The sequence below is a fragment of the Ictidomys tridecemlineatus genome, chromosome 4 (assembly GCF_052094955.1).
Source record: "Ictidomys tridecemlineatus isolate mIctTri1 chromosome 4, mIctTri1.hap1, whole genome shotgun sequence".
Taxonomy (NCBI): Eukaryota; Metazoa; Chordata; class Mammalia; order Rodentia; family Sciuridae; genus Ictidomys; species Ictidomys tridecemlineatus.
In genome coordinates this window covers 74,773,826-74,918,004 of record NC_135480.1, presented here as the reverse complement: position 1 = coordinate 74,918,004, position 144,179 = coordinate 74,773,826, and the positions used below count along the sequence as shown (strand labels likewise).

At 35.8% G+C, this 144,179-nt stretch overlaps 1 protein-coding gene across 1 annotated transcript; it reads left to right on the top strand.

The window, feature by feature from the left end:
* The first annotated feature begins 49,186 nt into the window (after positions 1–49,186).
* Positions 49,187–106,213, top strand: Rab38 (RAB38, member RAS oncogene family). The gene is made up of 3 exons (XM_005339209.4): positions 49,187–49,668; positions 70,341–70,621; positions 104,511–106,213. Exons 1-3 carry the CDS (start codon positions 49,467–49,469, stop codon positions 104,661–104,663), a joined length of 636 nt encoding a protein of 211 aa, XP_005339266.1. The 5' UTR covers positions 49,187–49,466; the 3' UTR covers positions 104,664–106,213.
* The last annotated feature ends 37,966 nt before the right edge of the window (positions 106,214–144,179 follow it).

Genomic DNA, 144,179 nt, shown 5'->3' with positions numbered 1-144,179 from the left:
AACTCAGACATTGTCTCAGAGAGAAGCAGTGAAATATACTCTTAAAATGTCATGCTCTCATCATTTCATGTACTTAGACATAGATAAAGAGGAAAAAAAAAGTCTCTATTGTGCTTAATAATAGTAAATAATGGCAAAGAAGAACTAGCCTTTTGTCAAGACAAGCCTTTGTGATACTTACAATACTCGGGAGTGACCTGTTCTAAATAAGATTACAAAAATCTGATAAAGAACAAAAATGTTAACATTTCCTTCCTTCTCTTGTAAGGGGTTATAAGCGTCTCTGCCTTTTTCATATAAGATTCTTGTTTCAGACATGAAGATCCTTACTTAATCATGGTTATTTCTGGGTTTTGGTAGTGAATCTGTGGGAATCATTCTTATGTAAACCTCATATTGATCTCGGACATTCTGTAGCAGTAATGGTGAAATATATGTAGAGGTTGTTTAGAGGTTATATAATGAAGTGATATTCCATATAGCAGTATCTAGAAGTATAGTCAAGGAAATGAGCACACCACATGAGTCTACCTAGGTCAGCAGTCTGTTTGTCTCTGAAAAATAGGCTGGTTACCAAGGAGAGAAAAGGTAGACTCCTTTTATTCTTGTAATAATACCAGCAAATCCCTTCATGTCTTAATAGAAACAAAGACACATTAAAATATTATAAAACTGACCTGATTCATTAAAAATAAGGACTATTTCTTCTTGACCTGAATGTATTACTTGTAGAGGCAGGCCTGAGCAGACCTTTCAGAAATCTAGAAGGTAAGATTAAATTACTAAAACATACAGGGAACCAACTCTAAGTTATATTATAGAGTCCATAAGAATATCTGTGTTGTAAGGAATTGGATTTGTTTAAACACAGTATATTAAAGGTAAAATTTTTTACCTTTATGTATATGTGTTAGTGTGTATGTATTTGTGTTTATATGTGCATGTGTGTGAGAGCCGGAGAGAGGCAGAAACAGACAAAGGAGAGAAGTGAAAGGCAATTGCTATAAAACTTAGAAGTTTTATGTGGAATGAAATTGACCAAATTATGCTATGTACATATATATGCTATGGTATGTTTATCTATAAATCACCAATTTATAAAACAATAAATAAATTAAAGGAAGAACAGTGGTGTAGAGGAATAGGAAACAAGGAAGAGAGGAAGAGAGGGAAAGAGGAAATACTGAGGATTAAAATACAGCAAATTATATTCCATGCATTTATTATGTCAAAATGAACCCTAATATTATGTATAAGTGTATTATATTGACAATATAAGCATTTTCAGAAATTTGAAGTTTTTGTCAGCAACTTTTAAATGGAAACTGGGACTATGCCTGTATAAAGATGCAGCCTTTTAAGCTAATGAGGCTTTCTTCCAGTTGCAATTGTTATGGTGTAGACTTTGCAGCCCATGGTTACTTTGAGTGCTTGTGCTTTGGAGATATTTAAACTCACATATCACTCACAGTAAGATCCTGAAAATGCTGAATACCTGACTGATCTCTTCATGAGCCTGAGGCTGTTTTATCCCAAGGCTGGGCATGCTGTCAGTAACTCAGAAGTCCTTAGTCCTGCCATGAAGCTAGATTTTGCCTCACAATAGAAGAGAGAGGACTATACTTTCAGGCAGGAGGGAAGCTTGTAGGTTAACTTGGTCTGAACTCTAAAATATCATCAAACGGTGTCAGGGATGTTATGTGTTTATATGGATTATTTCTGGCCACATGTATTTCCAATTGTTTGGCACATGATTATTCTTATTTTTAATTTCACTAGCAATACTGAGAGATAATCTTTAGGTCATAAAATAGTCTCCATTTCATAATCTAAGGGTTCTTTATAAAAAATTTAAAGAATTTAAAATTAGTTCCAAGATGCATTGGTTTAAATGTTTAAGAAACCAAGAAAGAGCACAAGTGAACACTTAAGTTGGATTGGTGAGCTTCTTTCCACCCTAGGTTCTGCCACACAGGAAGCCACCTATGTTTTGGTTTTCTCATCTGGGAATTAAGGTAATGAGAGCACCCACCTCATACAGTTGCTAGGAAAATTCAAGAAGATAAGTTACCTCAAGCCATTCAAAAATTTCCTAGAACACGGTGTTTAATAAATACTATTATTATTGTTGATGCAGAATTCAAGGCCATTTATGGTCAGACCCTTACTTGACTTTTAAGATAATATGTGTGAGGAGTTCTACTGGGTTTCTCCAAACCTGATTTTGTCTATTTGCACAATGGATCTATTGGATAGGTGTTATTATCCCTGTTTCTGGACATAGAATCTAGGTACTTCATCATAAGTACCAATGTCATCATAATTGTATTCTTCATCATCTATTTTCATTCTAATTTTATAAAGAAGGTAGTCCTTTCATACATACCAGAGTAATTTGAATATGGATTATCAATCTGGAATGATAGAGAAAGAAGAAGAGGAGAAAAGTGAGAGGGAGGAGGAAGGGGAGAGGAGACGAACCTTCAAGATCTAGGCATGAGAGCAAAGATGAGAGACAGGCCATTCAGTTTTCTTGCACCTGGCTCCAATATTTTCTTTAGATGCAGCAGCAGGACTGACATTTTCTACGAATTTTCCTACATCCTTATAATGAAATCCTTATTTGGGACTAAAGACACTTTTCCATTTAAAGCTCTAACTGCTACTGTACTGCTGGTAAGTATATAGCTATAGAGAGGATTAAAGTCTATGATTCTCCTTCATAGACATTGTGATGGATAGCCATTTATCAAAAGGAATTATGTAAGCTATAGGAAGAATAAGACACAGAGATCCCAGCTCAGTGGCAAAGAGTATTAGGACAGCCTATTAGATCTTATTCATTCTTTCAATTCAATAACTGCTCATTATGTATTTATAAATCTAGAAGTTGATACTGAATTTTCTCATAATGAACATGTATGGGGAGCAAACCTATAGCCTCCATTTTTATCTTCCTGGAAGTTTTGCTACATGACCAATTTGTGGTAGTGGGCAGCATGCTCCCAATTAGATAAATACTGAAGTAAATACACAGAATTGCTAAGGCCTCAGACACAGTCATAATAATACTAGAGCATTCCTGAGGTACGCAGGACAGACTGTTTTTGAGGATGGCTGGGGAATTGAGCATCATAGCTCTGAGTTCTGCTAGCATTATCAAACTCAATTTCCTCATCTTTGAATTCCCATCACACATCTTTGTTTCTGTTTGGTTTAGGCAAAAAGTTCTCAAATTTTATGTCAAGAAAAAGAGTTAAGGTTTTTATTTCATTACGTAAAGTTATATTCTAAACTAGGCACTGGTTTCTTAATTGATTTTGGTGGCTCAAAACTTAGCCTTGCTCTAAATTCTTTCTCTAATCTCATGCCTCTTTTTTAAAATTTTCTCTCTCCTATCATTCTAGCCCAATTTATGTGTATGTCTATAATATATAAATAGTAATAAAATAAGAAACATATTAAATGCTTTCTTTACTGACACTGTTAGCATATGTGTGTCTGTATAATTGAATACCCAATTTTTTAATTATCTGAGCTTTGAAGTCTAAGATTTTCACCTTTAAAATTGAAGTTTTATAGAATTAATTTTGTTCATTTTGAGTTTCATGATCACTATCATGGTGATGTTTTGGTCTTTTGTTCTTTAAAAAAAAGTAAATTGAAACTAGTGTTCACTGATCACATACATATGAAATACAAAATTTTCAAAAGTTTTGACATAGGTTTGTACTCTTGAAACCATGACCACAGTCAAAATAATGAATATATGCATTGCCTGAAAAATTTACACATGACCATTCATAATAAATCTCCTGTGCTCCTCTCTGCTTGCACCCTACTTCCATTGCCAATCAGTACCATATTCCCTCCTCCGATCATTCCTGCTTATCTCTAAACCTATTCTCCCCATTTAAAGCATATTGGCTAGACGTGTGTGTGTGTGTGTGTGTGTGTGTGTAAAATATATACATGATTTAGAAATAGAATAAATTATCTGGTTTAATTAAAACAATGGCAACAATAAAATTGTATATATTATCAAGAAAAAAAATTTTGCCCTAGAAGTTTCCTTCTGGGGGCCCAAGAGGAACTATTATGGAATGTTCTGCATTGTAATTACTGTTTGTTTTCAGTATATTTTAAGTGGAATATTTCTCACCCTTCTGAATAGGGGAGACAAAGGCTTTAATTAAACAAATGTCACATGGGAACTCTTGCCCCCAAAGCCTTTATTGGCCCTAATTAGCAAATGCAGCTGTAGACTCTATCAATATTAGATGGTCTGTTTATTATGTCCATTTATATCACACTCATCAGGGAGCATGTGGAAGGCACTCCAGAATTATGATCTTTAATTAAAACTTGCTCAAATGGTGGAGAAAATATCCCATGCAAAATGGGCCAGGTAAAAGATGGAGATTAAAAACAATAGCATACTGGGAATAATACCAAGCTTCTGTGGGAAAAAATAAAGGAGAATATTTGATGTTCTTTACTGTCAGCAACTGCCTGAGAGAGGTGCAGGCATTTGAGGGCCAGCCTAAATTACAAAGCTAAGAAGCCAACTAATTTGGAGTGTTTCCCTCCCCTGCCCAGGGTTCCTGAGTGACTGCCAACCTCCTCTGGGTTTCATACTAACTAGACTGGGAGGTGGCACATTCGTTTAGGCATATTTATTAAATATGTCATTCAAAGAAATAAAGAATATTAGATCTGGAAGCTCCTAGAAAGTCACTTTATGAATCTCAAATACAATATATATTCAGTTATATCCATGTTCCAGATGTGCCTTCATTCTGTGGCTCCTGGTACCTCTTGGAACATCCCTCAGGAGTCCTGAGAGGTGCAATATTCTGACCGAAGAAATACAAGCTTAGAAAGCATTTCAACCTAGGTAGGAATCAGTCAAACAATGATGTTTGCTTTTTAGAAATTATTTCTGAAGTGAAAATAAATTCCTTTCTGGCACTAGATCTAACATACTGATAGTTAGGTCAATCCCTTGGAGGTCAATTATTTCTAGACAAAGATGACAGAGGCTAGAAAAAATAACTTGGGTTCTATACCGATTATTCATTTTCTATAAATGTCACTGTTTATATATTAGAACATTAAATATTGAATACCAAAGTTAACTTATTGTTCAAATGGAAGCAAGACTTAATGAAAAATAATAAGTCATAGTCCAGGATCTTCCAGTTTTATCGCCTAGTTCACTTCTAGATTTACTTTTAAAGTGAGTGTCATGGTACATTGTTCAGATCCCTCCATTCAGGCTTGAGGGTCTCATTCCCCTACAATCCTCAGCTGAAGCAAGGGTTTTTTGACTGGTTATGACTCTCAGGTAATTGTCTGGGCATTTCCCTTTAAACACCACCTGGCCCAAAGTTAGCCCTAGCTCTCATGCCACAATCCAAAACACCACTGAAGAGCCATCTCTGCTTCAGAGTTCCAAGGCAGATCGGTTCTGTTGTTACTGCATTTCAGGTCAGCATTTTTTATGCAGTCCTGTTTCCCTTACCCCTTTGCATGTGCTATTTCTGCACACAAATATACACCTTAGAGTCTATTTACTGGGGAACCCAAATTATGACAACTTCTCACACTAGCAAGTTAAACAAATGTCACATGGGAATTCTTGCTCCCTTCAAAGCCTTTATTGGCCCTAATTAGCAGGTGCACCTGTGGGCTCTATCAGTATCAGATGATCTGTTTATTATGTCAATATTAGATGATCTGTTACTATGCTTTTTATCCTTCCTACAGAGTCATTTCATTAGACATCATATTTAAACTAAAATGGGAACATAAACTGAGTCTGAAACATCATAGTATGTGATAAGTAACTAGAGTCAGCAAAAATAATTTCCAACTCAACTAATTTAGTATAAGCATGATTCAAGCACTGAAGTGTTTGGTTAATACACAGCATTGCAAAAATTTGAACCCAGATCCTCTTTCTCTAATCTATTAGTTTCTAGTCTACCTGTGAACCTTTGTTCTGTAGGGCACATGGCACAACCGTGATTCTCTACCCTCCTAATGTTAAGTATGACCATCCAACATGCTTTGACTAAGAACATGAGCAAAAAACTTGTGTATTTTGCTTTATTTTTCTTCCCTGTAGCAGGGAGCTGCAGGAGATGTTCCAGAAGGTAACTGCTCTCTGTCAATTGGGTCACCACAAGAGGACAACATGATTCAAAGTACCCAGCACTACTGAAGATGAACCTGCAGAAAAGTTAAAACTAATCTTAGTTGCTTGAAGTCACTCTTATCCAGGGTTTGTTTGTTATCACAGCATAACTTACCTAACTTGATCAATACATAAACTTCAATTAAAGAACCAGCTATATTTTAGCCTAAGACATGTTAGTAGAGATTGTCATTTTTGTTAGAATTGAAATATCTTTAACACTAGAATTAATTTTATAGTGTAATATAATTTGGATTAGTGATAGTGAAAGAATCTGTGCTTTTTAACCATGAATACACAATTTAATTTTAATATCTAATTTAAAATGCATTTTTAATACCTTGACTTTTATTTCTCCTTCTGAGCCTATAAAATCAAGTTACCGTTACTCACTTTTAAAATGATGCTAATATTACCAGTATATCATTGACATGTTACTTTGATTGATTTTTAAAAGGCCTACAAAGCTTTTGACAAACTGCCTGACACACATAGTACCTGCTAAGTGTTTTACAGAATGTGGTCAAGTGATTCTGCATCTGAAAATCATTGTTTAAAATACAGCTTCCTGAAGCTTATGCCACAACTACTGAATTAAAAATCTCAATTTATGGTTTACATTTGTAACAAACTCCTTTGGCGATTCCTCCTTGAGATGAGAAAATTATTGTAACTAAATGTTAAATACTTCTTGCCTATATACAAATACATAAGTGGTTTAGACAGTCAAAAAGTCTTCAATGAGTTTCTTGAAATAATCTTAGGACCATCAAGGGGAGATCACGAACTGCACTGTAGAGACATGAAAGTAGACTGAAGGGAGGATTCAGGGGAATGCAATGCACACTTCAAAGCAATAACATCTAAAAGAAAAACCTTTGTGAATTATTTGTGTCTCTGCATATCATGTGAACAGTAGTCTGGGTAAGGTAATCTTAGCTGATGAGGATCAAGGGGCCTTTGGGGCTTGATGTCTGGCTGAAATCAGATGCCTTGAACTGCGGGCAAGGACACTTCTAACAGCCACTCGCATAAGTGTGTAATTAGGTCTGAAAATTTCTGGTAGCATTCTAGACCAGAAATTTCATCACTTTTGCTTTTAGGAACATAGATGCCTTTGAGTCATGCAAGCATTTTGTTTTTGCTCTAATGGGGTCTCCTTATTTTGCCCAAGTTGGGCTGGAATTCCTGGGCTCCAAAAAGGTCTCCCCACCTCAGCTTTCCACAGGAGGGACCAGAGGCACCCCACAGTTCCAAGGTTTTTTCTGATGTTTTTAGCAGTGGTTACTTTGGAGCTGTGTATCACCCTCCCAACATTCTTCTCACCATCTCACTTTCCTCTAATTCTCTTTTTCTGAGTTTGTGCTTATATACATTGTGACTACAGGCCAAGAGAGAGAGAGAGAGAGAGAGAGAGAGAGAGAGAGAGAGAGAGAGAGAGAGAGAGAGAGAAGTTGAAAATAGCCAAGGCAGATGAGGCTGATTCTGGCTCCAAGCAAGTAATTAAGCTTTCTTGTTCAAGAACGGGAGAGTAAAAAGCACTTTTAGCTTTTAGTTTGGTGGCCTAGAGGGCAGAAATATGTACCCAGTGGGATTCTGGAGAAAAGGGCAGGAGGATGAGGGCTAGGAATCCCCACAGAGCTTTTCTCCTTGGCAGAGAGCTGAACAAAGAGACTGCCCTGGCTCAGTGCTACAGAGGCAAGGTGACCACTACTCTCAAGGCATCACGAGACAGCAACAAGGAGTGGGGTCAGCAAAGATGCTCATGATGAACTTGCTTCTTCCTTGCTCAAGATTTCAATGCCTGGTAAACGCCATTTGAAGACTGTGTAAGTCCCATCTCCCTCTTGCCCTGTCAGTGTTCTAGAATCATAAAAGGGAAAAGAGAAAGGAACCCATATCAATGGTTTTTGAAATAACTCCATGTTGGATTCCTCACACATCTGAGTGGATAGGGTAGTCTTCACTGGATCTTAAGTTGAGAAATTTTTTAAAATGTGGTATTACTGGCACCTTGAGTATTGAAAAATTGGCACTGTATTCTAACTGATCACCTTTGGCTGAGTTACACTGGGATCAGTTGGCAGACTCCCGTGTTTGATGTTTGCCAGGTACTAAATCCATGTAAGTATAAGGTGTTATGGTTTAGGTTTGAAATATCCCTCCAAGGATCATTGTGTTGAAGGCTTGGTCCCAGTATAGCAGAAGTTGAAGGTGGGGCTTTGGGAAGTGATTGGATGCTGAGGGCTCTGACCTCTTCCATGGATTAATCCACTGATGGGTTCATAATTGAACAGACAATTAGACATTGGTGAAAACCATAGGAATTGGGGCCTAGTTGCAGAAAGTAGGTCACTCAGTATGTACCTGGAAGGGTGTATCTTGTGTCAGCCCTTTCCTCTTGCTCCTTTTTATCTCTCCCCTTCCTGGCTGCCTTAGATGAACAACTGGACTATGCCCTTCCTCCATGATGCTTTGGTCTTGCCACAGATCCATAGCAATGGGGTCAAGCAACTATGGACAGAAACCTCTAAAACCATGAGTCAAAATAAATCTTTCCTTCTCTAAGTCGACATTCTCAGGTATTTCTTGACAGCAACAAAAAGCAGATGAATATATAAGGCAAAGTTGTACTATTCTGATTTAGCATTGACCTGGGAGAATAAATAAATGATCACTATAGCAATCTAATCACATAAGAATGCAGAGAAATGGCAATCAGTCTCAGATTTGCCATTACTTCCTTCCTGAGCCAAATTTGAAATCACAAAAAATAGTCTTGCATCTCTTTCACTACTGGCAGAACCATATTATCATTTAGAATTATGCCCAGTTATAATGAGCATTGTAAGTGTATAGGCTGCTGTCTTTCTTTTTCTCTTTCCTTCCCCTTCCTTCCTTCCTTCCTTCCTTCCTTCCTTCCTTCCTTCCTTCCTTCCTTCCTTCCTTCCTTCCTTCCTTCCTTCCTTTGTCCTAGGGATTGAATCCAGGTGTGCTTAAACACTGAGCCACATCCCCAACCCTTTTTATTTTTTTATTTTGAGACAGCAAGATCCTAAGCAATTTAGTGAGAGCCTAAGTTGCTGAAGCTGGCTTTGAACTTGCAATCCTCCTGCCTCAGCCTCCCAAGTTGCTGTGATTACGGGTGTGCACCACTGCACCCAGCAAGACTGCTTTATTTTTTTCATGCGCTAATTCTCATGGCAGATTCTGGTGATTGTCCCATCCATCATCTCACCCATCCCTGGTGCTCCCATTTCCTGTACCTATGTACACGGTTCTACGGAAACCCGAGTGATTCTCACATAAGGGTACTTTCAAAGCCCTCAGACCCTACAAAGTCAGAACTAGGAGTTGGTGCATCGAGGAGCAGCCTTTAGCAAAAGAGAGATGGTGAACAGAGGATTAATGTACATCTTTGTTGCTCAGGGGGAGAGGGAGGTGAGTAATTTGGTAGAATGTTCCACATTTTCTGAGTTCCCTTTTGTGACTGAGCCCTAGTTGCCCCCAGTATAACTTGTTTGATATTGTAAACTTTGCTTGATGGCTTTCTTCTATTTCCTGTCTCCTCTTGTCCCTACTTTCCTATTGGTGCTTCCTGGGACCAAGGAAATGTGCTATTTGCACACAAGTATTCATTTCAAAGACGGCTTCAGGGGGAATCTAACCAACGACATGTTCTCCTATCTTCTCAGGGTAGAAAAGGGATATAGTGAATACTGAATGGATTAATTAAATGGAAATTTTAAAAATATCAAATATAGACATAAAGTAATGTTGGATTATCTCATCAAAGGAGGCTACCAGCTATCCCCCAAGGCCTCTCTCACTAGGAGACATTTATTGCCTTGGTGAACTTTCTCTAATCTGAAGCCTTGTTGATCTTGTCAGCAGAGAGCAGTCATACAGACCAAGCTCCTAGAACTGAGGAATAAAACTGAAGTATCAGCTTATGAATATACCATAGCAAATAATGGCCACAGGGACTGACATAGTCAACCACCAAGTGACATGTGCATACTGTTGCTAGAGGCTGACCTACATGAGATTCCAAATAAACATCAGAGGTTGTGTGAATACCATGGAATCAGAAGAAGAGAAACTAAAAGCATTTAAAGTCTAAAGGTGTTAGTCTTAGACACCTTAGCCCCCAAATCCATGAATAAGGGAATAATGCCTACTAAAACACCTTAGTGGACAATCCCTCCAAACTTTTCAAACCAGGGTTTCTTCCTGAAAGGACTTATAGATTATTTTCTAAATTTGAACATCCTCTGGAAAAATGCTTATGCTTAGATATAGAATGCCTCTGAGATTCTCAACTTCTCCTGTCTCATATTCTTTCTTTAAATGTTAATAAATTCAATCAGATACAAATCAGTTCTGCTGAACTATAAATTATTCAGATGTGTTAAATGACATTACATATGTCAGCTCCAATTTTAATTTTCAGGGATCAAATCCATTCCCCTAGTGTTTAGTTCAGGGAGAACTAACAAAGTGTAGATCCCACAAACCAACTCCATTCATTAACTCAGGATACACTTCACTTGTTTTCATAACCAGTCTTCAGGGTAGATGTTATTTTCCTTATTGTACTCAGTTAGGCCCAGTTATTTGCCTGGGGATGGAAATTGAATTTAAGTCTGGGTTTGTCTGAGTCTGTAACTCCTGTTCTTTCTACTTTGTCTTCAACCCAAAGGTTATAGAGCCAAGCTCCTATTTTAGAGTCGATTTCAAGACAGGTTTCACTGCTAGAACAAAGTTTGACAACTCCTAATGATCTATCTAGCTCTTATAATTTTTTAATGCCCCTGGCTTTGCTAAACTTCAGAATTAAGTTTTTTTTTTCTAAATAATTCTGACAAAAATTATTGCTCTTGGTTATTCAGGGACCAGAAACTGTTTCTGAGTTATCTTCCTAATTGCCTCAGTTTTTCACCTCACTGAATCTAGGATCATGTTATAATTCACTATGTCTCCCTACTAATGCACCTTGCATCTGATATTGATGTTACACAAGGAACTTTCTAAAGATTGTAAAAGATCTAATTACCTGTATTGACCCTGGCCAGAAGCAACCACAAACAATATTGTAATTAACTGAGCCTGGCTATAAATGGGAGACATGAGAATGATTTTTTAATACAAAAATAAGGCTTGCTAATCTGATGGGTAACTTATTTAGAATCATGAAATTTGTTCAGTGCTTCCACAACTTTCTTCCTTTCTTGCTTCTTCTCTTTTCTCTTTCCATTCTTTCTATGTTTTTTTTTTCTTCCTAGAAGAGAGGTCAGTAATTAGAGGAAGGGAATTGAGGGGAAAGGAGGAGGAAGGGAAAAAGGGAGGAATGGTGGAATGAATCTGACTGAGCTTTCCTATGTACATATGTGAATATAATACCATGAATCTCACTTTAATGTACATCCATGGGCACTAATTAAAAAAAAAATATATATATATAAGAAAAATTTTAGACTAGGGGAACAGGAACAGGGGAAGGGAGGTAGAGAGGAAAAGGGGACATATGGGGACTGAATTAGAACAAATTATATTGCATGCTTGTACAAATATGTCAAAATGAACACTAATTATGACAAAAATGAACCAATAAAAGAAGAAATGTTTATTTCCACATTATAAAATTAAATAGATGACCATCAAAGAAAGTTTTAGGAAATACAAAACACTGTAGAGACAAAAAAATATCTAATTTTTATTAATTAAAAATGGCAACCATTTACCATATATCTTTTCTGTTTTGGGGGTTTTATTTTTGTTTTTATTTGTTTTTTGGTATATATATATATATATATATATATATATATATATATGGAGAGAGAGAGAGAGAGAGAGAGAGAGAGAGAGAGAGAGAGTATAGGTATAGATGCTCTTTGGGAATACATTTTTTCCACAATCTCCTTTTCCTAGAAGAAATGAGTTTAGAACTCGCTAGGAGGTGAGTGCTGGGTGAAGACAGATAAGCATGCATGGAAAGGCCATGAGGAATGGGACACACAATTAGGGTAAAAGCAAGTGGTATGTAGGGCTAATATAAGATGATGGAAAAGGACTGGTTGAGAGATGAGCAGAGCCAGGTAAATGTAGGCCCTGAATGCCAAACTAAGGGATATAGACTCTAACTAGAAAGCCAGAGGATGCCATGTTGTAAATTTTGAGCAGAGTTCAAGTATAGTGCCTTACCCATAGTAGGAGCTCAGGAAATATCTATTGACAACTAAATGGAAGAATGAAAGGCAGCTGTGTATAGAATATTCGAGGCAAAAAAGTGAATTAGGGGGCAGGGAAGCCAGTTAGGAAACTCTGGTTTTCTCAGTCAACAAAAATCTGAACTCAGTTTCTGAAGATATAGATAACAACAATAGAATAATTTCTAGGAAAATTAAATAAGTTTCTTTTCTCAACAAATTTCTTCTTTGCCAAATGAGTAGGATATATATGTGTACTTTGAACCTCATATTGCTCTGCATAAACCACTGATATGGAATTGGTTTTCATGATGGATTAATGGGCACAGTGTTAATGACTTTCATGAATACAAGCACAAGATATATCTCTCTCCTCTATGCTTGCAGTCTATTAAATTCCTGTAGATCTCTGTTATCTGCAAGGTACTTGCTTGAACTAGAACCACTCATACAATAGAAATTTAAAATTATAAGCAAGCAAAAACTTACTCTTTGTATAATACAATTTTTAAAGCTTACTTCAAACATTTCAGATCATAGAGGTATTTCACTTCCTGTGGCTATTTTATATCCACTTCCTGAGAGAATTTTGAGTAAGTCTCAAGTGCACAAATACTACAGGAAAAAGTTTGCTATGCACAATATTTCTTAAAAGAAGATATACAAATGACCAACAGGTGTATGTAAAAGTATTCAACATCAGTAATTAATCATCAGAAAAATGCAAATTAAAACTTCTTTGAGGTATTACCTCACCTTTTCAAATAACTAGTAGCAAAAAATCAAATATAACAAATTCTGGTGAAGATATGGAGAAAACGGAACACTTGCATACCTTTGGTAGGAATGTAAATTAGTAGAGGCACCATAGACAGTAGTAGGGCAGTTCTTCAAAGAATTAAAAATTGAGCTACCATATAATCCAGAAACACCACAACTGGGTGTATAGCCACAGTAAATGAAATGATTATATCAAAGAGATACCTGCATGCCCATGTTTACTGCAGCACCATTCACAATAGCAAGGACATAGAATTAACCTAAGGATCTATCAATTGATAAATGAGTAACGGAGATATGATATGCATACACAAAGAAATACTATTCAACCATATAGAGAAGGAAATTCTGTCATTTGAAATAACATAATATCTTTGAGGTTCATCCAAGGTAAATAAAATATGCCAGGCACAGAAACACATATCACATGATCTTACTGAATTTGGAATCTAAAAATGCTGAATTTGTAGAAGTAAAGAGTAAAATTATGGATCCTAGAATCATGCAGGGAAGAGAAGCAAAAAAGTATTGTTCAAATTGTAGTTTGGAGATGAGTGTGCGTGAGTGTACATCTATATAGAGAGAGTATTTTCTTTTTCTTTCTTTTTTCATGGGGGATTGAACTCAGGGGCACATGACCACTGAGCCATATGCCCATCCCTATTTTGTATTTAGAGACAGGGTCTCACTAAGTTGCTTTGCAGCTCGCTGTTGCTGAGGCTGGCTTTGAACTCACAATCCTCCTCTCAGCCTCCTGAGCATCTAGGATTACAGGAATGCACCACTGTGCCCTGTGAGAGACTATTTTTAAATATCCCAAATAGGCAAATACATAGAGATGGGAAAGTAAATAAGTTACTGCCTGGGGCAGAGGGGAGAAGAAAGGAAGGCTGCAATGGGGACAGGATTGAGAAATGTCCACTAATGGTTATAGGGTTTCTTTTCTGCATGATGAAAATGTTCTAGAATTGATTGTGGTGATGGTTTTACAACTGTGTGAATAAAATTTAAAAACATTGGTTTTTTTAGATGAGTGAATTGTATGATATATAAATTATATTTCAATGAAGCTGCTTTTTTAAAGAAGGAAATGTGGCAATATGTTTATCTGAGGTGAGATGGTATGATGATGATGATGATGATTTTTTATCGTAGTCAAGGCTCTAGACACAGAACAGAGAGTGAGGAAAAAAAAAAAAAAACGGTTTCATATCAGACTCACCCAGGAAGTAGAAAGAAACGTTTCTGGCTCTTTCAAGATTCTTAAGCCCTTTCACATTAATTTTTCTCCAGTCTCACAATGTTCTTAAAATTTTAAAATACTATAACTGCATATAGAAACAAGATAAAAGGATATATATACAGGTTATCACTTAAAATTCTATACTACAGCATTTACTCTTATAACAAGTTTACATGGTTGTTCTGTCTTGTTTTTATATTTGATGTTAAAAAAGAAAAGCTGAAGGAAGAGTCCTCCATAATCCACCATTATGAGCAACTTTATCCTTTTGTTCTTTAAAAATAAGGAGAAAGAGGGAGACAGAGAGAAACAGCACAAAGAGCCTAGATGAAGTAAGTGGCATCAACTGCTCATCCCTGTTCTCCTACCCTTGAGCTTAGTGCAAGCTCTTCTTAATGCTCTAGGATCAGCCTCAGGCTGGATTTGACTTATGATGGACATGCTATTAGTGAGCATTTCAGCCAATGATATCACTGTCATGAACTGCTCCTCACTTGATGTTCTTAGAGTGGCTAAGAGGTCAGCATTCAGTTTGTCCTTGAGATGAATTATGTATATGACGGCAGTTCTGTCTCCCATGTGCTTAACTTTTCATCCTTTTGGGTGGGGAGGGCCCACTCTTCTTCAGTCTAGGGACACCAAAACTGAGGCTGTATTCTAACTTCATTAATTCAAAAGCCTTCTTATCAAAAACAAGGGCAGAATGATTACTCTCTCAAATGCTCACTCTTCCTTGGTAAGACAAAGTTTATTGATACTTGGGACAAAAGTATTCTTGTATAAAGAACTTATTGACCAAAATGAGCTTTGTAAGTTTTCTTCTTACTCTAGTTTATGCCAAGCATTAAAAAAAAAAAAATCTTGACGCAAGTTCTGTTTTCTTTGTCTCCCAAAGGAAAACAATCACAAATATATACAAATTTCCCAAAATAATCAATATAAATTTATGCCATAGTTTTAACTTCACCACTTTGGGCATTATCCTTTCTATAAATGTTGTAAGTTTGTTTTCTTTCCTTTTTTTTTTAAAGCTGATTTAATTTTCACTTTCAAGTTACATATGTAAAAATGAAGAGACTAAAAATTAAGTAATCCTTATTTGTGAAGCAACTCTATTCAAAGTGGCAACTAAACATTGTTGACAAATATCCTAATTGACACAAAAATTTTCTATCAGAATTATATCAAAGTGGCTGTAGCGATAAAGAGGTAGTTTGCTTTAATATTCCCTTTAATGCAAATATAATTGGTAGGAGTGAGATAGTGTAGAAATAGTTATCATTTTAAAATATTACTGCTATGTATATGCTAGAGATTATACTGGACTATATATATGTGTAGTATAACATACACACATACACATACACATACATATATACACATGCATATGCACATATATACACATGCATACACATATATACATATGTATACATACACATGTATATATATATATACACATGTATACACATATACACATGTATACTCATATACACATGTACACATACACACATACACACACATGTATATACCCACACATATATATAATTCCTTATAGCACAATAGTCCCTACTCGTTGTATTATTTTTATATTCAGATCACAGTTTATAATTATGGTTTATTTTCCACATTCCCTTCTGGGACAGATACCCTGTTGGATGAGGGCACTGTGGGAAAAGGAGTCTGAAGAACTGATGTGGTAGAGAAGCTACCATACCTTGTTATGATCAGTTTGTCCTGCAGTCATCTCATCTTGCCTCCATGCAACTCTACTCTGACTGCCCACCAGGAACAACAGAGAATGGGTCTCCACTGGTGGAAGCAGTGGGTTGGGGGGAGCAGGAAACCTGCCTCTCACCAACAGCCCTTTTCTCTCAGTCTGCCCAAACCCCTGCCTACAACTGAAGCAGATGGGTGGCATAAGGCCTCTTTGATAATTTAGTAGGAGGAAACCCAGACATCATTGTTGGCATGGGCATTGCTATAGACACTATGAAGTTGAAGCCCACTTCCTCTGGCTAGGAGCGTGACTACAGAACACAAGTTGATTAATGCTCTGCCAACACCACTTTACTTCACTGGGGAGATTGATCGGGGATTTTTCCTGTTTTCATTTAAGCTGTACATTTTTTTCCGTTCATAATTCTGGGGGCAAAACAATTAACTGCAGCAAATACAGACCTCTAGAGATTGTGAGTGCTGAATCTTATTTTTTTTTTTTTTACTAATTCAATGTGAGGTCTAGGCTAGTCCCCTCCTTGGCTGGCCCTTGGACTTCATCTTTGTGAAAATGAAAAGGTTGATTAGTAGATTTCTTCTGTCATTTCCAGCATTAGTGTCCTAAGGGTTTAAGTGATTAATACTGGACCTGCGGTAATCATAGATCTTATGGGGTTCCACCTAGTGGTTTTGCCCCATATTGCAACTCTAAATTGTACAGGGTGTTATTAAGGCCTTCACTAAGGTACCCTGGGTAGATTTTGGTGTGTCCATCAGACAGTACATTTGCTATCAATAGAATTGGGGAGGATGAAAGTGGTGGTGAGAAGAAATATAACAGGACTAATATTTGTTTTGAGTTTTACAGTAATTAAACCTCAAATTTAGATCAAATTTAGACTTTGGTATTATCTCAAATTGAGGTAATATAGAAAGCTATCGAGTCTGTGTATTTTAAATATTAACCCTTTAAATGCAAACATTTAAAATATGCTTCAATATTTGAAGTCATGTGTCAGAATTTCCTCTTTTAAATAATTAGGATTGAAGTTTTTACTCTTTATCTGAGAATTTTTACGTTTAGAGAGTACACTTAGTGTTTGCCTAGCAAAATGCTAGATGCTGTAGTAGATTCCCAGGTGAAAAATTCTTAGGGAAGGTAGAATAGCATGCACACCTAGGATAGCCCTATAAAACATGATCATATTTTCACTACATAATTTACTTGAGATTAGGTTGAACACTGGGGATAGAAACATGCCAGAGCCATGGTTCCTATTGTCCTCAGGAGACTGGTATTTCTGTGGGAGAGAGATGTTTATAAATAGTCACAATGCTCTATGTAAATAGATGAGCTACAATAGAGATTTTTAGAATATACCTACAGTGATATATAATAGAGAGGTTTTTTGAGGGAGAGTTTGGAAATACTTTATCAAATAGAAGACATGAAAGAATAAAATAGAAGGAATCTTTCACAGAACAGGTCCTTAAAGCATAATTTGAAGTTTTCTAAGAGGTTGGGGAAGAGATTTTCAAAGAAACTGAAAAGCATAAAAGGCATATGCTATGTAAAAAAAATGATTCCAAACAGTCCTTAATGTCAAATGAATTTAAGTGATTAGAGACCGAGGAAAGTGCATTTACCTTCTCTCTATTCTAGCTTTTCTTTTTCTTGGACAAAGCCCCACTACATTATGCATTTTTTTTTCCTGCAAGGACTAAAATCAGCATAACTGTGACTACAATGTATATTAGAAGCAAGTCTGGCATGGTTGTAAAAAATGTGGGCTTTTGAGGCTGTAGTCCTTACTTGGGGTCCTGGCTCTTGCTTACTTGCTGAGCAAACAAAGGCAGCTTCTTAGAGCTTTGTGATTTGTTTATTTCCCTGTAAAGGTGGGGAAAATAATAATAATAATAATAATAATAATAATAATAATAATAATAATAATAATAAATATTACATAGTATTGCTGTAAAGACTAAATGTTAGAACAAATAACATCAGGAATAAAAGTGAGATCATTATTATTTGATTATGAGAAATTAAAATGATATAAATAATGAAAAGTAGTCTCATTAAAGCAAATGATTTTGCTAAAGTGGGCATTACTTTAATTGTAATTTATTAAAACATGAACAAAATATTATGCAAATCAAACAGCACTATATCTAATAAATAATTGTGTCTGAAAACAAAAACCTTCCAACAAAGGAAAGTTAAGGCACAGATGAGTTTAATGGTGACCTATTTCAAACACTAAAAAAAAAAAAAAAAAAAAAATCAACTTTTTTCAGAGAATAGATAAAGAGGAACACTTCCAATTTTACTAGGCCAGAATAATCTTTATAGTAAAATCTTAAAAGGCCATTATAGAAGTAAATACTACAGTTCAATATTTCTCATAAACTAAAAGCAAAAATTCTGAATATTATTAGCTGATTACCGAATCAAAGGAGATCCAGATGAATTTATTTCAGATTATTTTAATACTCCCAGATGTAGAACCCCTGTAAACATTTTAATATAGTATATAATATATAATAACAATAATTTTAGAATCAAAATCACTTTAGAATTATATTATTAATTAATATTCATAATGTGTAAGCTCTAGATTATGATTCCAACCTATTTTAATGCACCTATGTTAGTTTCATTGAGATATTCACAGAATTGAAAACTTGTGATTTAGTGGGTTAAGAAATCATGTCTGATTAGTTTCAGAACAGGAATGGAGCAATAGAATAGGTTGGTGGTAGAACTCTTGATTAGCATGAGCATAAGCAAGATCCTCATTTTTATCCTTAGCATCGAGGAAAAAATAAAGTTCCAGAGCAAAAAGCATTTGATACCCTTAAGGTCCATTCATATTATTCACCTTTAGCATACCAGAAATAGAGGCAAAGTTCTTTGGTCTGTTAAGAATGTCTGTAAAACCCTCATTCTACAACTCATGGATAGAGATAAAATATTTGACATTTACCCTGTGAGCTAGTGATGAGAGAGGATGGTCACTCTTACCTCTTCTATCTAATACCGTCCTAGAGTCCTAGAAGAGACTTGTTCAAAGAAACATTGGCTCAAGTATTAGAAAGGAAGAAATAACTCATCATTTCTCATGGAAAACATGATTAGATGTGTGGAAAATCCCAAAGAATCTCCAAATAAACTAAAAGCATTAGCAAATGAACTTAGCAATTTCAGCATGAAAGTAAATTTTATTTTATATGCAAGCAAAAAGAAATTAGAGGAAAGTTTCATAATTCTGTATCTAATGAATTATGTACAAGGTCTCCTTCTATACAGAATACTAGAAAACATTAGTGAGAGATTTTAAACATGTTCAGATAGAACCCAAATCAAAAGCAAAGATGTTCAGGGCCACGAATAAAATGTTAGCACTAATTGCGCACAAACTCCAACAAGAATGAAACAACTTATTAATGGCTCATCATAGGATAGCTGTCAGAAAATTTCTATGAAAACTTTCATTGATTTTATTTCTTTGATCATGTTTGGATGAAAAGGTTGTGGTCTATCTTGTGAATGTCTGGAGCATCTGTGGCCCTAAAAAATTTAATATTAATAGTGATCTTCAAACTACAAATAAGGATGGTCAAGAAAATGGGGAGAGTGGGTGAAATAAATTGATTTATGTATGTAAAGCCATTGTGGAAGTCCAAAGACAAACAGCAGATCACCTTGATTTGATTTTTCAGTTGGAACCAAATGATTGTATTAATAATATTATTTGTCATTTTGTTCAACACTTATTTATACCCAACTCCAGCTTTTTGTATTCCAGAAATTATTATAGTCAGCTCTTGACCTTAATGAATTTATTGATGAAACTAAAGACACATGGAAAGAAACAATAAGGCAATTATTTATGTCATTCAAATCAAGGATAAATTTTCTGTACCTGTTTTTAGCTCTGCGAATTTATTGAGCACCTACTATGTTTCATGTGTTTATGAAGAGATTTTGCTTTCATAATATCTGCTGACATTATTGTCTCCATCTTAAAGATAAGGAAATGAGATTCAAGGAACCCAGATAGTTAGGAGCCAACTTTTGAACTTAAACCGACTTACACCATGATGCTGTGCGTTTGAGGCATGTGATAAACTAGTTAGCTTGATATCAGGGACACATCATTAGTATTTGGTAAATTCATTGTTATCATTCAAACATATGAGTCTCAAAAGAAGGTTCTTTCCCTCTCTTTCAATGTGAAGGAGCCTGAATGTCTTATTCAATAGGAATTGCTCTTTTTGATAGCACACACTATGAAGAATTACAGAAATAATGTAAAATATGGTAGAGATAAATGTTGCTAATCTTTCCTTCCAGGAAGTAACAATTATGATAGTAAATTGACACTCCCTAAAGGAAGCTTTGATTAGTATTTAGCAAATTCAATAGTGGGGTATTTTCTTATATTTGCTTAGAAAGAAATTCTAAAAAAGTGACTTTTGGGAGTTTTGCTCTAAAACTCTGAGACTTGCAATATATTAGTCATCTGATAAAGCCTTAATTAATCTAACAGATGGCAACCTCTATTACAAATCCTGAAAACACCATAAATAAACTGCTAGTAAGTAGTTCTTCTTTCTTGACTAGATTAGATTCAGGTAATCAATGGATTTGCAAATAAGGAATCCTTTTCTGCCTTCTGCATAGATAATAGATCAGACCTATCAGAGATAATTCCCTCTGTGTGTTTGCATGAACTTTAGAATTCTACCTACGCAGATACATCTCAGACAGTGGGATGATAATGGGAAACTGTAACTAGTTGTCTTAAATCTTTTACATAAGCTAGGGTATTAATAATGACTGAATCAAAGATGTTTCAAGTCAGAATATAACAGATCAGTGTTAGTTCTGACATGTGTTAAAGCAACATATCACAGTATGCATCAGCATGTACAAAGGAGAAAAATAGATTTGAAATTTAGTTCTTTATAATTATCCAGTGTTTTAGGCAAGTATTTTCTCTTCCCCACTTCTCATTTCTCCTTATTTAGTCCCTAGAGGATACCCAGCTCAATACCATCAGCCCCTTAGAATATATTTTGTTTTTCCACATAGCATGTGTATTAAGTTTTGTTCTGTGGTAATTTGTACACGTTACCTGTATGAATACCTTTTTCCATCACTCAGATATGCAGATTTAACGATAGTGATTACTTTTTAATGTATTTTTATAAGCTTAAGGGAGACTAACACAGTGTGTTCCATCCAGCAGGTGTTCAACAAATGGATGTTGAATAAATAAGAATAAATAAGAAAAACAGTAAGATTACTTTGAGAAAACTACAATAGAAAGCAGAAATTTAAAAAACAAAGTAGTTTTAAATTCTCTGTGGGAAAGTTTTATGCTATTCTGAAAGAAAAATAAAAAAGGTGTCAGTGGAAATTAAAAAGCCATTTGAGATATATACATGAGAAAATGAGTGGAGTAATGGGAATGGAAAACAACATTTTTTTTTGCAAGTTATTTTCAGGAAAAAAGGCAAATGGTTTCTTTGACAAGAAAATTTAAAAAATAGTATTCACTTGTGAATCCACATTGTGAATTGTCTGTGACAAATATTTAATCTGTACATATATTGTTTTCCCCATTACACTAGATATTCTAGGCCAAAAGTAATGCTATTATTTATCCCTTCTATCCTTATGAAAAGCAAACTTCTTTTTATTTAAACCTAACTGAACATAATTATATTGGGATCATTATTTTCTGGATCCATTTTATCTTCTGAGACAAGCACTGGGGCCCTGCCTGCACTTTACACCTCTTTCTCATAAATCTCATTCACTTTTATAAACTCAACTTACAAACCATACAAGTGACTGTTGTTTCCATATTGACAGTTATCCCAAGCTCAAAATCTTTACCTGAAAGTATCATCAACAGTGCTACTTGCATAGCCCACTATCACCACAAAATCAGAACTGGGTTAAATAAGATGTAAGTACCAAGTATCTGCTAGGTACTTTCTAGCCATGCCTAACTCTATAATCTCATCTCAAAAAATAAAAATCTCAAATTTGAATTTATAATCTTCTCTACACCCCACAAATCCCAGTATAGTACTATAACAGCTACTATGTATGAAACAATCTACTGAGATTTATGTACTGTACAAGTTACTGTTTACACTTGGGATCTTTTTAATTTGAAATAAATAAAATTATCATTTTTCTTAAAAAAAAGGATATTTAAACTCAAAATGTTTCATGTGTTCAAGACTTCATATGATAAAGAACTCAAGTGGAGGTTATTACACTTCCAAAGTTTAAACTCTTCCCAGCGTCACTACTGTTTCCAATGTCTTGTTACATATTCTTAAAATAGAGGATAGTGCTTGCTCTAGTCACTAGTCAGTCTGAGTTCTAGATGTTACACTTGCTATGCTTGTGCCCTGAGGTCAATATATTTTATTTCCCTTTGCCTCATTTTCCCATTTGATAAAGAAAACATAACTCAGTGGAGCATAATAAGTGAAATTAGAAGCACCTAGTACAGCAACTGACACATGATAAACTCAACAGGAGTCATCTGATAGAATACCTTATGAGTGTTTTATTTAAAATTCTCCTGTATTCCTTTTCATCTTTTCAGACTTAATGTCCATAGTATAATATAGGAATCCATAACCTTGAATGATTGTTCCATTTTCTTCCCTCATAACTATAGTCAGCTCTGTACCTGCACTGTTTTTTTTGCTTGTTTTATGCTACACTTCCCTCCAAGAATACCCTCCCTGTTCTCTTCCTAATCTGATCCTACCCACCTCTTTGGGTGAAGCTCAAATGTGCCTTAATCAAATCTTTCTCTGATTAATCCAACCAAAATGTATACTTTCTTCTTCCCACTGAGGAACCAGGAGTTGACTCATAAAGATTTGGATCAAGTTTACATTTGGTGGCCTTCATTATGCCCATGGAGTTCACATATTCACAGTTCTTTTCTCCATGAAACAAACTTGTAGTTCTGTCACTCTGTCCATTAAGGTACAGACTTCTTTGATTCTTGACTCTCCTGTGGTTTTCCAGAGAAATTTTTGTGCATATTTAATTCTTCAAGAAAATTATTATCTACATAGTGTTACCATGCATTTAGTTATCACAATCAGTGTAGGTATGAGGCACATAATTGTTAATATTCTCAGAATTTTGTAGAAATAGAGTTAGATCATATATTTATTAGGCTAATTAACTCTAGCTTCTATGGAAAACAAACCCAAATCACATTGATTGAAACAGCAAATGTTTGTCTTTTGATTATGTTACAATCTGCACAGGATCAAGTGATTTGTTAGGGGTTTTGAGTAGTGCTGACTTTCAAGCAGTGATTCAGGCATATTGATTTCTCATCATTCAGCTTTATAATCTCATAGTCATGCCTGTCTAGTAATAAGGTCAGGAGAAAGTTATATCAGAAATCATTGAGGTGGTTTATAATGGGGCCTATGTAGTAGTACATCTTCATTCACATTTTATTGGTCAGATTCATGTCACATGACTTCAATTCAACTGTAAAGGAAGCTGGGAAATTACTATTTTTGCATTTTCTGGATTAGGATCTTGATGAACATCTAGTTAGTCTGAAACCATACAACTACTTCCTTCATACTTACATCCATTCATCTAACATCTATCAAGATGTTTCTTCCCTTTTGCACCTGAACTGGATCAATAGTGACTATTTCAATGACTTCCAGATTTAAAAAAAAATCACTTTAGTTCTAAGAATAGTCGCAGTGTAGTAATTAAAAAATATCCATTCTGAATAAAAAAAACCAAGAAAGTTAATTTGAACTTTAATTTGAAGTTAATTTGAAGTTTCCTTTTCTACAACTTGCACCATATTGAGAAGCCAGTAATGGGGTAGAAAACATGACGAGCTTCTTTATAGCTGCAATTCCTGGCTCTCTGGGATTGGTGTAAGGAGAGGGCAGAGATTACATTCAGGCCATAGCATGTTTGAATTGTGTGGTTGTGATCTGGAACTAGTGCTCTCTGGGCATGATGGAACTTCAAAATTATTATTCTTCCCAGCTTAGTCACATTCGTAGTTCTTTGACAATTTCTCAGTTGGGAACATCTGATTTTCATAGCTTTGAAATATCTTGGCAATTTTTTCCTTTTGACTGTCCACTCAAAGCCCCCATGCCATTCTTTATTAATCTGACAAGTCTGTCAATAGGTCGACTCTTAGAAAGTCTCTTAAAAATAATTCTAGGCTGGTTGCCTACTACATAATCTATGTTGGGTCCTGGACAAATATGCATTGTTCCCCTGCCATCAGAGAAAAGTAGCTGGCTCTCAATGTAGGCATCATTTATCACTCTGGCAGTAGGACCTTTCATTACAGCATTTTAAATTTACATTTCACAAGTAGTAGTTCCAAGACTCTAAGGGATATAAGTCAGGTCATCTAAGTGGTCTTTTTGAAACCTTTCTCAATAGGCTAAAACAGTCAAAATGCAAATGAGTGAGTTTGATTCCCAGGAAAACAAATATTTGTTTGTTTATTAAAATATTTATTTGTTTCCAGAAGTACTATAACATTATCAACTACTTTCCTTCAAAAGTTTTCACATCCTTCAATCTTATTTAGGGAGATAGCTTTATAGTTACATTCTTTAACAATCTACATAGGTATCTTAGCATCCTTTTGGAATTTGGGAGGAGGAGGGATTTGTTTATATTGTTTTGTTTCAGCTGTGGATCTGTCAACCAAAACTGAGGACATTACAAATTTAATATATTGTTAGCTAAGTATTAGTTATAATTTCCAAGAAATAATACACCCTAGAAAATCAGAATGAATTGACTCATGTCATGATCCACTAAATTGCATTTTGACTATGAAAGAAAGAGGAAGAGCTAGAGCTTACTGTGCTGAGAATTTCCAGGCATCATCATTTTGGTGTGTTTATGAAATTATTTGGCATGTGGGAATATCACTGGTCATATGCATCTGTGCAAAATGAATGTTGAGAGCATATGTTGAAGGGACATGAATGTTACAGCTTTCTTGATGTCTTTCACAGCACAGCCATCATGTATATGCATACTGGATATGCAGCAAATAATGGAAGACCTTTTTAGCTATTTAACAATATGAAAATACCATACCATGTTGTCAATATGAGGGAAATTTCTGTGGGTGAAGGAGATGAGTATGTTTGTACTTACCTGAAACGGATCAAAAGAGCCAATGTGATATAATACTAGCAGTTCAATGTAGATACTTGAACATTTAGAGGTTATTCTTACCTCTAAAACAACACGGACTATTATCAAAGATGAAGAGGGTTGTTAAATTATAGTAAAGAGGACAACTCACCAAGAACATATAGCAGTACTAAATCCTGGCACTTGGATTGAGTGGGTTTCTGGTCTTTTGTTTCTTCAGCATGGAAAGACTGATATTCAAGCATGTCTTTCAGGGCTTCCCATATACCTCCGCAACCTCAGATCTCACATAATTTTAAAATCTGATAATGCATCTAGGAAGAGATTGAATATGTATTTCATGTTTATTTCCTACCACTGGTCTTGCTTTATATTTTAACTATCTGAAACTAAGGAAGTTTTAATCTTTCTTCATAGAAACTTTTGCCTAATTCCTAGCTCTGGTAGAGCCCCAGAGTTTAGGAATTGCCCCACAAGGGCTCTTTAGAATTATGTTCATTGAAGTTACAGAGATATGGTGTCCAAATTTCCAATTTATTTTATTCCAATCTTGCATGATTGTCAACAGCTTTCATATTTCCCTTTCCCTAGTAAAGGTACTAGACCTGGGTAAAGTCCAATCCTGGCTGGTCTTAGAATGGATAAGTGACTTCGGGGGAAAAAGAAACTTGAGATTATGAGCAAACTTTTCAAGGGATTTTTTTCTTGGAAATTTTAATTTAGTGTTATTGTTTTCATATCCTCTCTTAATGTCTTTAAAATTAGGATTTGAATAATTTATCTAATTTTGTCTAGGCTTAATTTTCTCCCAGTGGGATGGTAGGGTATGATCTACTCTCCTACATTTGAAAATAGAAATCCTTTTCTCTATTAACTTTTAAAGGTTAAACTTCATTTATTAAACTATATTCCCTAATTTGATGAGTCATTTTTAGAATTTGGCCATTTCTTTTATTTAGAATAATAACTACTAACTGCATTTTGTCTAAATAGATTAATTGTATTGAGAAACAGTATGAAATTAAAATTATTTCTTTGAAATTAGATCTCCTTATCTGTAAACATGAATTAATGTTTGCAGAGTTGTGAAAATAATATAACACACCTGAAAGCAATTTGGATGATAGAAAACAATATGCAAATATGAAGAATTTTTAAAATTATAATATGGAGGTGAAGGAACAATTTGAAAAGCAGGATCACCTCTATTTGTACTAATTATGTTCATTGAAGCAACAGAGATATTGTGTCCAAAGTATGGTTACAAACACCCTTTCCCTAAGCAAAAACTTCTTAGGCATAGAAAACATTCAAGTGGAGAGGAAAAATGTAATTTATTGAGTATATAATTTTTGTTCAGTCGTTTTCATGTAAATTATCTTGTTGTATTTTCTCAAGAATTGGAAAGATATCATATTCTTCAGTATAAAAATAAATATGGTAATTCAAGACGAAGAAGAAAAAGAAAACAAAATCAGCTGTGTACCATGGAAAACAACTGAAGTCTCAGCTATTCTAGAGACTGAGGCAGAAGGAAGACTATTTGACCCCAAGAGTTCAAGACCAGTCTCTTCAGAAAAATAAGGCCCAATACCCACTGTGTTGGGAAAGGAATTGACTTCCTTAACAAGACACCCGAAGCACCAGAAATGAAACCAAAAGTCAGTAAGTGGGATGGTATCAGTTCAAAAAGCTTTGGCACAGAAAATGAAACAAAAGCATGAACAGACAGTCTACAGAATGGGAAAAGATCTTTGCCAACCACAAAGGTAGGGCATTAATATCCAGAATATACAAAGAACTCAAAAAACTTAACACACACAAAAAAATGGGCAAAAGAATCAAACTGATACTTCTATAAAAAAGGAATAAAAAACGTTCACCATCTCTACCAATTAAGAAGATGCGAATCAAAACTACATTGAAATTTTATATTACCCCACTTAGAATGGCAATTATCAAAAATGTTGGTAATAGTAAATGTTGGTAAGGATGTGCAGGAAAAAGGTACACTCATACTTTGTTGATAAGACCAAATTAGTTGAGACCACTCTGGAAAGCAATATGGAGATTTCTCAAAACCTAGGACAGAAATCACCATATAACCCAAGCATTCCACTCCTTGGTATATATCCAAAAGAAACAAAATCAACATACTATAGGCCTTATTGCCACAGTCTGGCTGGGCACAAAATCACAAGCCACTCAAGCAGGAACAAACTTTATTTCTGAACTCTCCCGAACACCACCCATGCGGCCTTTCAGGAACTACACACCAACGGGAACTCCCTCCACTGGAACTTCACCAACCAACGCAACTCCTCAGGAATCCCGTGAGAACTCCAAAGTAGCGGGCGCCGGAGGCGGACAGCAGGGGTCTATATACAATTGAATACACAGCCTGTTTCAATCCAGGATCACCCAGTCACAGCAATTATACACAGCTAAATTTAGTTATCATCATCTTAATGGCTCGCTGGCGTCACCTCTCAACCACTCCTTCTGGTAATATGCCAGGTGCCATTCCAACTCCGTAGTGGCTCTCAACACCTTATCAATTCAGAATAGCCATGGAACTATGGAAGGGACCTAGGTATGCTTCAACAGTTGATTAGATAAAGAAAAAGTGGTATATATACATAATGGAATATTAATGTTATGAAAAAAAAATTAATTATGGCATTTGTTAGTAAATGGATGAAACTGGAGATTATCACACTAAGTGAAATAAACCAGACCCAGAAATTCAAAGGTTGAATGTTTTCTCTGATAAGAAGCAGCTGGTTAAAAACTAAAGGGAAAAGAGAAAAAGAGAATTGGGAGGGAGGATTCCATCAAAATAGAAGAAATATCAGTGGAGAAGAAAGAGGAAGGATATTGAGGGCAAGTGAGGAGGGATGGGATGAGGGAAGATCGGTGGAATGTATTTGACCTAACTTTCCTATGTACATATAAGAATATACCACAGTGAATCTCCTCATTATGTGTATCCACAAAGCACTAATTTAAAAAAAAAAAAACCTATAAGTATATAGCAGAAAGATTAGTAGAATAGAATAGAAGGAAGGTAACATGGGGAGAGAGGAGGGGAGGGAAAGGGAAAGTACTGGAAACTGCATTAAGCAAATTATATTCCATGCTTTTATAATTATGTAAAAATGAATTGTAATGTTATATATAACTCAAAAGAGCCAATAAAAATAAGAAATAAAAAAATAAGGCAATTCAGGCTGTAAAAAGTTCGAGATCTTACATTGTAGACACACTAGTAGAAGAGTGAAGGACAATTATTCTAACCTCTAAAAGTAAGAACAAGCCTGGGTTCTGAACCATAACAAAGACCCCCACACACCTTTTTTTTTTTCAATCACTGGAAGAGAAATGAATTAAGACTTCAGATTCTCCTTGAACTATTCTGTTATAGTTGCAATATAAAATACATTTAAATGATGGATAGTATCTTCTTTAGTAAATGCATATCCACCTAAACTCATTTGCCTAGAGGTTGAAAAAACTCATTTTTTATATCCAAACATTTTTATTAATTTCTGTTCTTTTTTAAAAAAATGTTGGTTCATTTTAGTTATACACAACAGTCCAAAAAAAATCATTTTGAGCCTTATGTGGAGTGATCTTTTCTCAACTGCTAACTTAAACCTAAAATTATACCCATATGCTAGAGAGCTAGAAGCAAGGTCTTAGCAAAATCATTTTCCAAAAGACGTAGATACTGTTCCACCATGTTAATGGAGGATTTTGCTAATTACAGACTAGACATGAGTTCTTGAGGACATAGTGCAAAGGTTTCAAAGGTTGAGGACTGCAGAGGGGAAGAAGTTAAGGCTTTGGTGAAAAACAGGATCAGATTTGGGGATACAGTCCTTTAAGTAGTGGAGGGTCCAGGAGACCTGGGTGTTCTGAGCTTCTGGAGGTGAATGCTATAAATCACAATAAAGGCACAATTGCCTTAGTTTGGAAAGGCTTTAAAAGCAGACAGCACTATTGAGACTGTGAATGGTGAGTGCAGGAAGGAGAGGCAAGAAGCCGAGAACTGGAGTAAAAGCAGAGTGGTTCTCTGGGGAAGCCATCAGTGTTTGGTGATAACAACCATAGAAGAGTGGAAAAAGATGCAGCGAAAGAGTAAGGAACTTCTGCTGACAGATCCAAGAAGCCTGACTCAGCAATGTGCCAATTCTTCAGCCAAGAACTCTTGATTATCACTTAACAACTTTAAATTTAGCAAAATGTTGCAATTTTTCAGCTGCTTAGTTTCAGCTATTAAATCCAAAGAAATAGCACCAGCTGTCATATGATTAATGAAGTACAATACTTCCTAGGCATTACTCTTTAGGGAGGTCCTCTTCTTCTTTACTAGATGTGTATTGAAATATGTTCATCTCCATTCCCATGCAGCCAATCTGAGAATTTTCTGAGTAATTTCAATGGCATTAAATTAAGGACTTAATTATTACAAAGTTGGTTTGATGTAACTATATTTGCTAATAGGGTATTTGAAGATCCATATCTTTGCATTACTTCCAGTGAGTCTATTTTATCACCCTGATTTTAGTGCAGAGTATAAGAATAAATATGATCAAAGTACCAGTCAGGAAGGTTACCAGATGAAGCATGAAAATGTATTTTAGTCACTTAATATTAACTTCATACCCATGTAAGAACATTGTACTTTATAATTTTTCCTTTGATTTACAAAGAAGCCAAGTCTGTTTAAATAAGTTTAATATATTCAACTAGGCAAATTCAAATATGATATTTAGTTCTGGTAAACATATTACTTTTCTAGGTAATTTATTCTGTCACAAAAGACAGAATGTATGCTTAGATTTCTTTTTAAGTCCAGCCTTTTTATTTCTAGAGCACATACTGTCTGTCCCTTCTATGTGGAATCATCTCCCTACCCATACTATTTAGAAAAGTCTTTCATCATTTAAAACTGAATCCAATGTCTCCTCTATAAAAGTTTTCTTGATCTCTTTATTTCCATTACTCTACCTCTTAAGTTAATGTTTCTATCCTCTGAACAATTTCTGGACATATATAAAATTACATATATGTTTAAACATAAATACAAAATCCATATGTACATATTTGTTTTATTTTTACCATACCATTTTGCAATTTATCTGCATACCTGCCTCTCTTAGTGATTATTCATGGGAATATACAATATTATTTTCATCTGCATATCCACAACTTTGTAAATGTTTCCATTACATGTCCAGTAAAGTTTGAGTTGAAATGTGTGTGGCTTATGGATAGATTTGCCACTTCTTTAGTTTTGGACAATTTTGAAATGTGTTTGCCTAAATTAATACACATTTTTTCATTAAATAAGGTGGAATGCAAGATAGTGATTTATCAGATATGGAAAATTCCTTAAGACACTTGGAGTCCAGGGTAGAAAAAAGAATATGCCATATCTGAAATGTCTCCATTAAAGTAATTTTTAAACATTAACTAAGATATTTTTATGTAGAATAGTTCCATCCTCTTTTCCCTGTCCCCTGGATCCCATTTATTCTGACAATTTTCTCATCAAAGTTTGGGAATTTCAGAAATGTAGAGCAAATGCTTTCACTACATATCTATTAGGAAAAAAATCCAAAACTTGAGTAAAATACTGACCTTCCTTAAAATAAAATATTTTCATGGGTTCCTAGTGTTGCCTTAAGTTATTTTTATTATAATGTTACTGATATATGTATACGATTAAGGCTAGTTAAAAACAATTCTTTTAGAACTATAAAATGCACAAAACACATGTATAGATTAAATTAATAAATCTAGAGCTAAATATTTATTTAAAATTAAAATACCAATTACATGTGATAGATAATATCATTGACATTTAAATGCCAATATTAAAATTAATAACATGTTTCACCTGAAGTGCAAATAATGCATTGCATTGTATTGTTTTGCATTTTGTGGACTTGATTTTCTTTGTTTGAATTTCCCAGACTGTCCTTTGGTGGTTTTTAAAATTATCAGTATTATTTTAATTTCATTTTAATAGAAACACCTTTATAACTATCCAAACATTATTTTACTGGACCAATACAATTAATGGTGCAATATTAAATGCAACACTGGAAGATTTAAAGGTCCATTTAATAAAGACTCCTTCATTTTATATTTATTACTCTGGTGGAAAGATTGATTCTATTTAGCATCATGTATCATTCTTTTTAGGTCATTTCTTTTCCAGCTTCAGAGAGTTTCCTCACATACATATGCTGATCTGTACTTTGCTGAAAACTCAAGGGGTGCCCTTTGCATAAAGCCCGAGTTCCCCTCTGAACAACCCTTTCCTTTCTGGTATGCTGGCCCTGTGAACTCCGGCTGCCTTGGTTCCCCCAGACTTCCATCTCTGAGTCCTCAATTTAGATTGTGCTGGGATCTGCCTGTCTCTGTCTCCCTGAGTTAGGTCTTGGAAACACACTGCAGACAGCAAGCTAGGACAGGCATAGAGGTCACTTGCTCATGGTTCCTCCGGGATCACTATCATTCAATGCCTGATGTCTATGCCCAATGCTTTAGAAAACCACTGTTTCAAATATTTTGTTGAATTCATTGGTTGTTTTAAGAAGGAAAGTAAATCTGGGCCCTTCAGACCATTTTCATTAGAAGCAGAAATGGCCAAACTCCTTGCATCTTATGGCTCCTTTACTCTCAACACACAGTTTGCAAAATCTCTGTGCTCTTTTCATCAAGTCGTGGAAAGAGGAAAAAACTTGAAAGTTCACATGTGGGTAGTTTTTATGAGTCAGGTCTGAAAATGGTTTCTCAGTTCTGTCACACTTCTCTGGCCAGACATCAGTCACAAGATTGCACTTGACTGAAAGGCCAGTGGGAAATAATAGTCAAACTTCAATCCCAGAAAAAAAAATCTAGAAAAGGGTTTTTATGAACAGCTAATACCTTCAGAGTTGCAACTTTATAGGTACCACACAGCTATTTGACTCTTCCTCCCATATAATAAAAGATACTCATCTCATTTTGAGTGAGACAACCTGTAGTCTCATCACAATTATGATCTTCAGGTGCTACTCCTTATCTCTGTTAATCTGAATTTCATCTCTAATGATTTTTAAGAATTGGAAGCAAAAAATAAATAACGTATTTACTCCCCCATATCCATTTAATAAATAGTATTGAAACAGGGATGGGATAACTTCAATTAAAACTTCCACTCACACAAAGAAGAGTGGGATTTTACTTTAATCAGTAGTCCATAGCAATGATGAAAATCCTGCCAGGTAAGAAATGTAATATCATCATACTATAGTGATACAACCACATCAATGTTCATAGCAGCACAATTCATAATAGCCAAGCTATGGAACCAACCTAGATGCACATCAACAGATGAATGGATAAAGAAATTGTGGTATATATACACAATGGAATATTACTCAGCCAGAAAGAAAATGACTTTATTTCATTTGCCAGTAAGTGGATGGATCTGGAGACTACCCTGCTAAGTGAAGTAAGTGAATCCCCCAAAACCAAAGGTTGAATTTTTTTGCTGATATATGGAAGCTAAACCATCATAAAAGTGAAGGGTAAGAAGAGAAGGTTACTAGATTAGAAAAAAGGGAATAAAAGCAAGAGAGGGGAGATAGGAATAGGACAGTTGGTAGAATAAATCTAACATAATTATATATACATATGAAAATACCTAAGTGAATCCCACCATTGTGTCCACTCAAAAGAAAGGGATCCTAACTAGAATAAGATATATTCCATACTTGTACAATTTTATCAAAATGTATTCTACTGTGATGTATAACTAAGAAGAACCAATAAAAAATAGAAAGAAAAAGAATTATATGATTTTACTTTACTGGAAAAAAAAGATTATTCCATGATTAAACTTTTATTCTATGTTCTAAAAGGAATGTTTTCATCTTTTATTTTCTAAAGACTAACTACTCCACTGCGAGATATTTCCCTAATAATTATCCTCCATTACCTTTCATGATGACAGCTGAAGTTAGTTTTGGGGAGTAGTTGTTTTTCAGGGGTTACACATATTTCATAGTTCTTTTCTGCTCATGGCATTTTAGGGCATCCAGATTTGAAAACCGGTAGTCAAGGCATTTTTTTGGTACTGAATCATTTAATTTAGCAATTAAATTTCCTCAAAATATAGTGGATCTGTTTCCTTTCAGGTACTGAAGTTCTTTTAAAAATTTGTCAAAAGTATAGTTGATATACAAAAATCTAGGTATATTTCATATATACAACCATTAAGTTGTCAGCTTAAAATAGGCCTCATAGAATGTTTCACATAAGACTCAAGGTAACCACATACACACACACACACACACACACACACACACATATAAACAAACCATAGGGGCTGGGGTTATGGCTCAGCAGTAGAGCGCTCACCTAGCACATGTGGGGCCCTGGGTTTGATCCTCAGCATCACTTAAAAATAAATAAATAAAATAAAGGTATTTTGTCCAACTATAACTAAAAAATAAATATTTTTCAAAAAAGAAGATATACAAACAGAGAGAAATCAAATATATCAATGAAAAAAATTGGCAAGTCAAAAAAGAAGACAGAGAGGAAGGAGCAAAGCAGACCTGCAGAAAATAATTAATCAAATGTTTATTAGTATATACCTATCTATCAATAATTACTTTAAATGTAAATGGATTAAGCTCCCCATTCAAAAAAGCCCAGTGATGAAATGTATAAAAGAAATACTACTATTTAATGTTAAAGGAGTAAACTCAACAGGATAATGTAACAATTATAAATACATAGGCACCCAACATCAGAGTACCTAAATATATAAAGCAAACATTGACAGATCTAAAGGAAGAGATGAATGGCAATACAATAGAAGTGGGAGATTTCAATACCCTACTTCCAAAAATAGATGTGACATCCAAACAGGAAATCAATAAGGAAAAAAACAAGTTTGAACAACACAATAGATCAAATGGCCTTGACAGAAAAATAATTTTCCACCCAACAGCAGTGGAATATACTTTATTCTCAAGGGCACATGAAACTTTCTCTCTAGGATAGTTATTTTCTAAACTCGTGGGAAGTCTGATTCCTTTCAGTTTTTGCCTTAGTATTTACATATCTATCATTCTCAATTTAAAAGATGGTTATCTGAAACCTTTCTAAATGATCTGTGAGAAGGGTACACACTTTTAATCTTCTTCCGTCTGAGTTCTATAACTGGTCATCTTTTCCAATCCTCGAGGGTCAAAATTCAGAAAATCATTACTTTTTAGTTGTGATTGAAAACTATTATCTAAATAGACTTGGCTCTCCAGACACGAAATATATATTCCATGGCCATGCCCCAAATGAGCCACTTCCTCTAGCTGCACCCCACCTGCCTCCAGTTACCACCCAGTTAACCCCATCCGGAATCAATCAACTTGATTAGACCAAGACTATAATCCGATCATTTCTCCTCCAAACCTTCTGGCCTTGTCTCACACATGAGTTTTGGGAGGACACCTCACATCCAAACCATAACAGATGCTGTCTCCATCATTTTTTGGGGTAGGAGAAAGCATGGAGGATTTTTGCCCACTGCCTCTTAGCCAGAATTCAATCACAGTCACATGGCAAAATTTAACTATGAAGAAGGCTACAAAATGCATACGGGCCAGTTGTATCAGCAGGAGAACAAGATGAAAAACTCTGGTAAATAGTCATTTAGCTTCTACACAGAATCTGATATTGTGAAAGCTAGAGCAGGAGGACATAAGAAACTATGTGCTTCTTTGAGCTACTGGGTCAAGTTTGACCATATTTTGCTAAACTGAATGTTAGCTAACATTCCTTTTATTATTGAAGGCCATTTTAGTTGGATTTTCTGATACTCATTAAGCTGAGCATTGTAATTAATACAGTTGTCAGATGAATTTTCCATTGAATAACCTAACAAACCAGATACCTTCTGCTGCCTTCCTTTTATCTGTTTGTATAAAGCACAATCAGAATGTTTAATGTTTGGGTTGCCAATAAAGCGGCTGATACGTTAGGTTTGCATCCTGGGAGATTCCCTTCTAACAAAGTGTAAGGCTTCAAAATGTGTAAGATAGCAGTTTGGGGCAGGCCGGTTCAGGTCTGAAGGAGCCTTTGGAATTCAATACTTATTTGAGAGTAAATCCTGTAGCAGGAATGTGGTTTGCGATAATCCAATAAATCCTCATAATCTATGACCACACTTCTGAACTTTCCTAGCAGAAGAAAATCCATAGATCTGTACCTGGTTGAAAACACCTCCTGTGTTTTATTTGTTTGTTTTTCAACCTAAAAATCATCTGAGCAGAAACTAAACTTCTTGGTGATACCCAATTTGAACTCACACCTTTAACTAAATTCAAATAACCTTACTTTCCAAGGTCAAAATGCAACTGAATACAGTTCCCACCTCCCTTTGTCTGTCTCTCTTTGCTTATTGTATAAGAACAAAACCTCATTTTCTCATTTTTCTTCTGCTTTTTGGAACCATTCATTCACTCAGCCAGTTAACAAATGCTTATTGAGTATCTACTGTGTGTCACACTCTGCAATGAGCTAGAGAAAAGACAGATTGAGGTACTTCCATAAATCAGGCAGTAGAAAAGCCGATTTCTAGTGTTGGATATGTAGATATGGAACCAAATACAGGTTTTGAAGTCAGATACTTAAACGCCAGCTCAATTACTAACAAGTTCTGTTTAATTTCAATTTCTTCTGTAAAACAGAGATAAAACCTGCATTTTTTGGTTAGATTGATAGTTAAATGATGCAATGCAGGTGGCACGAAGTATGGATGCAGTTAAATCCCTCCCTTCCTCTTCCCACTTCCCTCCTTCTGTCACCTTCTCTTTGATTTTTATGTTTAGCTTGATTCTTTTCCAACTTCTCAGTTTTGTAATTCCCTTTTCTGGTAAGCAGAAAAATTCCCATCCTCCAGGACTACATTAAATAAATAAATAATAATAATAAAGCTGAGGGTAGTGGCTCATACACGTAAGTAATCCCAGCAGCATGGGAGGCTGAGGCAGGATGATTTCAAGTTCAAAGCCAGTCTCAGCAAAATCAAGGCACTAAGCAATTCAGTGAGACCCTGTCTCTAAATAAAATACAAAATAGGTCTGGGGATGTGGCTCAGTGGTTGTATGCCCCTGAGTTTAATCCCCAGTACCCTCCGCCAAAGGAAAAAAAAAAAAAAGGAAATACCAATAAATACTCCTTGACAAAAATGCTCCAGATTAAATGCCCTTTGAATAACCTAGGAATATAAATTGTACTATATGAGATAGATACTTTCTTCCTAGATGGCTGAATGGGTAGTTTATTCTTCTGATTCTAAAAGTAAGGCATCAATGTTAAATTGGAATGGCATCCACTGACACTTCTCAGATAAATAAAACTGACAAAAAGTAGTTAGAAATCCAAAATAATAATCACAGAAAGCTGAAAACTAAAAAATGGCATAGGGTAATATTTTAAAAGGATGGCAGAAGAGCATGAGGATTTAGTAAAGTCTTCATCTAATTGACTCTGCTTAATTTTAAAAAATACTATTTGAATTTATTGCATTTTAATAAATAATTATAATAGGTAAAAATAGAAAAATTATTTTTAATTCAATTTGCAGTATATTTTTCTTGAAATATAACATTCATTTCAGTGCTTTAGAAACAGTCTGTAGTTATATATTATTATAGGTAGTGTCTTATATATTTTGGTAGAATTTCTTGTTAATATAATTCCAAATTAGATCTTTTAAAAGAACTTTGGATCTTTGTTAAGATATGTGAAATGCTTTCATATATTCAAGATAAGAAGTTCTAAGTATAATTAGATGTAGACAATTTGCATATGCTAAAAATTATGTTCAAAGACCTCATTGATTTTTTTTGTGTGTGAAATTTGCACATTGGAGGAACTCCCAAAATATCTGAAAGATGACTTATATAGCTCAAGAATACTATTTTTATAATTCTCTCCTTTTTATTTCAAAAAAAGCAGATGTTTTGTTACCTTTTGAGGAAGGAAAAGATACTTTCTTAAAATGCTATTTCCTGTAATATATCATTTTATATGTAGTGTGTTTAAAACTCATTAAGACTATAGTGATGTTATATTTATAAAGACTCTATTGGATTAAAATTATAGCATGCTGAGCTTTATCTTAAGTGCACTTTTAAGAAACAACGGGCTATATATTAAAAAAATTCATAATATTTAAAACCAAATATTTAAAACTCTATTACATAAACAAGTGCAATTTAGAAACCAAGCTATGTTTATAGAATTTTTTACTTTATTTGCATATCTACATATACACACATATCTACAAACAGAGCAATAAATAATAAAATGCAGTAAACTTTGGCAGCAATTGTGTTAAACAATGAAATTGTGATTAGTTTTCCCTATTTCTGTATTTACCAAACTTCATGAAAATGCACCTTTATGAGTAATAATAAAAAACATAAAATGAAAAATACCCCCTAATTTGTCTCATAGTGATTAATGATAATTCAGCCTTAAATATGTATTATCAGAAATATTTATTACTTACTAGTAACTCTACAAAGCATAAATTATTTATTTTTAGTGCTTATATACTTTGCTTCTTCATAAAATAGACAGTGATACAGTATGTTTACATTACATATTGGTGAAGAGGTCAGAAAAATTATTTTCATCAAGCAGTGATCATTTTTATTGAGTACTTTCTTTAAGTACTATACATATATTAATTCAGCACTTAGAATAAACGTAAAGAATAGGGCTACTCTTATCTCCATTCTACAGGGAAAGAAACTGAGGCACAGAAAACTTAATTATCTTTCCCATGGTCACACAGGCAATAACTGGGAGTGCCAGAATGAACCCGGGCACTTTGGCTTCAGAGACCAAACTTTAAACAAGAATACTATGCCTGCAGTCAGTAGATGTCTACTATGTGCTCTGTACTTTGATCATGTATTATTACATAATAGAAAGGATAATGACCTCAGATCTGGATGGTTTGGGCTTGAATTCTGATTTAATTAGATTAAGAAATTCATTGTATACATGTTGACTACAGTTAAAAACAATGTTCCATATTCTTGAAAATTTCTGAAACAAGTACATTTAAGCATTCTCACCACCAAAATGTGACATGCATATACAGTAATGCATGTGTAAATTAACTCAATTTATCTATTCTGCAGTGTGTACGTATTCTCAAACATGTTGTACATGATAATTATATATAATTTTATTTGTCAATTAAAAATAATAAATGCCAGACATGGTGGCACATAACTGTAATCTCAGCAGCTCAGGAGGCTCAGGCACAAGGATGGTGAGTTCAAAGCCAGCCTCAGTGAAAGTGAGGTGCTAAGCAACTCAGTGAAACCCAACCTCTAAAGAAAATACAAAATAGAGCTGGGGATGTGGCTCAGTGGGCAAGTGACCCTGAGTTCAATACCTGGTAAAAAAAATAATAATAATAATAGTAGTTCAATTCAGATATTTACATGTGCTGTATCTTTAGACAAGGAATTAACTTCTCAGCTTGAGTTTCTACATAAATAAACTAACAGTAGTATTTGTTGTTAAAAGAATGAGCTTTAATTATACATTAAATGCAAACATGAAATACATATGTCTTGACACATTAAGAAACTTCTCCAAGGTCATACAATTAGTAAGTGGTAGAAGCACAATTCAAAATCAGGTCTGTTTGATGCAAAGCAATGCTCAGTGATTTTTTTTAGAGGGGGTGAAATCCTTTAGCTTTTAGGATGGATGGTAGGCTTATTTTAGATTCATAGTAAAGCTGTATGTTTAGTCTTACAATAGAGTATTTCAACTTCAGTACTTCAATAGAACCAGTACTGCCATTAGTGTTTAGTCTTATAGCAGAGTTCTTTTGATCATATGGCATGGACACTAGGAGTAGTAAGAAATCATAATTTTGTATAAATCTCCCTTCAATTTCCTAAATAATTGCTCAGCCATTTTTCTGATTTGATTTTTTATAGCCATGGAGAGTAGATAATATTCATCAAATGTCACTGCTAATGAATCTGAGGCTTGCTATTTCTTTATCTATTAGCCAAGATCAAGTGCAGAATCTAGGCTGAAAGAGATCCAATAGACTGCCCATGTTTACACTGCAGGTGAATTGTGGAACTGATACTAAACTCCATAACTTGTCTTTTTCAGTAGAATTTGTTTAAGAGATTTATGTACATTTATCATGAATGCAAAGTGAAGAGTGGCCTCACAGCAGAGTGTGGCCCAGTGATTTGCTCTATGTCTTTCCTTCTCTCAGGCAAGATGACCATCAATCACTTCTGTGCTGAGACCCATAATTACAACCTTAAGTAATTCTTGCCAGCCCAGGGTTGGAAATTATGTTTTTCCTAGTTCTGCCAACTTCTCTATAATAAATGCCAGATCGCACTAGCCAATTAGTGAAGAGCAGACAATGCAATTTGATACATAACTCTTACACCCTTCCAACACACCCAGTGATTGTGACCTCACTGTGAACCCAAGTGGTAGTAAAGCTACCATTATGAGTAGGGTTAAAATAGATATAGTCTTCTTAGCCTTTGTTGAAACTATGAAAATCTCTTTCATTTTCAGTTATTATTTATTTGATCCATTTCTCTGGAGGGCAGGGGGCTGTCTGATCCCTTAGGCTGAGCTTCCGGAGTCTGTCCCAGAAAAAAAAAAAAAGAATGCTAGACTTGCATTCCAGGAGCTGGGAGACTGGGCCATGACCCCACTGAGAATGGAAATGAGGATGCTTCCAGAGCTTCCTTGTCTGATATTTATTCAGCCAGGGACTGTTTTAAAAACGCTCAAGAAAAGTTTTTAGCATTGAAAAATTGTCCTAAGTGGAGGGGAATAAATAAAGATAAAACGTTTTATTCAAAACAACAACAACAATGGGGCTGGGGATGTGGCTCAAGCAGTAGCGCGTTCGCCTGGCATGCGTGTGGTCCGGGTTCGATCCTTAGCACCACATACAAACAAAGATGTTGTGTCCACCGAAAACTAAAAAATAAATATTAAAAAATACTCTCTCTCTCTCTCTGTCTCTATCACTCTCTCTTTAAACAACAACAACAACCACACACACACACACACACACACACACACACACACACACACACACCATAGAGTAAACTGAATAACTACAGAATGACTCAAGGAGGACCCAGCTGATGAATGTGATGAATGTATTGCATTATGACAGCAAGCCAATGCATGCTCTTTGGAGACTCACAGACTTTGTTCTACAGCTGAATGTTGGAAATTGTGTTCATCAAGACCATATGGGATTACCTTATGTTCATCAAGATCCAAATGGGATTACCCTGAAGTACCTTGACTTCAATAAATCAGTAGTGAAGATTCAGTTGGAGAACCATTTCATCTAAAGGAGGAGGCAGCAGCACTCAGCAATAACTATCACCAGGTACACCAAATGAGGCTATCAGTGGAGGAGGAGGCCCTCCCACCTACAACTGCTGCAAACATTTGTCCCATGGGCCCTGGAGCTTTGAATTCTTGTAGCCCTAATCTTCTTGAGTCTTCTGGTACTCAGCAAGCTGGAGTACCTGATGTCTCTTTTTTAAATTTTTGATGGTATTGTCAGCCTCAAGAAGCCCAATAGATATGTCTAGTGAGGGGCCTCTGCTCCTCCTGTCTCTCTTCCCAACAACAGAGGCCAATTTGTACAACAAAATACCATACTTGGGGAAGATGATTGCAGCAGTCTAGATAAGTGTCTCTTCTCCAACTTGAATAGGCATCAATCAACATTAAAGGTTCTGATTCAGGTGCTAAGCTGTTGGAAAAGATCTGGTAAATAAATCCTGATCCACAGACAACATTGCCAGAAACCTTTAATGTGTAGATTTCAGTCTGAACAGAAAAGAGCTAAGGTACTTTTTAAAAATAAACATCAAACAAACCAACCAAGCAAAGCAACAATATAATCCTTTCATCTTTTCTCATTGCTTGGATTTTCTATCTTTCCTTTGAGTTCTCCATAACTAAAGTTTCTGAATCAAAGATGGTCAGAAAAATAGTAGATACCAGCCAGATTTCCAGACTCCTAGCTTGAATCTATCTGAGGTTAGCTCACTAAAAGAATATTCCAATATCAGTACAATTTGAAAATTCCTACTGTCAATAGATCAATTATCTCCTTCACTAAAAACTCTTCAGTGTAAAATTTCAAAATATCAAATATAAATATAAATAATAAAGATGAAAATATTTCCAAAATACTAATACATTAATTTTACAGATTTTAATATTGACATATATATGTGTTGAAGAGTTCAGAAAAGTATAAGGAAGAAGAATCTCACATATTAAGACTATAACCCTATTTTGGTTAGTTTCCTTTCAGTATGTATAGAATCATGCACATATGTGTATAAAATTGAGATGATAACTAGCACACACATATATATGCACATATGTATATAATTATATGTACCACATATATGGTACATTTCAATTATTTTACATTTTGCCTTTTTCCACATAGTATATCATATATAAAATAACATGTACAATTATTATACATAAAATTTTATATTTTGCCTTTTTTCAGATAATATAGTATCTTGAACATTGTCAATATTCTTTATAAACTTATATGACAACAAAGTATTTAATTTTATGTATACAACATTTTTTTTATTTAACTAATTCTCTGTTGATGTATACTCAGTTTGCTTTTAAAATAATGGTGCATTAAATATACTGTGCATAAATCTTTTAAAGATGGCCTATTTTAAAAGAATAGATTCTTAAAATAGGAAAAACTGGTTAAAGGATACTTATCATTTGTTGTATAATTATGTCTATATATAAGACCCTTAATACATATGATCAAACTCTTTTAAAATGTCTTATCAATTTGAACAAGGTATTCAAATGTAGTTGGCAGAGTGAAAAGCGAATTAGTATAGAAGTCAGAGAAATAACTAAGCTCTTATAACTTTCATCCCAGTGGCCTTTGGCTCCCATCTTCCCATTGTTTTCTACAGATGCTGGATGCTGGTAGCAATACTCAAGTTTCTCCTCCTTCTTTCAGTCCTAGGAGTTGAATCCAGGGGATTACATATACTAGGTAAGCATTGAACTCCATCCCCAGCCTTTTTATTTTGTATTTTGAGACAGAGTCTCACAATGATGCCCAGGCTGACCTTGAATTTGCAATCCTTCTGTCTTAGCCTCTCAGAGTACAGGGTGTCACTGTGCCCAGTTGCTGAAGCTTCTTGTAGAAAACAAAAACAAAACCAGAAGGCTTAGTATATTGACAGCACAGTGGTTGGCAATAACAGAAGACATGATCTTTCATGTTTCCTATCTTCCATTGTCATTAAAAGATTTACTGAGTGTCTGAGCAAGTCAGGACATCAAGTGCAGCCAGGCCTGAACAAGTATGGAACATGTCTTGGGCATACAGGTAAGACGTGACGGGTACTACGCCAGGTGCTGGTAGGGAATATACTTCTGATTTCACAGGTAGAGTCAAAGAGGACAGAGATGAAATCTATTAAAAGAATGCCAGTAGGGGGTGGAACAATATTATACAGGTGTGCAAGGGAAGGACATAACCTCCTCTTTCACATCCAAGGAAGTTTATAATTTATGATTTGGTTCGGCTACATACAACAGAAAAACCCAACTCAATAAAAGGTCAAATAAAACAAAATCTATTCCTCTCATATACAAAATAGGCTTCAAGTTTGTGAGTAGAGGAGTGCCCTGTTGAAGTAATTTATTTTTGAAGATTGATCTGCAAGTGATGATGGATGTTCAAACCAGGGGAAATTGAATCAGAGATTACCTTAGGAAGCAGCTCCTTGGTGAGATATTAAGAGGTATTGAAATGAAAGGGATGAGATGAATGAATGGAAGAGACATTATAGAGAAGAATTTTCAGACACCTGATGTCAAAGTGGAAAAGCAAGACATGAGGAGAAAGGAGCAAAGATGAAATCTAGGTTTGGAAACACTGGTGGGAATTTTTATCCAAATGGAGCATGTGGGGTTGGCTTCTATCAGTGCCTCTTGAGTGAATAACCCTGGACAATGTAAGGACCCTGTCTGACTGGTTCTGGAGTGTCACACTGATTGTGCCACCCATGAAATGGTGTGTTGATTTCCTTGGGAGGACAAACTCTCAGCTCTGATAAGATCAGTGGGATCCGGATGACAAAGGTTGACTGGAAAAATACTGAAACCTAAGACACTGATACTGAGCGCTTGGTGGGGAGACTTAGACAAAATTGTCAGTACACATTGAACTTGGAAGCCTGGAACTGGAGTTGCTGGGAATCTTCACCTAAGACTCATTCTGTGCACTTAAAAATACTTTTTATTTTTTGCAATCAATAATGTTTCTTGTATGAATGAAGTAAGAAAATACATAAAAGCAATAAAAAATAATAAAATATAACAATAATCTCATCATTCAAGGATAAACTTTGATAACATACTGGTTCTCTTAACAACATGTGTATGTTTATAAAATAAAAATGTTGTATTTTGTGCCTAATTTAGCATGAATTATAATATTTTGCAATTTGTTTTCTCTCAATTTTAAAATGCTATGAGAAAATAATGTGAACATCTTTCTGGCTTTAATATTTTTCTTTATCATTATTTATAAGGGCTGTATAATGTGCCCTCACATAATTATGCCATGATGATACTTAACCTGATTATGTTAGGAAGTTCTAATTTTTTGCTGTTTGTTGTTACATATTTATATAGGCACACCATATAATCATACTGTTTGGCCAATATCACTCCCCAGCACTTCAGCAACATTGTAACAGGCATTCTTGAAGTTAAATATTCATGGATATAAACCTCTAATGATTTCCTTATCATAAATTCCTATGAATTGAATTGTTGTATCAAAGGGAACTTACATTTTAAGGTTTTTGATTCATATTGTCAAATTTCCTTTGAAGAGTTTATTCTTATAACACTGGTGGAACTCAGTGTTATATGATAATATCTATTTGTTTGTATCTTCATCAATTTTGGGTATTTTAGTATTAAAATATATTTATTAATTTGAAAAGGGAAAATGGTGTCTCATTTTTTAAAAATTTTCATATTTTTATTGCTAATGAAATAACTTTTCATATTATTATTGGCATTTTGTTTTTCTTATATGATAAATTGTTCATTCATGTCTTATTCCTTTGTCTGTTTTAAAAAATAATTTAATGAGTTTATATGCATAAATTATATTCCATTTTTGCTTCTCTTACACGTTGCAAAATTTCCCCATTTTGCCTTTGCCTTGCTTCTGGTAAAATATACATCCTCACACACACACTTAAAATATATTTTTATAAATATATTTTTTAGTTGTCAATGGACCTTTACTTTATTTCTTTAGATGTGGTGCTGAGAATTAAACCCAGTGCCTCACAAATGCTAGGCAAGCACTCTACCATTGAGCCACCACCCCAGCCCCTAAAATATTTTTATTTTATAATTTTGGATTTCATTTCACCTTTAAAAATTCTATCCCTACCATAATGTAGAATAAATATTCACCTCTTTCTTCTAATAGTACTTTGATGCACTAGAGGAAATGAACTTGGGAATTTGAGATAGAATCAGAGGGTTCAGCTGACAGGATGTGTGGGCAATATAGAGGGAGGAGTCAAGTGAGTTTTCAAGCTTCATAGTGTGGTAAGGGTGGATCCACCGACCCCAAACCAGGAATACAGGAAAAGGAACGAGTCTGTTAGGACAGATAATAAGTTCAATTCTGTACATGTTTTAGTTGCAATGTCTGCCAGAAAGCCTGATAGAAATACCCAGCAGGCAGTTTGTAACCAGGGTATGGAATGAATGTAGGTGTAATGTTGGGGTTTTAAGTACAGCTGTGGAAATCAGCAGACATTTGTTAGTTTAACTTTTATTTTTTGGTGGATATCCTGGGCCAAGCACTATGCTAAGCACTTTAATGCACTGTTAGTCTTCCAAACAAATTTGAGGTAGAAACTAATGCCATCCTCAATTTACCCAAGAAGGACAAATTTATAGAAGTTAAATTTCTTTACTAAGATCTTATAACTGGGAAGAAGAAGATTTTGTGAAATCAAAAATTCACCAGATTTCAGAGTTGAATTTCTAGTCTAAATTACTGTATTGTCACAGGAGTGGGTGAATGCAAGCAGAGAAAGTCCCATTCCAAAGATGGAAAACAAGAAAATTACATATGAATAGGAAGAACAGTAAGTTGCAGTGAAAGGTCTATGAAGGTCACAGGGTATAGGTGGAGAGCCATATATATTTTAATGCTCTGACCAGAATGAATGCATTTTGATGGTAGAGGCTTATATCTTATACTGTCACCTGGATAAATTTGAGAACCTTTTTTTGACCTTGGTCCTCAAAAAACCAGCCAACCAACCAAAACAAAAAATTCCTTTTTGGTGCTTTGCATATAAATATTGCTGAGTTGATGGTCTTCATTTTATGGCAACTTTTATCCTTCTGAGTTAGGCCACACCAGTCCTTATGTCATCACCTATGTAGGCTAGGGACTTATGCACTGGAGATCCTTGGTATGACACTATTACCTTCTCTGGGAGCAACAGAAATAGACTTTTGGTCTACTAGAAAAATAGACTCTTTATTAGAAAAAAAACATGGATTTAGAAATTCTCATTTTGTCACATCATATATGTGACTTTGAGGAGAAAATTTAAATTATTTTAGCCCTATTTCCTTCATTATTTAAAGTGATACATGCTTCAGGGTGGTTGCGAAGATTAAATAAATTTACTAAAATCAAAGGGTACCCAATACAAGGAAGTTGAAGTTCTACTACACACAAAATCATTTTGCTCCATATTTATCTTAGTTGCTTGTTTTTGAAGACAACAGAGAAATGAAATTAACCTGACAAACATATTTATTGTTAAAGTAGTGATTTAGGAGATTTTTCAAATGTTCCTGTTATTTGTAGATCTCATTTGTGATCGCTAACTCTGGCTTCAGGAATGAATGTTCTCAAGGACATTCCTTGCTTGTTCCTGTTGTTTGGCGTAATCATTAAAATGTCTCCTATTACTTTCAGGAGGCTCAGTTTGGATAAATTATATGGTCATTCCTTAGTATGTCTTTATTGAAAAATAAAGGCCCATCTATTTTAGGACATATTCCTTGTAGAAAAAATAGTTTACCTTTCCTACAAAAAAGCCTATGGGACCCTATCTTGCAGTCATCTGTTTTATTACACATTCCTTGTAGAAAAATTGAAGAAAAATTAGTTTACCTTTCTTACAATAAAGTCTACAGGGCCCTATCTTGCAGTCCTTTAAGTATTTCTTTGATGCAATAATTAAGACCTCACGCAAGCTAATAAATAACTCCCTATGGCTCTCTCAATGGCAAAAGCAAATAAGGTAATTTCACAGAAGCTCACCTATAGCACTGGGAGGGAAACTTGAGAGATTGTCCTTTCAGGTTTATATTTGCAAAGCAATTTCCAATCATTTTAATTAATTTTTCCACTTTATAAGTGCAAGCATATGTATGCACATTGGATATCATAGGAATGAAGACTTAGAGAAATATGATGCTAGGCTTTCTGGGATACCACTCCAGGTTTTAATTCTGAGAAATTTGTGGTCGTCTCACATACCTTTTACAGAATTGAATCATCTGCCTTTCTGTTCTTCAGGAGAAGGTGTGCTGTGGTTTAGCAATATAAGGGTAGTGAAAATGTCAAAACATTGCCAGAGATGCTTGGGGAGCTACAGTGGAAGACAGGCTTGCAGGGTGCTTTATTATTATTATTATTATTAGTGGTCCAAAACATTACAAAGCTCTTGACATATCATATTTCATACATTTGATTCAAGCAGATTATGAACTCCCATTTTTACCCCGTATACATATTGCAGATTCACATGGGTTACACATCCACTTTTTAACATACTGCCATACTGGTGTATGTTGTATTCTGCTGCCCTTCCTATCCTCTACTATCCCCCCTCCCCTCCCTTCCCCTCCTATCTTCTCTCTCTACCCCATCTACTGTAATTCATTTCTCTCTCTTGTTTTTTTTCCCCTTTCCCCTCACTTCCTCTTATATGTAATTTTGTATAACAATTTCCTTTCTCTCTCTCTTTCCCTCCTCCCTCTTGGTTGCTGGGAGAAAGAGCCACTTTCAGGTTCAGAGACAGAGATTCTATAACAAAGATTTTACTGCACTGCTAGTCCATTATGCTTATCAAATCATTTTAGTCTAAAGGATTTAAAAATATAAACTGAGAGTAATTTCTTCCCACTGTGAAAAATTATCATGAGACCTAAATGAATTCCTCTGGAAACAAATTGTACATACTTCCTGCCTGAGCAGGGAGCTTGCTCACCATTCTTGGCCAGTGTCCCTGAAAGAGTGATCTCTTTCCCTCAGAGAGGCAATGAAGCTGAAGCTTCAGGACCCTTCCAAATTATTTAAATTTAATTTTTAAATTTTACATTCATTTGCTTAAAGAGCTCCATAACCCAATTTTATAGCTTTGTGCCCAAGAAAACCTGAATCATGCCCTTCCTGTCCTTTAACATAAAAGTAAATATCTAATGTTCTAATATGCTCTAGATCAGAAGGGGAGACCAGATAAAGATGAGAATAATCCAGACTGCACCTAGATTAGGAAAACCACTTGAGGTTTGCAAAGAAGGTGGGTGGAAGGAGCTTCATCCCCAATATATTCAGGTATACAATACCTCATTTTGGTATGGAATACTTATCCTCAAGACCTGCATGCCCATCTTACTTCCTTCAAGTATTCACTGAATTGTCCCCATTTTCATAAGACTTTTCCAGGCCACTCTATACCAATTTTTTTCTTATTCCACATTTGTTCAAGCTAGGAATCCTTGTTTCCATTATTATTCCTGTATTATCCCAAGCACACAGAGCTATGCTTAACAGGGAAGGTTCTCAATGTATGTCGATTAAATGAAAAAAACAAAAAAAACCAAAAACCAAAAACCAACAACAAAAAAAACCTTTGACCGTGGGACCTAATTAAAGTGTCCAGTCCTTGGCATCCTTAGTTGTAAGATGGAAAAAATAATGGTACTAATCTTTAAGACTTCTTGAGTGACTAAGCAACATATGTATAGAACCTGTGGCACATAGCAAATGCTCTATGAAAGCTTGCTAATATTATTACTTATGATAATAAAACCGATTGATTGAATTGTCAGTGCTGCTGAGCTCTTAAGATGCTGAAAGTCATGGATGTGATTGCATTTTCAGCCCCGCCTCCTTCTTGCTAGTTCATTGACAGTAGAAAAGATGTGAAAGTGTTCAAAGTTCACATCTCAAAGCTGCTGACAGTTCACTGAGGCCTGGAGCCTGGGGAGCTCAGAGGAATTGCCCAAGATCTCTCTACTCAAAACCAGGGGCCTGCAGGACCCAAATCCTGGTGTTGTGCCTCCTAATATTGCATTCTCTGTTGCCTCTACGCTCTAAGTGTGGGGTGGTGATGGAGCCCTGTGTCCTTGGGAGACCTGGGTTCACCTAGGTCTTTCACTGGCTCATCTCTCTCATAGTACATTTTTTTTTTCCCTCCAGGAGATAGGGATTGAACTTGGACCTCACGCGCTAGGGGAGTGCTCTTCCACTGAATTACATTCCCAGCCCCCTCACAGTGTGGTATTTTTTGTCACTCAATTTTCTCGCAGGCAAAACATAGAAAATAAAATCTACACCTGAAAGGTTTGTGCCTGGCATCAAAGGGGAGAAAAAAATCTCTGTGGAAACTCTGAAGCACAGTACAAATAAATGCAGCAACAGGCAATAAGACGCGAACCGGAGTAGCTCCTGTCTCCACCCTTCTCCAAGACCGCGCAGTAGGAAGGAGGATTAACCTCAGGGGAGGAGTTCCGCCCTACGCCCCCGCCCCACCGCGGACGCCTCTCCCCGGCTCCCACACTTGAGCTACGGGTCTACTCTCCCGCGCCCAGCCCAGGCTGTGCTTCCCCGGCCAGGCACTGCACGGCGGGCCGGCCGCCAGCATGCAGGCCCCGCACAAGGAGCACCTGTACAAACTGCTGGTGATCGGCGACCTCGGCGTGGGCAAGACCAGCATCATCAAGCGCTACGTGCACCAGAACTTTTCCTCGCATTACCGAGCCACCATAGGCGTGGACTTCGCGCTTAAAGTGCTTCACTGGGACCCGGAGACAGTAGTGCGCCTGCAGCTCTGGGACATCGCAGGTGAGAGCCTGGGATGGTCGGGGGCGGGCGGCAGCGCCTGGAAGCTGGTCTCCAGTCCCAGGACAGCGGCCCTCAGCCAAGAATAAGATCCAGATCAACAGGGCATTCCTGGCGGTTTGGAAACTTGTTCTCAAAGACAAGAAAAAGTTTTTTTTTGCTCCAGCTGAAACTTCAAGTGCGTTCGGTGGCGTTTTATTTTCCCCTGATGTCTCTCCAACTCAGAACAGGCCACTGCTGGCACCCAGAGTGAGAACCTCAGCAATCGCTTTAGGTGGTTCTCTTCTCAAGTTTGTTTTCTGGGCCGATAGTCTTACTGGTTAAGCGGCTCAGAGTGCCACTTAGGCCCTTGTGTCTGAGCTGACCCAGGGAAGCCCCTAGCCGAGTTAATAGAAGCAAATGGGATAATATGAAACTATCTGGAGTTTGCCCATTCCTGTTTTTAACAGCTGGCTTTATTCCCAATTTCAACACCCTGCTTTCTGTCCTTCAGTCAAGGGAGTTTGTGATTCTTTGCTTTGTATTTATCAGGGGCAAATTAATGCCCCGGTCTCCCATCTCAAATTTTTTTTAAAAAATATCTCTGTCTTTATATAATCTATAAAAAGCTTTATATGTATTTTAAAGCAACTCTTATGTCAGGGTCTATGACATTAGGCATAAAATTTCTTGATTTGGCCTTAAAGTTGTCTTTTGAAAGATATGTAAATGAGACCCTTTTAATTTTTTGTTGTTGTTGTTTTACAATGTTTGAAATCAGTATTTGACAATGAGAGTTTATACTTGGACTTAAATGTAATCAAAAGTGAGAATGCGAAATGTCTACTCTAAGAGTAAGTCTTGGACTAAGAATATATGCAATCCTGGCATGTCCAATCTCTTATTACAGGTTCTGGCTCTGCCACTCATTAACCTGCTCAGTGGCTTTGGACAACTCCCTTCAGTTCCATTGCATCCTTATTAAATAGAGAGGGGTTGGACCATGATGGCTCAGGAACCTTCCTGCTTAGAAGTTTTAAAGTCCTTGAACTTCTCCATGAACCGCTTCAAATAGTCCTACTCCATCTCTGACTGTTTCATTGTCTGGAGTACCAGGAACTTTCTTTATAAGTGTTGCACCCAAATATTCCAATCCTTTTTAAGAAAACAGGTTAATTTCAGCTGTTTCTAGAAATGCTGTTTTGTGGCCTGAAGGGAAAACAAATGTGGAAAATATTTGAAAGGGCATTTCTGAGGACTCTAGTGCCTCTTTAATCATGAGCTGCCAGGTCTCATGATAAAGCTCTTGGCATATGGACAGATTCATGCATTTGGAGTCTTCAGCTGCTTTAGAAGCACAGGGGTTATCAGAGACCAGAAGATATCATCAACCAATGCTCTATTGGGTTTCCATATATTAAAATTCATTATGAGTCCGTATACCTTGTTGCTCCATGTTTTAGTGTGTGAAAACTATTCTGGGTCCCTAAGTCTCTGGACTTGGGTCTAGAAATAGCTTAGTGTTTAAAAGGAGATGTTGCTGTAATTTGTACTTCTGTTTCAAATGTAAGTAGTAGTATTCCCTCAGGCAGGTTATTGTCTGTAAATCTGTTTTCTCACCTTCACCAGGGAGATGAAAACACATAGTGTTTGTGAGCCCAAATTCCAGAATTGAACTGGCTCCTTCTAAATACTGTGTTATTTCATGAATCCTATGAGATATTAGACAAGTTCCTTAAAATTCTTGTTCTTGTCTCCTGATCAATAAATAGGGAGACTTTCTCCGAACAAAATGAAAATGAGAGATGAGCAACCAATGATGCTGGTTAAAGGTATTCATGCCTATTATCTTGGAGATCTTCAAGGGTTGCTATTATACTAGCTACCAATTTTTTTTGAGCATTTATACATGCTAAGCAAGAGTCACATGACATACATGTGCTGATCAAATCCTAATAAATTGCAATTCCTACATTACACATATATTCTGTTCCCAAACAGCCAGCATCATTTTCAGGCTTACCCATTTTACAATATAAATTTAACTCCCAAGCTGGGAAATGCCTCCTAAACCATAGTTCTAGATGAATTGGAAAGTCAGCTCTACCTATAAGGTGGTGTTCAGCACCTCAGAAGGAAGTTTCTTTTTCCCAGGGATCCATTCCCCTGTCTTTGGGAGCCTCAAGCTCAAAAGCCCTGTTAGCTGAGTTAGAGATTGACAGAAGGCCAAGCTGGGGTGGGGGAGAGCTGGGCCATGGTGGGATGGGATGGTGGGAAAATACATAATTCAAGCTGCTTAGGACTTTTGTGGGCTATGATCATATGTGAAATTCACCCTCAATTGCTCACTCAGATTGTAGTTAGTTAAGTGAACATTCTTAAAGTCATAGCTTGTCTTCCTTCATCCTGCTCAGTTATGCTGTGTGTTTAGAAATAAGAGGTAGTAGAGGATAGAAGGCCTAGTTTTAAGGGGTTGGGATTGTCCGTGAAGTAGAGAGGCCTTGCCCTAACCTGACAGGATATCAGGTATGCCTGCTATAGAGAGAATCCTTGCTCAGGTAGACTCTTGATACTTGCGTGGTTCATTGCTAAGTAGGGCCCTATTTATTCAACAAATTCCCATGATGTATGTCTTGTGTCTACCTAGATTGGCCAGTCTTATCCTGAAAGTCTCCAAAAAGTACGTTTAGGACCATGTGAAATGAGGTGATTCATACTTCAAACCCCACAAGGACAACAGTTGCCGTAGATCCCACGGAATCCATCATAGAGGAGTAGCTGAGCAGCTCTATGTTCAGAAGCTCTTGATAGAGTTACAGAAATTAAGTAACTTTGCCCAGGGCCAACCAGCTAATAGTGGAAGAGCAGGATTTGAGTTGTGCTGTCTGATTTGGCATCAAGTCATGTTCTTTGTGTCCACAGGCCCATGGATGCCTGATGTTCCATTGGCCTATGGGGGTTAGGCCCTCTTCCCTTCCCTAGTTAGGAAGTTATCTTTGCCCTCTTCTTCTTATTTCTAATAGATTTTTTTGTACTGATATGCAGAAAATGGAAAGAAATGAATGAAAATCTATTTCTGAACTAATTCTTAATTATGATGTGAATTTATAGGTTTTTCTCGTTTTACATTGACTAATTAGGAAAGAGTAAAACAAAAATTTCTCATGTGAGGCTCTCCTGTTTTATAACTCTCCAAATCCAGACATTGCAAATGCTCCATTAGTACGTTCAAAGAGAACTATATGATTTTATTTAGATTTCTTGATGTGCTTTGGGACTCAGCTACAGGAATTGGACAGTTATAGTAATAGAAACTAAAATTTCTTAAGTATTTATTTTTATAAATGTCTGGGCATATTTAATCTTCCAGTAAAATAGCTGGTTTTGTGGTGCTAAATTTAAAACATAACTGTTGAATCCAGTCCCCAGGTTTCTAACAGCTTTCTTATACTTCCCTCGTCTTAATAATATGAGTACGTCAGACATATTCTGAATATCTTGTAAATCATAGATACTTTAAAAATGTAACACTTGGCATTGAGTAAGCCATAAAACTTTGCTGAACCTCAGCTGGCTCATCTGATTTTATTTTTCTGTAAGATATTATTTCTTACATTGTGCATCAACTTTCATATCATTGTTTTACTGTGCCTGGGGCATAGGTAGTACATGACAATTTTTTCAACTTTTTTGCTGAGAAGACTTGTAAGGTTACCTATTCTCTATGCCTTGGTTTCCTGTCTGTAAAATTGAGACGATAGACCTTACATTTCTTAGAGTAATGATAAGAGTTAAATGAGCTAATTCTTGTAAGGCTGTGCTTGACAAATATTAAATGCTGAATACATGTAGCTATTACTCTTGTTGTTGTCATTGTGATTGTGACAAACTACTTTCACATACATTTTCCTGCTTGATCTCTCTGAGTACCCTTTGGTATCACTGAAGGTATAAACAGAGAAGATAGTATTAAACTCAATTTATATTAGAGAAGATGAAAAATCAGAGAGCTTCTAAGGGACTTGCCCAAGGTCACAAGTGGCAGAGAAGAACAGGAACAGTTTATCTGTTAAACTTCAGTATGACAGATGACGAAGCCTCTTAGTCATCAGAAAACCCAATTCTGGATTTAACAAATAGAATACAAAACAATTTATGCTTCTTCACCATACAAAATTTCTCTGCAGAACTCTACTAAATAACAAATGCTTCTAACAACAAGGTCAATTTATAAGAACCATAGTTCCCTGTGGGGCACAGGAATACTAACTTCCCTACCTAACTGCATGTGGCATAAAAGCACAGGAGAACATTATCTCCCAGGTAGAGTAACAGGGTGAAGAGTACTTGGGCAGCTGACTATCCCTTTATACCAGGGATGACCTTGATTTGTGTTATGTCATAAGTAATAGGTTGTTTTACAATTTACAAAGACCTTTCAAATTGTGAAACTCAATTGAAGGAAAGGTTTGGATTTGACTGTCTATTCGGTATGTATTTTTAAAAGTAATTCTTGAATGAATTTTATAAGAGGGATCTTAAATATCAGGATACATGATTCAGAAATGTAGAAAAAGCTAAATTTGGTAACCAATGTGTTAAGAAAAAAAAAAGAGAGAAAAGAAAGATAAATTCATGTCAAATCTGCACTACTCTCTTACTCTCTGCTGGAGGAGTTTATTACCTTGTTTCCAGCCTGACTAATTATAGATTTTTTGATTACTATGTGAATACCATGCTCTGTGCTTACCGGGAAACAATGCGTAAGGTAAGCAAAAATGGTGCACTTTCAAAGTTGGGTAAGGAATGTGTGAGGAAAGACCTTGGGCCTATTGCAGAGCAGCTGTTAGAGTTTATATATGTCACAGATTTGTGGGCAGGGCATGTGGGACTTGTTCTATCATCTAGGACTAGTTCTGACAGGAAAGCACGTAGCAACTTCATCAAGGGAAGCTGGGTCATTAGAGAAAGAGGGACTATGAGAAAGTAGTTCTTATATGTGTTGTTGCAGATATATATGGTATATGTTAGATTCTGTGCTAAGTAAAGGGAAAACAAGGATAAAGAATAGAGTACAACTTGAGTCTTGACAGTAAGAAGTTCTCAGTTGTGTGAGCATGATGACATTAAAGAAAATCACCTGTAACAGAGAGTAAAGTGCATTGATACTGGTAAATCACAGAGAGTAAAGTGCATTGATACTGGTAACTTCACAATATTCTTGTGAAGAGGATCCTGACCACACCACATCCTTTCAAATTCTGAGCCTCACGAGACTGGACAAAGCCCCTGAGCTAGTATATTTCCTGTGCTTGTACTTAGTTCTGTGCTTTTACCAATGACTCTTTCCAGTGAGTAGTTTAACCTGTGCAGATGACTCAGAAACTGTGCCAATAAGCTTGACTTCTCATAAATCTCAAACACATAATTCCAATTTCCTGCTGGACATGTTCTTTATAGTACTTTCACATAATGGCTGCTCAGTAAAAGTGGTTGGCTGTTAAGCAGTCACTGGGATTGATACTAGGGTCATTGTTTACCTGATGAATTTTTGAGAAAGTTGTCTTGAAATAGACTTAGAGCTTTTTTCTGTTCTGATCCTCACTTTGGAGGATCCTTCAAAGTTTTGAAACCATTAAGAGCCCTTTTTATTTCTTTTGATCTCTGGCTCTGGGATAGATATTTGTAGAGGAATATGTTGTCTCCATTGCTTCAGGTGTGGGAACTAATATAGTCCAGCAGGAATCATCCTCATTTCTAGGTTGGTCTACTAGACTGCTTGCATTCAGCTCAGTAAGGCCATCTTAGATTCTCTCCTGGGTTTCCTACTTATTGAGTTTCAAGCTTTCCCCCAGATCTTTGGGAATTTTATTAAGAAGTATCATCTTAAATTACTCAATGAAAATAACTCAGTTTGGTTTGTTTGTTTCTTTTGTGGTACCCAGGGAGATTGAACCAAGGGGCACTTAACCACTGAACCATACCTAGCTCTTTTTGAAAAAAATTTTTTTGGGCACAGGGTTTCACTAGGTTGCTTACAGTCTCGCTAAATTGTTGAGGCTGGCTTTGAACCTGCAATCCTCCTGCCTCAGGCTCCCAAGCTGCTGGGATTACAGGTGTGCACTAGCAGGCCTGACTAATAACTCAGGTTTTAACTTTCACTCTTCTCCTCTTGATTTGCTTTCTCACTCTTAGGCATTAATCAGATCCTATCTTTTCTAACTTGTGAAATAGCTATCTCATTCTTATTTCCAATAGTCATATCTTCTTTACAAGTCATCTGAACTCCTCAGGCCCTCAGTGTGTAACTCACAGCTTTGATTCTTCTCAGCATTATATCATTATCCACTTTGATATTCTCCAATTTGTTCTCCTCAGTGGATCAGTACCACTTTCAAAATTAAATGCTAAACTTTTAGCATGAAATTCAAGTTGTTAAAGATCAGGCTTGGCTTCCTTGTTACAGTCTCATCTCTCCTTCTTCTCATGATTATTGACTGTGGCAGATATCTTACAGTGTCCCTATTTACTTACCTTTTTCATTGCTTTATACCTCACCAATTCCCTCAGACAAAATGTACTTTTGTCTTTTTTACTTATTTCCTGTGGGTCTGTCCTCATGCTATTCATGTGACTCTATCTAGAAAGTCTCTATTGACTCTGTAAGACGCAGGGAGACAATATTTCTCTGCTCCCAGGATATTTTATGCTTGCCCAAGATTAGGAAACCTCTACTACTGCACTGGAATGCCTTTTTCCTCTAAACTGTGTCACTGGGTCATAATTTAGTACTTGGCACACAGTATGTGCTTCATGAGTAGGTAGGTGTTCCATAAAAAGTTTTTCAGTCAACTTTCATATCATTGCTTTAATTCTAAGACATATCATTGTTTTAAAAATTTCTTAATGAAATAAGAAATAAACTTGCTAACTCATTTATGTTCATGAAAGATTTCATGATTTTATAAACATTAACATTAAAATGTATATATTTTAGAATAGAAAAATATGGTAATCACTTTTTATAAGGTATTATTTCTATTGTAATTTTTTGATATAAAAACTGAGGAGTCACTTTAAGTGCCGTCTTTTCTGGACACAATCTGTACCTGGATTGAACCCAGGGACATACTATTAGTGAGTTATATACCCAGGTCCTCCATCTTTTTAAAATTTTGAGACAAGGCTCACTGAGTTGGCCAGGCTGACCTCGAACTTGTGATCCTCCTGCCTCAGTCTTCTGAGTTGCTTGGATTCCAGTTATAGGCCACTGTGCTTACTTTAAATAACATTTCTGAAAATTTCACTTTTCTGTTTGACAGTCTCTATAATTTAGAGTGAATTTTTTTTGTTTATTTGAAGGTCACATGGCAAAAATGAATCTTCCTCATGATTTTTAGATGTATTATATTCAGTGATAGCTTTTGAAAGGTAATTTTAAGAGATAAAAAATTTGACTACTCATCAAAGCCACACTGGTCATTTTAGAGATGAGAAGCTATGACCTGGAAGTGGGGTGGCATTGCTTTCTTAGGCCCACAGAACATGAGAATGGAAGAACTAGAACAAAGATACAGGGTTCCTTGGTTTATTGCTATGAAGTTTGAAGAATTAAAGACTTACTTATATTTAACATCAGATGTTTTGATGCTGAGGTGCAAATATAATTGAATTGGGTATTCACCTAATCCCGTGGTGATTCATGCTGTGGAGAAGAGGGAATGATGGTTTATCATGGTAGACCACCAAAGTTATGCCCAATGTGGCTTACAATAACATTTCTAATATTATTTTCAGCTACTGTCCATTATGAGGCTCACACTTGAGTCACTTGTGTTCCTTTGGTTCCTTATTAAGTCTCGTGTTTATGCCTGTATGTCTCTGCTCCCATTCTTCCCACTGGTTCACATGTCCTTTCCTTTATGTCCACATATTCATATCCTACCTGAGTTTTAAGACTCACCTGGAAAGCAACTCCTCTACAAAAGCTTCCCTTTGGATTTTCCCCCATCAGAAATAACTTCTTTCTCTTTTGAGTCCCAAGCAGCATCACTTTACCTTCCTCGTAACACTTCTCCAATTAAAATTTGCATTATAATTATTGTGTACCTGTCTGGATATCCTTCACAATTTTTATCAGACTTTCCATTAGTTCCTACAAAACTTAATGAAATTATTGTAAGGTCAGAAAGGAAGTGAAGAAAATGCTAATAGGAGGAGAACCAAGCAAACACATGATTCTGGAAGCAAGAGACAGAATTGAAGAAGAGCATTCAATAGTTTTAAATATCTTATTACTTTTTCCTCTGAGTCTGTACTTTTTATAATTTGTGTTGTCCTGGTGTATTATTTAACCTTTGCTCCTTATCATTTATATTTGGATTTAACTTTTAATTAGTTTTTCAATCTTGCATAAAATTGTTCTCTCTGGAAGAGTGATGAAGGACTTAGTTTCTTGTGTACTTCTCAGTCTAAAGGAGACAAAGATAATACTTACAGCATGGGAGGTTCAAACAAATTTCCATCCAATTTAAGAGTGAAGTATAAAACAAATTGACTTAAATTCATTGTTGAGAGAATTGTTTTTTTCTCTACAATATAATGTGTTATAAATAGCTACTATTTATTTAGAGTCAGTCATGGTGTTATGCATTTATATGTGTCATTTCATTCATTTCACAAAATGAATTTTTGTGGTAGATACTGGTTATTATATAAAGATGAAAAAAAACTGTGCTTAGATAGGCTATTTAACCAATAAAGAAGCAAAGAAATACATAAGCTTTCTGAAAAGTTACACAAAAGAGTAGTGCTGGAATATGAACTGATATTTCTCTGTTTTCCAACCAGTCTATTCTACTGTTTTCTAAGGCTTGATAGAACCATGCAATAGTTTTCACATCTCAGATTGTTTAAATTGCATGTAGAAGATGAGCTGAAGTCTTTGCATACATCATTGCTGAGACCATGTGATTGGTTTGGTTTAATTGGTTTGGTTTAACAGCCACCTTCACCCGCTTTTATTCTGGAAAACCACAGAGCCCAGAGCCCGGGACACAGGTCATTATTTGGGAAAAAAGACTGGGAATAGCTGTGAGGCTTTATGGTATCAGAATCAAAATTAGATCTAATAATGTTATGGTTTGGATGAGAGAACCTTAACTCAGTCAGTGAATTAATCTCCTGTTACAGATGAACTGAGGGGTAACTAAAGGCAGGTAGGGTGTGGCTGGAGGAGGTAGGTCTCTAGGGTTTGCCTTTGGGGCATATATTTTGTATCTGGTGAATGGCATTTCTTTCTGCTTCCTAATCCTTGAGTAAGCCACTTCCTTCTGCCACACTCTTCCACCATGATGTTTAGCCTACCTCAAGCTCAGAGGAATGGAGCTGGCTGTCTATGGACAGAGACCTCTGAAACTGTACCGCAAATAAGCTTTTCCTCCTCTAAAATTGTTCTTATCAGGTCTTTTAGTCACAGCACCAAAAAATCTGATTAAAACAAATAGGATGGTGAAAGAGACTGCATGTATGATGTGGTGGTGGTGGTGGTGGTGGTGGTGTGTGTGTGTGTGTGTGTGTGTGTGTCTTTTAAATTTAAAGACAACAACCAACTAGACTCTAGAGGATACAGCAGAAGTTCTCAAACCTTAAGTTTAACAAGTCTCCTGTAATGCCAAAGTAACTTTATCACTGTGCCTGAAGACTGAAAGAAATACCCAAGGGTGTTCTTCATGAAATAGCACCAAATAACCAAACACATATTATGTTCTAATTTTAATAGTCATGTAAGAAAAATAGAACACATAAATTAAAAGAAATTTTTATTTAATTTTTAGTAACTATAATTTACTCTAGGCATGGTGTTTGGTCATGGAACAACATCCCAATCCTTTGAGACACCACCTCCCTCATTTTCTATTCACATTTTCAGATGATTCTTGATTTTTATCACAGAAACTTCCAATACCCCATTTTTAAAAAAGACATATAATGACATCACAGGAATGTAGTGGCAAACTGTTAACTACCTTGTTGGAAGTTGCTGAAGTGTCTGATTGATCTTGATTATCATTGTGTTTAACTTAAATTAAAAAAAAATCTGTTGCACTCCATGAGTTTACTGTGGTACCTTGTCATCTGTTTGGGGAATTATAGTTCTAGAGGAATCTGGATATTCTTTAAGGATGGAAGCTTTGGAGTTCAGAATTTCTTGTGAGTTATTTATAAGCGTATCTTAATAGTCTATTTAGAGGTGTTGGCTCAAAGGCCAAATAATTAAAGGTAGCTTTTTATTAAATCCTCTTGAGCTTATAATTCGGTGAAAGTATTTTATGTTGCTTATTTGTTTAAAATGCTCACCCTTCTATATTGATTGATGCCAACTTTTCACCTGGGACTTGGTTTCATTCTCTCACCCCATCACTATTGGATTTTTATTTGCTATATGATATTATTTCTTCATCTAAATGAATTATTTCACTTAAACTGGTGCCATTTGATTCCAGTTTGAACATTTATAACAAAATATTTACTATGACAGTGTACTAGTAGTCTTTTTCAAAAGCATAATATGTATATAGCTTTAAATTTAAATATAAATTCATAGTTTAATGAAAATTTAAACACTATAATTCATTTATCTTTCTTCCAATAAGACTATTATTTATGGACACCTAATAACCAGTATTGACTTTGTATCCTATCTTATGATCTTGCATTCTTTAGCTTAGTTAAATATACCACAGCTAGTCTTATCTTCTTGTTGAATAGAAATAAGGTTTGTCTATAAGTGGTGCAAACCAGCAGTTAGGTGAAATGAAAGACATTGATTATAGAGGAAGTAAGGAAATTTCAGAAAGAATTAGAATGGTTCTACATTGTGGATAGATTCAGAATAGATCACAATGAACAGGCATTGAGGAGGCATAGGAAAAAAGTGAAAATGAAATGAATTAGAGATATTGCTTTATTTAGTCTACTCCTTTCCCTGCTGGGATTCCATCTTGCTTATTTGTTGCTTCATTGTGTAAAAAGGACTTGTATGGCCAGTTTATTCTCTTATGTAAGTCTATCATAAGCATAGACTTGAGCCTGTCGGAATATGTGTATGATGCGGACAGAGGCACAGTAATCGAATAATTGAACAGTAGCCAAGTGATTGATACAGTCAATGTTATGGGGATATAGAAGAGTTGCAAGGTAGGTTGGCATCAGCTAGTTATGCAGAGTCGCCCAGAAGACTGCACTTGACTATAACCTTGAAGGATGGGTAGGATTTGGTTAGATGGAGGATAAGGAAGGGGGTATGTTCTAATGGAAATGGGGTTGCCATGATGTGATGGTGCTTCAAAGCAAGAAACAGAAAGACTAGCCAGGCATAGTGTGCCTAGCCCTTAACTTGTAGACGAAGGTACATAACCTCAAAAATCTCATAGAAGGCTAGCAGGTGAGATAAATGACCTCTTATTTTTTGGCCTGGCAATTACTTGTTCATCTTCTAAGAGTCTTTCTGAAAATTGTGTTCCCAATTCTGGAACATGCTTTCCCACAGTTCTGTTTCCTGCTTTCTTCTCAACAAAACTCCATGTCCAGCTATATCAATATACTCTGAGAAACTAGAGTATGTTAAAGTATTTTAATGCAAGAAATGAACACAGGATCCTAGGTAACCATTAAAAGAGCCTTACAATAAGATAGACTGATAGCAAATACCTCTTTTAAAATAAAATTATGAAATATATGTACATTCAAGGAAAATACTTCCTAATTCGCATGAGCATATGAAGCAAGGGACCAGAAGCAGATACAGTTCATTAACCCATAAGGGAGAACCAAGCAAGGGCAGTGGAAGAAATAAAAAGTCCTGTGTCCTGGGGATGAAGGGGCAAAGGTATTTGGAGGCTTCATGGACCAGGAGGTATCTAGGCCATACCAGTATGTGAGTGGAAATCAATGTAAGTTGGATGGAATCTTCAAAGTAGGAGAAAACAAAACGAGCCAAGACATTGAGCCATAGAACTACTGACTATTCAGCAGACAGTGGAGTGTTTGTACTACGTATGATGATAAAATCTTAAAATGAGACAGCACAAAATAGAGAAAGAAACCTCACCTTATAGTGCAAAATACTTCCCCAACACAGAGGTTCCACATGCTCTCTGTAGAGGTATGGTAGCTGAAGATCACTCTACAGGTCACCCTTGACTCCAAGGCCCTAGTCCTTTGGAATTAAATCCACGATCTAGAATCTCCCTTAATGTAAGCTCCCTTTTGTCCAAAATGTAAAACAAAAACACAAGCAAACAGAACTCAAAAGAGACATCAAAGTAAGCTTTGACCCCTGGACTTCACTTGTATCTTAGTGGTTATGCTAGTGAGACAGGGTCTGCTTCATTCCATACACTGTTTGGTTACTCCAGGGCCTAACAACATTTAGCATATTATGCTCCCGATACATCTTCCCTCAAAAGCAGTAAATACCTTGGGAAATATAAACTCACTCCAAACAAAAGGCAACATCAACTCAGGACCTACTGTAATACTTTATAAATGACTTATTACTCATTTTTGTTTATGTGCTGTGTATATGATTTGGGATATGTGGACCTATGATTACCAATCTGAGGTTGACCAATCTCTTCAGTTAGAATGTATAGGTTAGGAAAGCTTTTAAGAGTTATTAAAATTGACATACTATAGCTATAAAGCTACTTCAGTGTTTATAGCAGCACAAGTCACAATAGCTAAATTATGGAATCAATCCAGATGGCTATAATTAGATGAACTGATTAAGAAATAATGGTATATATATACAAGGGAGTTTGACTCAGCCATAAAAAAGAATGAAATTATGGTGTTTGCTGGTAAATGAATGCAAATGGAGAATGTTATGCTAAGTGAAATAGCCAAACTCAGAAATTCAAAGATTGAAATTTTTTTTCCTCAAAAATGGAAGCTAGAGTAAAATAAAGGAAAAGGGAAAAGAAGGACAGGATAGCATAAAAGAAAGATCAATAGTGTAGAATAAGGAGATCAAGAGACAGAGTAAGGGAATGGAAATGAAAGGCAATGCAGAATGAGTTCCTAAAAAATCATGTTATGTGCATATATAAATATACCGCAAGGAACTCCACCTTTATGCATTGTTCAAAAGAACCACTCAAATATACATAAATAGATGAATGAAAGAAAGTCTAGTAGAGGAAGGAATGTGGGAGAGGAAAGGGAAGATGAGAGTGAAAAGGGGGGATCATGAACTGAAATCGAATTCCCTGCATGTGTGCGTTTGTGGGGAACCCAACTACTATGTGTAACCATAAATCTCTAATAATAAATAAATAAATATTAAAAAGTTATTTTTACTCATATTATTAGGGTTATATTATTGAATCATCTTATACTAATTAGAAGGTATGATGGACAGCTTTAGATTTTTTGATTAAAAACCTAAATAAACTTTTTTAGTCAGTCTTTTAATAATGAAGGTATTTTTGGTGAAAACATTAGAGAAACTAATCTAGGTGCTTAGTGAACATATTTTGAATTTTTATATATGTTACTATCATTTCTTTATATTAATTCAGAAGTTATCTGTCAAATAACAAATCTTTCATAAAAGTAAAATAAAATTTTGTAAGTTTCATTTATATGTATTTGTTAGTTATTTTTGCAAAATTGATAGAATTCACACACTTAAATTTAAGGCATTGTTTTAGTGGAATATAAAAATGTGAAAAGAATTGTATCTCATGACATTTTTATTTTTCTTTAAAGATTAGGAGTTTGGCATTGTTCAGCTCAAATAAACTAACTTCTGAACCTTGTTATATAATATAAGCCCTGTATCACTAAAGTGCAAAATTTCAGTATATTCCATTATCTGTGTATTTGTGAGATAGCTTCCAATTTATAATTGTAATAGTTCAGATTGTTTTAAATCTGGTATGGATCACAAAGCATGTTAGCCATTCAACTTCCATTTATTAGAGCTGCTATAGATAGAGGAATGTTCCTCAAAGTGTTTAATTAGGGAAATGATGGGAAGAGGATAGGGCCCTGGAAGATGAACCAGGCAGAGATGCACAGAAATTAAGCAACATTTTAAATCTTCAGTGCGGACCTTCCCTTGAACTTCAGATATATATCCCACTGTGCTTAAGATAGAGCCCAACAGCCATCTCAGACTTACACTTAACATGTCAAATTCCTATGCTTCCTATCAGCGTGCGCATGCGCACTCACACACACACACACACACACACACACACACACACACACACACCCACCCCACATCTATGCCTCCTGAAGTCTTCATCTCAGCCAATGGCATCTCCATACTTTCAGATTTTCAGATTCTAGGTATCATGCTTGAATCATCTCATACTCTACAACCCACTTATCATCTCTATCCCCACATATACCCAGAAAACAATCACTCTTTACCATCTTCACCACTACCACTTTGGTCCAAATCATTATTATCTCTTTCCTGAATTATTGCAATAACTTTCTGACTGTTCTTTTATCACCTTGACTCCCAGATATTTCATTTTCTCATGCCAGTTCATGTTTCTCATTGGCTCACAATTCTCACTGTCTACAGTTTGAACCTTGTGATCTCCCTGCCTGACCACACTGTACTCTGATCCCCTACAGTTCTCTCCAGCCAACTCAGTCTCCTCGAAGTTCTCCAGCTCCTTGTCAGACATATGTATGCCTCAGGATCTTGATGTTTCACTTGCTGGTTTTCATGTTTAAAATTCTTCTGAGATAGAGCCCCCTACGTTACCTCTTTCTGGTCTTTTCTCAAATGATACCTTTTTAGTGGAGCCTTCACCATCCAACCTATTTGACTCTGTCCCCAACCCCAGTATACCCTAGTCTCCTTCCCTGCTTTATTTTTCTCCATGACATTTTCACCAGGTAACATAGTATTATTTACATTTTACTTATTTTTAGCTTGCTGTTTATTTCTTCCCAGTGGAATGGGAAAGCAAGGATATTTTATTCTAGTTGCTAGACCAGTTCCTAGAAAATTATAGGCATTAGATTTTGATGTCGTTGTTGTTGTTAAATGAATGAGATGAGATGAGTGATTTCGGTGTGAGTAGAAGAGAAGTGATGAAGGGACAGATAGCTCTGAAAGACTTGGTAAGCCTGCAAGTACCTGCTGAAGGGGCAATAAGAGACTAGGCTTATTCCTTCACTTAATACAGGGACCTTAACAGAAATTTCATAGTATACACAGTGCAGTGCTTGCAAGGAGGGCTACATAAACTTGGTCATGGTTATAGAATAGCTGGTAATTTTGTATGAAAAGATTTTGCAAGGTTAATTCTAGCATCTATGCTTTGTCACTTGGAAAAATAGTGATTGACACATTTCTGTCACAGTTTGGCAGGGCAAAGGAGTGAAGAGATCAGATCAAAGAGTTTCAGAACCATTGCCAGGGGGCCAGATGGGTTCCTAAAAACTGGAGAAAACCTTGTGCACTAGAATGTCAACTTACTCTGATCCTGGTCCTAGGATGTTGTTCTCCTTGGCCTTCAAAACCAGCTAATTTCATTAAGAGCTCAGTGTCCTTTTGACCATTATAGCAATCATATAATTTGATTGTTTTCTTTTAGATCATTGTACAAGATTCATATTTGCTTTTGTTTTTATATTTTTAGACTGTTACATAGACATATAGAGAATATCATTGTAGCACTTTTAGATCTTCTGATTATACCAGGACCAAAAAGCATGTATTGTTTGGAATAAATTGATTCTGAGGGATCATTTCTTAATTGTGAGAATGATTACAAAAGCATAACATTCCAGTCCGAAACTTATTGTAATAGGTATGTACATACCTGTGTTAGAATAACGTTAATTTTCTCTCCTAATGAATTTCTATTGATTATTTACTGGGAATGAAAGTGGAATACAGAGTAAGTGCATCAGTGTGCAGCAGTATCATGAATATATGAGAATGTACTTTAGAGGAAGAAGAAACCTTAATCTGAGTTTATTTTCACCATAGTGTCATGAGCTCTTACTCGATCCAAAAAGTGAAGAAATAGCCCTCAAGTTTCACAACATCAAAACATGACTAACCTGCTCTCCAGGATTTTCAATGCCAGGTGGAGACTGAAGAATGAAGACACACCATGATAAATACTCATGGTGTAGGATAGGGAAAATGTTGTGGGATCATGCAGAAGGGGGTAAATGATTTCAGCTGTCAGGACAGGGAAGGCTGAGATTTCAGGGCATAAACGAAGGGCACACAGTTCACTCATCAGGAGCCATGAGGAGGGTATTCAGGATCTGGGAACTGAGATTTAAATCACAGGGAAATCCAGAGAGTAATGCAAGATGTGTTTTAGGATGGAGGAGTGTTCAGTGTGGTTGGCCATGAAGTACTTTAAGGGAGTGTCAGGAAAAGTAGAAGAGTGCAGAAAAACCATCAGGAGTCCAAATGAGGAGCAAGGAAGGGCTGAAGTAGAGCAGCAGCCAATGCTGATGGAGTGAAGGAAGCAGAGTTAAAAGCCACTTCTGAAGGGGAAGTGTTGGTGGGACATTGGAAATTCTTTACATGAGGGAGCGCAAACTGAGTTGGAAGATGACTGAAGGTACTGTTCTGAGCAGTTGTGTTGTTGGTGATGTCATGAGCTAGTCTGGGGAACAGAGGAGGAGTAGGACCTGGAGTACTGGATGCCTAAGAAGGGGAGTTTTCCAGAAGCAATAACGGAAGTGTCTTATAGTGTCCAAGCTGGTGTCCTTATTTCAAAATAAGGAAGCTGAGGCTTGTAATAGTGCATTGACTAATCTGAGATTCACAAAGCTAGTTGCTAAAGGTCAGAATGGTTAAAAAGGTATTCTCAGTTTAATAGAAAACCCGCTGTGCTTCCTACCATTGGTTTTATGCCTATGTGAAAGATTCACTGCTTGATTGTGTCTGCTGAGAGCATCTATAGAGCCTTAATTATGAAGTGAAAGTGTCATTAAATACACATTATGACTGTGATGTTTGTGTGAATTTTTAGCTGAATCTTTGACATCAAATGGTCCATTTCAGTCTGTTACAAAAGACAGCCAGGGTTTCATTTAATTTAAGGAATTATTACAGGAAGGGTTCTTAGAGATCAGACACACGAATTTCATTTAACACATAAGAAAACTAATACTCAGGGAGAGAAATACATTTGTTTAAAACTGCTCTGATTTGTTCAAGGCTTCCAGTGATTAAAATTAAGACCCATGTCTTCTGATTCTTCAAGTTAGTAGATTTTCCCATAAGGCTCCTGGAACTATTACTGCAGCCATTGTATTAATTTCTGTGATTTGGTTGGTTGCTTGGTCGTTGGAACACCTCTTGAAACTGGAAACTGAGTCATGAGCACATTTATTGCACTGTGGTGTGTGTTTGAGGACTAAGAGAAGGGGTCCTTACTTGGTGAACTGGATCATTTTCAGTGCAGATTCTCAGTATAGTTTTCTGTGGTATAGAAGTTCCTCCTGGTCAAAAAACTGTATTAACTGCACAAATCACGAAGCCTGGACTTCACCAGTCATTCGGTAATTGTGTTAGACAAATGATCTATGCCAAAGGAAGTTTTTAAATTGTAGTCATGTTTTAAGTAAATTTACTCAGGATGAATTCATCACTCTCCACTCTGCTCAGAAGTAGCCATTCACAAAGTCACATGTTTCTCACACTTTGATTAAGAAATGGCAGAGAGGGCTATCAGCTGATAAAGGAGGGATTAAATGTGAGTGCTAGAAATGCTCTGATCTGAATGTGACCCCTGGCTGGAATGCCAAAAACACAAACTTTCTAAATGGGCTAGCCCAGTGACCTCCATATACAAAGGTCTTTTCTTTCCAGAAATAAGCTAGCTTCTTGGTTCTGATGTGACACACAAGCACAAATGCACACGTGTATGCATGCACATGCGCACATACACACTTCCCCCTTTTTTAAAAACGGTGCTGGGAATTGAACCCAGAGCCTTGCACTAGCTAGACAAATACTCTATCAAGGAGCTATCCCCAGCCCTCCTTTATGATTCTTTACGAAGGTGTAAAGTTATCCCTTGCTCTTTGCACTGTGTCATATATTGAAATGTAAAATTTCTATTCTTGAGAGCTTCCTACTCTGCTCTGAAAACCTCTTGACAAGCAGATTATTGAATAACCCATGACTTTGCTCTTCATCTGATTAGATCTCTGAAAGAGATCATAAGACATCCTTTAAAAAGCCTAGAGGCCTTTGGAGTTCAGAGTGATCACAGAGGGCTTTTTTCCCGCCAATCCTCTTGATATGTCATGGCCTTTCCTGAACAGTATCAAAGGAAATTGCTGTTTGCATCAGTCATTTAAAAAAAATTAAAACTCATTTGGAAAAAATGAAAGTTCATCTGTGGGTTGTATGTCATATGAAAAGTATTTTACCCCTTTCTTTCATTGACTGTATAACTGTGGGAAATTAAAAAAAATTCTTTTGTGGTACAAGCTAGGTAAGAAATGCTTTAGGAGTGTTATGTGCTGTCTTTGATTAAAAAGTTCTTCTTTCCAGAATATCCAGTTGGGCATATAGGCACCTAGACTAGAATTGAAACTATAGAATTTCATCAACTTTCACTGGTACATAGGGGTCCTTCACCTCCTCATAATGTCCCTGTGAACATAATCAACACAACACTAAATTTAATTTACACTAAAGTTCACCATTGCAAAATCTTGTGCTCGAAATTTTTGTATTCTAAGGGGTATATTAACGTATATTTTCTTGGATATACCTCAGTTTCAGCAATTTGTTCTTTTCAAAAAAATGTATCACATACCCAATTTGTTTTACTTTATATTCTTCATAAGACTCTTAACATAAAGTTTCAAATCAAAAAGACTGTCTGGTTGCACACTTCTGGGGTTTTTGTGTTCCTAAAATATGAGCCCAGTTTTCATTAGTTCCTGTCCTCAGTTAACACAGAAGTAAATGATGTGATTTTGTTAACTTTTGTTGCTTGGTTAAAATATCTGCAATTTTTCTTTTTGTCAAAATCTTTAGCCTGAGACTATGATTGAAAATATGTATCATACTTTCTATTATATTTTTAACCTGCTGAAGAAATACATACTAATTAGTACTAAGGTACTGAACTGGGTGCTTCATATATATTAATTTATTCCATCCATAAGACAACCCTGTGGTACATTTTCTTATAGCCCTTTTGCTGATGAGGAGCACTTAGGATGTTTAAGAAACTTTCCAATATTCACTTAGAAAACTAAGCATCAGAAAAAAACTGATTGTAGCTGATTAAGACTAATTCTAAAACCAGTCTTCATTCTATTTTTAAAAATTACTCATTCATTTTTTTTGCAACATCTGGAGGTTTTCCTTACACAATAGATTGTGGACTACTTGAAGGAATATATGATACCATCTAGCTCATTATTGTATTTTGAGCATGTACCAAAGATTGCTATCATTATAGTAGATGTCCAATAGACATCTGTTAAGTTGGATCGAATAGGATGTTCCTGGCACATAAACCTGGAGGAGAAAGAGTACAAGACTATGGTTTAGTAGTTGAAAGTATTCAAAGTTAGTAAATGACTATGGGCTCTAGTTTCAAGTGACTCAGGTTTGAATTCTGATTTTGCAAGCTTACTATTTGTTTAATTTGAGCCAGTTACCTAGATTTTCTAAGTCTCACTTTAAAATGAGACAAATGACCATGCATGATATTGTATGCCTATAATCCCAGCAACTTTGGAAGTTGCAGGAGGACTCTAAGTTCGAGGCTGGGCTTAGCAATTTAGTGAGGCTCTGAACAACTTAATAAAACCTATCTCAAAATCAAAAATAAAAAAAGGCTGGAGATGTAGTTCAGTTGTAAAGTGCCCCTGCGTTTAATAGCCATTGCCAAATAAATTGAAATAAAAACAAAATAAGAATAATGACTGAGAATGTAACTCAGTGGTAGAATGCTTGTCTTTCACATGCCAGACCCAGATTTTGATTCCCAGAATTGCAAAAAATAAAATAGAGTGTGGATAATACCTTTATGATCATTTATGCAGGTCATATTTCTTTATTGTTAGTAAATATACAATTATTACTACTTTTAATTAAAGTAGATTTCGAATGCCTTTTTAACACACTACATAATTTGTTTATTAATTTGCCTTTTCAGTAAAATAATGTAAGCCTTATGACAGCAGGGATTTTTATGTTTGAGTCATTATATCCCAAATGTTCAGAATAATGTTGTCCAATAGAACATCCTGTGTTGATTCAAATGTTCTCAATTGGCATCATCTAATGCAGTAGCCACTAGCCATGTGTTTTATCAAACACTTGTAATGTAGCTATTGTGACTAAGAAACTGAATTTTAAATTTTATTTAGTCATAATTAATTAATTAGCCACACAAAGCTAGTGGAATACTATATTAATACATTTCTAGAACATTACATGGTGCATAGTATTTTCTCAGTTAATACTTGTTAAATGAATTAATTTTCTTCTTGTGCTCAAAAGATTAAAAACAAAACTGCATGATTATATATTTAGCACACTTTTTAAAGACTAGAAATAAGACTTTATTGAGTGACTTGTTCTTATTGGAGCCCACATGAAGTTCTAATATTTTATTCAGTTCCAATTGTAAAGAGTTTCTGAATTATATTTCTTCTTGATGCAGGTCAAGAGAGATTTGGAAACATGACAAGAGTCTACTACCGAGAAGCTATGGGTGCATTTATTGTCTTTGATGTCACCAGACCAGCCACATTTGAAGCAGTTGCAAAGTGGAAAAATGATTTGGACTCAAAGTTAACTCTCCCTAATGGCAAACCAGTTTCTGTGGTTTTATTGGCCAACAAATGTGACCAGGGGAAGGATGTGCTCATGAACAATGGCCTCAAGATGGACCAGTTCTGCAAGGAGCATGGTTTCGTAGGATGGTTTGAAACATCAGCAAAGGTAATGTGGCTTTAGAGGATGAGCATATTATAGGCAAGATTCTCAAAGAAAATGCACATGATCATTATCATCATTATAATAATAGTAATAATAATACATGTTTGTCTGGTAATAAAGGGTTCCAAATTACTTTATAAAACTTTTTCTTATCTTAAGGCAGTGAATGGGACAGAATGGGACATATTAAGGTGATTGTGACTGAGGGATCAAATCCATTTGTACATTCTTATATTGATAATAGTTAATAACTATTCAATTTTTGAGCACCTACTGTGTGCCAGGCATGCTTAAATGCATTTTTGTATTTAGTCCTCACAAAAGATCTATTAGGTAAGTATGAATTTGAAAGAAATGAGCCTTAAATTCAGTGCCATTGCCTTATACATAAATTTAGACAATTAATAGTTAATGTGTTTAGCTGTATGTCAGGAATTGTACTTTGCCCTAGAAATGAAAAGATGGCAATAATATAGAACTATCACATTGAGAAATCTGGAATAGTGGAGTGACATGGCAGTACAAATGTGGACAGCATCATGCAGCCAAGTACAGCTGAAGCCTCCTGGGAAGCATGAAGTAGCAGATGTGGGAACAGAGGAAGGGCTAGAAGATGCAGGATCCTATGTGGCATGATGAGGGTATGTACTTCCCTTTATGCCCTGTAATGCTGTCTGCTTCATTAGATGCATGGATTTTTTTTCTGCTCTTTATATATATATATATATATATTTAAATTTCAGTATCTAAGAAAGAAAAACTTTCATGGTAAATTTTAAAATTAATTTTATTTTCTGGTTGACATGTATTGCTTATATTTATGAGGTACAATGTGATGCTTTGATTCATGTATGCATTGGGTTATGAGCATTCTGATATTTTTTACATTATGATTGCAATCCATATAGTTTCATAGATTTGTGGAACACAAATATTTACATTTTTGTAAAGCACAGGTACTGTGCTACTTGTTTTGGATTTGGCTGTGAATAAGATACATTTCTGTCTCTTTACTTATGGAATTTACACTTATTTTGCACATTTGTGCACAGAATCAAAGAATGGTTTGAAAATATAACTTGAATGGGAATCATTCAAAACTGGGTATTTTATTGCACAGTAGAGTGTTTATAGATATTGATAATTTACTGTATTCTTCAAAAAGCCACAAGAATGGTTTCTGGAATGCTTTTATCACAAAGAAATGATAAATGTTTGAGGAGAGATGTGTTTGCCCAGATTTAAACATTACATGTGCCCTTGTGGGAAAATTATGAGACCTTGCTCTAGAATACAAGTAAAAGGGACTGGAGAGAGAAACTTTGAGATTATCACTAAAGTGAGAAAACCATCAGAATAAAACCACTGCTTGGATTGGGAGATGATAGAGGAGGTGGCAGTACACCTTTCAGAAACAATGGGCATGATCATTTATTTGAGGCATTTCTTACAGAATCTCAATGCCTGCTGTCTCTCTGCAATCATTAAGCTGCTCTTAGGTTTAGAAAGTTGTTTTCCCTCGGTTTCTAATATTCTTGTCTTCTTTCTGAGGTTCCAGTGATCAAGCTAGCTTTCCCCCCTCTTTCCTTTAAAAGTTCCTAATTTCCCCTATTTCTTAGGACATAGTACCCATCATTTTCTATTTCTTGGCTGTCATTGAGACTTTTGATTCATGTGTTTCAAGAATTTATTACTGTGAAGACAGACAGGTGGAAAACAATTCAGATATTAAAAGTGGCAGAAATGTAACAAATTTGAAATTTTATAGTATGAATTTTTTCTTGAACATTAGCTTGGATTTTCCTTTTTAATTCCAAAATGTGGATGAATTCATTTATTCTACTTTTCCCTTATCTGCACACTTAACTTCACAACTTCTGCATTTTCTTTGAGTTCTTTAGTTTCATAAAAAAGAGTCACTTTCCAGTTCAAAAGCCTACAGGCCTAGTGGAGAAAGGAGGATTTTGGAAAACTCCTTTTCTCAGTTGTTTACCTTAAATTTTAAGGGAAAACTAGATTGAATGATATTTATGGATAGGAGAGATTGTCTTCCTTTATTCATTCATTAAAAAAATGTCATTGAGTGTCGGCTTTGTGTCAGCCACTGAGACAGAAACTTGCAAAACAGAGTCTTTGGCGGGGGTGTGCGTGCTGGGGTTGTGGCTCAGCAGTAGAGCACTCACCTAGCATATGTAAGGCGCTAGGTTCAATCTTCAGCACCACATAAAAATAAATAAATAAAATAAGGGTATTTTGTTCAACTACAACTAAAAATAAAATATAAAAAACATCTTTCCTTCATGGATAGCAACAAGTAAAACTTACAGTGTTTTGGATGGCGATTAAATGCTAGTAAGAATAAAGAGAAAGGAAGAGGTCTGTGAATGTATGGAGGGGAAGATTGACATTGCTTTTGGGTCAAAGAACTTCTCAACATTTTCTTTTTACTTCACCCCAACATTCTTTGTTCAGCCACTGCAGTGTCAAACCCTATATGCTTAAGGACATGATGTTCATTAACTTAAGGTCTGGCTAACCCTCCTAGTTGGATACTGCATTTCTAATCCTCCAAATCCCCACTAGTGTGAACTTTGAAGAGAAGCTTTGTACAGCGTGGGAGAGGGGACATGGAATTTCACAAGCTAAGAGAGTACAAGACCTCATTGTAAAAGACAGAATCCACATTCAACATCTCTTCTCTCTCCAAATAACTGCTACTGAGGTTGTCGTTCTGAATAACTAATGAAAATATTTGGCCAGTGCCAGGTTAGTATTCAGACTCCACACCTGGAAACCCAGGAACAATACTGCAGCAATGACAAAGTAGAGTTTTGAGCTGTTCAAAAGTCTTTTCAAAGATCTATGTAAAGTTAGCCAGGGACAGTGGTGCATGTTTGCAATCCAAGCAGCTTGGAAGGCTGAGGCAGGATGATTGAGAGTTCAAAGCCAGCCTCAGCAAAAGTGAGGTGCTAAGCAACTCAGTGAGACCTTGTCTCTAAATAAAATAGAAAATAGGGCTGGGGATGTGGCTCAGTGGTCGAATACCCCTGAGTTTATCCTGGATACCCAAATAAAAAAAATCTATAATAAAATTCTTCTAACTTTCTGACTTTAACATCACAACATTTACAAAATTGAAGCCCAGATAAAAGTATCTGCCTGAAGCTAAAATAGCAGCATTTGAGGACAGCTTACCAATTCCTTCTTTGATTACATTTGGGATGAGGGAATATCTCCCATAGAGAGCTTTCTGCTAGAAAGTGAATCTGTTAATAATTAGAGAACTCTTGAGTGATATCACAATCATGCTGGTGATTAACATATGATTTTCCTTTCTTGGATCTCTGAACATCTAATGAGCCAAAGGTTATAGCCTCTGGCTTTGTCCCCATGGGCACACCCTGAGTAAATCCTTTGGGTGTCATCAACAGCGTGACCCTCTCTGAAACTGAAGCTAACAAAGCATTACAGGAGTTTGTTGTTGAAATTATCCTCTGTCCTGCTGCAGTGCTGAGGTAAATTTACCCTTTTGTTCTTCCATATTCTGGAGTAACTTCTCATGAGAGTTTTCATGCCTGTTGCTGTTGCTGGAACAATAATGTAGCCCCTGGCTGGATACTGCATTAAGAGAGAGAAAAAACACATAGATGTCTTCTGGTGCATCTGATTTTTCACTTTATCTCTTCCAATATTAAAACTCAGGAAAAGAAAAGAAAATAGTATTTCCTACATCAGGTTTTCAACTTTTGCATTTTTTTCTTTCAGCTATATTTCTTTGAATTATTTTGTAGACAATATATCACTGGGATCCTCATATATCTCAATTTGCCCAAATTGCTTTTGGGTCAAAGAACTTTCTCAACATTTTCTTTTCCCTTTACTCTGAAATTCCTGGTTTATACCTGCTTTCCTAGTGGAATATTAATAACATTATCCAAACATTCCTGGTTTGTAATTTGCATTTTTATGGTTGCCCTATAGATCAGGAATTTGATTCATTTTACTCTCATTATCATAGCTTTACTCTTAAAATGAATATTTTGTGTATTCCTATGCTTGTGTGTAGACTTCATAACATGCTTTAGTATATATGTCTTTCAGGGTTATTCCCTACCCTGTTCTTGTTAATGAATCCTCAGAGTTTGGAGTCTTGTCATCTGGGCCCATTTCAGAAGACAACTAGAACCTGCTACCTGCTAACCAATTTACATGGTTAATTCTTGATGCACCTAGTCTGAATCTCACCTAGGTCTAGCTTTTGTGTATTTGATGTCTAGACACCCTTACCCACCTTCTAGAGTTATAAATACTAAGAGAATGTATGTGGAGTCCCCAGATGCATTATGTCCGATCCCACAAAACACACACACACACACACACACACACACACACACACAATTTACTGTACCCATAACCTATCTGCTGGCCTGAGTTTTCTCATCTTAGTGGGTGCTGATGCACACAACAACCACACTCCAGTGGAAAGTCTGTTTCTATATTTTAGCCTTTTCCAGTTTATTTTATTCTGCTCATAAGGTGCAGTACTTCAGGTGTGGCTATGTTCAGAATTAAGGATAACAAGGAATTACCAGCGTAGCTGGGAAATAATGGAGCAAAGTATATCTAGGTAACAGTGAGAACAAGAATCAAATTCACATAAAGAATCTGCAGTTAGCCCTGGTCTTGCTTCCCTCTACCTCAATTCCTACCCCTGAAAGATGCCCTTGATTATTTCTAACCTCCTTATTCTGACTTTTTAGGTACACCTTCTCTCCCAGAATGTTCTGAGAGCAGTGGGTGTTCTGGTAAGAAACGTTCTTACATTAAATTGTACTCAATTTTGGTCTCTCCTCTGAAGCTAAAAGAAAAAAAAAATATTGATGTGTGTCGTTCTGCTGAGAATAATGAATATGCTCCATTGTGTTCTCACTGAGATGGCATTAGTTGTTTTAGGGGCTGCAGTGATCATTTCAGACTACTGATTTTTGACTTTCTAGCAAATTTTAAACACATTTATTGTATTTGGGGAATTTCTAGCTTACCTGCATAGGAAGAACCCATAAGACTCGTTACTTTTGCTTCATTTGCTGCTATGGCACAGACATATAACCTAAATTCCACCAATTATATGAGTTTGGAAGTAAGCCACTAGATGAACAAAGCAAATGCAGAGTCCATTTCCTGGGGGAAGGGGTGGCAGAAAAGACCTCCAGTTTTGAGAGACAGCAGAGGTTATGAGGTCCTGTGCAGGACACAGAAACAATCACCGCTAGACCCAGGTACTCAAGTTGAGTTCTTGGAGCTTCACAGATAACAGGACCTAGTGTTCCATGGTGGCTGGGAACAGTTTTCTTCCTTCTTAGGACTCTTTCCTGTGGGTTTGACTTTTCTGCAAAGTTACAACTGAAGCTATTTCTCTAGATGTCTGAATCATTCTATAAGCTACCCAATCTTCCTTGAATAAACTGTTATATTTAATTATCCAGCATCAGCTTTTTACTTCACAAATGAGAATTTGGGTTGCTATACATGGTGCAATCAATTTTTAGAAAACTAATTTAAGCCACCACTATTCTTACTGTAGGGCTTCCTAGGACTTGAATATTCCTGATGTACATTCTCAACCTACAGTAATAATATGGCTGTTTTTCTTGAAGTTTGCTATATGTTACCTTTGTGCAAAAATTTGTATGTTTAAGAATTCTTTCAATCATTATCACAGCCCCATAGAATAATAATATTATTGTTTTAAAGAAAAAGAAAGAATTGAGGTTTAGGAGACTTCCTTAAAGATATATATTTGCTATTTTATTTCTTTGATTCTAACATTCACTTTTTTTTTATTCATTCCTGTGTTCATCTTTCAAATTCAAGATGTGCTCTATAATCAATCTGGATTTCTAAAATGATGGTGTGACTTACAAATGATATCTTGGTTTTGTTTTTTTACTGTCTCCTCCAAGAGGAGACTGTACCATACAGTGGTTCCCAAATGTTTGGGGCATGTTGAATGCTTAGCAGAGTAATAGGAATTCTGGCCTGGAATTCTTTTGTAAAAGGAAAGTTTTCTGTGTTTCATTAAGTTTAGTGAGCTGTTTTATTACTATTTTTTAAATTGCTCTGCAAGCTGAAACACACAGCAGTTAAAATTGGCTAGTTTTCCAGAAGCTACTTGAAGGGCAGTATCACACATCATTTATTTTATAGGCTTCCAGAAAATATACAGTTATAAAATAATGCATTTATAGAAACTGGAAATGCATAGATAATTGCATTTGGGTATGGGTAGATATTCTAATTCCTTTTTTAATGGATTGAATATGGCACATTATTTTTAAAAATTATTTTATGTTTAAATTGAGTAGTGGTCTATCTCTGAGTGTTTCCATTTTGTATATGTCAATATATGAAAAAACCCTTTATAGTCACTGTGCATTCATTGATTAACACGATAGGCATGAAGTGACTTTCGTTTCTGCATCTGTGCTGTGAGTGATGTGTATTATACCTACAGTGTATTCGAAGAAAGGTGCTTGCTCTACTTTTTATCATGTCACTGTGTAAAATAGATATTCCAGGATTTAGGTATCTCCAAAGAATTTATATGGGGTTGTAGGATGTGACTTTTCTATCTTCTTTGGCTACAGCATTTTTAACCTTGTATTTTTAGCTTATCTGGTTGGAACTGGTAGTACTTAAGGACATTAAAAAAAGAGAGACCAATATGAAATCTAAACTCAGAGCAAAGTTAGAAGGCATAATTTAAAGGAAACTATGGCTGTGTTTAATAGTCATGATCAGTTCACATAATGACCAGCAGTCTGTAGTACAACTATTTGAATCATTGCTTCTGACAGCTTCTTAATGCCCTGCTTGAAAAATGGAAACGTTTCCTGATGTTGGAAATAGCTTAAGCAGAAAAGTCTCAAACTCAGGCTACTCATCCGCTTAAGGATCAGTATAAATTAATGATAATGTTTTTATTTATATCTTTAGCTAATTGGTTTTCTGGAGATGATCTAGGTCTATGCTTATAATTTGCTAGGTAATATGAGATCCAGCTATGAATAAGGCATTATAGGAGACTAGATATGTACCGCCAGAAGCTATAACTATAGCTTGGTGTATAGAAAGAAGGTGGTGTTACATAGGTCATTCTGTCCTGTGTGCTTCACATTTTCATAACTTTGAGCTCAGATCTTCCATTTCATGATTAGACAATTATAGTAATGCATTATCAGACTTCACTAAGACTACACAATTCAGTAGTACGTGTTGCTAAAAACTTAACATGCCGAGGGATCATTTTGATTTTGTTAATGTCTAGTTCAGAAACCTTCCGTGGGTCCTACTTCTTAATTATTAAAATTTATACAACTTAGGATAGGTATCAGCAATTTTGGTCTATAGGTCAAATATGGCTTGCCTTCTCTATTATAAGTAAAATTTTATTGGAGCTCCTCTATGCTCATTGAAAACAAAGATACATATTATCAATGGCTACTTTTCTGCTATAACTATAGAGCTGAGTAGTTTCAACAGAAACCTTGTGGCCTACAAAGGCTAACTCATTTACCATTTGATCCTTGGCTCTGAAGTTTGTCACTGATGACTTAGAATACAAATAGCTTCTTTTTAGCCAGGCAATGTTCTATGGCTTTATATGCTTTAGTTCATCTCACAAACAAACTTCTATTATTTTTCCTCTTTACAGATGAAGAGACTAAAGATTAAATTAGAAAACGTAAACAAATAGCTCAAGGGCTCATAATTGGTATGTAGTAGGCTTGAGATTTTAAGACTAATGTGCTCGCAGTACCACCCCACCACCCAGTCACCACCTTTACTACCATGTAATTTGTCCCTGTCTGAGCTTATACCATAACTATGTCTTGAGCAATTGTATGGTAGATCAGGGACTAGGATAGGTATGTGAAAAAAAATGTGGAGGCATAAAGTCTAGTGAAAAAGAGAGATGTAAATAGGTCTTCTAGGAAATGTGATAAAATAGAGCAATTCACCTGGAGTTGTTAATGGGCAAAACAAGGAAAGCCTTTGCCCACGTATGCTTTTTTTCCCCCAGCTATTGTCAGACATCTGCCTTTTCCTCATCTCTGTGCTTATGTTCATAGTACTTTTTCCAGCATGGGATGTATAAGATGTTTGATGTTATGTTCTGAGTTCAACTTTGCACAATGAAGTTCACTTTGGGTATGAAAAAAGAAAGATAGAAATCTCCTCCCCCTCTACCCACTGACTTTAGAAATAAGGGGTGTTCAGAAATTAAACCTAGTGCACTCAGAGACAAGCCAGTTCACTTTCCAGATGTCTCCTTCCTCCCAGAGACATTAGAGAACAGGTCTATGAGGATTCTTTGTTCTCAGAGAAGATCAAGACAGGTTTTTCACTGCCCCCACAACTCCCAACAAGAAAGAAGCAGACCCAATGGGGCACAAAACACTTTTCAATGGCTGTTTTTAGTATTATTTAATTGTGGTCCAGTGGAAATGATTTTACTCATCCCAACAGGGGATATTTTCAATGTCTACAAATATATTTGCTCATTAGCACCTATTAGGCTATGAAGTCCTACTGACACCCAGTGGGTAGAGGCCAGGGCGTCTACATTTACACCCTTCTGAACATCCTACTTTTCACAGCATATACCTACCTTGTTCCCACTCAGCAAAGAATTATTTAGCCTGAAAGGCAGCAGAGCTTAGTTTGGGAAACCCCAGATACTATGCTTTATATTAGAACTTTGCAAACTCTCTAAAGATACTATTTTTAAGAATTTTTTGTTACTTAGCATTTTTGTTTTAAGAGAAATTAAATAGGGTCATCTTTTGATTTTTTATATCATTACTAAAATACAGTTGAGTCTTGGGCTTAGAAGACTATCAAGGATTCTCAGACTGAGAGATTCATGCCAAGGGACATGGTTGGTCCTCACCCATCTTATAAATCATCCTCATTGAACTTTTGCATTTTTAGCAGTGTTATTCATCACCTCCATGCCTTTTTATATGGTGTTCCTTCTGCTTAGAATACCTTTCCCTTTCCATCTCTGCTGTTAGAAATTCTACAAACTTTTTATGTCTGTGTTTCTCTTCCATCCATATTATATCTAAAAATTTCCTTAGGAGTTTCTTCTCTCCCATCAGCAAGAAAACATGTTTTTCAAGCCAACCAAGTGGCTTAGCTCAGCCTTCTCTTCTGATGGGTCCCAGCCTAGAGATGAAACTGAAATGTGGGTACCTCTAAGTGACTGCATCCTTCTGCCCTCAGGCTTTTCCTCTTCTGGACCTGGACTTTAGGATTATTATGGAATCCAGAACCTGAGAAATAGCACTAAGAAGCATGAAGAGAGCTACTTTATCAAAGGTTGAAATGTGGGCTTTGACCAGGCAAATATATGCCAGTCTCTGACACAAGTCTGTGGCTTTGGGCATGAAATTTAATCAGGCAATACCTAGTTGTCTCAATGAAAAATGGGAATAATGCTTCATAGTGGTGTTGTTAAATATACATATTTAGTATGCAGTAAATTCCTGGTCTCTAAAAAATACACGTACATACAGTAATCGCAGACAACAGATTTCAAGAGCTCCATCACAGGTTATGTTAGGCTGCATAAAGTCCCCTGTTGACCTTGATATTCCGAATGGCTGGGAATAATCTTTTCTACCTTATGTACCTGCCTGTCACTCTTCCTCCAGGTCTCAACTTGAGCATCCTATTACTGACTTTTAAGTGGTCTCCCCTCCCCATACCACACTATGTCAAAATTATTTCTTTTAGGGCCTGGACCCTGAACTACACTGAGTGCTTCTGGTCATCACCTAGCACAATGGCTTGCACACAGAGGGCAATTGCTTGGTCAGTGTTTATTGAATGGAATGGGATTGTTTGCTGCACTGCCTTTCAAGGATTCTTTCAGAAGATTCTTTTACTTTGTTATTCTTTCTCTTGCCCTTTGTGGGGTATTTCTGTCCTTAGAGAACTCTGCAGAAGCAGAAAAATTAAATTACTGCTATATTTCCCAGAAGGACTCCAACATTATATAACTCCTTTCATCCAGAAATCTCTGTAGGCACATTGCACAGCAAAGAGATTATAGTGCCCTGCTGTGTGGATGGGGAAATAGAGAAGAAAAATGAAGGTGAGCTAAGCAGCCACCCCCCTAATGCCCCAAGTTTCCAACGGGGGACTTCAAATTCTTTGTTTGGTAATGCCACATAGCACCCCGTAAGATTCTAACATTAGCCAGTGGCTCTGATTACCCAACTTAGTCCATCTTCACATTTCAGGACCAGAATATTGCAGTATTTTTTTTTAAAATTGAAATCCTTGTTGTTTTATTTTATATACATACCTCATTGTTTTCAGCTGTTATCATTTGAGCCACACACAATGGCTATCATGTTTACCTTTTTTATTAATGATTTAACAGTGCTCCAGGGAGGCTTTTTGATGTTTTGCATTGAAGAAATCAGGCCTCAACTTCAGATATAATCAAATGCTCTATCAAATGACAGCAGTCTTGAATAAGCTTATGCTTCAGGGTCACCTGAGATGCTTGTTAAAATTGCAGTGTCTTGGTTCAACTCAGATATTTCCAGAGGGGATTAGAAATTTTTTTGAAAATACTTTTTTTTTTTTTTTGGTGATTTGGATTAATGAACTGGTTAAAATGCATTGTGCTGGATTTTATTGATTCATTTATTCAAGCATGCATTAATTCCAAAAGCATTCCTTGAATATCTACTATGAACTCAAGCAGGCACTTCACTAAGTACTGGGACACTGATGATAAAGGGCCCGGTTTCTTTTCATTAAAAAACTTCCAATCCTCTAAAGAAAACCCATAAACAAGTAGCCACAGTACATTTTGATATTCTATAAAACTTGGTGGCTTCTATAAGAGCTGTGAGAGCACTTGGAGGAACAGCTGATACCTCTACCTGAGAATGAAGCAGTTTCCTTGATGCTCGACCAGGGTCACTAAGGATGAGAGATGCTATAAGGGAAGACTCAAGGGGCTGCTGAGAAGAGCTTCTTTAATGGATATTGTGCAGTGAGACATTAGGAATCATCTTCAGGAACCCCTGGGTTGTTTTCAAAAGCAGACAACAAGCTTTTCATCTTTATTCTAAGATATCTTAGCAAGAACATGTTGCTATTGCAGAGTTACTAGCTTTATGACTCATCAGAAAATTGTCAGTGCAAGGCCATGATGAATCCATACTAATAAAAAGTAGCATTTATAAAATGCATGCTTATTTTTAACTAGATGTTGTCCTAGGGTTTTATTTCTTCCTTTCACTTAGTTCTCACAAACCCTCACAAAATAAATTTTGTTGTTATATCCATTTTACATATTAAGAAGTTAAGGCTTAGAGAAGTTAAATGATTTAACTGTAATTATATGGTTAGCAAGTAGCAGAGTTAGAATTAGAACCCAGCTCTCTGGTTTTGAATCCCACCTTCTCTACTTTTCTTATTTCCAAGTGTCTAAATAGTACTTGTATATTACTTTTTCTTTATTTATTAGATTTAGACATATTGATAACCTAATGATTCCCTGATTTGATGTAACATCCTAAACTAAGTCTATGAACCTTCTTTCTTTCCCCCACACATTTTCAACACTTTGTAAGTTTTGTTTTATTCTGTATATTTATTTGACTTATTTTTCAACTATTTTAATGTAATTTTAATTTTGGCATTCATAATTTTAATTTTGAAGAGCTCCTTACTGTTCTTTTTCATAGCATCCTGTTCTTAGTTAAGAATGTAATAGTCTTTGTGAAGATACTAATTCATTTTTCTGAAGTTTCTTTTATAATTTATTTCATGAGTTATTTTTGTTCTTCTGTTATTTTCAGGTTTCTTTTAAATCTTTTGATGATCCTTGGCAGAACATTTCTAGGTAGGAGCAAGACCATCAAAAGTAGACACTAAATTCTGTGTGTATAGGTGGGCTAATAGATTGTGGTTTTGTTGATTTTGGCTATGTGGGTTCCACTTTACCTTAGTAGTCACTGGAGACTTCTAAATGTCAGTTGGAGGTCTTTTCTCTAGAGAACGTTTACTTCCCGGTAGAAATAAAGATACCAGAGTTCTAAGGGTGGGGAGTGCGGCCCAGTTGCCATATTGGAATACTTTTAGTGACTTTTTTTCAACTCCACACTATCTACACAGGCACACTAATTGATATCTCCTGAGTCTGATGTCTCTTTTATTTATTCAGAGGATAAAGGCGTATTGATTTGGGGTGTAGTTGGTCTAGCTGCTTCATTTTCTATGTGGAAAATGAAGTAGGAATGGGATTGGTATCCCTATTATGACTTTCAATCAACCCCCCTAATTTACTTTTAATATGTTAGTACTGGGGCCCTTGGGTTCTGTGAATGTGAATCAGCTCTCTTACTGTTCATCTCTCTCCCTCTTGTACTTTTTGTTCTTGTGTCTATACACTAGGAACTCAATACTACTTCTCCATTACTACCATGTTTCTAAAAAAGTGTTAAAAGCCCTTGAATGCTAATAGATAATTTATTATTCTCTTAATCCTTGAGATTCTATTTGACATATTATTTTTTGTTTGTTTGTTTTGGGTACTGGGGATTGAAACCAGGGACACTTAATGATTAAGCCACATCCTCAGTCCTTTTGAGACAGTTCTCCTTAGGTTGCTTAGGGACTTGCGAAGTTGCTGAGGCTGGCCTTGAACTTGTAATCCTTGGGCCTCAGTCTACTGAATTACTGGGATTACTGGTATACCACCATGCCTGGCTGAAATAATTTTTGAGTTTTTGTAAAGAAAAAAATGAGCATATTTTCTGCTCTCTTTAATTGGAAAGTTCCCATTTTCTTTGAACGCTTATTGATTGTGCACCTTACTTTTGACCCAGTCCTAGTCAATATGTAATTGAATTATTAATTTTATTTTTAATTTATTTTTAAATTTTTTTATTTATTTTATTCAGTTAGTTTTTATTTATTTTTTATTAGTTTTATTTTTTTAATTAGTAGTTTTTTATCCTCATTTTATAATGTAGGAATTAAAGTATGGTAGGATTTTAATATCTTACCCACAGTAATCCAGCTAGTGAGTAATGGAACTAGGATTTAAAACTCACATCTAATTGATTCAGCTTTCTTTCTTCTTTTCTTTCCTTTTTTATGGGTGCTAGTGATTGAACTCAGGCACATCTTTTAACACTGAGCTGACTTTCTTTTTTTAAAAAAAATTTTTAGTGCATTATAGTTATATATAATAGTTGGGTTCATTTTAACAAAATTATACGTGCATGGCATTTAATTTACTCCATTTTAGTTCCTAGTGCCCTCCTCTTACCCTTTCCTCCTTCCTGTCCCTATTCTTCTTTCTCTATACTACTCAACATTCTTTCACTCATATTTTTATTTATTTTTATTAGTGCTTTATAAATATACATAAACGTGGAATTTGGTCAAATTCCTTCTGCATTTCCTCCCTTTTCCATCCCTCTCTCTCCCTTGATCTCCTTCCTCTACTCCACTGATCTTCCCTATATCTTTATGATATCTGAATCCTCCTTAGATGAATGGATTAAGAAAATGTGCTATATGTACACAATGGAATTTTACTCAGCCAAAAGAAAAATGAAATTATAGAATTTTCCAGGAAATCAATGAAAATGGAGAACACCATGCTAAGTGAAATAAGCCAGATTTAGAAAATCAAGTCTTGACTTTTTTCTCCCCTTTCTATTTTTTAGTTTGAGACAAGGTCTCACTGAATTGCTGAAGATCTCACAAAGTTGCTGGAGGCTGGCCTCAAATTTTTGATGCCCCTAACTAGCCCCCTCAGTTCCTAAGATTACAGGTGTTGTTTTAATCAGCTTTTTTGCTACTATGACTGAAAGACCCCATGAGAATAACTGTAGAGGAGGAAAAGTTAAGGGCTCACAGTTTTAGAAGTCTCAGTCAGTAGACAGCCATCTCCATTCCCCAGGAGAGGCAGAACATCTTGGAGGAAGAGTGTGGCAGAAGGAAGCAGCTCATATGGTGATCAGAAAGCAGAGAGAGAAAGACACTTCACTCTCCAGACACCAGATCTATATCCCATAATCACGGTCCCAAGGAACCACTTCCTCCAGCCACATGCCACCTGTCTCCAGTTACCACTCAGTTAAGCCCATGAGGGATTATTTCACTGACTACATTAAGGCTATACCCTGCCATCCCAATCATTTCTCCTCCAAATCTTCTTGCATTGTCCCACACATGAGCTTTCAGGGGAATACCATGTCTAACCATAATAGGTGTGCATTACCACATCCAGCAGGGAAACTTAGTGTTTTTTTTTTTTTTTTTTTTTAAAGGAAAAAAGCCCTATCTCCTTTCTCCTCTGTCTGAATCTATGTCTATTTCCCTTTCTTTCAACCCAGGCAAAGTCATCTCCTTGTTTCGGGAGGTCTTTTTACTAAGATGGGTTTGCTTTCTCCCTCCTTCTGTTTTTTCATTGTTTCCCGTATCGATTTTGCTTGTCCCCTGTTTTTTGGTGCTTTGACTTCTTTGATGTGTCTTTACCGTCTTTGAGTCATTCTTAGACTTGTGGAAGACAGCCCTACTACCATCTCAAGGCCTTCCATTTCATCTCCATCTGCTTCACTGCTGGTGAGGTACTGATTTCTTAGCCTGTCAGGACTGGGGAAATCAATATCCCATTAGAATAAGTGAGGAGCAGCAGCATATTCCACTGCCCGTCCACTTACCTAACATGCTGGGGCAGTGCTCAAAGACCAGATTCTGTGTCCAAAGATAGTCAGAAAGGATTAGATCATCCTGGGGATAATGTAGAAAGCCAATGACAGGACAATCAGGAGTTGTAAATCCATTAAATCTGTTTTGCTGAACAAAATGACATGGAGTCATTTTGTGAGAATAATTTGCTTTTTAAAGATTGCTCTAGAGGAAATCTTAGAATAGTTTTGAATTGCATTTCTCTAGTTGCTAGAGATGTTGAACATTTTTTCATATATTTGTGGATTGATTGTGTATCTTCTTCTGAGAAGTGCTTGTTCATTTCCTTGGCCCATTTATTGATTGGGTTATTTGTTTTTTAGTGTTAAGATTTTTGAGTTCTTATATATCCTAGAGATTAGTGCTCTATCTGACGTGCATGTGGTGAAAAATTTGTTCCCAAATTATAGGCTCTCTATTCACTTCACTAATTGTTTCTTTTGCTGAGAAGAAGCTTTTTAGTTTGAATCCAACCCATTTATTGATTCTGGATATCATTTTTTTTTTTCACTATGGGAGTCTTATTAAGAAAGTTGGGGCCTAATCCAACATGATAGAGATTTGGACCTACTTTTTCTTCTAATAGATACAATGTCTCTGGTTTAATTCCTAGGTCCTGATTCATCTAACTCCAGTAAGAATGTCAACTATTAAGAATATAAATAACAATAAGTGTTGGTGAGGATGTGGGAGAAAAGGCACACTCATACATTGCTAGTGGGACTGCAAATTGGTGCAGCCAATATGGAAAGCAGTATGGAGAATCCTTGGAAAACTGGGAATGGAAACACCATTTGACCCAGCTATACCTCTCCTTGGTTTATACCCAGAGGACTTAAAAATAGCATACTAAAGGGACACAGCCACATCAATGCGTATAGCAGCACAATTCACAATAGCTAATCTGTGGAACCAACCTAGATGCCCTTCAATAGATGAATGAATAAAGAAAATGTGGTATATGTACACAATGGAATTTTACTCAGCATTAAAAGAGAATAAAATCATGCCATTTGCTGGTAAATGGATTGAGGAGAAGATAATGCTAAGTGAAGTTAGCCAATCCCAAAAAACCAAATGCCAAATGCTTTCTCTGATTTAAGGATGCTGATTTATAAAATGGTGGTAGGAAGGGGCATGGGAGGATTAAATGAACACTAGATAAGGCAAAGGGGAAAGGGGGAGGGAGGGGACATGGGAGTAGGAAAGACAGTGGAATGAGATGGGTATAATTATCCTAAGTACATGTATGAAGACACAAATGGTGTGATTCTATTTTGTGTACAACCAGAGACATGAAAAATTGTGGTCTGTATGTGTACTATGAATTGAAATGCATTCTGCTGTCATATATAACAAATTAAAATTTTAAAAAATGAAAAAAAGATTACTCTAAAGTAAGGAAATTCTCTCTTGAAACTTTTATAATTCTTTGTCATTTTGAATTTTCTAGTATAGACAACATCTTTGGTTTTAAGTCCAGGCTGCAGATACATGTTTGGGTGTTATGAACATATTGATGGTATTTTAATCTCCATTGAGATTACCTTGGGAGTGAGTGCACAGAGAAAAGGGAAAAGGATCAGAGATTTATGTCTTGGCACTTTCACATTTAGATGGAAACATGAGACCACAGAGAAGGGAAGTGTAGAGGTAGAGGTAGCATTATTGCAAAAGAGCTAAGACTAGAACTCAGTGGACCTGCTCACTCTGCAACACATAATAAGATCCTGTTGAGTAACCTGACTTTCAACCTTTATTTGTGCTATTCTCCTGAGGAGTAAACTGGGAAGATGCTAGAAAAAACACTCGGATGACACAGCAGCATTGATTCTCTGTCTGAATCCTCAAAACTTGGATTTATTTACTGTGTTTCTGACAGTTAGTGGGTCTAAAAATCAAAGTAGGAAAATAAGGGTTTTAAATGTTTATTTCCTTCTATGATGCCAATAGTATAATTTCTTTTAAATTATTACTAGTTCTAACATAACTAGATGTGTGTGGGGTATGTTAGGAACAAGGTTTGTATCCAGGTATTAAATCTAATTCAGAGTTTAATGTGCAACGAAGTTTCAGGTCTACAAAAGAGCCAAAGTAATCAGAAACCTTGTAAATACACTCTTCATCTAGATCAAAAAGTCAGCTTTTGTTGTTTGCCAAGAATGTTCCAAATTATAACATATGAAAGTTGTATGGAACTTTCAAAGTATGAGTTTCTGACATCTATTTTCTTATCTGATTTTTACAAATCCCCAGGAAAGAGCCATCTTTTGTTATTTTGTAAGACTTCTCTTTGTTGAGAATTCCTCAATTACTCATGTAGAATACAAGAACCCTTACCATTCTAGTTGCCTTATCTGGATACTCTAATCTGTCCATATGCTATTTTGAGTGGCCAGATCTATTGACAGATATACACTGAACAGAATATGACATAAAGGATGGGGCTCCAACCTACTTTGCCTGGGTGACAAAATTTCTATTTTATGTACTGTTACACTATATTAATTTATTTTTCAATATCTGTATCAAATTATTGACATATTGTACTTATGGTAAACCAAAAAGTACCCTTATTTTTGCAAATAATATGCTATAAGAAGAAGTCTTATATATTTAAGCTACTGATAATTTAAACTCAAGAGTAGAATTTTATGTTAATAACTACTCACTTTTTTTGTGGTACTGGGAATTTAATCCAGTTGTGCTGTACTACAGAGCTACATCCCAGCCCTTTTGATTTTTGATTTTGAGACAGGGTCTCACTAAATTATGGAGACTGGCCTCAAACTTGTGATCCTCCTGCCTCAGCCTCCTGAGTCACTGGGATTATTTGGCTATACTACCATGCCCATACTACTGATTTTTATTCTGTGATTTTAATGTATTATTCCAGTTTCATTATTGATCTATTATTTTTGTTTATAAAAGTAAACTATCCATTTTTGTTAGAGTTGTGTTAGTTTTGTTAGAGTTTTGAAGAGAGACAAAAAATCTGATTTACTCAAAGTAAACTTTATTTTGAACATGCAGCCAATATAGAGACAGTTCGATGATATCATAAGGGCTCAACTTCTTGCTTCACTAGCCTCAGCACATGGCTGTCTTCCTCATGGTCATAAGATGGCAATTGGTGTTTGTTTTTTATTTCTGTGTAACAAATCACCATAAACTTAGCCTATTAAAACAACACACCTTTATGATTTTAATTTTCACGGGTCAGAAGTCTTGGCACAGGTCAACTGGGTCCTCTGCTTGAGCTCTTGTCAGGCTGAAATCAAGATGCTGGCTGCGGCTGCGTTGTGATGGGAAACTTGGGCTCCTCTTCCATGCCCATTCAGTTATTTGCAGAACTCCATGTATCTTTCCACCACATGGCAGCTGACTCTTCAAGGTCAGAAGTAGATTTCAGTCTGAGTCATTAGAGTTCTGTATGAAGTCACCTAATTAGGGGGTAGCTATCTCATCATGCTCGTAACTCTATCTGTATTTAATGGGCATGCACCCCGGGAGGTGGGACTCATGGGAACATCTTAGAATTCCATTCTGTTGTGCTCTGGAAAGGTTGAGAGTAAGAGGCCTGGAACAACTGAGGTTACCCTATCCCTTTTCTTTTTTAAAGTTCAGAAAACCTGAGCTAACATATATTTGCCAACAATGAACAAAGTGTCCATCTCTCCCTGTCAGAACATTCTGAAGTCCTGATTTCATCTGTCATGTCAGTTTTATGTCTCACTTTTGTAACTAACAAAAATTTGGTTAAGTATGTCTTTTATAACTTCATCCAATCTTCTTATAAATAGGAGGGTAGTTCTGAACTGGTTTAATGTAATTAAAAAGATTCTGGTCCTCAATTTGAGCCCATACAAATAGTCGTTTTTCTTGAGAGCCAACTCAGTCATCTTGTGGCCAGGAGCATTATGAAGAGCATTATTCTCAAGATAAATGCATAGAGCAATCTCCTGATTGCTCAATTTGAAATCTTTATTAGGGAAGAAAATGAAGTTAGTTTATTGTGTATGGTCTTTCTTTTTTTGTGTCTTCTTTTAAACTTGTGTTACTTTTGCTCTGAATAAACCCCAAACTGTCTTTCCCTGCCATTTGTAGTTTGTTTAAACTTGTCCTTACATTTGGATGAGTTCAGACCTCCTTTGAATCTAAGTTCACTTCCCTTCTTATATTTTTTGTACATGTTATTTTTAAACCTGATCTTACCTGAGATGTTCCTGCAGTCAAAATGGTTTCTTTTATATCTCTTTCCTCTTTCTTCTTTATTGCATTACTCATGATTGTGTAGTTAGAATTTCTGTTTTTTGAGCTTCCTGTCCATATTCTTTCTCTAGACTCAATCTTGCAGACTCTTTTCTACCTGTGACTTGAATCTACATATCGTTTTCCAGTCATCCTTATATATTTCTATTTTCCAGTCCATGGAATATTTATTCTAGTCTTATTCTTTCTTTCATATTGTCTGGGCCTCAAGGGGGTATAATAAAGATATTAGGACTTCCTATATAACTCATGGTTCAAAATTTAGTATTCTTATTTTATTTGTTCCACACCTTTAAATGTGAATATTAAAATACTATATTTACCGTATAAAGACCTTAGAGAATAACCAGAAGTATAAAAAATTGAAATTATCTGTACTCAAACTACTAATTGATTTAACTGCTAATGTTTTATTTTGTTTCCTACTAATAAAGAAAATGTGCATTTAAAAATAACTCCATCTTATTTTAAGCCATACTTACCCTTAAAGTTTCAACCCATAGAACTGATTCATTATCTCTAGACCTACAGCAGCATAATATGATAACTGCAAAAGGGAGAAAAGAAACCATGAGTGCACAGGAGCAGTGGTCAAAGTAGTCTTCTGAATAGTGTTTTATAATGAAGAAAGATATATCATAAATTGTTCTCAGCAATAATGTTCCAAGTTTTAAAGCTTACATTTGAAGCAGAAGTATCTTTTAGCAGGCAAAGGTATTGCCTTTTTGGATCTACTTGAGTTGGTAAATTCTGTGAAACAACCAGAAAATCAGAACTGAGTTTGATTCTTAAGTTCCAAGAAAGCTAATTTTTCTTTTATATTTTCTCAGAAAATTTATTGAGTAACTACTTTATGCCTTTCTCATTAAGGTAGCTCCTTTAAAGTCATTTATGTTCAACTCTACTTTCCTCAACTTCCATTTGTGCATATTCAATTAGATAGCCCCAATTATCCACTTAACCTGCATATTTTGAGGTTATCAGATGGTACCTATTTGATTTGTTTGTATTTGGTAATGCACAGATTTGTGGAATTTTTTTTTTCTAGTTCTGTTTAGAAGTTACATATTGCTTATGTCTATCTAAAATATAAATATATACACATCAACATTGGTCTTGATGAAATGTTTGGAAAGTGATGCAGCAAATACAGCTGAGGGTTTTTAGATTCTAAATTATTCAGCCCTGTTAATTGTGTTCTCCTATTCCCAGCCATCCTTTTCTTCTCCCCATACTGGTTGTCTCAGTGGAAGTTGCCACTTCTATCAAGTGATCAAGTCACTGTAATTGGCTAATAGTGTCCATGTAACTAAAGTAATGCTACTCCTGGTGCTACTGTCTCCTGGACTTGGAGTTGTTCTAGTCTCCTGTGTGAACTGTGACTAAAGCTAAATTCCTGGAGTCCTTCCTCAGGTTTCTCAACTGAGGTTGACTGTAGGAAGCCTTTTCTCTTTGGTGGCTAAAGTATGAACACGTGAGCCCAAGCCTCTTTATATGCAAATAATGACTGGCAGATGAAGAACAGAAAGGTGACCTGATGGTGTTTGCAAGTCTGATTTTATTTTATAAGGTTCATGGAGTAATTAGCCTGAATTTTTTAGTAATTTTGTGATTCCTAGGAGCTACCCTCCATATGGCCTAGGCAACACCATGGTTTTCTGATTTTTTTTGCAACCAAAAACTTATAGCTAATCAAGTTGATATAGTGCAGTCACTTTAGTAACTGGTCTCTTAAACAAATGCTTTATACTTAAACTCTCACTTTGAGAAATATTTCCTATTAAGGGAGCATTATTCTCAGATCTCTGCAAGTTTAACTACATTAGTCAAGAGATAGAGATAGTCTCAAGAGTCATCTTCAATTCTGCTTGGAAAAAGGCAGAGTATAAATTCTGTCCCTTCACAGTTGATGAAACTGATACCAGAGAAAGATCTTGATTTGCCCCTAATGACCAAGAGAGTTTGTAGCAACATCAGGACTAAGGCTGAGGTCTACCAGTTTCCTGTTCTAAGCTGTCCTCAGTTTAAAAGAACTTCACTATAATGAATATCAATGTAGAACTTACTCACAATGTTTTTCTAATTTTTAATTGGAATTAGTTCAGTTTTCTTTTTCGCAAAATAGTCTATCCATAAGTTATATTTCAAGGATCTATGGCCAACAGACCCTATGTTATCTACAGGCAATACTCTGAGTGCTTAAGAGCCATTTCTTTTCTCTTCAAGCTTATTATTCAGTGAAAATGTAATGTACATGATAATAGCAATTATAAAGCACCACTAGGAAGCCCTGAGGAGAGGCTCCCAATCCTGTTTTGCTCAAGGGAACAATATCTGGTCATAACCAATTAGGCCAATTGTTTCCAACTTTGCATTGTGGGATCTTACTCTGTTAGCGTCATATTTAAAAAAATATATATGTATTTCATCTTAGCATATGCTCAGAAAGGCAAAAGTGGAGGTAGCACTACTGAGGTAAGGTTGCAAAAGCCCAAGGGCAAAGCAAAATCAGTTAACATGTTTATTCCCCAGTCCCTCCATGCACAGACACTCCCACATATACCATTACTAACTCAGGCCACTAGTTGCCAAGTTGTTTAGAGGAGGACTAGGCCTGAGAGATAAAGCATTTGAGAAGAGTTCTGTGATCAGATCTAGTTGACTACTTGTCAACAACTTCCCTGTGTTGGGATGGGAAAAAGGAAGGAAACGGCTCTGCTCTAACCCTCCCATCACAACCTGAATTTCCCTTTTCCTGGTTCACACATTACAGAGGCACATCTTTCTCTATGCTCTCCATTTTGCCATGTCACTCTGGTTCCTCATATGTCATCTCACCAATGATACTAACCCACTTTTCCATTTAATGCAAAAACGTTAATCACATGCCTCATTATGTGATGCTCCAAGATTCTGAAACATTTCTTAGAATTATTTAACCATTAGATGCTCTTTTTCCCATATAATCTTGTTTTTCAATTTCAGATAACTTATAATCAAAACGAAATATATGTTCTCATATACAACATAATAATAACTATGCAATGTTGTGTTATTCTCTAAGTGCTTTTTTTCAGTGTCTCTTGTGCCCCTCAGTATTGCTGAGTTATCACACATATCTCATTTCATTTTATACACCTCCTCAACAAATTTGTATTATTTTTATCATAGATTATAAGTTAAAAAAAATGAGGCTTCCCTGAGCTTACATGGCTAGCAGCTGGCAGACCTGGGACAGTTCTGGTCATTCTGCTGTATATTTCCCCTTAATATTAAATTTATACACACAAACAATAAAAATTCAAGGTACAAGAAGATTCTGAAGCTGGAGAATGTACCTGAATTTCATCCAAAAGTTCAAATAAGAGTAAAATGAAATGTTCATGAAACATATCAGCACCTAAATTCTTCCATATTAGATCTTTTTGGTCTGGATAAGCAGGGGATTTAGACATAGAAATGGAGTAAGAATCACACAGGCAAAGACACATTGTGGATCTATAGATAGGGATGGGAGTAAGACTCAAGCGAAGGGCACAGTGAAGGAAGGACCTATGGTCCAGCTCAATTAGAACCTAGATAAGTAAAGGAAGTCAGCAGAGACAAGAGAATTAATGTTGGTTAGCTCACAGTTTAGTGGCCTGTACTTACTATGCCTAGGTGGTGTGAACCGATAAAGTATTTTAAACTGGTATTTGAGGATGAGATATGAATGTAACTACATTTTGTGTGTGTGTGTGTGTGTGTGTGTGTGCGTGTGTGTGTATGATACTAGGAATTGAACCCAGGGATGCTTGACTGCTGAACTATATCTGTTGCTTTTGTTATTTTTTATTTTGAGACAGGATCTCACCAAGATGCTAAAGGTTTTGCTAAGTTGCTAAGACTAGCATTGAACGTGTGATCTGCTCATCTCAGCCTCCTGAGTCTCTGGAATTATAGATGCATGCCACCATGCCCAGCTCATAACTACATTTTAATTAGAGTAGCCAGGAGATAGTCTGGCAGAAATGTGAAAAATGGTTGTACTTGGAAGAAACTGAAAGCACATAGCCAGAGAAGAGATTTCACGGGGCCTGAACTAGATTGGAATGTTACAGTGATTGTGAGAAGAAAGCATATCATGTTTATCATCAACTCTAAGCAGAAGCAGAAGAGTCTTGGACTAATGAGACAGTCATACAATGACTGACTCCAATGTGTACCAAGGCACAGAGCAGAAAGCTTTGATAAATACTGCCTGGGACATGGAAAGTGCTCAATAACGGTTTGCTGGATAACAAATTATTTAATTTAGTTACCTTCTATTTCAAGTATTAGAAAAAAATTCAAATTCATGTATCTCCTCTTTCTTTTCTTCCTATTATAAGTTTTTGAAATAAAAGAAACATGTTATTCCTTATCAGAAAGGGCGGGGGGAAACTACGTAGCATGTGGTAACTGCTGGCTGGGGGAGCTATCTCCAGACTGAGAATGACTTCTTATCTGACTGTGGAATTTAGGACTTAGACATCAGGGATTTGGTAAGGTGAGGAGACTTAGGGCCCAGAGCTGAGGCCAGAGTCTTAGTGGTTAATTAGTTCATTGACTTTCCAAATGTAAAAAGGTGGTTGTTTAACATGTGGATTTGTTTAATTTTAGAACACATCTATTCTTATATACACCTTTTTTTCCTATTTGCTTTCACCCAAGCTAACATTATTCAAATAATTGTGGCAGAGGTAGTTTTGCTTATGTTATCCAGAAAAGTAAGGGCTTCAAACACCCTACTGAGGAATTAGTTGAGGGATGGATGAAAGCATAGTATATAAAGAAAAACATAAACTAAAGATCTGGAAGGAAATTGTCAGACTAGAACTGGCCATGCATTTAGTCATCATCAAAGTTCTTAATGGAAGAAGAGAATGTTAAAGTAATCATAAATAGAGTAATAATGTAAGCTGTATTAATATCTAGTCACTTATAGAAGGTGGGAATATATATAGATACAGATATCTATATGTATAGATATATAGATATAGATACATATTCTACTTTTGCCCCAAATATCATATTTACAATTCTCATAATTCCATCAAGTAGATATTATTATATCTATCTTAAAAGTAATTGCCAAGAAAATTAAGAATTTTACTTGAGTAAATCCAATTATTAAATAGCAAATAAAATAACCCCCAAAACAACAACAAAAACAAACACTTGAAATAATTTTGGAGCATTGGGCCATAAAGTATTATTTTTAAAACAGCAAAATTAGGATTCCAACTTAGGTCTGCCTTACTGCAAAGCCTAATTGCCAAGTTGATTTCAGCTTAGTATTTTTAAACTCTTCGAGCTGTTGTCCTTCTATTTCACCTAAAAAGCATGGTGTCAAAGAGTAAATGAAAAACAAAATAAGAACAGACAGTTTGACTTATGAAGTAAATTTTGTTGTGAACATGTTTTCTTTTTCACTCTACAGAAGTCACCCGCATCTAAAATTATTTTCAGATTGCATCCTGAACTTGCACTTCTGCGAGGACCTTGTTCACTCACTCATTCATTCAGAAAGTCATAAGTTGATCATTAATTTATACATTTACCATCTGCAGAAACCATGCTAGGCACCACAATATAGCAAAGGACTCCCCAAGAACCCTCAGTCCAGTGGAGGTTCCCTACAAGCAAGCCATCACCTGATGCCTAGGGATAGGTATCCAAGTATAAGGGTGCCTGTCTGTTCCAGCCTGGGGGAAGTCAGAGGAGAGTTCCCATAGGAAGGGATCACCAAAGAATGACCTAAAAGAAGAAGGTACACAGAATACAGGAGAGGGGCCTTGTATTGATTGGAGCAGTTATGTAAGGTCTAGGTCCTTTATCTGAGTATTTCATTTAACTGTAAGAAGAACCCTATAAAATATAGTTATGATTGACTTCATTTTCTAAATTAGAGTAGGGGCAGAGGCTTCGATTTGTTTCTGGCCCCACAATAAAACCAAATGATGAAGCTTGACTCCACACTCTTTCTTTTTCCATTACTCCCTGGGACAGTGATGCTCCAGTCTCAATTTGCAGTCTTGGCACACAGACATGCCAGAATAAAAACAGTTAATCATGATAGAAATCATTGTAAATCAGATCATTTCTGTCCATAGTTACCATTCAGTATATAACACTTTAAATTGAAATAAGCCCAGCAAATATTTGGGGCTAAGTAGTTTATTCTATGTGTCTTGGTCTCTTCCTTTGTAAAATAAGGTTAATAGCATTTCTACTTGTAGGGTGTGTTAAGGGTTAAATGAGATTATGCATGTAGTAGAATATACAGCATAATGCTGAGTAAATGTTCAGTATTAAACGTTCAACAAATGTTAGCAATTATTACTATTAATATTTTGTGTCTGGTGGGTCATTTATCTTATCATACTGACAAATGGGAAAGTATTTTAACTGAAAGCCGCTATTCTTCATGAATGGGGTTTATTAAGTCTGGCAAAATGATAGTTTTTGAGCTTGTGTTTATTATTTCTTCTCTTTTCAAAACCCATTATTGGGTGCTCTAGCACAGCTTCGGTAAAAGACTCACAGTGAGGGCAATTAAAACATGACTGAGTTGAAAATGAAGTGTTATTAGAGGAAAATCTATCAATGCTCTGATTCTCAATGGTCATTCATGCTAAGTCAGACGTTACATATTGGCTTTGGCAAATATGTCTCAGGAATGCTAAACTAAGAAAGACTTGGGAACTGTGTCTGCCTCATATTGGGATTATAGGACTTAGTGTATAGGAGGAGAGGTAAGGAGGATGAATTAATTTTTTCAGGTGCCATGAATTTAATAGGAATGAATAATGTGGCCTACTAGAGAGTGCACATATATCATTTAAAGATTTTTAAAATTAAAAATCACCAAATTAGTTAATAAAATGGACTTAAAAACAGAACACTTTATAGACTCTTAATTCATAATTTTTTATAGAAGGAAAGAAAGCAACAGCCAACAAGTTAGGAGGCCTGATGCCTCATATCTTCAACAAATATTTATGGACAGCAGCTGTTGAAGGGCAGGGACTCTGGGCTTGAGTGTGGCTCAGTCATCTGACAGCTTTGGAGCTTGCAGGGATTACATGGCGAAGTGTAAAGTGCTGAAAGTTTGACTTGTTGGCTGCTTACTTTTGGGACAGTTATTTAACTTTGGTTTCCTTACCTAGGGTTTTGAGAGGATTATCTTAGTTGATGGAGATAGAGTCTTTAAATGATAACCTGGTTTATAATAAGTTGTCCATAGGTATTATCTATATTTGGTGATATTATGGTTTAGAGACATCTTACCATACTGGAGGTCAGGAATACTAACATAATTAGATATAATACTTCAGTCCAGGCTGCAGGCAATAAGGTATAGTAATCATGTCAACTGAGGTGGATACTAAGAGCCAGAGATACATTTCAAAGTACTGGGAGAAGACTTCTCAGAAAGAAGATCTTTCTGGAGACATAAGGTATGCAGGCAGCAAGAACTAAAAAGGTCGGGTGCACTTTACATGTTTCTCTGTAAGTTTAGTAGTCTATAAGATGTCAGGCAAGTCACTTGCCTTCTCTTGCCTTAAATTCCTAATGTGGAACTCCTTAAATTCCAAACAGCAGGTTGAATTAGTAATGTCTAATTTCCCTTTCTGTTTTATACTTGATGATTCTAATAAGCTTGGGATATTTGATGCCTAAAATAGGCTACTAAAGGCTGGGTAATGGAAAGAAGGTTCATTAGCAGGTAAAAGAAAAGTGATAGATGGTATGAGGCTCTGCCACTGGGTGGAAAGGAAGTTTGAAATGGACTTTAATATCTGATGAATAAAGGACAGGCACTGAGGTGAGGCTTTGGTGGACATGGAGGAAACATAATTAGAGGGACACAGTGTTAGTAAGTATTAGTAAGCTTTTTGTTGCTGTGACAAAATTGTTGAGAAAAGCTATATAAAGGAGGAAAGATTTATTTTGGCTCCCAGGTTACAGAGATTTCAGTCCAAGGTCAGCTGGCTCCATTGTTTTGGGCCTATGAAGAGGCACAGCATCATGGCAGAAGGCCATGGCAAAGGAAAGCTGCTCACCTGAGAGTGGTTAGGAAACATAGACAACAAAAGAGGAGGGGGCCTGGATCAATATGTTGTCCCTAAGGGCACTCCCCCAAGGACCCACTCCCTTCAACTAAGTCCCACCTCTTTCAGTTCACATTGTCTCCTGATAGTCTATTCAGGTATGAATGCACTGATGAGGTTAAAGCCCTCATGATCCAGTCACTTCCCCAGAGCTCCATCTCTTAACATTGCTGCACTGGGAACCAAGTCTTCAACTCATGAACCTCTGGGGGGCATTCCAATTCCAAACCATGGCAGACACAATCTTTGTAGTTGGCTTTATTTGTGAACTTTCCTTCTCTGCGTCCCATTTCCCCATGCTGACCATGTGACTCTGCTCTGAATTAAAACCAGTGACAGTATGGCTCCATCTGTCTTTCCCAATGCCGATTAGACGAAAGTCTGGTAATATTCAGATAATAGAGCATCATTAAGACCTGATTACTTGGCATCGCACTCTCCAGTTACACCTTCCTTTATGAAGAAAATGTGGCAGAGTGCCAAATTATGGGCTTTGGATGCAGGTGGACATTGTCTCAGACATGAACAAAATGTAGGTCATGGACTGTATATAAGAACACAGCAAGGAAAATAAAAAAATACGAAAATATTGGCCCCTCTGAGGAAAGGAATTTGAAGTCAGTTTCTGACCCTTACTATCCCTGAGACCTTGCACACATCATTTTATGAACTTCATATTTCTCATGTGTAAAAATAGGGCAATAACGTGGACTACAGCATTATTGTGGAGATTAGTGAAATGCCACATTCTGAGAAAAATGCCTGAGAAATAGGGCTCAGTTTGAGGGAGCCCCAATAGAAGCTCAGGATCACAGTGGGAGGCAGCAGTTTCCCAAAGGAAATGGAAGGGAATGGTGATTATTAGGAAGGGGGAGGACAGACATGCTTAGCAGACAAAATTCCAGGTGTCCACTACACTGGCACTCAGGTATTAACTTAAAGCAGACAAAAAAATCTAACAAAATGTTTGGCAGTTAGTGCTCAGTGAACAAGTGCTGAATCTTCTCAGAGGAATTTAAAACCCCTGTTCTATGCAAGACTTGTTTTAGTGCTGTTAATCTCCAGAAGGCCAGTGGCTCTGATTAAAATATCACAGGGCTGAGGAATTTAGTGCCCTAACCCTGGAGCCTCTGGTACACTTGTTGTTTTGTTTGAGGTTGGTGTATTTGGAAAATTATGAGAGGATGGATTCTTTGCCAACCTCTAACTAGACAGATGTGCAGATTTTCTACTATGATTTTTTTTTCACTCTGGTACTGGGGGTCAAAGATTAAATAATTTGCCTCCAGATGAATGTTCTGAAGAGCTAATTAAAAAACTGACAAGTGCTGAGGACCTCAGCTGATTAGATTTGTATGCCTTCCTCCATCAAAAGATCAGAAGTACTGCAGTTTAGAATCACTGTATTAGAGTATATTTCCAGAAACTCAACAATAAAAAATAAAAAGGACAGTGCAGTGTCTTTAAAAACATTCTTATATCATATGAGTGTGTCTCAGAACTGGCTGAATGTTTTAAATAAGTGAAGAATTTTTTTTAAAAACTTCCTATGTTGGGGTACTATGCCAAACCAATTAGATCAAAGTCTGGATGAAGGACCCTGGTAATGTGTTTTAAAAACTTTTTAATGACATGAATATTCAACCAGAATTGAGAACCATTGATTTAGAAATAAAACTATTTGAGATATCTATTTAAATCACGGGAGACGTTGTAACATAACGTATAGGAAGAAGCAGGCTGGGAATTTGTCAACAGAGCCATTTTGGTTGACATGTCAGATTAGTAAAAATCATACTCTATTCTGAATAATTATATAACTTTTTTGTTGCTTCTTTACTTTTAACGTGTCTATCAGCTTTATAATAGATTTTGGTGAGGAGTAGATGTGAACGTTATTTCATAAATAAAGTACTTCCTTAATTTGGTAGTTACTATCATTTGTTTTTAGTAAAATGCTTTATTAGTCATTTTAAGCCTGTTTCTCAGGCTTACTTATTGATATAAATGAAAAGATTCTTAGCAGTGGCACAAACATGAGCATGCATCAACCTAAAACAATCAGCACAATAGTACATCTTGTCATATTGCAGATATGTGAATAAATCACAGTCAGATCCAGTCTGAGTGTACGTGACTTGGAAGTTATAGAATATGTAAATGTCCTTTCTAGCAAAAGATGCTTTTGGGGATTTTGTTGCTACTCTCTATAATAAATGCAAATGAGAACTCCCAGGTATTATTTTACACTTGATCTGGCAGCTCTGTTTCTACACAATCACCCAGAAAATGTGAGCTGGCTATATCAACCTGGATGCCAAGTAGCTTAATCAATCATACTGCAATCTAACTGCTCACAGGATCTGAACTTGTGGTTTCATCATGCAGGGTTTGATTATCCATGATAGCATTAGGATAGAAGGGGAGAGAGAGATTTGCTCTGTATTGCCATTCCTTCTCCCAGTCTGGGCCCTTTGGCTGTGACTTCAGTGGTGTATAGAAATCAGAGAGAGCAGATATATTTGGAAATGTGTCAATAATATAAATCAGCTTTGCCTGAGGTCCTGAGTCTATGCTCTTATACTTTTTTTGTGCTGGAACAAAGGGCCCTGTCCATTCTGTTACTTTATTTATTTTGGTAAGTATTTTAGGGAAACTGAAATGAAGGTTTGGCTTTAACCTGTGCTTTAAATGATACACATCTTACTCATATTTTTGTAGAAAGCATGTGATCAGTCTGTTATTTAATCCTTTCCCTGAGCTCACAACTGGCCCTACCTCTTACTAGTGTGTGACCTGGGGCCAGCCACTTATTCTCTTTCAACCTGAACTTTCTCAGCTGCCAAATGAAAGAAAGAGCACACATATTATTGTTGAATACACATCATTATTGACTAAGTGAGGTGTTGTATGAGGAGAATATGGATATAACATGTATCGAATGTGTGCTGTATGCCCTTCACTGATGTAGGTATTTCACACATTCTATGTAGTAGCTTGTAATTAATTCATAATCATTGGTGAGGTAGATTTTAAAAGTTTTCCTTTTAAAGATGAGAAAACTGAGGCAAGCAGTGATCAAAATAAGTTTCTCAAGGTAACACAATCAAGAAAGTAGAGGAATTGAGATGAGGGTTTGACTTCAGGCCTCTGCTCTAAACTATACCCCTTGCCTATTTCTAGAAAGCATGCAGTAAATATAGTGGTGATAATAGCATGTGCTTTTCTTCATGATGTCCTCTTAAAATTCCTAATCTGAAATTGGTATACTGTGGCATCTACCACAATGGGAAACATTGTAAATGTTCACTAAATGCTTATCAGTATACTAACAAAACAGAGTGTTGAGCATCTGTACAGTCCTACTAATATTGGATTTGTGTAGTACTGTGTTTTCCAACACTTCACCTGCAAGAACAGCTCAGTGACATCACTTGACCAACTGAATATTCAAGGCTTTACTGTGATCTGTCCCTGAGATGCCCTTTCCTCTCTTTTAAAAAAATGTCTTTGTTGTTTATACAAATCTTGCTCCTTCTCATATATTATGATAAAATGTTTAAGTGATGCTCAGTGAGGAATGGGACCAATTTTATTATCTTTATTTCTGTGCCTAGTACTTAGCAGAAATCTAAATTGTATTAATTAAAAGAATTAATGCGGCTCATTCACCATAAACTGCGCTGTATTTGTATCTGCCATCTCCACACACACCCTCCCACTACTTGTCTTTGCCTGTTCTTTGTTCTGAAGCCCCATCCTCAGAGACTTCATGTCCTAGTCCTAACACCAAAGAGCGTTTACTTGGTGTAAACAATTTCACCAGCATCATCTTATATTTCACTAACATGATTCTGCTAGGCTTAGATTTTTTGTTGTTTTTCTCATAATGATGATGTATTTTTATTTATTTGCCCATGCTAGCATTTAAATCTGCTCTGAGTAGATTTTACTGATTTACATGCAATATACCTATTTAAGTGGAACATTAATAGACGAGCAGAGACTTAAAAAAATACTAGTGACAAATCTAATTTACATTGTATGTGAAAGAGACCTTTTTAAATGTTTAGAGCTTTTTCTCCCCATCACTTAAACATTTTATCATAATATATGAAAAGGAAATGAATTAAAAGTTATTTAGTACATATTGGTTCTAACATTGGGAAATGTTGTGTTTTTTTTTTTAATTTCCTTTTGTACATGATTCTAAAAACAATTTTTAAAGGATATTTGGCTTAGCAATAAAAAGACATTAATGTCAGAGGGACCTGGGTGTGAGTTCTGGACCACCAGGCCACCTGCTTTGTGATTGTAAGGAAGTCTCTTGTCTAAACTTAATTTTTCTTATATGTAAACGTATATGATGCTCTGTCATGATTGGTATTTGGGGTAGAGTTTTATTCTATCTTTCCCCAACACACAGGCAATAGTCAAATGGAAATCCAAGTCTTAATTTATTAACTGCTGGTCAACTATGTTAAAGTCATTCCAATCAATATAGGGCTTCTGCTTGCCTATGGGGCTGAGGCTAGATGGTGAGGCAAGGCTACCCATCCCCACCATCCTGATGGTGAGACAGTAGAGGACCATTGAGAAGGATTCTACTCAAACACATAAACAAGTGGTTGGACTCAGGAGCAAAGTGTCAAACTGGGTCTGTCCCAAAGAGCCATGCCATGTCTAGGTCGCATTATTGCTTGGGAGCAGGTACTTCAAATGTGAACTCTGGGCATGACAGTAGGAAGAGAAAGAATGACAAAAGGCGTGTCAAGCATGGGCAATGACTTAAGGCACAGGAGCCTGCTCAGCAGGGGACAGGGCACAAGCACTGCTAGTCTCTGCCATTCATGGAATAAGTCAGACACCTGAGTTGAAAGAAGAAACATCACCTTTACCTCCATCCAACAATAACAACAAAATCAGTAAGAAGAAAAATCTAATCTTTATCTAGTAGTGTTTAATATGAGATTAAATACTATAAAGTGCCTAGCTTCTTCCCCCTGCGAAGGCGTCAATAAACACAACACCCTGTTAAGAGAAGCAGGTTAACTTTGTTAGGGAAGTGTTATCAGCCAGGCCACTTTATAGTTGAAGAAACAGAGGCTCAAACACCTCTATACTGTTTAGGTACAAAAATCACAACAATAACCTAGCACAAGCAAAAAGGTAACAAGACTTTTATCTTATGTTTTGGATTTAGAAACTCTCAGAAGCATTTTCATTAAAGCTCTATACAGCCTGGGCCTCTAAGTTACCTTGTGCTTTCACATCAGGTAAAATCAGGATTGGACTTGAGGTAGGGGAGCATGCTAATGAGTATTAGCACGTACAGCTAATGCCATTAGCCAAGGGTGCATTTAGAAGCCATCACTGCCTCTTGCATTTTCCATGTAACATGACTTGATGCAATGATCTCAAAATACATAAGCAGTTTAGACATCCACACAAAAATTAAGGGTAAGTAGTTCTATTTCAGATTGGTTAGCAAGTAGTAAAACAGTTAATGTAGTAAAACAGTTTGGCAACAAGAAAGTGCTTGTCTCCTCATACTGAATATGAGGAAACACATCAGAGAAGTTCTAAAAATTGTGAGAAAAACAACACAATTTAATTTTACTGGAGATCTTCACTCTACTACTTTTCACCTGAGAAATGATATGATATTTTATTTTAGCATACTGGTAGCAAACATTCTGTATTTCTCTTTTCTGACTAGCAGGAAGACAAAGCAATTTATTCTAAAGTAATTAAATACATAACATATTTTGGATTCAAATGCTTGCTCCATATTTTCTCTAAATTAAAGCTTGTTTATTTCTTGAAACTCTATTTGTATTTCTGATTTTATATTTTCCTGTAAAGAGTTATATCCATCTGGATTGCCTAGGTAATGCCGCAGTAAAAGACAACTTCAGGTCTCAGTGGCTTGAAACAATGAATTTATAATTTTCGTTTACACTACAAATAACTTCATGGGCTGAGGGGAAATTTGCCTCTGCTCCATCCTTCACTATAGACCTAGGCAAGAGAATTCCTCTCTCTGTTTCCATGACTGCTGAGACAAAGAAAAGAAGATGGGGAACTGAGCATTCACTTTTGTTGCTGCTATATAAGGATGAGACTCATCAGCTCTCACATTTCACTGATCAACAAAAGTTAGCCAGCCAGGCCTAATTTCAAGGAGGTCAGAAGTAGTGGACACCTACCATTTGCTGAGTAGAGAACCAGAAATCTTGTTAATCCACTAATGACCACTGCAAAATATGTTCCATTATTTTTATTTCATATCAAGGCCACAGAAGTAGAATATAGCAGAGGACAAGAAACCTATGCTGGATTGAAAACCTGTGCTTCTTCTGCAGTATTATGTTATAATGTAAGAGTACATGCAAATAGGAAAATTACCCTCTAACAAATTCTATCTGTTAAGTGAATCCATCAAACACTACTCCTGTATCACAAATTAAAATAAGTACATGTACTTTTATGAGAGATCAAAAGGTAAATTTTTTTTGAAGGAATACATGAGGATGAGGGGAAATAAGAGAATTTATAAGTAGTATATAGAAGGGTATACTTATGAATCATCAAGTAACTGTCCTTTTGTCACATGTGGGACTCTGCTTCATTTTAGAATGTTCAAGGTCATTTTAGAATGTTGACTAAGAAAAGCTGTTTTTTGTCCTTAGGAAAATATAAACATCGACGAAGCCTCCAGGTGCCTGGTGAAGCACATACTTGCCAATGAGTGTGATCTAATGGAGTCCATAGAGCCGGACCTGGTGAAGCCCCATCTCACCTCACCCAAGGCTGTCAGCTGCTCCAGCTGTGCCAAGTCCTAGTAGGCTCCTCTGCTGGCCTGTGATGAAGATAACCCTATGATCCCATGAATTGTGCCTCAATTTTTACCATTTTGGGTAAATGTCAGGATAGGGAAACATATGTGGCAAGCCAAAGATCTCTGCCTGTATCTTTTCTGTAAAAGAGAAATAATAAATATTTGTTTTATGTTTGTTCGCCACCATCAGCACAGTGTTTACAAGCTTTTTAAATATTTAGTCTGTTACAAAATTGTGTTGAATAGCTGAGCAAAATGTTGCAGGGTCAGAATCAGCCCTGGTATTTGCTCCTTTAAATCAGCAAAGGCCTCAGGACTTAAAGAGAAGGGGATAAGAGCAAACTAGCTGTCAAGTTAAGCATTGGTGTTTGCTTGCCCTGGTGTGTCTTTGTTCAGACTTCAATACATTCTGTGATGGTCTGACAGGCCTATTAAATAGAAATGGTATTTTCTCCAGAGATGACCTCCATTCTTGGCAGACCTGGGAGTTGTCTATGATTTAGCTCTTCAGAGTCATGTACACAGGCTTCCTGTGCTTTTGTTGTCTGCATTGTCATTTGCCGTGCCCTGGATGTTGGTTTAACTGAAAACTTTATGAAAAGACCTGCACTCTCTATGTGCCTTTCTGTTAGCTTTCTCTGAATCTGTGGGACTCTTCTGTACATGTAATATATATATATATATATATTATATATATATTTTTCAGAAGCAAAAAATAAAACATAAAAGATGCTGTTTCCCTATTTTTGGAAAGTGCTTTAAGTTTCTTAGTATTGTGAACCCCCCACCCCCACCCTTTGGCAGTGAAACCATGCTTCTCAAGATGCATTTCTAAATTTTGTTTCAGAAAAGACATGAGAAATTGGTATGAGTCTATTCTATTTACATCTGCTATTCATATCAGTATTTAGGCCAAGAAAATAAGTATTATGTATACATTTTTGGTTAATCACAGAAATATATCCTCAATTATCAAGAAGGTGTCAGACCAATCAATGTAAAAAGAAACAACTGAAACACTTATGGTGCTGTCTTGCTTATCACAAGGCTGTGGTGCTGATATTCTGCAAGTAGCTTGTATTGTTTTCCTCTAATAATCATATCAGTGGAATACACTCACAGCAGCCTTGTCTTTTGTAACAGATATTTTTCCTTACATATTCTTGACACTCACTGTTTCTATAAGTACCAGCAACATAGCTTCCTATGTAAGTCTATATAAGCCCCCTATTTGGACATTCTCTGGCTCCTGGAGCAGCCAGTCTGCAAGTTAGGCCAGGAGTGCCATGGAGTCAATGTCTCCAGGAACAACTCTCAGCCAATGATAGCAGATGCTGGAAGATAAATACTCAGGGTTCCTTATTGCTCAAATTGAGCATTTCTGAGGCATGCTTTGTGGACTCTTAGAGGTCTTCAGTGGAATTAAGTCCCTGGTTCCCACAAGGGTAATCTTTCCACATGTCTCACCCTTAAATTTGCTTTCTATCCTTTCATCCCTTATCTCCTTACTCTTTTACCTTGATTCATTTTCCAAATAAATGGCATTAAGTCAAATCCTTGTCTCTGGGTCTTCTTACTAGGGAGCACAACCCAAGTTGGGTAAGTTAGAGGAAACATGAAGCTTCCTAGGAAGCAGATCCTTAATATCAGCTTTCAGAATTCAATCATTCACCACTCAAGTGATAGAGAGCAAGGAACCATTTCTGGTAGACAATGTTGTAGAGCTATAGCACCATAATTGTTAAGAATCTTGCTCGGTGGTAATGCTATTGCTCTTGGGTTTGAAAGATTAAAATATTGTGAACTTTGGTAATTGCTATAGAAATTCTAAAGGAAGAAGGGAAATACTTCAAAACATTGGTATAGGCAGTAATATTTTGGATTAGATCTCAAAAGCACAAGCAACAAAACCAAAAATGGACAAATGGAATGATATTAAACTGAGAACCTTATACACTGCAAAGGAAACAATCATTAGCATGAAGACCCAACCTACAGAATGGAAGAAAATATTTGTGAACTATTTATCTGATAAGGGATTAACATCTAGTATATATAAATACTAAAAATGTTCAACAGCAAAAAGCCCCCCCCTCAAAAAATTAAAAAACAAATGAATAGATACTTCTCAAAAGAAAATATGCAAATAGTCAACAAATATATGAAAAAATGCTCAGCATTATTAGCCAACAGGGAAATGCAAATCAAAACCACAATGTCATTTTACTCTAGTCAGAATGGTGAAGTCAGAATGCTTTTTTGCATCTCAAAAGCAAAAAACAACAAATGCTGATGAGAATGAAAAGGTAACTCTTATACACTGTTGATAGGAATATAAATTAATACAGTCATTGTGAGGAACAGAATGGTGGTTCTTCAAAAAACTGTAATAAGAACTATCATATGATCTAGACATCCCATTTCTTTTTGTTGTTGTTTATAAATTCATATCTTTTATTTTTTAAAATTTTGTATTGTTCTTAATTTTAATTTGTTATGACAACAGAAGGCATTACAATTTATATTATACATATAGCACAACTTTTCATATCTCTGGTTATACACAAAAGTAGAGTCACAGCTTTCGTGTCTTCATACATGTACTTAGGGTAATGATGACCATAGCGTTCTACTTTCTTTTCTACCTGTAAGCTCCCTCCCTTGCTCTCCCTTCTCTTTTCACCTTTGCCCTATCTAGAGTTCATTTAATCCTCTCATCCTTACCCCACTGCAGCATATTATGAATCATCATTCTTAAATCAGATAAATCATTTGGCATTTATTTTGGGGGGATTGGCTAATTTCACTTAGCATTATATTTTCCAACTCCATCCATTTACCTGCAAATGCCATGATTTTATTCTCTTTTAATGCTGAACAATATTCCATTGTGTATATATACCACATTTTCTTTATCCATTCATCTACTGAAGGGCATCTAGGTTGGTTCCACAGTTTAGCTGTTGTGAATTGTGCTGCTATAAACATTGATGTGGCTGTGTCCCTTTAGCATGCTGTTTTTAAGCCCTTTGGGTATAAACTGAGGAGTGGGATAGCTGGGTCAAATGGTGGTTCCATTCCCAGCTTTTCAAGGATTCTCCATATTGCTTTACATATTGGCTGCACCAATTTGCAGTCCCACCAGCAATGTATGAGTGTACCTTTTTCCCCCACATCCTCACCAACACTTATTGTTATTTGTCTTCATAATAGCTGCCATTCTGACTGGAGTGAGATAAAATCTTAAGAGTAGTTTTGATTTGCATTTCTCTCATTGATAAAGATGTTCAACATTTTTTTCATATATTTGTTGATTGATTGTATATCTTCTTCTGAGAAGTGACTGTTCAGTGCTCTTTTGTCACTAGACACCCCATTTCTGGGTATATACCCAAAGAAAATGAAATCAACAAACTAAAGTCCCATCTTTATTGCAGCACTATTTACAATTGGCAAGATGTGGACTCAATGTAGGATGAATGGCTAAAGAAAACACTATATAAAAACAATGGAATATCATTCATCCATAAAAAATGAAATTGTGTTATTTGCAGCAAAATGGATGGATCTAGAGAACATTATATTAATTAAGATAAGCTAGATGTGGAAAGACAAATGCTACTTGTTTTCTCATATATGTGGAAGCTAAAAAATTTAATCTCAAAGAAGGAGAGAGTAAAGTAGCAATTACTAGAGGCTAGCTAGGCAGGGTGAAGAAAGGGATAGTAGATAATGGACCCAAAATACAATTAGATAGGAAGAAAATGTTGTGGTATTTCACAGCACAGAAAGACTGTTATAGCTCACAGGAACATACATTTCATGAGAAATATATTCATGAAGGCTCATACATGGTAAGGAGATGAAAATGCTTATTACCCAAATTTGATGAGTGCATGTTGTATATACATATTAAAATATCATACTGTACCCCATATATGTGTATAATTGTTATGTGTTAATTTTAGAAAAGAAATATAGACTGGCAATGTAGCTTAGTGATAGAGCAATTGCCTAGCATGTGTGAAGCCTTGGGTTTGATCCTTAGTGTGCACACATGCACACACACACACACACACACAAAGAAGAAATAAATTATATAAAAAGAAAAAGAGACTCTGAAGGAAGAAAAATATATGTACTCAGATGCACCAATAGCACCAATACTTCATTAGGATGTAGTGTGAAAGCTGAAGACCTTTAAGCAGCATCCCAAATTACCCTTCTTTTCTTTATTTCCAGCACAGATGATGCTGTTAATCAGTCTTTAGATTTCATTTCAGGAGAAGCTGAGTAGTAAAGGAGGCTAAATTCAAAGTGCTCACAAATGTCTGCCCCTAAAGTGAGTACCTTATAGGAATGAAAAGGGACACTGGAAAAACAGGATGAGATATTTGGGGGAACATCTTTGAGTCTTGAAACCCTAGGTCCTTTTGAAGAGTGGAGAATGGATAATTGTCCTGTAAAAGCCTCATCTAAGTAGGATGTTTTAGGTATTGCTTGCCTCTTTCAAGTTCTGTTCTCATTTCCCATTATTGCTTCTAGACAAATAATTACGGCCAAGGTTTGGCAGGACGTGAGTGGAAAGGGATGATCTTTGGTTGCTTGACAGAATGGATTATTCATCAAATGAACTACAGAATCTGGCTAATAAATACCAGTAGCAACCTGGAGAATATTCCAAAGAGTTGATTTTGACATATTGAGATATTGGATCAGGGAGGAGAGAATATAAGACCAGATAGTAGAAAATCTATTTCTATAATGGCACTCCTTCGTGAGTTAGATTTCAACATTTTGGCAAGTCCACCTGTAGTCTATCTTACTATGCTACTGAACTTGAAGTTTGCAAGTGATGTTGGCCTAAATTAAATGATTTGGAAATTCTAGAACTACCCTAGCAAAGTATCAGAGAAGAGATCCAACTTCACACAGAAATGGAAGTATTAGAAAATATCTAATTGAAAGGCCAGAGAACCTGAGAGCTGGTTATTTTCTCCAGCTGAGTTTAGAAGATGCTGTCTTTACAAAAGCAATAAGAGGTCTTTCAAAAGGAGAGATGCAACATCAAGAAGAAGCTCAGTGGTGGCTGTTTTCTATAGACTTGGTTCAAGATTGTAGAGATGTTGCTGTATTTTGATATGAATAACTCTCCCTCCATGGTTAAGAAAGATGTGGTGCTGAAATGAATGTGGTAAATTGTAACGTCCTAGGAAAGCTAAGAGCAAAAAACAGAAGCACCCAGGTAATAACTATGGAATCTCTAATCCACTTTCTTTTTAAATATTCACTGAAAGGCGCTTTTTGAGATATGCATTTTAAAATGAGAACTGTCTTCTAACCCTCTTCCACCTCTGAAAATTATATGTATAACAGTTTTCAAAATGAATATTCATTGATTCAGTGCCCCCCTCACTCCCCAAACAAATATTTATTAAACAATTACTATAATCCTAACACTTGGGATAGACCCTGTTGTACAGATATAAATGACTAAGATATGATCCTAGATCATTAGGTATTTTGGTCAGGTAGAACATTTAAACATGTAAACAACTCCCCTAATTTAAGAAAGAAGTCTAATCTAAACCCAGGTATTTCTTCCAAAACAAAATTTGTTTCTTGATGCAGGAATTGGAGCTGAAATTATGCTTCAGGAGACAAAATATATGTTCCTGCCATTCTCTTCCTAGAACAGAGATCAAGCCACTGTAGATAAGTTCATTCAGCAGACAATAGCAAAGGAAATGCCCATATGCCCTCAGCCCTTAGCATATGGCCCGTTGTTTGGAATATTGCTTTTTTTCTGAATAATTTAGCTATCCTCAGAGACGAGTAGCCTGACAGTTTGTTCATCTCTGTAGAGACAGTGAGTAGAGTTACCAAAGTATACATAGGAAACCAGTAAGCAAAATAAAGATCCAAACTGCAGCCAAATTTCAATGTCCATGTTCCTAAACATTATGATAAACTATCTCCTCTTTTTTTCATTTTTTATTGGTATAATAAAATTATACATAATGGTGGGATATATTGTTACATATTTGTACATGCAGGCAATATAACAATATAATTTTACAAGTATCATTTTTTAGCATTTCCCCTTTCCCTTCCAACCATCTCTACTTAGATTTCTGAAGATGACAACAATCTCTATGCAGAATGCAGCACTCAGCCTAGAAGATGATAATGGAGCTTGCCATATACAAGATACCTCTAAGCACTTCTCTTGATTATTAGAGGTATTGTCATGAGATAATACATATAAAACACTTGACATAGTGTCTAAAACATAGCAAGTAATCAATGTGATTTTTATAAATTCTGTCTACTTATTAGTAAAATTGAAATAGTGTAAACAAAGCTATCTGATAAAAATGGCATATATTTTTGGGTGTGACAAAAATGAACTCCAGGGCTAGGCCAGAGGCAAAAAGTTGATTAATAGTTGAATAAGGTTGGGGGCATTGGTGGGTGACAGGTGAAAATATGTTTTCTTTTTAAGGTGATAAAAATATTGTATAATTAATTATAATGACAATTATACAACTTTGTGAGTACACTAAAATCCATTGAATGGTATACTTTAAATAGATGGAATATACAGAATGTGAATAAATACTAATAAAGCTTTGATAAAAAGCAAAGTCATAGAGGACACAGTAATATAAAATTATTGTTTTTCCCAGTTCATTAATTTGGCATAACTGGACTATCGTCCTGGTGTTATTCCACAGGAAGGAATATAAGAGGTGCCTTTTTACCAAGCCTGTCATCTGCCTCATTAGTCATCACCTCCGAATTCACAACTTGCTCTCAGATGTTGGAACAAGCATTATGTATGGGTTTAAACTCAGCTGCATCTGAGCTGTTTCTATCTGAAAATGGTTTTGACTTTCTGAGCTCGGCAAACAAAGAAAATGCCTTGATGCTAGAAGAAAAAGAGCATGAGACATTCCAAAACAAAAGGTCACCAGTGCCCATAGACAAAAGCGGAAGTCTCAAACGTGAGGGTAAAATGCCTCTGGGAAGTATGCCTTCAAGTATTCACTGCATAGATGAGTCTGAAGTTTTCCATTTCAACAAATCAACTTATTTCCTTCAATCTGACTGATTTTTCACAATATTAATCCCCAGGCACAGACCGTATACTCCTAAATGGAATGTACTCACTGAAACAGTAATGGTAGACTTAAGACTGGAATTTAAAATTCCAGATGGCTCAGATTATGCTTTTCATTAGAACAAAATTAACTTTCAGAGGAACTCAAAGAAACCTTATGGAAGTTGTTTTTAATGTCAAATACCAAAGAGTTGCTGTTACTTGTAATAAAAATAAAATACCTTCTGAGTTGTCTTGAACTGAACTTTTAAGAAATTACCTCATGCCAGATGTGAAACACCAATCAATTTGTATTTATTGAACTCTTTAAATCAAACAGCTATCAAGTTGCTACTCTGAGCAACTTGCTGTGTCTGGTGCATTAAGTAGGTCACATGTCAAAGTCTCTAACAAAATGCATAGTATTAATATATGTTAGTTTCCATTCTGTGATAGTTGTTGCCATGGGAACATGGTCCCCTGCTCTTTAAGTTTGGAATTTCCTTAGAGGAAGAGGGAGTGGATTAATAAGACAGACAAAAGATACAGTTGAGGATCAAGAAAAGATTGTTTCTGTTTCTATCACATGACATTCTTCATTTTGCTATCTTTATCGTCATAATAATTGTTAAAAGCTATTTATTATTCATAGCTAGATCCCATATTATGTATTTTTCAAATATAAATGTCATTTAATCATCATTACCACTCCATTGGGGATAAATTTCAAATGTCATAGATAAGAAAACAGGCTTATAGAAAAAAAGTCCACATGTATCATATAATTCTGGCAGAATTTCTGTTCAGTGTACCTGTGCTCCTGGCGACAATGGACTAATCCAAGGATTTTATTCCTCCTTGCAAATGTGACAGATCTGGAGGTGTGCCTGTGATCTAAGCTGCACCAGGCGGAGTCTCTGTGCCTTTTCCCCAAAGCTTTAGAAAGAGAGTTATAGGGATGGCCATCATTTTCTCATGCCATGGGCAGTTAGGTGAACACATATTAATACATAGATCCACTTCAGGCAGTGAGAGAGGAGGGCAGAGAGGAAGGACAACCCCATCTGAGTCTTAGTACAGCTATGTGTGAATTTTGATTCAACTTTTAACTTCCTTGCTACAAGAAGCAATGAATTCCTCTTTGGTTTCTTTGTTCACTGCTTAGGGGAGACTGAGTTGATTTTCTGCCACTTGTAAATCAAATGTTCCTGACTAATACAGTCAAATGGCCATTAAAGGTGGAGCTGTAATTTGTATCCATATATCTATCTACATGGTCTGAAAAGTCCCAGATCTTGACAATAGTGTTTATTAAAAATAATAACTGCCCGATTGATCAACCAACATAGGAAAAAAATGTTCAACATCTCTAGCAATTAGAGAAAAACAAATCAAAATTACGCTGAGATTCAATCTCACTCCAATCAGAACGACAATTATCAAGAATACAGCAACAATAAATGTTGGAGAGGATGTACAGAACAAGGTACACTCATACATTGCTGATAGGGCTGCAAATTGATGCAGTCATTATGAAAAGCAGAATGGAGATTCCTGAGAAAATTTGGAATGCAACCACCATTTGACCCAGCTATTACACTTTTTGGTTTATACCCAAAGGACTTAAAATCAGCATACTACAGTGATGCAGCCACATCAATGTTTACAGCAGATCAATTCACAATAGCTAAGCTATGGAACCAATCTAGGTTCCCTTCTACAGATGAATGCATAAAGAAAATGTGCTATATGTGGTATATATAAACAATGGAGTATTACTTATTGTTTAAGAAGAATGAAATGGTGGCATTTGCCAGTAAATGGATGTAGCTGGAGAATATCATGCTAAGTGAAATAAGTGAATCCCCCAAACCAAAGTCTGAATTTTTTTTCTTCTGATATGTGGATGCTAATTCACCATAGGTGGGGATAGGGAAGAATAGAGGTACTTTGGACTAGGCAGAGGAGAGTGAAGGGAGGGAAGGGGTTATGGGGGTAGGAAGAACAGTAGAATGAGTGGGACATTATTACCCTATGTGCATATATGACTACACAACCAGAGTGATTCTACATCATGTACAACCAGAATAAGAAGTTATACTCCATTTATGTATAATTTGTCAAAATGCATTCTACTGTCATATACAACTAGTTAGAACAAATAAAAAACAACAACTGTCACTGCGGAGATTTTTTCTAGGCATTGGAGCCTTTATTTCAAATATTCTATTAGTAGACATAAGGTTCATAAAGACATGGTTGGTAGAAGAATATATGTCTTTTGATAATCCAGATTAAGTGGTCAGTAACACAAAATAAGTAGATAAATGGTGGCCTATGGAATAAAAACAAAGCACATAGATACTTTGGGGGGAATAAATGACATGATATTACTTTAAAGAATAGTGTAATAGTCATAACGTCTCATAGACAGTATATCACCTAATACTTAAAAGTTAATATAAAATGTCTTAACTAGAGTATGTTCACATATAAGAGTCAGGTAGCAGGTTTTCTTGAAAGTTCATAAAGTAAGGTTTGGAAATCTATTAAAGAGAGAGCAAGAGAGTGAGAGAGAGAGTGCACACGTGAGAGAGAATATTGAGAGGAATTAAAGAAGGATGAAAAATGATTTTGTACAAGTGCAAAATGATATGGGGGTATTATAGAATACACAAAAGGAAGCACAAGAAGGAATTTGATAAATATTTTACACATTGGTTACTTTTAAGAAACGTATTTTGTTTTTCTATTCTCTCTGGCAAGGGAAACAAAATAAGAGAACATAGGATAGCAACATTCAGAAATGCTCTGCCTAGACCTAAGTACACAAAGAACAACAGTGAGCATATTGGGGAACACAATCATTTGAACATAACAAATAGATAAAATAATGTTTAATCATGGTACAGAAAAACCATAGTGAATTAATATTCAAAATTCTATTTATTTATTACTGGCTTTGTATCAGCTACTTGGCCTTTATAGCAACACTACAAAACAATCATTATTAAACTAGTTTTAGAGATGAAGAAGCGATTGTGGGAGACTGTTCCAAGGTTATACAGCTTAAAAGTAAATGAGAGACTACTCAAATTCAAGACTGGCTGACTCAAAAGATCCTGCTTTGCTATGACTCAAAAGACCCATTTTCCAATATGACTCCATGTAACCATTTATTCTTATGACCATAATTTAGATGGCACAAATTTTTAATTATATTTTTATTTTTTTTATTTTTTTATTTTTTTTTTATTTATTATTTTTTTTATTGTTGGTCGTTCAAAACATTACATAGTTCTTAATACATCATATTTCACAGTTTGATTCAAGCGGGTTATGAACTCCCAACTTTACCCCGTATACAGATTGCTGTACCCCATCAGTTACCCTTCCACTGAATCACTTTCAGTAAAGAGACGGACATTATACAGTTAAGTGAACAAGGAACAATTCATATAATGAATTATTCACTAGTAAATGGATATTAAGAGGAGTTGGTTGAGGAAAACTGTAAAAGTGTTCAAGAAAAGCAGATATGGAGGAAACCATCACACCTATGCTTGAGGAAAACATTCAAAGAAGGAAAAAGCTTAGTTGAGCTTTCCCACATTCCACTCATCGCCTGGGGCTGAGATTCAGGCTTTCTTGGTGAAGGTTTGAAAATTCACTGGATGATGGTGGAAGTTCTCTAAAGTACTTTATTCTAGGGAGAAGAGAAGGAAATGACTTCCTGGAGTCACTGCCTGGGTGCTGCTGAAACTAGAGGGTGTACACAACTTGGTCTCCTGCCTTTGGTGTTAATGCCTTCTGGCAAGAAATCTGTCTGCTGGTGAGGACTGTGTGCTGGGGTAACACGCCATAAAGGAAGAGCATTCAATTCAGAAGAATCTGTCTTCCTTTAGTATCTCTCTAGCACCCTCTACTGACAAGACCTTGCATTGTGCCTGCTGACAAAGAAGAAATGTTCACAGCGTCCAACTCTCAACTGGAAAAGAAGGAAAATAAGGGTAGGTTTGGGGCAGAAAAGCAATAAATCGATAACTGGCACAGTGTATTAATTAGGGTAAGTCATGACAACTGGAAACAAAGAACTATAAAATGTTTTTATAAGGGTTTCCTTCTCACTTAAAGCATGATCTGGTACTGGTCAGATGACTTCTATAAAGCTCATCTTCTACAAGTAGAAATTCAGCTCTTTAGTTGAATTAAAAAATCATCTGTGGTTGAGATATTTGGAAGTTAGATGGAAAGCATGAATTTACAAGGGGAAGGGAATGGTAAATGGTAGTAATACATAAGAAAAGGTAGAAAGGGCACTGTGTGAAATGGCTCTTCAGAAACTGGCATTTATGAGAGGGAAAGTAAAGGGAGTGATGAGGTAATATTTATTAGAAGACACAGGGGATAAAGAAGGTTGAGAAGTATTATTGTAAGAGCTTATTAGGCACCTGCCTGAGGCATGTGCCTGCCTGTATCATCATACCCATTGACTGAACTCACATGCTTAGGATGAAGTGTGAGTGCTTTGGCTCTGAAATGACTGCCTACATTCGAATTCTAGCAATGTTATTTAATATTCATGTGCCCTTGAGCAATCTCCTCAGCCACCTGTGGTAGAGGCTGTTGGTTGCCACAGATTTTTTTCCTTTTTACTTGATATAATTTTCAGATGGGCATTTGGACACACAGACAAACAGTACATTTCCCTATCTTCTCCTGTGGGGAGTATGGACATGTGATTAAATTTTGGAAATTAATGTGAGTGCCCTCCAAAGAAAGGAATATGTCTTTCATTTCCCCTTTGAAATGTAGATAGGAAGTGAGGAGCTGGAACAGGCTTCATGAACAATAACACAGAAGCCTCATATTGAGCATGAAAGGGTAAAAAGAAGGATTCTAGTTTTTGGATAATAGTGAGTTGCTCTACCACCTTCTTGAATATCTTTAAGACAGAAGAAAAGAAATCTATCATGTTGAAGCTTTGATATGGAGGTGTCCTGTATAGCCTAGCATGATCCTGAGTGTCTAGTCTGCAAAATTGAGATGCCCCATGACATTCATACTTACCTGTTCTTGTGAAGATTCCATGCAACAGCAAGGCAGCAATAGAGATTTCTGGTGTTTATATAGCACATATACTGTGCTAGGCACATTTCTGAGTACTTTACTTGTAGAAAAACATATCTAGTACCTAGTAAATCATGGATTTTGCTATTGTTATTTTCCTACTTCCTTCATAATTTCAAGGATAACCATTCTAATTCATATTTTACTCTAGCTTCTCTGATTCCCATGGGAATTACAATTAATATCCAGTATGTTCAATTATTTCTATGTGGATAGCAATATAAATATGCAAATAGCATATAAAATACAATTATCAACAAAATATAGATTATTTAATATCATCATTATGTATATTATTAACTTTCTTTGTTGGACAGCTGATAATGAGTTGTTGAAATATAATAATATTTATGAATATAGAAATAAAACCCAGCATTTTTATTATAATTTGAAAGTAATGTGAAAGAGCAACAAAATCTTTAAAATAAATTTCTTCTTATAGCAAATACAAAACATATATTATAGAAAATAAAACTGCTGTAAAAGTTAAAAGTGACATCACTACTCAAACTTAACAGCAATTTTCTTTAAATGGAATTGTATTTAATGTGGTGGTTTGGGGCCTATTTTTTCTCTTTACTGAATATCTAATTCATCAAATATTTTTATATGGTATGAATTTTGGGGTAAATTCATAGAAATTGCATTGTATTAATACATACTATTGGTTTATTAGTCAATCCTCATTTATGTTTTCATCAATACTTTTCCTTTATATGATATGAAAAGATAAATTTTATGTACATCCATGATGGTTTCCTTAGAATAAATTTCTAGAAATGATATTGCTGCACCAAATTTATGAGAAATTTTAAGATAATCTGAACGTTACTTTCAGAAAACATGTAAGAATTTCCTATCATTGGCATTTGAAAATACCCTAAGAGCACAGCAATTTATGATTCGTTCTTCTAAACATACTCCTAACTATACCAGATAACTTCAGAAAGCCTTCCTGAGTGTGTGTGTGTGTGTGTGTGTGTGTGTATTGGTACATGTATGAGAAGAAGAAAAAAAAGCTTGCCTACATCAAAAATATGATGTCACACATCATGTGCATCCACAGGAATGCGGTCCTTATTAGAATAAGATATATTCCATGCTTGTATAATTTTATCAAAATGGATTCTATTATCATGTCTAACTAAAAAAGAATCAATAAAAATGATGATGTCAGATTATAGCAATGCCACTTTCAGTTGGAGAAGATATTAAATTAAAATTTTAAGACCCCTTCACCATCCCTTTTCAGTACCTTTGAGAAAGTTTAATTTCCTCTGTAGTAGGTGGGGAGAAGTTATGACATCAGTAAATAAAACAGAAGTTTAGGTAAAAAGTGTTTACTAAGAACTATTTTGTCTACTTGAAAGATGTAACCTGCAGCCTCCTGCAAAACCTTGGCATTATTGAAACCAAAGTGAAATCTGGTATTATTTTTAGAGTGTTATATTTATACTACAATAGTATTATTACCACTTTGAACTACTAGAAGAATCAACTTTGTTTTAAATCTATGGCAATAAATTGTACTTTCCAAAATACTATTGAGGTTGTTTAAACCTTAACTTTGTATGAAATAGAAATCTAATGCCATGATAAATCCAAACATGAAATTTTCTCCCAGAAATATTTAGTATTATATTTTAAATCACAGAAAGAGCCGGGTTCTTTGGTATATTGGATTGCTGAAATATAAAATAGGAAATATCAAGAACTATTAGAATATAAAATATAATTTTAATCTGTCATTGTAAAGACTAATTTCTATGATTTTCTTGTTTAAAGCTATACATAATCTCACTATCCCCTTCTTTATTTTTATACACTTAGAAGAATACTAGGCTCACATGAAAGGGTAATTCCTAAAATATTTCGATTTATCTTGTTTGACCTTGAATCAGAGTTATGTTATATTTCAATGTTGTACTAATCTTTTTCTTGGATTTGGGGTAGGCAACACAATGATATTTTAGTTCTCTTTTCTCTTTTTCTTTTTCATTTCTTCTTTTCTTTCTCCTTTCCTTTTGGTGTATACAGTGTGCATTTAATTAAAGCGAGCCATTAAAAATTACTTAATGATTAAACACTTCCTGATATAAATGTAAAAATGAAGTTCCTAATCACAGAATTACCAATTTATTAAAATTGATAGTCAATTTGATGCATTTAGAAGCATTCTTGGCATTTGAAATTGAGAAAATGTTAGCTAGTATTATTCTGATAAGAACAGAAATTCAAATATCACAAACAAAAAGCATGCCTTGTTTCTATGTGCCCATAGTGCATTCTGAAGCAACCATATATTTATATTTAGAAAGATTAGACCCAACATCTTTGTTCGAGGAGAATATCAGAAATTGTCAGCGTTGGAAAACACTGATCTGGCACATCTTAACATATTCTATCATTCATTAGACTCTCTCAAATGAAGCTCTGTGTTTGAGGTGTATGGTGCACTAAAAAATATACCCTGTGTTGTGTTTTATTTAGGTATGCATACACCTTGGATTGTTTCTTCTCCTTAGGAGACTCTTATTGATGATAGTGGAATATTAATGTAATGGAATTTCTTTCTGCATCCATGTGATATTCTTTTTTCCTTTGTCAGTTAGCTTTTCATCACTGTAACAAAATATATGAGAAGAAAATATTTATTTTGGGTTATGGTTTCAGAGTTTTCAGTTCAGTCATTTGACCCCATTGCTATTGGCTTCTGAGGCAAAATATCATAAGAAGGAGCACCTGGCAGAGCATAATTGTGGCCTTATGGTGGCCAAGGAGCAAGATAAAGCATGCTGGGGACAAGATAGAGTCTCCAAAGGTAGGCCCCCAACGCTCTATTCCTTTCAAGTGGACCCCACCTCCTTTAGTCTCCACAATCTCCCATTATTCTGTTCAGCTACAAACTCATCAAGAGATTAATCCATCTATGAGGGTCAGAACCCTCTGTGGGACACTCCAGATTCAAGCCATAATACCCCTCCTTTCTTTCAATTTTTTGAAAATGCCATAAAAAGAAATCCTAAGACTCAAGAAGAGGTAATTAATTCTGTGAACATTGGAAAACAAAATAACAATGAAAAGGATTTCCTTGAGTTCTAAGAAATAAAGATCACTGGATACTTAGTGACAAGGCAGGTTTGATTGTAATACCAGCAATTTTTTTATAATTTTATTGCATTCTATATATTATACATATTCAGTTTACATAAAAGAAAATTATAGAGATAAATTTCTTTTTTTAATTTAGATTGTTTCAATAATTTAAACATGAGACATAGTTCTAAGTGATGTTTTAATAATTATCACAACAAATGGAAATGGTGAAAAACCTTATTTGAAATAATACATAAGACAACATTTTTATTTCATTTGCTCTGCTCCATGATAAATCAGAAATAAAATTATTGATGCCCCGAGAATTAACTTTGTTAAAAAGAATTCTCAATGTACATACAAGTTTATAAGAAACAGACACTTGGAGACATTCAGTAACTTACACAAGATCACACAGAGTAAAAATGGGTAAAAAGCCAATTCTGATAAATTTCTGATAAGATGGACAGCCACCATCAAAAAATCTGCATACATGTGTATTTGTACAACTGCTTCTTTAATACAGCTGATCTGTACTGTCTCAAAATGGGGCTCTGGGACAAATTTCAAAAGTGTTTAACCATTTATTTTCACAAATCAAATAAAAAAGACAGGTTATGGCTGATTAGAAAGTTTGACTTCACAAAAAAGAAGCAGGAACAGCGGAGCATTGACAAAGTAACACTCTTTTGTAAATTGATCTCATATACATCACTGTATTAGATCCCCACAACCATCTATTTTACTGATAACTGAGGCCTGGAGACCTTAACATATTATTAAAGACCTCAGTTATTCAGAGACATAATCAAGACATAGCCTCCTTTAGAGCCCCCATCCTGTCCCTTCTACTTTTCCAGGTCTTCCTCTTGTGTAGGAAATTCTTTAAATTTGGGAATGTGAAATTCATTAAATTTGAGAGTGTATGAGTGGGGTGTGAAAATGTAGAACTAACAGGGCATTAAAGGATGAAGGAACTCACATGATCCAGGCAGTGGTAGATGGATTTGGCCCTGGTGTGTTCATCAGGTCCCATCATACATCCTTTGTGAGTCACAAAGCTGAGGCTGCCACATGGCACACTGTGCAAGGAGGGAATGGAAGGAAACCTGGGACTCCCTGGCGGTGCCTTGGCAGGGTTCTACTCTCATCTTGTTTTCTCTTTGCTCTGTGTTCCTGCAGAAGTAGGCACATGCATTATTCACAATCAAAGACTATTTTGCTTTCCAAATGCAGACTCAGTGTTCTCTTCCTGACAGTTTATAAACTCTTGAGGGGCACAGATGGAGTGCTTTGTTGCCTCTGGACTTAGTTCATACCAGGCAGAGGCTTGCAAGTTGTCTGAGTTTGCCCAAGATGTGCATATAGAATTGGGCCTGAGACATTCCGTCCCTGTAAGGTGACAGGCACTCCAGTGGGTGATGAGGGATAGCCCCATAGATAGATTTCTTGGGAAATGGAAGAGGAAAGCAAAGTCTCTGCTCTTTGGGTAAGCCCGTGTCTACTTTAATTAATCCAGTGTTTGACCTTACTGTGTAGAAAATGAGCTTTAAAAATGAGCATAGAATGTACAACCAGAGATATGGAAAATTGTGCTCTATATGTGTAATATGAGTTGTAATGCATTCTGCTGTCATATATAACAATTAAAATTTAAAAAAAAATGAGCACAGGGATATATTTTTTCTTTCTAATATCTAATTTCTCTTAGTAAATGTCTTCTCATAAAGAATTTTTACAGAGAGAAATCTCTTCTTTATTTAATATATATATATATATATATATATATATATATATATATATATAATTTCATGCCCTCCCCCCAGAATCCCCCACCGTAGTCACTTTGTTGACATAAATTTCATATGTATATGAAACAAATGTGTGGAATATACATTTGTTGACATATATAACACATATACTTTGTTGACATGTTTCTAGACTATTTTCTGTTTATACATGTTTTTTATTTTTAACATTAAATATTATGATATCAAATGCATATATATTGTCTCTCCAAATAATAAGAAAATATTTTCAATGTATAGAGTTTTGTTTTTAAACATAGTAGCTCCTTCCTCAATTCCTCCTTTTTTTCCTTCCTTCCTTAAATGTTTCTTCTTTATTTTTGTTGCAGTAAATCTTTTCTTCAAAAGCATTCATTTATTCAATAACTAGTTAGTATCATTGAAATTACAAGGGCTAAAGCAGCAAATAAAGCTGGCAGCATTGATCTTCCACGACCAATGTACAAATAAATACATGACATGTAAGGTGTTAATGAGTTTCATGGAGAAAAGCAAAGGCACTTAAGAGGCAGAATGTTCGTTCAGGCACTATTTAATATAGGTCACTCAGAGAAGACTTATATGATGAGTGACAAGTGAGAAGAGCTCACAGGGAAATTCGAAACCATGCTATAAAAATGTCTTGGAAGCGAGAATTCTAGACAGAAAGGATATATAAAAAAATATAAAGGCCTTGAAGTGGAAACATGTTTGGAGTATACCAGGAATTCTACAGAATCCAGTGACTTGAGGAGGCTAAGGAAGGGGAAATAGGAGGGAATGAAGTAAGAGAGGGGTGGGAAGGATGCTGATGATGTAGAATCTTACTTACCTTGACTTTTAGTGGCAGAGAATGGGTGACCATTAGAGGGTAGTGAGAAAGGAATTGTGTGATCCAACAGGGCTTTCGTGAAGACCACTCTGGGTGCCTTGTGGAGAAGTTTTACAGGGCTCAGAAATAGAAGCAGAGAGATCCGACAGGAGACAGCTGTGATCTTCTCCAAGGTAGTGGCAACACAGCTTGGATCTGGGAAGCCATGGATGACATGGTGGAAATCAATGAGTTTTGATTTGAAGAAAGATCCAAAGAGATTTCCTGATGAGTTGGGCATGAGGATTGAAGAAGTCAAGGAAGACCCAAGACTTTTGTCTCAAGTTAACTGAAAGCCATGGGTAGAATGGGAGGGTGGTGGTGACAGAGGGGAGATCAGGAGTTAGATTTAGGGATTGCTAAATTTGAGATACCAAGCAGAAATAGGTAGTTGGAGTAAGATATATGACATTAGAATGGAGAAGGAATGCCAGATTTAGTCAAAACTTTGGGAGTCATCATCTTATACACAGTATTTAAAATTATGAGGTTAACTAGGAAATAAATGTAAAAAGAAGAAAGAAACAATCCTAGGATTAATCTTTGGAAAACTCAACATTTAAAGTTTGGTGCTGAGAGCCATAGCCAAGTTGGAATGACACATGGCATTTTTGCCAGAACGGAGTGGTTGAGAGGTGACAGCAAGCCATTGAGATGATAATGGTTATGTTAAGCTGTGTATTCAATTGTATATTAGACCCCTGCTGTCCAGCTTGGCCTGCTACTTTGGTGTTCTGGGGAGGGGGGGATTCCTGGAGAGTTCCCATTGGTTGGGGAAGTGCAGGAGGAAGGATTTCCAGAGTAGGGATTTCCAGTTGGTGGGTGGTGTGTCCTGGGAGAAGGCTGCCTGCGTGGCATTCTCAGGAGTGCAGAGAATAAAGGAGTTTCTGTTTTGAACCTACAAGGCTGTGTGGTGGCTCAGTTATTTTGTGCCCAGCTAGACTGCGGAAGTTTGGAAAATGAGAAGGAGCATCATGAAATGGCCAATTTCCTGGAGGCCAATGGAGTGTTTTGAGAAGACAGATGGAATGATACCAAAGGCTGCTGAAAGGCTGAGGAGGAAGACTGAATCTATCAGTAAGGGGTCTTTGTAATTCTGAAAAGTTGAGTGTCAGATGAGAAAGCAGAGAGGAGATCCATATCCATAAACATGAATAGTTCCCTGTGAAGCAGAAAAATGTGATTGTAGGAGCAATGGTGCTTGGATAAAATAATTTTTTTGTTGTTGCTATTTCTTTTGTGTTTTGAAATTGAAAACTTATAGCATGTTTGCACATTGAAAGAAAAAAATCAATAGACTAGGCAGTGGAGGAAAAGGTGACATTGCAAGAGAGAGAAAGGAAATTCTTGGACTGATTATTCTGAGTGAGAAGAAGTAGGATGCATGAGTGGATGAGTTGGTTTTAAGTGAGGCAATGGCTTTCTGTCCACTGTAACTGGCAGAAAGCAATGTTTTGCTTCTATTTGTCTGTGAATTAAGAAGTAAGGCACAACTGAGAAGAGAAAAGCATATGTTGAATGTTCGAAAAAAGATATGAAATAATCTTCTAAGAAATAAGGAAGACAAATTGACTAAGAAAGTATATAATTACCTGTCAGCACAAAGAACACAATTGCAGTTGGTGGTTATGAATTTTAAATGAGATCAGTAAGTACAGTTGTGCTTCTTTCTCCAGTCACATTTTGCAGTGCAAGCTCAGGTTAAAGTAGATGGATATTTAGATTCAACTTGAGTTGAGTACAGTAGAGGAAAAGAGGAGCAAGGGATGCAGGTATGTGTAAGAGAGTTAACCTCATGTTTAACAGTAGAATTAAGTGGATAAGAAAGAAAATGAAGGCAGAAGGAGTGGAGAGATGGTGTAGAAGTACTGGCATCCATTTATTGTAGGAATAGGTGAGAACAAAGGATGGTTCATTAATAGTGAGACTGGCTATTCTATGGACAAATCAAATAAAGACCTCACAAGTGAGTGGTTGAGGTATCTGGAAGAATGAGATCATTAAAACATAATAAGGCTTATGGTATATCAAAAGTTGTATGCATATCAAAATAAGAGAAAGATTATTATACAAGTGGAATGGGACGGTCCTGGTGAGCCATGACAACATCATTAAAGAGTGAGTTCTGAAAATTCCAGGAATTGGGGTACAGAGAGGTATGTTGGGAAAAGCACCAAACCTGACTTCATTCATTCTCTCAGTGTTCATTGAGTATTCTGATATATCAGGAAGTGAAGATATGAACATATGATGGATAAGGATCCCATTTTCCTGAGGTTTCTACTTGGTGGAAGAGACAGGAAACACATCCTTAAAGCCATATCTTATTGCGTGCCCCTAGTAGTCATGGAAACAATAACGAGGCATAACCTCTTATATTCAGGAGCTGGAGTAACCTCTGAGGTAAGTTAACAAAGAGCCCTTTGAAGGATAAGTAAATTTTTCAAGACAGAAAAAGAGGGTAGGAAATCTGGCAGAGACGTTGTATGAAAATGAAGTGAAAGTCAAGTAGGTTACCTGGCATGTATGAAAGATGTTTCTGGTGTAAGTAGAATAGAAGATTTCAATGAAGCTGAGGTAGAGGGATAGGATGAAGCCATGTGACCATATTGTACATTGTAAGCAGTTGAAATGACCAACTTCAGATCTAGATTTTAGAAAGCTCATTCTGGCTATAGTATGGAAAATAAATTGAAAATCTTGCTGGAGGTAGGATAAGTTAGAAAACTGATTCAATAATCCAGATTAGTGTAAGGGTCTCAGTCAACAAGAGGAATGTCTACAAATTACATAAAGTTGGGATTTATCTTTATCCGTTTCTCTATTGAACTGGAGTAACTCTATACGTATCTAAAGATTGATATAGATAAATCCCAACTTTATATATAAATATACACATAAGTAGAGATATATAGATAGATAGTTATTCAAAGTATAATTCAATTATTTTTAATATGTTCACAAAGTTGTTTGACATTGAACACAGTTTTAGAACATTTTCTTTACCAATGAAAGAAATCCCTTATTCCTTCAGTCAGTCCCAATTATCACACTCTCAACTCCCAGCAATCTCTATTCTATTTTATGTCTATGGATTTGCCTATTCTGGATATTTCATATCAATTGAATCACAAAATATATATATATATATATATATATATATATATATATATTTACTGATTTCTTTGACTTGGTGTCTGCGTACAAGTGGTGTGTGTGTGTGTGTGTGTGTGTGTGTTTTCATTTCTCTTGGCTATACTTGTAGGGGAATTGTCAGATTATACAGTAACTTTAATTTTTAATGCAATAGAAAATGTTTTTTTTTTTTCAGCATAGATGCCATTTTCTTTCCCCATCAGCAACCTAACAAGGTTCCAAGGACTCCACATCCTCACCAACATTTGTTATTATCTCTTTTCAATAGCAACCATCTTAAAGAATGTGACATGTTTAATCATTTTGTTTTTCATTTGCACTGAATTTAATGTTGAGCCTCTTGTCATGTATTGATAGGTCACTTGTATATCTTCCATGAAGAAATACATTTTCATATCATTTGACCATTTTAAAATAGTCATTTGTATTTTTATTAATAAATTACAAAAAAGTTCATCATGTATTCTGATTGTTATTTCTCATCAACATGCAATTTGTAAATATTTTTCCCATTTTGTGGCATCCTTTGAAAATTTGACAAAGTCTTAATTACCTATTGTTTATTCTGTCTCTTGTGTTACTATTAACATGTCTAAAAAGGTTTGACCTACCCTGGAATCCTAAGGATTTACTTCAGTGTTTTCTAAGAGTTTTTGTACTTTTAGCACTTATATTTAAATGCACTTTGAGTTAATTATTTTTTGTATAGTATGAGGAAGGGTTCCAACTTCATTCTTTGATTTATGGGAATATCCATTTGTCCCAGCATCAGTTGTTGTAATCTATACTAGTATCTGATTTTGCCTGAGAGACTAAGCTTCCACTGAGACCTGAGTTCCACTACCTTTAAGGACCATTGCTCTCTCATGGACAAGCATATGCTGCTGCTCTGTGAAAATGTTAGTGGAATTAAAGATGGTGAAGAGTGTAATAAGAAGGGAATAGGTTAAAAATAGCTCTCTTCACTCTTCCTGTCTTTCTCCACTTTGGGAAGGTACAGAGAACACTAGCCCAGGAGATGGATAAATAAGGGAAAAAACAGACACCAAGATGATATGTGGAAGCTGGGCACAGTGGCACATACCTGTGACCCCAGCTACTTTGGAGGATGAAACAGGAGGATCTTAAGTTTGAGTCCAGACTGGGTACCTTCTTAAAACTCTACCTCAAAATAAAATAAAAGGACTGTGGTTGCATCTCATTGGTAGAGCATTGCCTAATGTGTGCAAGGCCTTGGGTTCCATCCACAGTAGTGGGGTGGGGGGAGAAAAAAGGAAAAAGAAGATGACTATGCCCCACTTGGACACATTAATGGAGCACATGGAGCTCTACTTATCACCAACCCCTTCCAAGATAGATGAAATTTCTCTAGGTAGGGGAGGGTAATCTTAGGCTCATGGGGAACAGACCTCCTGGGCTAGGTACCACCTATGACTGAATCCTTGTTTGGCACAATTTTTAATTGTTTGTATTCTGACTTGGATATCATGTTTGAAATATTCTAAAACAAGTGCTTTTTCACTTTTAGTCTTTTCTCCTAATACATGTCTTGCCTTTTCGCCATTTTAAAAATGAATTTTGGAACAGTAAACATTTTAAATTAAGTTGAGGACCAGTTGATTTTTTTCTTTTATGTTTCATGTGTTTTGTATCCTTCAAACTGCTCTTAAACCCACGTTCATAAAGTTTTTCTTCTATGTTTATTTATAATCTTAGTTATTTAAAATTTTGAGATCTATGATACATTTAAGGATATTTTTTGCAAAAGATGTGCATCAAGGGGACACAACAAACCAAATCTATGTCAAAAAGTCTTTATTAAAATGAAAAGTTAAAAAAAATCCCTACTTTGTACTATAGATGAATTGTAGAAGCCCGTAATTTAGCCGAATGACATACTACTGCTCAATGACGTTTAAAACTATTGATAACCACAGTGCTGTCTGAGGAGCTGAAAAGGACCTTATCAGGCTGGACATCTTGTGATTCTTGGAGAAGGAAGAGCAATGGAAGCTCCCACCATTCTCCCAAATACACAGAGCTTCATAACAATGTTACTTGTAACAACTTGATGCAGCCCAAATGTCCTTCAGGTGAATGGTGAAGCAGTCTGTGGTATAATCATAACATAGGCTACTATTCAGTTGTAAAAAGGAACTATTATGGTGAAATCTTAGAAATAGAGTATAGATGACTATTTTTCAGGGGTGAGGGATAAACATGGGATGCAGTTGCTGGCTGGCAGGGGAGGTGAGAGTGGTTATAAAGGGGTAACATGAGAGAACTTTGTAGTATTGAATATCTTCAGCACCTTGACTAAGAATGTGCCAACCTATTGAAGTAATGAAATTGTATAGAATTTAGCTTACACACATGCATGCACATATACAAAAAAAAAAAAAGACTGGGGAAATCTAAATAAGACTGATGGACAGTATCAATGCAGTGTGCTGTGTGATATTCTAATTTTGTAATCTGTTAATATTGCTGGAAATTGAAAACTACTGCATGTGGATCTATAATTACCTCAGTAAAAGTTTCTTTTTAAAACAATGAAAAAAATAAGATAAGAATTTTAACAGACATGTCACTGAAGAGATAAATATGGCATAAAATACATAAAGAGATAGTTAATATCATTACTTTTTTGGATACTTAAAACTTCAGGAATATGTTGGAAAGCATTTGGAGCCATTAGAACTCACAAACTGCTGAGGAAAATAAAAAATAGTACAGCCACTTTGGGAAACAGTTTGATAGACTTTTATAAAGTTATCATATGAATCATATACCTTAATTCTAGGTCTTTGCCCAAAATGAATGGCAAATGTTCATAACAGCTTTATTCAAAACAGCCCAAATTGGAAACAACCTAATTATTGTTCAGCTGATGGGTACATTAGGCATAATTTAGCCAAATGATGTAATACTGCTCAATGACATTTAAAACTATTGATAATGTGAAACACCACGGGTGAACTTGAAGCTAATATTAAATGCAAAAAGCCAAGGACAAGACACTATATACTATAATCATTCCATTTATATGATATTTAGAAAATACAAAACTATGATGAAATGAATCAGATCAGTAGATACTAGAAGCTTAGATTAACTACAGAGAGACATGAAAGGACTTTGGGGTCTGATAGAAATGTTCTTATCTTAATTGTGACAGTAGTTACACAACCACAGTTGGCTATGAGTATCCAGGGGTTTCAATCTGTGGATTCAACCACTCAGAGATAAAAAATGTTTTTTTTAAAGCTTATTTCTGTATGTTGAACACGTGCAGATGTTTTTTCTTGTAATTATTCTCTAAAAAATAGAATGTAGATACTATTTGCATAAATTTATGTTATATCAGATAGTATAAGCAATTTAGAGATGATTCAAAGTATACAGGAACATGTGGATAGGTGACATGTTAGTAATATGCAATTTTATGTGAAAGACTTGTCTACAGATTTTGGTTTCCATAGGTAAGAGAAATAAAAATCCCATGGTCCACTTTCAGAATATAATATTTACCCTTAAATGTAAAATTGAGATGTAAAAAAGACAACTAGTAGCCTATTTAAATTCCTGGTTTTAATCTCCAGAAGAAGGCCTGAATGTATCCAATTGTGCCATTTAACTATAGCCCTTCCATTTGCCTTTTCTAATTTTACAATTAGCCATTAGTGTAGATTGTAACTCCGAGCTCCTCCTTTTAGAGCAAGGGGTAGTGCTGAGTTAGGGATAAAAACAGGTGGACTGATTGCCCAAGTATGCTTGCTTGCCAGACTTTGTTGGGTAGCACACACTTCTGCAGAAATAAAGTTCGCCTTGCTGAGCTACTTCTGAGAACATGTTTGAGTCATTGTGGAACCCTGGTATTTCTTTCCATTTTTAAATTTGTTATTTTAAGATATACATGACAGTAGAATGTATTTTGAGATATTATACACACATCAATTATAACATTAAAAAATCCCTTTCTTGTACATGATATGGAGTTTCACTGGTGGTGTATTCATATGTAATCACAGGAAAGTTGTGTCCAGTTAATTCTACTATCTTTCCTATTCCCATACGCCTCCTTTTCCTTCATTCCTCTTTGTCTATTCCATTAAACTTCTGTTCTTCCCTCCTCTCCCTTGTTGTGGGTTAGCATCCACATATTAGAGAGAACATTTGACCTTTGATTTGGGGGGATTGGCTCATTTAATTTAGCATGATAGCTTCCAGATCCTTCCATTTACCAGCAAATCTCATAAAGTTATTCTTCTTTAAGGTTGAGTAATATTCTAATATGTATATATACCACAATTTCTTTATCCATTCATCTGTTGAAAGGCATTTAGATTGATTCCATGGCTTAGGCATTGTGAATTGAGCTGCTATGAACATTGTTGTGGCTGTACCACTAGTATGCTGATTTTTAGTCCTTTTGGTATATGCCACGTAGTGTGATAACCGGGTTAAAGGTGATTTTATCCCAAGTTTTCTTAGGAAACTACATACTGCTTTCCAGAGGGTTTGCACCAATTTGCAGTCTCATCAGCCATGCATGAGTGTACTCTCTTCCCCATATCCTCATCAACATTTTTTGTTACTTGTATTTTTGTTAATTGCCACTCTGACTGGAGTGGGATGGCATATCAGTATAGTTCTAATTTATATTTCTCAAATTGCTAGACACCCTGAACATTTTTTCATATATTTGTTGGCCATCTGTATTTCTTCTTCTGAGAAGTGTCTTTTCAGTCCTTTTGCCAATTCATTGATTGGGTTTTTTGTTTGTTTGTTTGTTTGTTTGTTTTGGTGTTAATGTTTTTGAGTTCTTTATATATCTTGAAAATTAATGCTCTACCTGAGGTGCAGGTGGCAAAGATTTATCCCATTCTGAAGGCTCTCTCTTCACATTCTTGATTGTTTTCTTTGCTGTTTAATTTGATACCATCCTATTTATTGTTTCTTGATTTTACTTCTCATGCGTTAGGAGTCTTGTTGAGGAAGTCACTTCCTAAACCAACATGATGGAAAGTTTGGCCTACATTTTCCTCTAGTTGGTGCAGGGTCTCTGGTTTAATGCTGAGGTTCATGATTTACTTTCAGTTTTGTTACGTGCAGGAAGACAGACAGGGGTTCAATTTCATTCTCTATGTATGAATTTATAGTTTTCCCAGCACCTTTTATTGAAGAGACTATCTTTTCTCCAGTGTGTATTTATTGCTCTTTTGTCTAGTATGAGATAACTGTATTCATGGGTTTGTCTCTGTATCTTCTCTTCTGTTCCACTGGTCTTCATGTCTGTTTCGTGCCAATACCATGCTCTTTATTGTACTATAGCTCTGTCATTTAATTTAGGGTCTAGTATTGTGATGCTTCCTGCTTAACTTTTCTTGCTAAGGATTGTATTGTCTATTCTGGGCTCCTTGTTTTTCCAAATGAATTTCATGACTGCATTTTCTATTTCTAAGAAGAATGTCTTTGAGATTTTAATAGGAATTGCCTTAAATCTGTATAGCACTTTTGGTAGTATGGCCATTTGGACAATATTAATTCTGCCTATCCAAGAACAGAGAAGATCTTTCCATCTTATAAGATCTTCTTCAATTTCTTTATTTAATGTTCTGTAGTTTTCATTGTAGAGGTCTTTCACCTCTTTTTTAAAGATTTATTCCCAAGTTTGTTTGTTTGTTTGTTTGTTTGTTGAAACTATTGTAAATGGGGTAGTTTTCCTAATTTCTCTTTCAGCTGATTAATCATTGGTGCACATGAATGCAATTGATTTATGGGTGCTAATTTTATACTCTCCTACTTTGCTGAATTTGTTTATGAGTTCTGGAGGTTTTCTGATGAAGTTTTCTGGGTCTTCTAAGTATAGAATCATGTCAGTAAATAGGAATAGTTTGAGTTCCTCTTTTCCTATTCATATCCCTTTAATTTCTTTCTTATCTTTCTTCTTCTTATCTCTGGATACAGTTTCAAGGATTACCTTGAAAAGAAGTGGTGAAAAAGCATCCATATCTTGTTCCAGTTTTTAGAGAAATTATTTCAATTTTTCTTCACTTAGAATGATGTTGTCCTTGGGTTTAATGTGTAGTTTTTATAATGTTGAGGTATGTTCCTAGTATCTATAGTTTTTTCTAGTTTTTTGAACATAAAGGGATGTCATATTTCATCAAATGCTTTTTCTGTATCTGTTGATATAATCATTTGATTCTTGCCTTTAAGTCTACTGGATATTTCTTTAAGTACTCTGATATTTCTAACAATAGGGATCTTGGAAATCAATCTCCCAAGGTACAGAGGGACTACTGTGTGTGTGTGTGTGTGTGTGTGTGTGTGTGTGTATAAAAATATATAACAACTATATATGTATGTATATATTTGTTAAAATGATGAGTTATAAACTTAAAATTAATGAGTTGTATCTTATGTAAATTAAACAAAGATAATATGTTAATCAGCTTTCTGTTGCTGTGACAAAATACCTAAGAAAATCAACTGAGAGGAGAAAAGATTAATTTTGCATCAGTGTTTCAGAGGTTTCAATCTATGGCTGTTTGGCCTCATTTTTGGTGGCCAGTGGAAAGACAAAGCATCATGTAGGCAGAACATGCTGTTGGAAAGTGTTCATCTCATGGTGACTGGGAAGCAGAGAGAGAGATAAGGGTAGTAGCCCCAATATTCCCTTCAAGGGCATGCTCCCAGTGACCTTCCATTATACTCTATTTCCTAAGTTTTCTACCACCTCCCAACATTGCCATAGTCTGGTGACCAAGCCTTTAATACATAAGTCTTTCAGAGATATTCTGGATCAAAACCATAAGTGACTTATCCTAAAGTTGAACAGGAGGCTTCTGAGTTATGTTTTATCAGGTCAGTTAAAGCATCCATATCTTGTTCCAGTTAGCCTTAAGTATCAGAGCTGCAAATCTTAGAGATAGATTCTGAGTCATTATATTGTTCATGGGATAAAACTGAAGTAAGGGGAAAAAGTGACTTTGTTTTGGTATCAGAGCTACTTAATGAGAATCTTGGACTAGAAGTTATTTTCTTGAATTGCTGACACTTATTCCACATTGTATAATAATCTCTTCTGAGGGTACAAATGATGTCTCACCAAACTTTTCTCTTTAATTCTCAGCTACTCTTTTGACCTACTCTGTCCAGCTGTGGTCGTTTGCATATGACACTCAGTGCTGTATATGTCATTGAATTAATATAGAAGAGTGAGAGATGGGGGACAAGGGAAAAGACACTGCCAAAGGAAAAGGAGGCAGCCTCAGTATCCATCATGTAACTGGTACCACAGTTTCACTGCATTCACATAAAAAGGAAGTTTGTTCCAGTTCTATTTTTTAAAAATTTTTAATGCAATTGATTTAATTTCAGATATTAGATATTCAAGTTCTAGAATTTTCATTTGGTTATCTTTTTTTTTAATGAATGTTCTTATTTGTTTTTAAATATCTTTATTTATTTATTTTTATGTGGTGCTGAGGATCAAACCTAGTGCTTCACACATTCGAGGCAAGCACTGTACCACTGAGCTAAAGCCCCAGCCCTCATTTGGTTATCTGTTATGAAGTCCTTTTTAAGAAAAAAATTTTTTTGTTATTCCTTTTCTTCCTCTACCCCATGGTAAATGTGCTGTAAAGTTCATGTATGTCAACTGGAGTGAGTTGTATTTGTGGGGCTATTTTGTTCTATGCTTTTAAAAATATTGTTCTGTGTCACGTGGTCCTACAATTTAGTACTCTGTTATTTAAAAATATTTTTGATTGCCTATTAAAATATAGAAAATCCACATGGTGTTATTTTCTGTCCTTTTCCTTGTTGGTAAATTAGGGGCCTTATTCCAGTCATGGCTATTTCTGAGTGAAAGCTGATTTGCAGTCCTGTTAAGGTTTAGTTTACTGCTGGTTCTTCCGACCTGTGCCCCAGTTTTTGACAGAGCCTGATATATTCTTTATACTTCTCATTATTGAGTTCAGAAATCTAATCTTCATTTCATGAGACTCCTGAAACCCCTGCTCAACTCTTTAGAAGCTTCCCACTTTGGTCTTCAGCCACTTGCCCCATGCAGCTATAGAATTCAGCACAGTTCTGAGGGGAAGGCTGGCAGTTTGTTTGAAGTCCCTGAGTCTCCTCCAGTCCTCTTCTGTGTACCTTTTACGGATTCAAAGCCTGAAGTGTTAGTCTTGTGTCCATGCCCAGAATTAACAAGTGCCCCTGCAGGGTAAAAATAAATAAATAAATACAAAGTAATGAAGTTAGTCCATATGCCTGAGGCTCTTTGTCCTCCAAAGTTTCAGCATCTTTAATTCTAATAGCCTCAGTAGCTCTCTGCTACTGTCAAATACTTTACCCATCATTAGCTTATCCTTTGTACCCTGAAACAAGTCCAGTGCTCATTGCATAATACTCAACAAATGAAATATTTACAATTACAGTATAAATTGCAGAAAACTGATGCTGTGATTCAGGATTTAGGAGTAAGGTTAGTGATATTTTTCCAAAACTCAATGTTTTGTTTTTATCATTATAATAATATTTACCATTTTAATGACATTTATTTCACACCAGGAAGTGTTCTAAGGACTTTATCTACATAGTCTTCCAGTTTTTCCTCTTAACACCAGGACATGGGTCAAACTATTCTCATCTTACAAATAATGTCCTTGAAACACAGAGAGGTCACATAGCTAAAGGGAGAGATAGAAGAGATTAGAAACCAAATTCCTCTTGATTATTAAGCCAACCAGCTTATGTGCAAACTACTTTTATAAGGAACTTCTTGTTGTGTGATTTGCCACCAGTGCTTCTGACAAGGAAGTGAACTTTCCAGGACTCACGCATATGTTGTAACATAAATATCAACTCTTGAGCTGAGCACAGTTGTGTATGCCTGTAATTCTAGCAACTCTGGAGGTTGAAGCATGAGGTCAAAATTTCAAGAGTCCACTTGTCTCAAAACAAATAGCAGGGAGGTTGGGAATATGGTAGAGTTTCCTGGGTTCAATACTTAATATAGGAAAAAAAAATCCTTGTTTCATATGAAAGGAAACAAGTTCTAGCAGGTATACTTTGTGGGAGGCCTCCCTGAGCTATTTGCATAGCCTCTACTTGCCCTTGAAGCCAAGGAGATTTTAGTCTGGCATTGCAAGTCATTTTGTGGCTTATTACACAAAGCACGTGATTTCAGTCTTCCCTCAGCTATAGACACTGTTCTCTAGCTCTGGAGTTGGGCATTACCCATTGGGCTCGGACAGCTCACCTCCTACCTTATTTGGCAAAAGAACATTCCATGCACATCTTTTGAAGCTCCCTTTTGTATAAATAAAGGAAATACAGGCTCATCTCTCTCTTTCCAACATGGAAGCTTGACTCTTAAGGCCATACAGTCATCCTCCCCTGCTTTCTGGATACTAATTTCTGTGTTGTCTGATTTTTCGCCACCACCTTCTTAGCTTTATGTTGCAGCCAGCCTGTTTAAACCCAGTTTATCTCATCTGCTCAGGATGCAGTGGAGAATAGTTCTTAGGGCCTTTGCATTTTTTTGGCCACATCAACTAAAAACTCCATTATACAAACTTAACACGCAGGCCTCTAATGAGTTGCTGTTGATCACATTTTCCTGAAATTCATTCATCAAAGACAGGCAGTTCCAGGAAGAAGGGCCCTGTGCATTGATTTCCTGATGGATGCTTCTAGTTTGCAGGGCCCCCATGTTTCCATAACAAAGTGCTATGAGTGAATTGTTAGGTTTCCTTAAACCTCTTCTGATGCAAGAGCAGGAGACCAGAAGTAACTATGGAATAGTCCAGGTCGAGGGACCTTAGACAGCTTCTCAGAATCAAAAGGGACAAATATTTTACCACTGTGGCCAGGCATGGTATGTTTTGTTTAAACTGATCATCAGATGGGGAAATAAAGTCATGATTTGATTTACCTCCTGGAAAGATGTTTATAACAGGATCCTAGACAACTTCTACCTGCTATATACACATGTCCACACACATGTGTACATGATGTGGTACTATGAACTAATCCTCAGGCAAATGCTGATTTTACTGAAAATCATAGAGGAAGACAGTGAGATATATATTGCCAGTAATGCTGGGGAGGCTGAACACATATGATTATTTCTTTCTTCCAGGAAAATACATTATGTGATAGAGAGAAGCCTGTTATGCTTTGAGTACCTGCAATGCTCAGAGCCTGCAATATCAAGAAATTCCTTAAGTTAGAATTGATCTGCCCAATATGAATGTCCTCCTCGTGTGATTGTAGATTGGATCTGAGATGAATTTTTCACCTAAAGGCTGTGAGGATGCCTAGTAAGAAGACTGGCCATCAGGTCACTGGGGGACACACCAAACAGTTGCTGTTTCAGCAAACTAATTAGATTTTCTCTTAAACAGTCTGAAGTTGAGAAATAGAAAGATAGTTAATTGGTGGGAGCTAGGACAAAGGAAGTAAAACTGTGATCAACCACAGTGATAATATGTCCCTAGACTGTCACCAACAGATGTTTTTTTATCTTGTACAATCCTCCAGTTTCAGAATTCTTCTATTTCTTATGAGATCTGTCTTCTTTTCTGGTCCTCTGTATCCTTAATGTGACCTCCCCTGACTTTAAATACATTTTCCCAAACTTTGTTCATTTGTATACTTCCTCTGAAGTATAGGCTCTGTGACTTGGAATCTTACTCAGACTTCAATACTAGCTCTAATATCCAGCTCTTTGAAAGGCTCACGGCCCAGTAATTGGCCCAGCATATGCCAGGTCTCATCAACCCACAACAAAATTAGGAGACCATGACACATTAGACCTTAGCAACCAAGCTCCAAGGCAGAGGAATGTCTAAGTGGTGCATGCACAAAGGAATAAACAGAAAATTAACTCTATGAGTCAGTCATCTTTGGGCAATAATGAGATTATTTTACATCCTCAGTAGCATTTGACTTATAATAAATATTTTTGTGTTAGTGACTCTTCTTAGATTAACAGCACCTGCTGGCTTCTTAGAGAAAAGGTGAGGAGCCATATAAGGAAGGAATCCCAGCCAGGAGGACATACACATGAACATCCCAAGTCCATGACTAAGACTGGCTCCATAACAGCATTTTGCTTCATTCTGCACTTCCAGACTGTCATAGGCTGTCATTCATAAGGTTGTCATAATAGATTAGGGATTGTTTCTTATTGACTCAACTGCTAATCCTTAGTATATCAAAATATAACAACACTGTAATTGAGTATGTTTTATGCAATGTTTTTAACTGAGAAATAAAGACTTTCTTTCTCAAAACAGTATTTGCAGTACTTCATGATTCCTAACTATTTTTATTCCCTTTCATTTTCCAAAGCAACAGAGTCAATCTTATGATTTAGAACTTTCGGAAATGCATCTATTATGCCATTTAATCTCACAATAACCATATTTGTTGTTATTCTTAAATTAATTATTATTAAATCATATTTGTCAAGTGAAAAATGAAAACTTGTAGAGATTAAATCATTTTCTCAAAGTCATACAGTTAATAGCCTGTAAAAACTAAAATTCAAATTAGTTTATGGACTCTTGATGGTCACCATGCACTCTAGGCTGTCCCTTCTATTCCTGACTTTACCCTGAATGTACCAAGAAAGGCAGGCTCAGGGGTAAGAATAGCCTCCATTTTTCTCCTTCTAATTAAGCAGGTGCCAGCAAACTTTGTAGATCAGATACCAAAGCCTTTAGGCTTTACGTGGTTTATGGTTTCTGTATTCACTACTCAACTTTGTGGTTGTAGTGAAAAGACAACAGACAATATGTAAACAAGTAAACATTCCTATGTTTTGACAAAATTTACTTATGAAATTAAGTGACAAAACATTTGGCTTATGGGTTTCTTTTTACTTAGAACAAGTAAACCCCATTTATTCCTTATTACCTTCTGGATTGATGCAATCATTTTCTTCAAACACCTAATTTATAAGAAATGAAGTTTTCCCATTCCACATTGTAATGTTTAGCCTCTGTATAGCATTTAGTACAAGATAGTGACATATGGTAATGGAATGTAATTAGTTTTGGAGCCAGAAGATTTTGAGCTCGGCTTTTGTCAGTGATGAGCTAAGTGACTGTGGAAAAGCTGCTTCATTTCTTTGGTTAGTGTTTTCCCCTTGACCCTTCAATAAGACCTCTATTCTTCAGTGCCCTCGCCTTCCAACTCTTGGTTAGCTTTGACCTGTGGGAAGAACCAACAAGAGGTAGCAGTGAGAGAAGTGAATGAGTTTGGTTCTCTCCCTGCAGGATCACTGGAAGCTGGCCAGTTCCTTGACCAGAAGATCATTGCTCCTGCAAAGACAGACCTCGTCTTTTCAGAGTCTCTTCTTCCAGGTTCTGGCAACTGTTGATTACCAAAAGTGTGCTCTTTCCCTTGTGGTTCTTTTGCACACTGGTCTATTTCTTTTAAGTAGTCTTCTTGTTGAGCTCTCATTAAATTATTCACCTTAATGATCATCTATTTTCATCAAACCTAAAGTTATACATTTCTTCACACTTTAATTATTCCTTCATAAAATGTAATAAAAATAATCAATCTGTCTACTTCATAGGAATGTTTTTTCTCATTTTTATTTAGCAAAAATTTATCCAATGATATCATATTGTTGGCACTATACTAATACTAGTGCTACAAAGAGGGCCAAGATGTGGCTTCACTCCTATGTTATGATAATGCTACCATCAAAGAAGGAAGAATGCACTCTAATAAGAGAGAAAACTGCTATGAGAGGCTAAGAGAGAGAATCAAATAAGGGCATAATGGCCAGGCACAGTCAGTGGTGTATACCTTTAACCCCTGTGGCTTGGGAGGCTGAGGAAGGAGGATTACAAGTTCAAAACCAGCCTCAGCAATTTAGTGAGATCCTAATTAACTTTGTAAGGCCCCATCTCAAAATAAAAATAAAACGAGATGGAGCTGTGTCTCAGTGGTTAAGTGCTTTGTGTTCTATCCCTGGTACCAGAAAAAAAAAAAAGGTTCAGTGTTTAAGCATGGCCTTGAAGAGTAAAATGGGGCACCTGATCAAGAGATTTAGTGATTCAAAAATCCTTCTAATAAAAGTGTGGCCTGACTAAATGACCTAGTCTCGCTTCATTCTTCCCTTCCCTTTCTAAATCCGCCAGCAGGTTATTGTCCTTTCTCCTCATAACGACAGTGACTGTTCAATATGATTTTTTTCTCTTCTCTTTTATCTTCTAGATGAGCCCCCACTTCCTTCTACCTAACCTGTCTTTTCTGGAGAGATGGCATTATCCTCCAGACTTGACTTACTGCCTGAACTCTATCTCCAGAATTCCAGTACAACATTAACTTTTCCTCTCAGCTTCCCTATTCCTGCTATGTGTTCAATCACCTTAGTCTGTTAGTGCTGCTGTGACAGAGTATCACTCACTGTCTAATTTATAAACAATAGACATTTATTTCTCACAGTTCAGGAGGCTGAAATGTCCAAGATCAAGGTGCTAGAAAGTTTAACATCTGGGGAGGACCCTGTTTTCTGCTCCCAATATGGTACTGTTTTGCTGAGACTATTATCTGCAGAGGAAGAAGATAAAAGTGCTTACAAACCTAAACTAGCTCCCACCAACTTTTAAAAAAAAAAATTTTGGTACCAGGAATTGAACCCAGAGGTCCTTAAACACTGAGCCATGTCCCCAGTCCCTTTTTAAATATTTTATTTAGAGACAAGGGTTGAGTTGCTAAGTGCCTCGCTAATCTGCTGAGGCTGGCTTTGGATTTGCAATCCTCCTGCCTAGTTGCTGGGATTACAGGTGTGTGCCACCATTCCTGGCTGCCACCAGCCTTTTTATAAAGCATAAACCATCCATGAAGGCAGAGTTCATTAGTTAACCACATTCTAAAAGATCACATCTTATACCACAGTAGGTATCAGTACACATTCAGACTTTTGATAGTCAGAGATGATTAGAATGTCATTCTTGATTTAAATTCCCAGGGTATTTTTCTCTTTCACACATGCATAATATAAACATTTAGGAAAACAGTGGTTGTCATGTTAGTGGCATCCATATTTGTCACTTTAGGGCAAATATGAACTTGTAATATAAAATGCTTATTTGAGTTATTTCAATTATGTAATAGCTTTACAAGATATTTATTTTAATATTAAAAATATCACTGAATTTAGCTGAGCATGGTAGCACAGGCCTGTAATCCCAGTGACTTGGGAGGCTGAGGCAGGAGGATCACAAATTTGAGGCAGGAGGATCACAAATTTGAGTGACTGAGCAAGGCTCTGCCTCAAAAAAAAGAAAAAAAAGTGCTGAGGTGCACCTCAGTGGTAGAGCACCTCTGGGTTCAATCTCCAGTACCAAAAGAAAAAAACAAAACAAAACAGAAAACCTACCAAACAAAAGTCACTGAATTTGATTTTGATCAAATAGAATAAATAATACTAAAGTGTATCTGTATTCATTTTAATGTTATGATTTCTGCCACCCAGAGAATGTCATTATTGACCTAAATCCCCAGAGTAATTCTGTCTTTCACATATACATAAAATAAAAACTTAGAAAACATTATCCATCATGTCAATGGTATCTGTATTTTAATTTCTGGGAAAATTCTGATTGAAAAGAAAAAAGAGAATAAATGCAATAACTTCTCCTAGGGGCCTGGGAATATCAATTTTTCTCTTTTCAATTCCCACTTTGCATACTTGCTTAGGAATTTACTGTGTTACAATGAGTTTTCTGTGTGTGTGTGTGTGTGTGTGTGTGTGTTGTGAAATATTTTTATTTATTCTAATTTGTTATATATGACAGCATTGCAATTCAATTTATATCAGACATATAGAGCAAAATTTTTCATGTCTCTGGTTGTACACAAAGTAGTGTTACACCATTTGTAACTTCATATATGTACTTAGGGTAATGATGTTCATTTCATTTCACTGTCTTTCCTACACCTATGTGGTCTTTCTTTTCCTTTTCCCACTGTGCCCTATCTGCAGTTTGCCTGTTTCTCCCATGCCCTCCTCTTCCCCATTATGAATCAGCATTCTTATATCAAAGAAAACATTTGGCATTTGGTTTTTGGGGATTGGCATATTTCAATCAGCATTATATTCTCCATCTCTGTCCATTTATCTGAAAATGCCATGATTTTATTCTCTTTTGATGCTGAGTAATATTCCGTTGTGTATATATACCACATTTTCTTTATCCATTCAGCTACTGAAGGGCATCTAGGTTGGTTCCACAATTTAGCTATTGTGAATTGTGTTGCTATAAACTTTGCTGCGTCTGTGTCACAGTAGTATGCTGTTTTTAAGTATTTGGGATATAAACTGGGGAGTGGGATAGCTGGGTCAAAGGGTGGTTCCATTCCCAATTTTCCAAGGATTCTCCATACTGCTTTTCATATTGGCTGCACCAATTTGCAGTCCCATCAGTAATGTATTAGGGTACCTTTTCCCCCATACCTTCACCAATACTTATTGTTGTTTGTATTCTTAATATTTTGAAAATTTCTATTTCAATAGAAAATATCAAAGGCATTGACAAATTTCTCAAGTCATATAATTTGCCCAAACTTAATCAGGATGATATACATAACTTAAACAGATCAATTTCAAACAGTGAAATAGAAGGTGCCATCAGAAGCCTACCAACGAAGAAAAGTCCAGGACCAGATGTATATACAGCTGAATACTACAAGACTTTCAAAGAAGAATACCAATATTCCTCAAATTATTTCAGGAAATAGAAAAAGATGGTTCACTACCAAATTCATTCTATGACACCAATATCATCCTGATTCCAAACCAGGCAAAGACACATCAACAAAAGAAAACTTCAGACCAATATCTCTAATGAACACAAAAACAAAAATTCTCAAAATTTTGGTAAATTGAATACAAAAACATGTCAAAAAGATAGTACACCATAATCAAGTGGTGTTCATCCCAGAGACGAAAGGTTGGTTCAACATATGGAAATCAATAAAAGTAATTCATCCCATTAATAGAATTAAAGATAAGAATCATATGATCATTTCAATAGATGCAGAAAAGCATTCAACAAAATACAGAACCTCTCCATGTTCAAACCACTAGAAAAACTAGGGATAACAAGAACATACCTCAACATTGTAAAAGCTATCTATGCTAAGCCTCAGGCCAACATCATTCTAAATGGAGAAAAATTGAACACATTCCCTCTAAAAACTGGAACAAGATAGAGATGCTCTCTTTCACCACTTCTATTTAACACAGTTCTTGAAACACTAGCTAGAGCAATTAGACAGATGAAAGAAATTAAAAGGATATGGATAAGAAAAGAACTTTTAAGTTATCACTATTTGCTGATGATATGATCCTATACCTTGAAGACTGCCAAAAATTCCACCAAAAAACTTCTAGAACTAATAAATAAATTCTTTAAGGTTTTATAAGTTGTTATTTGCTGATTAATTTCTAGCACCTAAGATCAGTTAATAATTTCATATATGAAAGACATAACCAAATTAAGAAAAAGTTATTGAAACCTGATAATATAGATGATATATTAATCAAGCAACTGTATTACCAACAAGATATAAAACACAAGCCCACACATAATTTTAAAATGGGTATTTAATGAGTAAGTTTCCACTTTATTTTATGTTATATTCTCTAACATTAATTTCTGATCAAATATTCTAATCTAGTCTAAATAGTGAGATTTCAGTTTGCTCTTTTGTGGGATTTGAGTCTCTATGAACTGGGTCCTCCTAAATATTTTTTTCCTTTTTTTTTTCTTGTTTGACAGACAATGGAAAGAGTATTGACATTCAATGTTAGACAAAAATCTCAACTTTGATGCTCAACTTCTCTATATTGTAGATTTCACAAATGCAAAATGGGAAAAATAATAACCAGATGACTGTATTAAATAATGTACCAAAAGCACCAAGCTTAATGTTCTTTTACTTTAAGTATTGACTGTTGTTATCTTCCTCTCACATACATGCTTTATAATACAGGAATCATAGTGATCTACTGGGTGAACATAGCTTTAGCGTTGGAAAGAGGCATGAATTCCAGCCCTGCTATTTAGTGATGTGATAGGATATTAAGAAGTTACTTAGATTGTCCATTCTTTTGTTTGTTTGTTTGTTTCATTTGTTAAAATGGGATGATAACAACATCTATCTGAAAGTATTATTAAGATTACATTACATAAACTATTGGCATAGTGCTGGCACTCAGTGAATAGTAGCAAACAATATTCTGCTTTTACCTATTATTTTGACCTTTCTCTTTACCATTTCCTAACATTTTATCCAAAACTCATTCCCTGGATTCACAACTCATTCCCAACTCATTTGGATTTCCCTGAATATTCTCCAGTGTAGACTCAGTACCCACCATTCCTATTATAACTCTGTGCATATACATTAATCCTAATAAGAAAAATGTTACTGTTCAGTGAGTACTTACTAAATAGCAATAAATATGCTTTAAGTACACTAAATGCACTTGTTTCATTTTTCAATACGTTGAAGGCATTGTGTCATTTAAAATTTGATCACCATTGAAGGGAAATCTAATTTATGACAAAAGAAATCAGAATGGCAGTAGTCCCTGGATTGGCACAGATTGACTAGAAAAGGGCCCCAGTTGTAAAGTTAAAAAAAAATGTACTATATATTTTGATAGGGTCTTGTGAGCATTTGAAAGTTCATCAAATCACACACAACCAATGAGAAATTTAGAGGAAAAAACTAATCTGGAAACTGTCACATAAAATAGGGTTTTTCCCCCTTAATATCTACTTTTCAGACAAGAAAACCAAGGACCTGAATTTTCAGGTAGTTTATTCAAATTCACACTTATTGGTGGTTGTGGCAAGGTCAGATCCAGATGTATTTTAGTACACTGTCCATTCACTTAACCGTTAGGCTCCTCTCCCTTTAGTGAGACCATTACATCCTTCCCATGTTTTAAAATCTATGCTGTGTTACTTTATGCTTAGATACCTATCACAGAGATGGAGGCAACAGGTTCTGAAATATCCTGACTGATCTTATTGAAGATAGTGACCTGCATAGTTTGTTCAAAACTCTATAAATGAAACTTAAGAATCCCCAAATGTTTAGCTAGGTGATAGACTCAGTGGAATCAATATGCATCCCTCAATCTCTAAGAACTTTGGGAGGGTTTGAGGTAACATTCCAGCTGTAATGACTTTAGGCAGCATACATGCAAATGTGGCTCACTAAGACCTCTATCTGCAAAACTGCTGCAGATGATGTCTGTTGTGCAGTGAACCAGCAAGGGGTCGGGAGGAACTCTAAGACAGGATTTTAGCAATCAAGTGAACTGTT

Bases quoted from the DNA above. Each gene is read 5' to 3' on its own strand.
- Rab38 (XM_005339209.4), top strand. From the start codon at position 49,467: ATGCAGGCCCCGCACAAGGAGCACCTGTACAAACTGCTGGTGATCGGC. The intron at 49,669-70,340 runs GTGAGAGCCTGG...TTCTTGATGCAG, and splicing joins GCAGCTCTGGGACATCGCAG to GTCAAGAGAGATTTGGAAAC. The intron at 70,622-104,510 runs GTAATGTGGCTT...TTTTGTCCTTAG, and splicing joins GGTTTGAAACATCAGCAAAG to GAAAATATAAACATCGACGA.